Source organism: Mytilus edulis, chromosome 11, assembly GCF_963676685.1.
Source record: "Mytilus edulis chromosome 11, xbMytEdul2.2, whole genome shotgun sequence".
Classification (NCBI taxonomy): Eukaryota; Metazoa; Mollusca; class Bivalvia; order Mytilida; family Mytilidae; genus Mytilus; species Mytilus edulis.
The window spans coordinates 77569931-77714109 of NC_092354.1; the positions used below are offsets into that span (position 1 = coordinate 77569931).

The window sequence follows — 144179 nt, forward strand, 5'->3', positions numbered from 1 at the left end:
CCGGAGACAAATCACTGATTTCCAATTATAGACCAATCTCATTATTATCAGCAGTGGGTAAAGTTTTTGAAAGAATTGTGTTTAAAAATGTATTTAATCACTTAATAGCAAACAATTTATTATACAAATTTCAATCAGGTTTTATTCCAGGTCATTCTACCGTTCACCAGCTAATAGAAATTTACTATAGGATATGCATGTCACTTGATGATCGCTGTATAACATCTCTTATATTATGTGATATCTCGAAAGCTTTTGATAGGGTATGGCATAGTGGCCTCTTAATAAAACTTAAAGCGTATGGTATTGATGGAAATCTATATAAATGGTTTGAAAGTTATATTTCAAATAGAAAACAAAGCGTTTTTGTTTCAAATGCCTATTCGCCTTTTGATAATACAAATGCAGGAGTTCCGCAAGGCTCCGTATTAGGTCCCCTACTATTTCTAATTTATGTAAATGACATAGCTGATAATTTGACAAGTCTAACTCGATTGTTTGCTGATGATACATCTCTTTCTTATTCCAGCAATAACCCTTACACTATAGAGGAAGTCTTAAACAGCGATTTAGAACAAATTTCAGTATGGTCTAAAGATTGGCTTATTAATTTTAACCCTAATAAGACAAAGGCTATGATATTCTCCTGCCATACTTCCCCAGATGATATTGAAATAGAATTTCAAAACCAATTAGTAGAATTTGTCTCCTGTCATAAACACTTAGGGATTACTTTTGATTCCAATGGTAAATTCCATACCCATATAGAAAATATTTTAAAGTGTGCAAGCACAAGATTAAATGTTCTTAAAAAATTGAAATATGTATTGAATAGAAATTATCTTGCTCGTATATATTTAACTTTTATAAGACCCGTTATGGAATATGCATGTGAGTTATGGGATGGTTGTACTCAACAAGAAGCCGACAATTTAGAACATGTTCAGTTAGAAGCAGGGAGGTTAGTAACTGGGTTGCCCGTGTTTGCTAGTCGGGAAGCTATATATTTTGAAACTGGCTGGCAATTGCTTGTAGACAGAAGAAAATCCAGAAAGCTCAATATGTTTTATTCTTTACATAATGGGACTGCCCCTGATTATCTCTGTGATTTAATGCCCCCGCTTGTTGGTCAAGTATCTAACTACGATTTGCGAAACAGTAAAAATTATGTAGTACCCGGTTATAGACTAGACATAACTAGAAAATCCCTTTTCCCATCCACTACTATTGAATGGAATAGACTTACCCCCGACATACGTACGTCCAAAAATATAAATATTTTTAAACGAAAGATGAAGTCCAAATTGATACAGCCACCTTCCTATTTTAGTTGTGGGGATAGAAAACTTAATATCATTCATACACGTTTGAGAAATATGTGCAGTTCTTTAAATTCAGATTTACATCGTGTTAATATTAAAGCAAATCCGGCATGCAGCTGTGGCCACCCTGTTGAGGATAGTATACACTATTTTTTAGAGTGCGCTTTTCACAACAAAGCAAGAGAAATACTGTTTTCTAAATTAGAACGTTATGCTATATCCATTGAGCTTCTGTTGGCTGGTGACGGTGACCTTTCTTTTCAGCAAAACAAAGACATTTTTGAGTCCGTACAATCTTATATCAGAATAACACAAAGATTTAAAACAATCAATTAACGTTCTAAATTTCTACTTTACAACCTTTCACTCCAGTCCAGTTGTTTCATTATTATTCCTTATTATATTGTATTTTTTTTTCTTTTTTTTTCTAATTTTTGTTTGAAGTATGTATTACATGCATTACTACTATGTTTTTTTTCTTTTTTTCGCCATTATCTAATGTACTTTGTGTTTATATTTATATTGGGAGAGGACGTCTCTAATGTTGTTATAACTTGTGTCCAATCCCTTTTGCTACTTATGCAAATAAAATATGTTTAAACTAAACTTAAACAGAAATTCTTAAAGATACAAAGGAATCTTTTAGTTTATATATAAACAACTTTTAATGACGGACGCACGGACAACGGTATAACGAAATACATTCCATACAGGGGCAAATGAAAGACTAATTTGATAAAGTGCAACAAAAGACAACGAATGGAATTTACAGGACTTTATTTTTAATCAAGAAAAAAGCTTAATATCTACAAACATACACACATAATTAATATGGACAAGTACCGTTATTGAGGTCAAAGGTCGTATATTTAAATAAGTTTCTGTGGGAGTTAATATACATGCCACGTGCTTAACAAGATGAGAGGCTTATAACCCTGACATAATCACTAGCCGGTCAACACTGAGGATGTGAGTTCGACGCCCGCTCGTGCGGGTTCACTCGACTCCAATGTTAATTGACTAGGATTGTAAATATAAAAAAAGAAGATGTGGTATGATTGCCAATGAGACAACTATCCACAAAAGTCCAAAATGACACAGACATTAACAACTATAGATCACCGTACGGCCTTCAACAATGAACAAAGCCCATACCGTATTCCTATCTCATAAGTTTTCCTATCTCGAAGATCGCTGGATTATTCCCAGCACTCCGGCTTCCTCCACCAACAAAAACTAGCCGCCACGAAATAGTCCAAAAGTGGCGCTTAAGAGTAGCGTTAAAACACACTAACAATCAATCAATCAATCAATCTAAACAATCTAAACATGTTTATTCCAGAAAGGAAAAAAAATAATATTGTTTTCTGTATAAAGTTGTGGAGAAGAAAACCTTAAAGATATTAAATTTCAAAACATAATAGATATTAAAATTGAGAATGGAAATGGGGAATGTGCCAAAGAGACAACAACCCGACCATAGAAAAAAAAAACAGCAGAAGGTCACCAACAGGTCTTCAATGTAGCGAGAAATTCCCGCACCCGGAGACGTCCTTCAGCTGGCCCCTAAACAAATATATACTAGTTCAGTGATAATGAACGCCACACTAATTTCCAAATTGTACACAAGAAACTAAAATTAAAATAATACAAGACTAACAAAGGCCAGAGGCTCCTGACTTGGGACAGGCGCAAAGATGCGGCGGAATTAAACATGTTTGTGAGATCTCAACCCTCCCCCTATACCTCTAACCAATGTAGAAAAGTAAACGCATAACAATACGCACATTAAAATTCAGTTCAAGAGAAGTCCGAGTCTGATGTCAGAAGATGTAACCAAAGAAAATAAACAAAATGACAGTAATACATAAGTAACAACAGACTACTAGCAGTTAACTGACATGCCAGCTCCAGACCTCAATTAAACTGACTGAAAGATTATGATTTCATCATATGAACATCAGGCACAATCCTTCCCATTAGGGGTTTAGTATCATACCATCATAACATATATGATAAGAACAGAACCCGTGTCATGCCAACAACTGGTTTTTGAATAAATGTGTTTAGTTCTGATGCAAAGACCCTATAAGTGAATCAATAGTGACGCCAAAATATGCAATCTTTAATGACCTGACAACAGTATCGTAACTATACCCCTTCTTAATAAGTCTGTGGTAGAGTGAAATTTTCCACCCGGTTTCAAGTCTATTCAAAGATTTTGTTAGTTTTTGAGGTGAATACTGAACACCTTTGTGCTTTATAAAGAATATTTCCATAAAAAATTGGATGTGAAATACCTAAACGTATAAGAAGTCTGCATGTTGAGCTATATTTACTAATGATGTCCTTCTACCGATGATAGAATTTAGTAAATGTTTTGACTAGTTTGTGATATCGAAAACCCTGGTGTAATAATTTTTCAGAAATACATAAATTTCTATCGTTAAAATCTAAAACATTGTTACATACACGAGCGAATCGTACAAGTTGAGATATATAAACACCGTAAGATGGTGACAAGGGAACGTCACCATCTAAAAATGGACAATTAACGATAGGAAATGAAAAATCATCTCTTTTGTTATAAATTTTAGTATTCAGCTTTCCGTTATTATATATATGTCTAACATTGACCTATTACGAATTTTTATGTTTAATGCAATATAATTTAATACCTGTTATCATCCAAATAAATCTATTTCATAATAAATACAGACAGAATATTAAATTCACATTGCATTCAACATAAAGTAATGCATTTTCACCACATGTTTTATTACGTAAAAAAGGGAGAAAACACGGAGACCTTAAGTACTTTCACTAAATGTTTGTTGGTAGATTAGTACACGAAAAAGCTAGCAAAGCCAGAATTATTATTCGCGTTTTTTTTTTAAACTTTCGACAACTTAATCTTTTGAAATGATGTATGTTGATAGCTGATCAAAAACATTATCCATCTATCACGAATTACTGTCCCGTTGATATAGGTGGGACGGGATTGAGGTACATAATTAGTCAGCCGTAAGCGGTTGTGTAAATAAAGTACTTCTTTAGCTCAGTCGGTTAACGCGCTGCCTTGTACACTTTTAATACAGAGGTCCCGTGTTCGAGTCCCGGTGGAGACTCGTAATTTTGTAATGAATTCATTCTCTCCGGTTGCATATGCATTTAATTTGCCTTATATGTACCTAAAGAAAGCCGGATGTAAATCTATTTTGGGTTTTAATCTTTTCGTTGCATAATAATGTAACTACGCACTTTTTGATAACTACTTCAAGGTTGAAACGAAAGTATGTGAACAAAATCTTCATTGTAAATCAAAATTTACAAACATTGTTTGTTAAAAAATAATGTAACTACGCACTTTTTGATAAATACTTCAAGGTTGAAACGAAAGTATGTGAACAAAATCTTCATTGTAAATCAAAATTTACAAACATTGTTTGTTAAAAACCACTGCTGTATAACTAGTAACGGACCATCTTCCTTTTGATTAAACTGACAAATTCATTAATTCATTTTAACAATTTAAGCCCTCTCCCTTGCTTCCAAATTCCGTTATTATTATTTTTTTTTAATTCCATTATTTTCGCGTTTCTGTATACTATGAACAAAAATATACTATAATTATTTTTAAAAGTGTATTTGCTATCAACTATCAAATTCAAGTTTCTTCTCCTAGGCGATCACTGCTATATTATATAGAGAGTCTATATCAACGCGACTGATAAGTATTGTCCTGTCCCCGAGTACTCTTTTATCATGTGCAAGTTAAAATCCGGAAATCCGGTTTGACTTAAAAGCAAAATGACGGGCATTATAAGCTTGGTTGAAAGTATGTTAACTATTTTAGGATGAATTTTTGTAAAAGATTTTATGTCTCAGGGAGAGTTTAAGAATGATATCAAAAATCATATAGTTACATGGAGACAGCTCAATATTTTCAAGCACTGACTCTCTCTTTTTTCAAAGTCCTTTTTTATTTTGTTTTCTGTTATATTCCATTATTTTCGCGTTTCTGTATACTATAAACATACGTATCTATATTATACATATTAAAGTGTATTTAATTTTTTATTAACTATTAGTTCTAAGTTTCTCCACCATGGGGATCACTGCTATATTATATATATAGACAGTCCCTATATTATAGTAGTAAATTAATCATAGAATACATGCAGATAAACGCGAAACTAATTGTCCTGGCCCCGTCCGAGTACTTATGAAAATCATGCGCAAGTTTAAACCGAGGTATTATAGTAGTGGTTCTTACGATCTAAAAACCACTATATGGACAACGCACTGATAGGCTTATTTATTTTTCATTTTTGTTATCTATCATACGATTGGTTCTCAATGTTAAAACCGGAAGTCATATCTGACTTAAAAGTCGATTTGAATACGGAATCATTATCCGGACGCCTTTTTTTCGTTTTTCTCCCAAAATAACCCAAACTGAATAGTCATAAGAATGGGTGACAAATGCGATTATGCACGGTACCTATAGGACACAGAGGCATGATGATTAATTTAGTGTGGGAGGAAGACAAGCGACCCACAAAATGAGGTCTTCTCGTTTAATAGTATAGGTAAACCAGTTACGTAAGTGTTGTGTTAACTGCTAAATTTATATTTGGGGAATAAAGTACAAAAATGGAAAATCAGAAATTCTTAAAAATACAAAGGAATCTTTATATATAAACAGTTTTTATTGACGGACGCACGGACAACGGTATACCGAAATACATTCCATACAGGGGCAAATGAAAGACTAATTTGATAGAGTGCAACCAAAGACAACGAATGGACATTATTTTTAATAAAAAAAAAGCTTAATATATACAAACATACACACATAATTAATATGGACAAGTACAGTTATTGAGGTCAAAGGTCGTATATCTAAATAATAAGTTTCTGTGGGAGTTAATGTTATTCAAACATGCCACGTGCTTAACAAGATGAGAGGCTTATAACCCTGACATGATCACTAGCCAGTCAACACTGAGGATGTGAGTTCGAAGCCCGCTCGTGCGGGTTCACTCGACTCTAAACTTAATTGACTAGGATTGTCAGTTTTGCTATCTCGAAGATCGCTGGATTATTCCCAACACTCCGGTTTCCTCCACCAACAAAAACTAGCCGCCACGAAATAGTCCAAAAGTGGCGCTTAAGAGTAGCGTTAAAACACCAACAATCAATCTAAACATGTTTATTCCAGAAAGGAAAAAAATAATATTGGTTTCTGTATAAAGTTGTGGAGAAAAATACATTAAAGACATTTTATTTCAAAACATAATAAATGTATTATATATGGGCGTTTTTCAATAAAAAAAAACGTATTTTCTTGTCCCAGCCACTTTAAAAAAAAATGTGTTTGATCTTTGCAAGTAATTATTTGTGCAGTCAGTACATTGAATTAGATTTAACATTTTTAAGCAAAGAAACAGTTAATTTTTAGAGGGATTGATAAGATATTGACTCCAGAATGGTCCAAAACAACCAAAATGGCATGTCCCTAGACCTTCTGTTCAACATTCATACTCTAAAATATCGTAAAAAAATGAAGAAATAAATGTTATTTTTACTTTACATACGTTCTTTAATAATTCAAAAGTATGTTTAGAGCCAACATATTTTAATAAACAACTTTCAATATAGGATTTTTAATTTCAGAAGGTGTCCCTCACAAAATGTCCACTACGAAACGAAGTCATTAAAATTTGCCAATAAACAGTTTTATAAAATCAATGTAATTTTTGTTTGCAAGAGATATAAACATAAGGGTCTTAAAAATAAAAATTTAAGAAAAATTGAGCACATCAAATGGACCAGAGTGATACCGTATTTTTGTTAATGTCCACTACGAAACGGGTCAAATCTCCTTCAGTATCTTGTTTTAAAATTATGAAAAAAATATCAGTGAACAGCTGAAAAAATGCTTTGATGAATACAATTTGCAATATAGGGATTGTGGGGAAAAAAATAAATCACGCGAATATGTCCCCTACGAACGGTCCCCTACGAAACAAGTATGAGACGTTTCGTAGTGGACACTACCACTACCATGCAGTCTTTTTTTAATCTTTTTTCAATTATATTCGTGCAAAACAAATAACAAGGGTTAGTTTCATGTAATTTTTATTATGTTTTTATTAACATATAATAGGGTTGATGTCAACTACGAAACTTTTTGTCAACTACGAAACGGTTTTGTCCACTACGACACGCATCAAAATGTCCACTACGTAACATGAGTTGTACCTTCATATGTGAAGTACTGTCTACTCTTTATCGATAAAAATGGTTTTCCAATTCAGAAAAAAAAATGAGATTTTTCTAGTATTTACTGTAAACAAACTGGAATGTCTTTAGGAAACATTTAAAATTGCAAAAACATTGTGTGTTTAGAAGAAGTTTCGTAGGGGACAAAAAGTTACGCTTTTATTGAAAAACGCCCATATATTTCTAACATTGACCTATTTCGAAGTTTTATGTTTAATGCAATATCTAATACCTGTTATAATCCAAATAAATCTATTTCATCATAAATAAAGACGGAATATTAAATTCACATTGCATTCAACATAAAGTAATGCATTTACACCACATGTTTTATTTCGTAAAAAAGGGAGATAACACGGGTAACACGTTTAGTACTTTCATTAAATTCTTGTTGGTAGATTAGTACATGAAAAAGCTAACAAAGCCAGAATTATTATTCGCGTTTTTTTTTAACTTTCGACAACTCTATCTTTTGTAATGATGTATGTTGATAGCTGACCAACAAATCATTATCTATCTATCAAGAATTACTGTCCCGTTGATATAGGTGGGACGGGATTGAGGTACATAACTAGTCAGCCGTTTTAAAGCCGTAAGCCGTAAGCGGTTGTGTTAATAAAGTACAAAGTACTTCTTTAGCTCAGTCGGTTACCTTGTACATTTCTTAATACAGAGGTCCCGTGTTCGAGTCCCGTTGGAGACACGTAATTTTGTAATGAATTTATTCTCTCGGGTTACATTTGCATTTAATTGACCTTATATGTATGACCTAAAGAAAGCCGGATGTAAATCTATTTTGGGTTTTAATCTTTTCGTTGCATAATAATGTAACTACGCACTTTTTGATAAATACTTCAAGGTTGAAACGCAAGTATGTGAAAAAAATCTTCATTGTAAATCAAAATTTACAAACATTGTTTGTTTAAAACCACTGGTGTATAACTAGTAACGGACCATCTTCCTTTTGATCAAACTGACAAATTTATTAATTCATTTAAATGTAGTACAGGGCATTATCTGTTAAATTCATGTTCACCAATTTCGACTTAAATTATATTTAGCACAAAACTATTAAGTATCAATGAGCCAACTCTCCATCAAAGTACAATTTGTAAAAGTAAACCATTATAGGTCAAGGTACGGCCTTCAACACGGAGCCTTGGCTCACACCGAACAGCAAGATCTTAAGGGCATAAACAATGACAAGTGTAAAAACTTTAAACAGAAAACCAACGGACTAATCTATATAAAAATGAAATACATGAAACATGTATGAACCACACGCACAAACGACTGAACATCAGGTTCCTGACGTAGACCAGGTGCAAACAAATGCAGCGGGTTTCAACCTGAACAGCGTTGTTAAAAACAAAGACAGACGCACTATAAAATATCAATTGAAATGGCTTAACTCAATCAAAAAAGATAGATCCAAGAAAGGTAAGAATGCATATACAATGCCTTAGCTGATTTAATTACGGATTTTTTCACATAATTTTTAAAACTATAAAAAAAATATCCCATTGTGCACATGTTGTTGTCGGTTGTTGTATGCTTGAATTCGTGAAAAGTAATGTTTCGGCACACAGCCTTTGACCAGACTCCAATACATATGGATTTTTGTGACGAATACTCTTCTTCGTTGATTTAAGTTAAAACACATGTACATGTACTTATAGAATGAAAAAACAATCCTTTAATCGGAACAATTTAACCCTAGGATTGAACTATTTGTTATAAAACCAAATCACAGATTATAATGGAGTATGCAACATCTATAAATACCAAAATAAGGAGATGTGGTATGATTGCCAATGAGACAACTGTCCACCACAATAATAATGAAGTGGATGTCAACAATTAAAGACAACTGTACGGCGTTAAACAATAAGACTAAACCTATACCATGTAATCGGCTATAAAAAGGCAACAACAGAAAAAATATTAAACAATTCAATAATTCAGAATTTTAACGGTCTAAATAAAAAAAGAAGATGTAGTTTGATTGCCAATGAGACAACTTTTCACAAGAGTCCAAATGACACAGAAATGAACAACTGTAGGTACACTAATTTATACTGTCCGGAATTGTTTCAAATGTTTCCAACCGGAAATTGTGAAATTATAAAATTACTTAGTATTTCAAACTCAGTTTTAGCGTCATGAAGAGTAAAAAATAATGGAGACTAATTGAGCACCAAGAAATCAAAATGTAAATGACCTAGCATGAACATTAATATGCATCAAAAGATTGTATTTTTTTCTTTCGTATAAGTGTATTAATCCCTTCCTTATGTAAAGTTGGCATGCAGAATGTTTGTATAAATACGAAGATTAATTTAGATTATTTCAGATTCGAAATTTCGTTCAATTTCTTATGGATAATTTGCGTAACCAGATGATTGAGAATCACCTTATGTATACACTTAACTTTACTGTATCCAAAGTTAAAGAAGAACGTCATATTAGAATTTCAGATTGATAAAAAAAAAAAAAAAATCATTACAAAAAACTGTATCGCACCTAAAACAACAAAACTTGAGACTTCATAACGCCACAAATATCACATTTTTCTTCTTTGTTGGTAACATTTTAACAAAAACATACGAACAAAAATATTTCATTAATGCCTGAGTAAACATATATACAGAATAGAGGAGCATAACGTAATTGTTGTGAATGACAACTGTATAGTCCATGCTGTTGATGTTGCTGGGTTAAACTGAACAACTCTACTGGTTCTTCTGCCATCTGCAGATCTGTAAATTAACATGAAATAAAGAAACATTAGCATACAGAGACAATTAACATTGATTCAAACATAATAAAATACAGCTTTCTATGGTTGGTTCTGCTTAGTTTTGTTCACTCTATTAAGTCCCTCTGTCTCACGTATTTAGATCATACAATACAATACAATACAAATAGTTTATTTACGTCTCACCATTAATATTACAATGCATAACATAATACACGAATACATACAATAATATAAAATATTAATGCCATTCTAAAAAGAATTATGAGAGACGGGATTAAAATATATATATGTATACATATTGAAAATTAATAATTATAATTATCACTGTACAGCTAGATTAAAAATTTCCTTAAAATATTTATATTTACATTTAAAAAAAAAAAAAAAAAAAAAAAAAAAAAAAATACAGTTATTGTTTGTTCACTCTATTAAGTCCCTCTGTCTCACGTATTTAGATCATACAGTTATTGTTTTGTTCTCTCTATTAAGTCCCTTTGTCTCACGTATTTAGATCATACAGTTATTGTTTTGTTCTCTCTATTAAGTCCCTCTGTCTCACGTATTTAGATCATACAGTTATTGTTTTGTTCTCTCTATTAAGTCCCTCTGTCTCACGTATTTAGATCATACAGGTATTGGTTTGTTCACTCTATTAAGTCCCTCTGTCTCACGTATTTAGATCATACAGTTATTGTTTTGTTCACTCTATAAAGTCCCTCTGTCTCACGTATTTAGATCATACAGTTATTGTTTTGTTCACTCTATTAAGTCCCTCTGTCTCACGTATTTAGATCATACAGCTATTGTTTTGTTCACTCTATTAAGTCCCTCTGTCTCACGTATTTAGATCATACAGTTATTGTTTTGTTCACTCTATTAAGTCCATCTGTCTCACGTATTTAGATCATACAGTTATTGTTTTGTTCACTCTATTAAGTCCCTCTGTCTCACGTATTTAGATCATACAGTTATTGTTTTGTTCACTCTATTAAGTCCCTCTGTCTCACGTATTTAGATCATACAGTTATTGTTTTGTTCACCCTATTAAGTCCCTCTGTCTCACGTATTTAGATCATACAGTTATTGTTTTGTTCACTCTATTAAGTCCCTCTGTCTCACGTATTTAGATCATACAGTTATTGTTTTGTTCACCCTATTAAGTCCCTCTGTCTCACGTATTTAGATCATACAGTTATTGTTTGTTCACTCTATTAAGTCCCTCTGTCTCACGTATTTAGATCATACAGTTATTGTTTTGTTCACTCTATTAAGTCCCTCTGTCTCACGTATTTAGATCATACAGTTATTGTTTTGTTCACTCTATTAAGTCCCTCTGTCTCACGTATTTAGATCATACAGTTATTGTTTTGTTTACTCTATTAAGTCCCTCTGTCTCACGTATTTAGATCATACAGTTATTGTTTTGTTCACTCTATTAAGTCCCTCTGTCTCACGTATTTAGATCATACAGTTATTGTTTTGTTCACTCTATTAAGTCCCTCTGTCTCACGTATTAAGATCATACAGTTATTCTTTTGTTCACCCTATTAAGTCCCTCTGTCTCACGTATTTAGATCATACAGTTATTGTTTTGTTCACTCTATTAAGTCTCTCTGTCTCACGTATTAAGATCATACAGTTATTGTTTTGTTCACTCTGTCTCACGTATTTAGATCATACATTTATTGTTTTGTTCACTCTGTCTCACGTATTTAGATCATGCAGTTATTGTTTTGTTCACTCTATTAAGTCCCTCTGTCTCACGTATTTAGATCATACAGTTATTGTTTTGTTCACTCTATTAAGTCCCTCTGTCTCACGTATTTAGATCATACAGTTATTGTTTTTTTCACCCTATTAAGTTCCTCTGTCTCACGTATTTAGATCATACAGTTATTGTTTCTTCACTCTATTAAGTCCCTCTGTCTCACGTATTTAGATCATACAGTTATTGTTTTGTTCACTCTATTAAGTCCCTCTGTCACACGTCTTTAGATCATACAGTTATTGTTTTGTTCACTCTATTAAGTCCCTCTGTCTCACGTATTTAGATCATACAGTTATTGTTTTGTTCACTCTATTAAGTCCCTCTGTCTCACGTATTTAGATCATGCAGTTATTGTTTTGTTCACTCTATTAAGTCCCTCTGTCTCACGTATTTAGATCATACAGTTATTGTTTTGTTCACTCTATTAAGCCCCTCTGTCTCACGTATTAAGATCATACAGTTATTGTTTTGTTCACGCTGTCTCACGTATTTAGATCATACAGTTATTGTTTTGTTCACTCTGTCTCACGTATTTAGATCATACAGTTATTGTTTTGTTCACTCTGTCTCACGTATTTAGATCATGCAGTTATTGTTTTGTTCACTCTATTAAGTCCCTCTGTCTCACGTATTTAGATCATACAGTTATTGTTTGTTCACTCTATTAAATCCCTCTGTCTCACGTATTTAGATCATACAGTTATTGTTTTGTTCACTCTGTCTCACGTATTTAGATCATACAGTTATTGTTTTGTTCACTCTGTCTCACGTATTTAGATCATGCAGTTATTGTTTTGTTCACTCTATTAAGTCCCTCTGTCTCACGTATTTAGATCATACAGTTATTGTTTGTTCACTCTATTAAGTCCCTCTGTCTCACGTATTTAGATCATACAGTTATTGTTTTGTTCACCCTATTAAGTCCCTCTGTCTCACGTATTTAGATCATACAGTTATTGTTTGTTCACTCTATTAAGTCCCTCTGTCTCACGTATTTAGATCATACAGTTATTGTTTTGTTCACTCTATTAAGTCCCTCTGTCTCACGTATTTAGATCATACAGTTATTGTTTTGTTCACTCTATTAAGTCCCTCTGTCTCACGTATTTAGATCATACAGTTATTGTTTTGTTCACTCTATTAAGTCCCTCTGTCTCACGTATTTAGATCATACAGTTATTGTTTTGTTCACTCTATTAAGTCCCTCTGTCTCACGTATTAAGATCATACAGTTATTGTTTTGTTCACCCTATTAAGTCCCTCTGTCTCACGTATTTAGATCATACAGTTATTGTTTTGTTCACTCTATTAAGTCTCTCTGTCTCACGTATTAAGATCATACAGTTATTGTTTTGTTCACTCTGTCTCACGTATTTAGATCATACAGTTATTGTTTTGTTCACTCTGTCTCACGTATTTAGATCATGCAGTTATTGTTTTGTTCACTCTATTAAGTCCCTCTGTCTCACGTATTTAGATCATACAGTTATTGTTTTGTTCACTCTATTAAGTCCCTCTGTCTCACGTATTTAGATCATACAGTTATTGTTTTTTTCACCCTATTAAGTCCCTCTGTCTCACGTATTTAGATCATACAGTTATTGTTTCTTCACTCTTATTAAGTCCCTCTGTCTCACGTATTTAGATCATACAGTTATTGTTTTGTTCACTCTATTAAGTCCCTCTGTCTCACGTATTTAGATCATACAGTTATTGTTTTGTTCACTCTATTAAGTCCCTCTGTCTCACGTATTTAGATCATACAGTTATTGTTTTGTTCACTCTATTAAGTCCCTCTGTCTCACGTATTTAGATCATACAGTTATTGTTTTGTTCACTCTATTAAGCCCCTCTGTCTCACGTATTAAGATCATACAGTTATTGTTTTGTTCACTCTGTCTCACGTATTTAGATCATACAGTTATATTGTTTTGTTCACTCTGTCTCACGTATTTAGATCATGCAGTTATTGTTTTGTTCACTCTATTAAGTCCCTCTGTCTCACGTATTTGGATCATACAGTTATTGTTTGTTCACTCTATTAAATCCCTCTGTTTCACGTATTTAGATCATACAGTTATTGTTTTGTTCATTCTGTCTCACGTATTTAGATCATACAGTTATTGTTTTGTTCACTCTGTCTCACGTATTTAGATCATGCAGTTATTGTTTTGTTCACTCTATTAAGTCCCTCTGTCTCACGTATTTAGATCATAGAGTTATTGTTTGTTCACTCTATTAAATCCCTCTGTCTCACGTATTTAGATCATACAGTTATTGTTTTGTTCACTCTGTCTCACGTATTTAGATCATACAGTTATTGTTTTGTTCACTCTGTCTCACGTATTTAGATCATACAGTTATTGTTTTGTTCACTCTATTAAGTCCCTCTGTCTCACGTATTTAGATCATACAGTTATTGTTTTGTTCACTCTATTAAATCCCTCTGTCTCACGTATTTAGATCATACAGTTATTGTTGTACTTTGATTCGTACCTTCCTAATCGATATGTAAATTTGAATAGCAGTAAAATATCATTGCCTCTAATTGGAATCATACTGATTTTAGACTCACATTATAATGCCGGAGGTTTTGTTTTGTTGCTTTCGTTTTAATCCATATTTGGCCTTGTCAGTGTTTGTACGACTTATTAGTTTTGTTGTTTGCCATACATCATTGCATGGCGTTGGAAGTATTTATACGACTTGTGATTTTTGTTATTGCCACGCATGACGTTGTCAGTGTTTGTACTACTTGCAAACTTTGTTTTTGCTATGCATGGCTTTTTCAGAGTCTGTACGACTTATAAATTTTGTTTATTGACATGCTTGGCAAAAAAATAAAAAAAATCACTATTCGTACAAACACATCTTGCGATATGTGTTCACTTAGTTTATTTTTTGTTGTTGTGTTATATACATAACATAATTTATTGTGCAAAAACAGAGGGTTCATATTTCTTAAAGTAATCTTACTTAGTTCGTAGGAAAACCGTTGATGCTGTGTCTCGTATCGTTCCTGTCTTCCAAATCTGATTGTCTTTACTAAACTCTATATTCAGTCCTGGGAAAACCGTATTTAATTTGATCTCGCCTCCTTCGTTACTGCAAGTACATATTAGTAAATACGCAAGTTTAAAGATAAAGTCTATTCACAGATTGCAATGCATTTAGACCCTTTTTGGTTAAATAACACAATAAGTTTATTATTTTAAAACAAAATTGAATCTTACAAATGTACCTATTACTTTTATTATATTTTCGTGACGGTTTGCCATACATGAAAGGAAAATATTTGTTCGGATTTATCTTCATTTATAAACAAATTAATTCTTAACCATTTTCTATGATCAGTGATTTACTGAGATTATCATTTCTAAATGTAACAATTAAGTTACAGAAAAATGTCGAACTTCAAGGAAAATTCAAAAGTCCTTCACAAAATGGTAATCCTAGAAGCTTAAACACATCAATCGAATTGAGAATAACTGTCGTACTCCTTTCTTCGTACAGGCATGTCCTTATGTAGGAAATGGTGGATTAAACCTGATGCTATTATATAGCTAGCTAATATCCCACTTGTATAACAGTCGCATATTATTTCGTAGAAGATAATAACAGATGGCATAATCAAATCTAAACAAATATTTCTATAAGCTAGCACACAAAAACTACTAAGCAATCGTAAGAAATCATATTTTTACTTATGAAAACATATTCATACTGAACAAATATACCAAAGATTATTTTATTGGCAATTATAATACTATTTGCTCACAAGGATTATTTTACAAATTATGAATTTATTTGGAATCAATATATTGTTTCTTGATGATTTACATTTACAATGTAGGCAGTGGCGGATCTAGGGGGAGGGGGTTCCAGGGGTTGGAACCCCCCCTTTTTTGGCCGGTCAATGCATTTGAATGGGAGCATATAGTTGGAACCCCCCTTTACCCTGGGTTGGGAACCCCCCTTTTTTTAAAATGGCTGGATCCGCCCCTGGTAGGACTTGGATATTGCTGCCAAATTGTGCAGTACATTGATAGTTAAAATGCAATACAACTATAAAAAGTAAAATCACAAAAATACTGAACTTAGAGGAAAATCAATTCGGAAAGTCCATAATCACATGGCAAAATCAAATAACAAAACGCATCAAAAACGAATGGACAAGAACTGTCATATTCCTGACTTGGTACAGGCATTTTCAAATGTAGAAAATGGTGGATTGAACCTGGTTTTATAGCTAGCTAAACCTCTCACTTGTAAAATGTTCTCTTTATATTCTAATATTGTTAGAGGCGTTCCTGTGTAAATGTTTGCGATAAGGTGAGTTGATAGGGGCTGTTTTCTTTTTTGTCTAATGTATGTTTAATAAGTTTGGATAGCTTTGAAAATCAGTACTTTTGTTTACGAAGATACCTTGCTCCCTGAGGGATATGTACTATGCTCCTGAATTTTATTTTTACGAAGCGGAGATTTAAAACTGGATGTTTTATTTTAATGATTAACATCAATTTCTAATTCATACACGTTACCTGATTTGTTATAACATAAGCAACACTACGGGTGCCACATGTGTGCTTACCCTCCCGGAGCACCAGGCGTTCTCAGTTTATTTTCGATTTATGAGTTTGACTGTCCCTCTGGTATCTTTCGTCCCTCTTTTACGATTAATGAGTTATATACTTTTTTCATGGGCAGGGACTCTTGCTCTCAAGGGGATATGTACAATGTTCTTAAATTTTGTCTTAATAATTGACAATTGGTACTTGAGTAACATTAAATGAGTAATATACCTTGCTCCAGGTGGAGGGACTCTGTATTTTATTCCAATGTCGTCCAATCGCTTCAACTCCTTCTTTCCAACTGTTTCTGCAAAATTATCCCAGTCCCTCGTCCTCATACTGTTTTGTAACGTTTCGTCAATAACATTCTCCCATGATGCTTTGTGCCAAGCACGTTCAGCTAAGGCCAGTAACCTTGGAAACACCATATAATAGAAATTATCTTCACTTAATATGGTCTCCGACCAAAGATGACCTTGCATTCCTGAAAATTAAAACTTTTCTTAATTATGTTTAAATATTATACTTACAATTTACAATGTAAATGGGGAATGTGCCAAAGAGACAACAACCCGACCATAAAGCAGACAACAGCAGAAGGTCACCAAAAGGTCTTCAATGCAACGAGAAATTCTCGCATCCGGAGGCGTCCTTCAGCTGGCCCCTAAACAAATATATACTAGTTCAGTGACAATTAATGAACACCATACACCATACTAAACTCCAAATTGTACACAAGAAACTAAAAGTTAAAATAATACAAGACTAGCAATGCCAGAGGTTACTTTTTGTCAATAAATGAATACTCAATGATATACATTGTATAACAGTTTAGCAAAGAACAAGTGTTATTTGCTTGGCATATATCAGCTCTGCTAATCGAAACTCCAATAACAATCACCTGAAATCTGTACTACTGAATAGTATGTCACCAACAGAAATGTAATATGTTGTTGAATAATAATAAAAAAAAACACATTGATTTACAACTGCCCACTTTGCACGTGCATCCTATCTCTAGTTTTACGCGTTTTTCTTTTACTTTACTATCTTTTTTTCAGACAATGAATACTCTAGAATATATAAATAAGAGCCAACCTGCTATGTTTTTAGGTTTATGTAGCAAAGGACAAGTTGTATTTGACTTGCATATACCAGCTCTACTAATCGAGGCTCCCATAACGGTTACATCTATATTCTGATATAAGTTATCCGGCTGAAATCCAAATGTTTTATAAGAGTCTGTACATCGTGTAGCCCAATATAGTCCCCTCTCCTCTGGATCAGGTTCGTATGGATGGTCAAAATACAGGTGAGTTGCATGTGACATGATAACCTGGTGAGACAAAATATACAGAGGTATAGCTTTAGCCCTTAAACACGATTGTTTGTTGATTGATTTGTGTTTTAACGCCACTTTTAAGCGCCACTTGTAGGCTATCCATAACGGCCATTTTTTTTATTGATTGAGGAAGCCGGAGTTCCCGGAGAAAACCACTAAACTTCGATAGGAAAACTGACAATCATCGTTTATTAAAATGTAGTCGAGTGCACCCGCAAGGACAGGTTTCGAACTCACAACCTCAGGGTTAAGAGTTCAGGTAATTACAGAAGAAGAACTATTTTTTGTCTTATTAAACCAGCTGATCATCGAGGCCTTCCCTTAGACACGATTCACACATTAGGATATCTTTGACATTGGATTATTCATTTCTGAAAAGATACGTTTTTAAACAAAAGGATTTCATTGAAATAATTTTCATTTCACTTGTAAAATAACATATATTACGTTGAAACCATGAAAAATCTTACATGTAAATATACGTGTTGTTATTATCCAGAAAATTAAAAAGTTTCAATGATAACTATATGCTAGTCTATAATGCTTATAGATCTTGTCTATCATAGTCTTTAGAAATAAGAGGTTTGATTGCAAATGAGACAACTCTCCACCCAAGTCACAGTGTGTAAAATGTAAACAATCATAGCTCATTCTCAAAGAACTGTAATGTACATGCAATATGTGTTATAAAAAATGCAAGAAAGAAACAGTTCACATTGTATGATATTTATATTTTGTATGAAACATTCTGATATCTTTCAATTCCTTTTTTTTTATTTATACACGTATCATTGGCAGACGTCTTGTTTAATTATATTCAACGTTTGTTTTCTCGTTTGAATGGTTTTAGACTAGCAATTTTGGGGACCGTTATAGCTTGCTATTCGGTGTGAGCCAAGGCCCAGTGTTGAAGATCGTACTTTGACCTATAATAGTTTACTTTTATAAATTGTGATTTGGATAAAGGGTTGTGTCATTGGCACTCATACGACGTCTTCTTGTTTGAAGGTACATCAAAAAGTATTTATTCGTATTAATTCACGAAACAAAAAAAGACAACATGTTTAGTAATTGTTCATATACTATACTTTGTAACCAGCATTCGCATAGTTATAAGCACGTCTGGCTTCTCCCCATTCCCAAACATTATCCCAGGCATTACTGTAGATGTGTTGGTTCTGATACATGCTTATATCAAACGGCATGCCATCTCCCGCATTGAACCCATCCTCCCAACCAGCCATGTTCAGTCCATGAGTAAAAGTAATATTAGCAACTCTCTGTGTGAAATAGTTTTTTAATTCGTTCCTGATTGATGCAGTGTCTCCGGAAAAATTAAAATTAAGTTGGTCGCATTTTGTTGAATTTACCCAAGCAGTTTTTGCAACCTCGTCGCCTCCGAAATGATATATATTTAACGGATGGCCAGCATCAGTATGCATGGCTTTCAACTCAGAAACTACTTTTTCAATAAAAACGTAAGTTGATTCAATGCAAGGATTAACTGCATTATCATTGAAAAGCTGGTTTGTTAAGTATTTAGATGTATCATTTGGATCAATTAATCTGTACTTGACAGCTTTGGTAACATTTGTATTTTTGTATTTCCTGTAGCGTGCCTCCATAGCAATGATAGCTGCGCGTGCATGGCCTGGTGTGTCTATTTCTGGAATAACTTCAATATGGCATTTTTTGGCATAGCTCAAAATATCTTTATATTCTTGAATGGAATAAAAACCTGAACCGGAAGTAGAGGTATCAGGACCAGAGCCTAACTGTGGTATCAAACAGATGCCATCTCTTTCGCTATGACATCGTTTAGACCCAATCTGAAAAGAATAGAAAAAAGATAAATTAATATAGGAGTGTCTGACGTAACGTTAATATGTAACAAATAACACAAAAGCTGGAAGAAATATTAGTTTACAAGATAGGTAGATCAAATATAAGTATTCTCTGATATCCAATTGAATCATATAATTTGATGGAATGGATGTTGATTTATACGTTATCTAAATCTTCTTTACAAAGAAGCGCTTTATACAACACATAAAAACTGTATGTAGTATTTAACACAAATTTCATCCAAGTTTTGGTATAATAAACTCATGATAGATACCAGGTTTGCAATTTTATTTTTTTGTCAGCCGTGCGTTACGTCTACAAAAGACACACCAGTTACGCTAAAAAAATGTCAAAAAGGCTAAATAAAGTACGAAGTTGAAGAGTTTTGAGAACCAAATATTTCTTATAGATTTTGCAATATGTTTGTTTATGTCGGCTTTTACTTGATGCCAAAAAACTATATTGCCTGTAGGGATACCCTTACAAATGGTTTTTGCAAAACGCGTCATTGAGTTTGAACCATTTTATAGTTTTTGATACAAATTTGGACCCCCACCTTCGCTGACATATTATAACAGCTATACAGCACTACTATTCGATATATGGAACGTTTCTAGACGTTCAACCGAAAATTATTATTAATACCATTTGATTGAAAATCACATGGTATCGAATATTAGCTAGATTAAGTAATAAGGGGATCAATCAGGCAAATATGAGGGTAAAAAACAACCAAAGAGCAACAATTAAAAATAATTGAAACTCATTTGAAAATAACACGTTTGCGGCTTCACTGTTTTTTATGTTTTTAAACTGTCATCAGTGGATTTAGTATACCTGATAGTAGTCAACATGACATGCAACATAGCAGAGACTCTTAAAACAAAATTTGAATAATGAATCGTGGTTTAACATTCCAAATTAAAAATCTATACTTTATTTTACCTGAGTTAATTCTGATAAACCTTGGATTTCAATTCTCCAACCTTCGTCGTCCGCCAGGTGGAGATGTAATTTGTTCAGTTTATACATTGCCATTGCGTCCATCAATTTTTCCAGAACTGTCTTTGAAACAAAATTCCTTGAAACATCAACATACATCCCTCTGAATTCATAACGAGGCTCGTCTCGGATCTCCATTTGTTGTAAATTATTTCCTTGTGACAGAAGACTCAGTAAAGATTGCACGCCATAAAACACACCTGTATTTGTCTTCCCGCTTATGGTGACACACCTTGCTGACGGATTCACAGACAGTGTATATCCCTCACTAGATGATATAGAGTTATTAATGAACAAATATATGTTGACTCCACTAGTAGAAGCTGTCTTTCCAATATCAAAGTTATATTTATCTGCAAAATATATTATAAGGAACTCAAGTTTCGGAATGCTATATCAACCGTTACTGTTTTATGTGAAGTGTAAAGCTAAGATAAAAAATTGACTGAAAATATTTATTTATGTTAAGTGAGTAAATTATTGCCGAAACAGTTACATAAAGATATGTATACAATAAGATGGTATTTATACATCAAATGACAAAAAAGTAAAACAATTCGTGCCTTATGAAGCTTTCAAGCAAGAACTGAATCCCAAAAACTCGGATTTCTTACAAGTTCGTAAAAGTTCAAAGAGCTGATAACCTGACTTCGGAAGTTTTATTAGTTGCAGGTTTAATAAACTATAATTGCTTAAGTCATTTGAACTCTTGTGGATAGCTGTTTCACATGAAAGCATATGAAATCTCCATTTTATTCTAAATAATTAATTATTTTTAGAAGATGGTGGTCTTATGTTTAGTTAATAATCTATTATTTTTAAAATAACATGTATTGATATTCAAATCGATACTTGCCAATTTGAATTTGATATTTAAGTATGTATCAGGATTGTAATTAAATACGCCAGACGTGCGTTTAGTCTACATAAGACCCATCAGTGACGGTCAAATCAAAATAGTTATAAAGCCAAACAAGTAAAAAATTGAAGAGCATTGAGGACTCAAAATTCCAAAAAGTTTGTGCCAAATACGGGTAAGGTAATTTATTCCTGGGATAAGAAAATCCTCAGGTTACCTAAAAATTTCAACGTTTTGTAACAGGAAATTTATAAAAATGACCATATCATGTCAACACAGAAGTTCTGAACTGTTTTACCATGCTTTTGAAACGATTTCGGCTCAAATAACTTACTAATGTCACACATAATGCATGTTTGCACATACCTGTTATTAATTTAGCTTCTTCATCCAATCCATTGTGTACGATTGTCACATTACCGCTCACATCAAGTAACTTGGTGTGGTCCTTGTTTGTTATTTCTTTAGGAGTAGGTATAACAACGATTTGCTGGACATTTGAATTTGTTGTTTTATAACGATGATAACGAACACTTGGAGAATATGGATCGTATTTATCTGCCTTCTTTCGCTTCCACTGTTTGTCACTTGTAAACTCGCCAACGAAGTCACCTTTAGTACTGCTAATGACACGTGCGTTTAACCCATTTGCTGTCATATACCAGTTTGGAGGAAAATCTGTTTTAGAAATAGCCCACAAGGCTGCAGAAAATGTAATTTCCCTCTTTTCATTATGTGGAAGCCCGATAAACTCGGATGTAGGTGACATTGAAAAGAGACATCCATTTTCATGCATTAATTTGAGATTGACATTCGGAAGAGTATATCCATCTGGCTTAGTATACAAACCATCTTTTGATAGGATGTGACTAGGTTCAACTATGAAAAAACTGTAAAAATAAATTTTCCAGTTATATCCCGACAAAGATTTTGACGCCTTGTTGTTGAATGTTACTTTGATGAGATGAAGATTACCGTTGTCATAATTTCTGATAACGTCTACTTTTACTATAAGATTATCAGCGATGTTATTAAGATCGGTTTGTGTTACTATCTGTGAGTGAACAACACCTGTAATAAGATAACAGTTCTTTTAAAATTACTTTTTTGGAAAATGACATCTGGGATTATAATTTAAAGTAAGAAGCTGCCTACGTTGTGCATTACTTGGATAAACGCGATAAAAGTTCTAACATTTTCACTAAATCCTCATTAACAAAAAGAACGTTAATCTGTCTTGAAACACTCATGACTTTCGATCAGCGGTAAACTTCTGTTGCCTTTTTTTTCATTTGGAACACAGTTTGTACACGACAACAATAATATAGTGCATATTCAGGCATATTGTTAAAACCGATACTTCTTAGCCAATTTTAGAGAATATAACGCATTTAAGCTCTACTGTTTCACGTGCTGTCGGTCAGTTTGTTTATTGAAATTGTAATACATTCTACCATAATTGCTTGCCTTATTCACACGTCATTTCGTTTCATATGCCGTTTGATTGTATGAATATTTTCATTGTTTCTGTTATATTGCAATTGTCGGGTAATTTATTGCAGTTAAAATATTTTTGGGATTACCGTACAATATTATTGTATTGTGGAGACCTTACTTTGACTTGCAGTCATAAAACAACATAATAGATAAAAAAAACGCTATTGTGCTTTGGGCTGAAACCAAGGTTTTCAGTCAAAACAACATTTGATATTTCCGATTCAAGATCAAATATACCGCATTAAATCGCAGATTCGTAGTAGATACGGTACAATTAAAGTATTCTGTTATGTTTTGACGAGTTCTACGAATATCATAGAAAATAACGAATAGTTCTTCAGTCTAAATCAGCATTAGGTATTCAGGGCAATTCTGTCATGAGGTGTACAATGGTGGAAAGAATAAGCATATTTTTTTAATAACTTTCGTTTGAATTTGGAAATTAAAGATACGTGTAGCTTCAAAGGTACAATCACAAAAATACTGAACTTATCTGAAAATTCAAAAAGGAAAGTCCCTTATAAAATGGCAAAATCAAAAGCTCAAACACATCAAACCAATTGATAACAACTTTGGTATAACCCCTGATGATGATACAGGTATTAAAATACAATATGGTTTTAAATCCAGAGAAATACACACCAGAATCAATCAATTGTAGTTTTCAATATCGCAAGCGTTACACAATAGGAAACATGACGTCCGCGTGGGTACTTTTCATTACTAAGTTAGTAGTCCCTTTCATATTAAGACAACCGGAAGTGTCTGAATAACGATTATACTCGGTGATACAGTCCACTGGACGATTCATTATTTTGTATCCTTCAAGGATGATGAGTTTCATTTATGACATTTAACTTTGCGAGACACAAATATATAGACGGTTTAGGCTGTTTGTCGATTTGTAAGTTATATCTTTTAGAAATAGTCGTTTTGAAGGCCCATTGGTGGCCCTGGTCAGCCTTTTTTTACTCTTTGGTCGGGTTGTTGTCTCTTTGACACATTATTTATTTCCATGTGCAATTCTATATGATAATCTTGAACCCCAGAATGTGGTTGCGGAAAAGGTACTGACTAAAATTCAAAACATTTGTTTCAAATTGACTAGATTATTTTTTCTCAATCTCCCTGGCAATTATTGTCCACTATTACTTGTTGCATGAATAAATGTACATGTGTTAGTCTTTGAGATTAAATAGCACATAATGGCCAAAATGAAGCAAATTGAAATACACAAGCGGTAAAATCCAACAGAAGTTTACTGTTTTTCTTTCATCCTTTGCTCTGATAAATTTATGAACGGATGACACCTAGACATTACACATTATATGTTACAAAGTTAAGCCAGGGACAGATGGGAAACTATATTACAAACTCATGAAAAAGGGAGATACATTTTAATCAACAAATCAAAAGATGGCTATATGGATATAATTTAACGCATGACTTCATATAAATAAAAAGAAATGTAAAAAGAAGACCGTTTGATCCTTTTGAAACACCAAGTATTTTCTTCCTCAGGAATAGATTACCTTAGCTGTATTTGGAAAACTTTTAGTAATTTTGGTACTCAATGCTCTTCAACTTCTTACTTTCTTTGACCTTCTTAACTTTTTCCGATTCGAGCGTAACTGATGAGTCTTTTGTAGACGAAACACACGTCTGGCGTAAGTACAAAATTTCATCCTGGTATCTATGATGAGTTTATTTACCATGACATTTTGGTCACCAGAAATATATAACGTGAACAACAACTGACACAACTTCGGTTCAGGTAGGTATCAATAAGTCTGCGTGAAAATGTCACTTTATATTAACTGATGTCGTGAAATACATTTGTTACTTTTTTTGTTGTTGATTTTATGAGAATAATTACTATTTAGAGAGGAATATCTAATTGGCATTTTAATTTTTTTTGATTCGAGCGTCACTGTTGAGTCTTTTGTAGACGAAACGCGTGTCTGGCGTAAATATAAAATGTCAATCCTGGTATCTATTATAATTTTGTTATGTTCTTCAGATGCAAGGTTGGATACATGTAGTACCACGCCCCAATAGTGGGGACACACAAATTCTCCGATTCTATTCGATGCACTTCTTTTCTTTTTCTTAATATTTACATTATATATCAAAGATTAATATATAAAAGTAACAAAAGGTCAATGCATAGGCGTTTGAGAAATATATTATACTTAATTACACAGACAGACTATACATGCTATATAAAAAAGACAAAAATGATGTCTAGTTTAATAAAAAAAAAAGTATTTAATTTCACAATAAATGGAGACATACAGTTGGGTGCAGACCAAGCATTACATGTAGACGGGCCGAAAAAGTTAACGCGGCGTTTACTCGCGTGCACTTCATGTAAACGCCGCGTTAACTGTGCGTTAACTCCGAAATTGCAGTAGACATTAAAAGTAAACGGGCGTTTACTTTCGCGTTTACCTCCGCGTTAACGCAAAAACGGCGCGTCTTCTAATTTTTTAAAGAGTAAACGGGCGTTTACTTTCCCGTTTACCTCCGCGTTAACGTGGAAAACTGCGCGTCCTCTGTTATAAGTAAATAAGTAAACGCGCGTTTACTGTTTGTAGTAAACGCCCGTTAACGCAGATTGTCATCGTAACCTGGATACACTGACCTTAAATATGAAATGATAAGGAACATCAAAATTAATTGACCAACTAGTCATTTCCGCTTGACATACTGACGATTACGGTTATTTAAAAATGTCACACATTTGTATTTAATTGAACAATAATTATAGTAAATTTCTTGTTCTTCGCAAATAATAGTTTAAGTATGTTTCTTCAAATACATGTAATTTAATCCTCACCAAAATCAAACAGTTTTCTCATCTTAGACAGGATGACTCGAAAAACAAAATTATTTGATATCATTAACAAAAACTAATAATATTTACCCTTTAACAAGTTATCTTATTCTATATAGAAGTAATTCAGTTATATTTTTCGCCATAATTGACCATATAATACAATTGCCAGCAGTTTTTGTACCAGTCTGAAGGCCATAACCTCTTTTTATTTAAAATATTGAATAGTAAAAACTGACCATATAAGTAATTTATTATGTAAATCTATATAGCCGGCATAGTAAATGAGTTATATTTTGATATAACAATTGATCGTATAATAAAATAGGTAGCAATATTTAAATGTTATGAGAAAAAAAATTTGTTCGCATCAACTAAGAGTGCCAGCATGTCCTTTTTTTATTCAAAATATTGAATCGCTAACAAAATTCAATAGTTTTCATATCTCAGACTGACTCATATAATAAAATTATTTGTCCGCAACAACAAAAACTGACCATATAAGCATTGTATTATGTAAATCTATATAACCCCATAGGAAATGAGTTATATTTTCATGTAAGGATTGATTGTATAATAAAATAGGTAGCAATATTTGAATATTATGGCTAAAAAATTTTGTTCGCATCAATTTAGAGTGCCAGCATGTCCTTTTTTTATTCAAAAATATTAAATCGTGAACAAAATTCAGTAGTTTTCACGCCTCAGACTGACTCATATAATAAAATTATTTGTCATAACAACCAAAATGGACCATATAAGCATTTTATTATGTAAATCTATATAGCCGCATAGTAAATGAGTTATATTTTCATGTAAGGATTGATTGTATTATATGAAAGGTAGAAAAATTTGAATATTATGACTACAAAAAATTGGTTCCCATCAATTAAGAGTGCCAGCATGTACTTTTTTATACAAATTATTGAATCGTAAACCAATTTAAGTAGTTTTCATACCTCAGACTGACTCATATTATAAATCTATTTGTTTCGCAACAACCAAAACTGACCATATTAGCATTTTATTATGTAAATGTATATAGTCACATAGTAAATGAGTTATATTTTTATGTAAGGATTGATTGGTCTATATAAAAGGTAGCAATATTTTAATACTATGACTTAAAAAAATTGGTTCGCATCAATTTGGACTGCCAGCATGTACTTTTTTATACAAATTATTGAATCGTTAACAAAATTCAATAGTTTTCATATCTCAGACTGACTCATATAATAAAATTATTTGTCCGCAACAACAAAAACTGACCATATAAGCATTGTATTGTGTAAATCTATATAGCCCCATAGGAAATGAGTTATATTTTCATGTAAGGATTGATTGTAAAATAAAATAGGTAGCAATATTTGAATATTATGACTAAAAAATTGTGTTCGCATCAATTTAGAGTGCCAGCATGTCCCTTTTTTATTCAAAATATTGAATCGTAAACAAAATTCAGAAGTTTTCATACCTCAGACTGACTCATATATATAAAATTATTTGTCAGCAACAACCAAAACTGACCATATAAACATTCTATCATGTAAATCTTTATAAGCATATGGTAAATGAGTTATATTTTCATGTAAGGATTGATTGTATTATATAAAAGGTAGCAATATTTGAATATTATGACTAACAAGTTTTGTTCGCATCAATTTAGAGTGCCAGCATGTCCCTTTTTTATACAAATTATTGAATCGTTAACAAAATTCAATAGTTTTCATATCTCAGACTGACTCATATAATAAAATTATTTGTCCGCAACAACAAAAGCTGACCATATAAGCATTGTATTGTGTAAATCTATATAGCCCCATAGGAAATGAGTTATATTTTCATGTAAGGATTGATTGTAAAATAAAATAGGTAGCAATATTTGAATATTATGACTAAAAAATTTTGTTCGCATCAATTTAGAGTGCCAGCATGTCCCTTTTTTATTCAAAATATTGAATCGTAAACAAAATTCAGTAGTTTTCTTACCTCAGACTGACTCATATATATAAAATTATTTGTCAGCAACAACCAAAACTGACCATATAAACATTCTATCATGTAAATCTTTATAGCCATATGGTAAATGAGTTATATTTTCATGTAAGGATTGATTGTATTATATAAAAGGTAGCAAAATTTGAATATTATGACTACAAAAAATTGGTTCCCATCAATTAAGAGTGCCAGCATGTACTTTTTTATACAAATTATTGAATCGTAAACCAATTTAAGTAGTTTTCATACCTCAGACTGACTCATATTATAAATCTATTTGTTTCGCAACAACCAAAACTGACCATATTAGCATTTTATTATGTAAATGTATATAGTCACATAGTAAATGAGTTATATTTTTATGTAAGGATTGATTGTACTATATAAAAGGTAGCAATATTTTAATACTATGACTTAAAAAAATTGGTTCGCATCAATTTAGACTGCCAGCATGTACTTTTTTATACAAATTATTGAATCGTTAACAAAATTCAATAGTTTTCATATCTCAGACTGACTCATATAATAAAATTATTTGTCCGCAACAACAAAAACTGACCATATAAGCATTGTATTATGTAAATCTATATAGCCCCATAGGAAATGAGTTATATTTTCATGTAAGGATTGATTGTATAATAAAATAGGTAGCAATATTTGAATATTATGACTAACAAGTTTTGTTCGCATCAATTTAGAGTGCCAGCATGTCCCTTTTTTATTCAAAATATTGAATGGTAAACAAAATTCAGTAGTTTTCATACCTCAGACTGACTCATATATATAACATTATTTGTCAGCAACACCCAAAACTGACCATATAAACATTCTATCATGTAAATCTTTATAGCCATATGGTAAATGAGTTATATTTTCATGTAAGGATTGATTGTATTATATGAAAGGTAGAAAAATTTGAATATTATGACTACAAAAAATTGGTTCCCATCAATTAAGAGTGCCAGCATGTACTTTTTTATACAAATTATTGAATCGTAAACCAATTTAAGTAGTTTTCATACCTCAGACTGACTCATATTATAAATCTATTTGTTTCGCAACAACCAAAACTGACCATATTAGCATTTTATTATGTAAATGTATATAGTCACATAGTAAATGAGTTATATTTTTATGTAAGGATTGATTGTACTATATAAAAGGTAGCAATATTTTAATACTATGACTTAAAAAAATTGGTTCGCATCAATTTAGACTGCCAGCATGTACTTTTTTATACAAATTATTGAATCGTTAACAAAATTCGATAGTTTTCATATCTCAGACTGACTCATATAATAAAATTATTTGTCCGCAACAACAAAAACTGACCATATAAGCATTGTATTATGTAAATCTATATAGCCCCATATGAAATGAGTTATATTTTCATATAAGGATTGATTGTATAATAAAATAGGTAGCAATATTTGAATATTATGACTAAAAAATTTTGTTCGCATCAATTTAGAGTGCCAGCATGTCCCTTTTTTATTCAAAATATTGAATCGTAAACAAAATTCAGTAGTTTTCATACCTCAGACTGACTCATATATATAAAATTATTTGTCAGCAACAACCAAAACTGACCATATAAACATTCTATCATGTAAATCTTTATAGCCATATGGTAAATGAGTTATATTTTCATGTAAGGATTGATTGTATTATATAAAAGGTAGCAATATTTGAATATTATGACTAACAAGTTTTGTTCTCATCAATTTAGAGTTCCAGCATGTCCTTTTTTATTTAAAATATGGAATTTTAAATAAAATTCAGTAGTTTTCATACCTCAGACAGACTCATATAATAAAATTATTTGTCCGCAACAACCAAAATTTACCATATAAGCATTTTATTATATAAGTCTATATAGCCATATGGTAAATGAGTTATATTTTCATGTTAGGATTGATTGTATTATATAAAAAGTAGCAATATTTGAATATTATGACTACAAAAAATTGGTTCCCATCAATTAAGAGTGCCAGCATGTACTTTTTTATACAAATTATTGAATCGTAAACCAATTTAAGTAGTTTTCATACCTCAGACTGACTCGTATTATAAAATTTGTTGTCCGCATCAACCAAAACTGACCATATAAGCACTGTATAATGTAAATCTATATAGTGGCATAGTAAAAGAGTTGTATTTTCATGTAAAGATTGATTGTATAAATTAAACGGTAGAAATATTGGAACAGTATGAATAAAAAAATTGGTTCGCATCAACTAAGAGTGCCAGCATGTCCTTAACCATAACTGACCATATTAGCACTTTTTTTTATGTAAATCTATATAGCTGCATAGTAAATGAGTTATATTTTAATTTAATGATTGATTGTATTATATAAAACTGAAAGGTAGCAATTTTTGATTAGCTATGACTAAAAAAAAATGTTGGCATCAACCATGTCAATTTAGAGTTCCACCATGTCCTTTTTTGATTCAAACGTCGATTGAATTGAAACAAATTTCAGTAGTTTTCATACGACTGACTCGTATTATAAAATTATTTGTCGGGAACAACCAACACAGACCATATTAGCACTCTCTATAGCTGAACAGTAAATCAGTTATAAATCCATGCAAAGGATCGCAATATCTGAACATTTAAATTAACTGAGGGATTGGTAGAAATGACGTACATACTTATGTTACACTTTATTATTACCCCTGTACAATTTACGGTTGATAATTTGTCAAAACTGAAGCTTAAATCATGTTAATCCAAGACAAACGAGGGGAATTTCGATTAAAAAATATGTATTAAATGCACCGAGTTATAGTTAGGAATTCGAAGAGACAATTAAAAATGGGGAAAGAAACAACGTAAACCATGATGTTTATATCCCATCATATAAAAATATGTTTCCGATGTCTCGGATAACCTTTCTTTCCGTATCGATATTTGTACATGTAACTTTTGAAAAGAAAATATAGAAAATCTGCTAATAAGTAAAAATAATGGACTTTATGGAACTGATTGTGTGTGATTGAATAAAATTAATATTCGAATTAAAAGAGTTTTTTAATTGTTCTGGTTTAAAACACATATACGTGAAATACAAAGACTAAAGGTCGTTTTTATAAGATAAATAAACAAATGAACTTGAAGTTTATTTCTAAATTTAGCCAATCAGTTAACGCGAAAAGTAAACGCGCGTTTACTTTCAAGTGCACGTACAAATACACTTTTAAAATCTGTAGTAAACGCCCGTTTACTTTTAAGTCACGTGAAAATAAATTTAACGAATTCTGAAGTAAACGCCCGTTTACTACTGACTAAACGGACACAAAGTAAACGCCCGTTTACTCGGGTAGACATTAGAAATTTCCATTTCGACCGCGTTAACGTAATTATAGTAAACGGACGTTTACTAGTAAACGGGAAATTTGAAGTTAACTAACGAAATATGTGCACGCAGCGTTAACTTGCGTTTACTTTATGTAATGCTTGGTCTGCACCCAACTGTATCATTATACACTAAGGTATAAAGTAAGTAAGAAAGATGTTTATGATATTGGAATGAATATTTACTATTTTAACATAAACTTCATTTTTTAGTCCATTGCACATGAAACAAAAAACTTAAAAAAAGATTTAGACCCGACTTTAAAGGGGGTACATATTTATTCCCTAGATTGAAAACGCATGTTCTTAACAATTTTGATATTAAATGCTAGTGGAAAAAATGAACATTTCTGTTTTGTACTCCTCTGAAATACTGCAAATTAAAGTTAAGGGCAGAAATTGTGTTCAGATATACCAAAAAATGTTTTGTAAGTTAGAAATTACATTATGTATTATTGATTATGAATTTCGGAATCTAAAGAAAAAATTGTTTTCTTTATATTAACATATGTGAACGTGAAAATACGACGATGTGGTTGGATTGCAAATGCGATATTTATCCACAAACCAAACGAAAACTGGCGTAGATGTGAGCACTTATCTGAAAACAATGTTCAATAGATTCCTTGAGTACGCGTACACTCAGAGTACAAGTCTAAATCTTTTAATAAATGAAAGTAGATAATGAACTGATATCAAGGTTATCGTATATAAAGTACAAATAAGAAATAAACAGGAGTAAACTAAAGAACTAGGAATGTTTGATAAACATTTACAGTCAAATGATAAATCTTAACTAGAGGCTCTGAAGAGCCTGTGTCGCTCACCTTGGTCTATGTGCATATTAAACAAAGGACACAAATGGATTCATGACAAAATTGTATTTTGGTGATGGTGATGTGTTTGAAGTTCTTACTTTACTGAACGATTTTGCTTCTTACAATTAAATCTATCATGAACTTTGCCCATTAGTAACAGAGAACTATATTTGGTAAAAATTTACATAAATTTACCAAATTAATGAAAATTGTTAAAAATTGACTATAAAGGGCAATAACTCCTTAAGGGGTCAATTGACCATTTAGGTCATGTTGACTTATTTGTAGATCTTACTTTGCTGAACATTATTGCTGTTTACAGTTTATCGCTATCTATAATAGTATTCAAGATAACCAAAAACGGCAAAATTTCTTTAAAAATTACCAATTGGAGGGCAGCAACCCAACAACCAGTTGTCCAATTCATCTGAAAAATTCAGGGCAGATAGATATTGACTTGATTAACAATTTAACTTCTTGTCAGATTTGCTCTAGATGCTTTGGTTTCATAGTTATAAGCAAAAAACTGCATTTTACCCCTATGTTCTATTTTTAGCCGTGGCGGCCATCTTGGTTGAATGGCCAGGTCATCGGACACATTTTTCAAACTAGATACCCCAAAGATGATTGTGGCCTAGTAGTTTCAGTGGAGATTTTGTAAAAGATTACTTAGATTTATGAAAAATGGTTAAAGATTGACTATAAAGGGCAATAACTCCTAAAGGGGTCAACTGACCATTTTGGTCATGTTGACTTATTTGTAGATCTTACTTTGCTGAACATTATTGCTGTTTACAATTTATCTCTATCTATAATAATATTCAAGATAATAACCAGAAACAGCAAAATTTCCTCAAAATTACCAATTCAGGGGCAGCAACCCAACAACCGATTGACCGATTCATCTGAAAATTTCAGGGCAGATAGTTCTTGACCTGATAAACATTTTTATCCCATGTCAGATTTCCTCAAAATGCTTTGGTTTTTGAGTTATAAGCCAAAAACTGCATTTTACCCCTATGTTCTATTTTTAGCGGTGGCGGCCATCTTGGTTGGTTGACCAGGTCACGCCACACATTTTTTAAACTAGATACCCCAAAGATGATTGTGGCCAAGTTTGGATTAATTTGGCCAAGTAGTTTCAGAGGAGAAGATTTTTGTAAAAGATTACTTTAATTTTTGAAAAATGGTTAAAAATTGACTATAAAGGGCAATAACTCCTAAACGGCTCAACTGACCATTTTGGTCATTTTGACTTATTTGTAGATCTTACTTTGCTGAACATTATTGCTGTTTACAGTTTATCTCTATCTATAATAATATTCAAGATAATAACCAAAAACAGCAAAATTTCCTCAAAATTACCAATTCAGGGGCAGCAACCCAACAACCGATTGACCGATTCATCTGAAAATTTTAGGGCAGATAGATCTTGACCTGATAAACATTTTTATCCATGTCAGATTTCCTCAAAATGCTTTGGTTTTTGAGTTATAAGCCAAAAACTGCATTTTACCCCTTTGTTCTATTTTTAGCCGTGGCGGCCATCTTGGTTGGTTGACCAGGTCACGCCACACATTTTTTAAACTAGATACCCCAAAGATGATTGTGGCCAAGTTTGGATTAATTTGGCCAAGTAGTTTCAGAGGAGAAGATTTTTGTAAAAGATTACTTTAATTAACGAAAAATGGTTAAAAATTGACTATAAAGGGCAATAACTCCTAAATGGGTCAACTGACCATTTTGGTCATGTTGACTTATTTGTAGATCTTACTTTGCTGAACATTATTGCTGGTTACAGTTTATCTCTAACTATAATAATATTCAAGATAATAACCAAAAACACCAAAATTTCTTCAAAATTACCAATTCAGGGGCAGCAACCCAACAACCGATTGACCGATTCATCTGAAAATTTCAGGGCAGATAGATCTTGACCTGATAAACATTTTTACCCCTGTCAGATTTGCTCTAAATGCTTTGGTTTTTGAGTTATAAGCCAAAAACTGCATTTTACCCCTATGTTCTATTTTTAGCCGTGGCGGCCATCTTGGTTGGTTGACCGGGTCACGCCACACATTTTTTAAACTAGATACCCCAATGATGATTGTGGCCAAGTTTGGTTTGATTTGGCCCAGTAGTTTCAGAGGAGAAGATTTTTGTAAAAGTTAACGACGACGGACGACGACGACGACGACGGACGACGGACGACGGACGACGGACGACGACGGACGACGGACGCCAAGTGATGAGAAAAGCTCACTTGGCCCTTCGGGCCAGGTGAGCTAAAAATGTACTCGTAATTTATTGTATGAAAGTTGAACATTCATTGATCAGCCATTTGATTTCAACATTTGAAGGATGAACGAAGTGTCTTACATGGATTATATCTCGAACTGGTGCTAAAAATTATAAATGCATACATCTTCAAACTATTTTCTGACGAGAAATCTGTCATAAGAAAAACTACCTAAAAGTTTATTTTGTTTGAATATTAAGAATCATACAAAACACGTTACTAGATTAATCTTCGAGTAGTAAAAGTTTGTAATCATTTGACATTTGTGGAAATCTTTTTGCGGTAACTAAAAAATACACCATCGTCTCTAGAACTAGAACGGACTGACAACAAGGTATGCATAGTTTTTAAAGTGGTCAAGGGATTACATTTTTATTAACGAAAATAGGGTGGTTAATATGAAGAGAGGAAACAACGATTTCGATTTAGATATTTGCAAAAGGTAGAAGCTTTAAATTAGTTTTATAATAAACAAGATGAACTCTGATTGTATGATAAGATTTTATGATAACACTGCAAGTGTTCGTGTCAACAGACAGTAATTGAGCGATGAATCTCAAAACGCAACACACAGTATGGTGGGAACACACAGTATGGTGGGATCACACAAAGTTTGATTAAAACAATTGTCATGTTGTATACATGTAGGATGGATAATTTTACTAAAGGAATCAAAATCTAAAATTTCAATTATAGTTATTTCAGTATACTTTATCTATAAAAAATATCAGTCTTAAACAATCAAACAGAGTAGACATGTTCGCTTGTAAGTCACTTTAAAAGTTAAGAATAGATGTAAAACATGTTTTTATATGAATTGTATAATTATAATTATATGATTGTCTAAGGAAGCTCGTTACTCATTTTCAAAATAGCAAGTTTTTCATAACGATAGTGTATATTGATAGGGGATAGATAAAGAAACCAAAAGACTAAAAACAAGTATAGGTTAATGTGTTTGTTATCGAGATATCATCCATTGAAATTTCGGCGGGAACAGGCTTGATCGTTAACAAGTTTAAGTTCACAAAAACTATTAAAAACTAAGAAAAGTTTTTTAAGACTTTTACAGATGGCTTATAATTGTACATGTAAAAGATTTATTAAAAGAAACATGGAGGTCAATTGGCATTTTTTTGTAATTTATTCAAACCAGAGGATTCCGAAAATCTGAAAAGTGCACATCATTAAAGTGAAAAGCTTTTTTTTTTTAAATAGTACACATTACAATCCATACTAAACATTGTACGTTAGCTTATAATAAGTTAATATATTCGACTTACCTATTACCAAAAATACACATACATGTACCATCCATTTTGTAACTTCCATATTAATGTCCAAAATTAATAAATTGTATATTAGATACGTAGATATTTCTAACGTATCCTCCAATCGAAATGTCTAACCTGCAAATACAGGTATAGATAACACGGAGCAATATTCGTATGTCAGAATTGAAAACGGCTTAGCGGTGTTGAAACAAGATTAAGTGATAACGATTAGCGGATTTGATTGAAAGATGGGATTTGGCTTATATATTTGATACAACTGCACTGTATAAATGGTCTTTCTGCCCAGTATAATTGCAATCGAAGCTAGAAAGGTTTATTAAATGGAAATTAAAAACAAAAATACTTTCATCAAATAAAATATCTAAAGCTGAAACAAGGCATAACTCTAAAAACGGAGCAAAAGAAGTCGTGGACTATTTCCCTCTAATTTATATCATGTAATTCTGGCGGATATAGCAATGGGATCATTTAAGAAAAGTTTGAATTGTTCAAAGAAGGAACATCACCAATATTTCTCAATGTGCTATTTAAACAGCTGGCTTCTTTGATCTTGACAAACAGAGCGAACTCCGATTCATATGAAAATAGGAAGAGGTCGGCCAGGCAGTACGTTCCTTTCGGAATGCCGACAATGTTTAAGAATAAGTTTACCTCCATAGTCAACATGTTTAATAAATATGTTGTAAATGATAAACATCAGAATTTGTTCTTCTACGTAGCATGTTGGGTTCGTGTTGTTTATTCTTTAGTTTGTCGTGTATACTACTGTTTGTCTGTTTGTCCTTTTCATTTTTAGCCATGGCTTTGTAAGTTTATTTTCGATTTATGAGTTTGACTGTCCCTCTGGTATCTTTCGTCCTTCCTTTATATTACATTGTTATAAAATATGCTGTTTGGTATTAGCTTTACCTGATCTGATCTAAGTCTTTTGTACACGAACCGCATGTCTGGCGTATCAAATTATAAGTCTCGTACCTTTGATAACTATGTTTCTTCAAACAATAATTTATAGAGTGTGCTACTATTCTATATAAAAAAGACGTGTGGATTAATTCTTTTAAACGATTGCTAAATTTCACAGTGGGTAGTGGTATGTTGATAAGGTTGAAAAATAAATTAAAAAAAGATGAGAAAGACAAAAATTATAATTTTGATTGTATTGTTAGACAAAGAAACGTGTTCAAAAGTCAGGAATCGATTGAGAGAAAACTAATGCAGGTTATAATCTTATATGGATGTAAACACATCAATTATAAAAGGGAAACAAAGGTAGAACAGGATAACTGAAATGCAACAACAACAAATGCCAGCATACATAGAACTGACTACTGTCAAATAACTGACTTGGTACAGGAAATTAAAAGAAATGATAGGTGAGAGCCTGGTTTAATGACTAGCTCAAGCTCCCGCTTTATGTAAAATGTCTAATAATGTGTAATTATGTGTAAAATAATATAGCTGAAATGACAACACTATCTAACAGAAATACAAAACAAACACACACCGGAACATTCATCATGGAGAAACGCACAAACAAATAATATATTAGTCGACACATCGTACAAACCGCAGAACAACAACAAACATATTCCATTGACGACAGACACTGCGGGATATAACTAACATTGACGACAGACACTGCGGGGTATAACTAACATTGACGACAGACACTGCGGGATATAACTAACATTGAAGCACTAACGTAACTAACATGTTATATCGAACTATTTTCACAATTATCGTCCAACCAATTTTCATGACAATCAATTTATCAATTTCATTTAAATACAGAAGACATTTTTTAAAATTGTTTCTTTTTTTTAAATTATTTGGATTGCAGACTGCAGACGATAAGACATTACACATTCAACCAAACAATAACAGACACAAAAAAAAATACATGAATGTTCGATGTACAAAATGGTTTAGAGACGTCGTAAAGCAAAGCAAAGCAAATGATCTAAACAACGGTATAACTACAGGAATTAAAATGTGCAGTGCAAAGGAAATACCAAAAATGGACAAGTAAATTCCATAATCATTTAAACAATCAATTAAAATATATAGTGTAAAGGAATTCTAACCCAAATGGACAAGTAAATTCCAAAAACAAAACTAACTATCAATTAAAATGTGCAGTGGACAGGAATTCAAACTAAAATGTTAATTCTAGTAATTATTTGAACAATCGAATGAAACACATAGTTGTGTGAAGTTAGAATCACTAGCTATTAAAATGTAGGGGCTAAAAACATTTAGCGATTATTCTTCGATGACAATATTATATTATTTACATACAATAATCCTTTAAGATATATAAATGTAGCAAAAATTGGAGCTACCTCAATGCTTTGAGTTCCACAACTTGTTCAGTTGAGATCAAATATAGGTCAATATTGAGGTTGATGCATTAAGTTGTAAACCAGTTAACACAGAAGTACAAATGAAGTTGAATTAGATTACATTAAGTCACCTGTATTAGAATAATCATGTTTGGCTACTAAACTGTCAAGTGAAGTTTGCATCAGTCAATCAAATGATTAAAAACAAATATCTTTTAATGAATTAAAACAAGTACAGAACAGTGATGATATTTTGTCTTTTGTGTTCGATCGAGATAAATCGCCTTTATTTTGAAGATATTGCTGCGACAACCAAAAGAAGTATGCAATATTTTGCAGATATTTGACCGATAATGTTTAGTTAATGATGTGTTATATAGGACCATTGAACATCCAGAAATTGTTGAATGTAAACAGTTATACTTTATACATCTTAACTTAGATCTAAAAATTGACAATGAGGGTCGATCGAAAACAAAACTTTACGGAAAAGAGATGATTTCAACTTTCCAATTGTGAACTGTCCATTTCTAAGTATCAACATTCCAGCATCACCTGCATACGTATTATATATCTACCAATTGTTTCGATATTCCCGTGCTTGCATTTCCTATTATGATATCTTTGATAGAGAGTTGCTTCTCACAAGGAAGCTATTAAACCAAGAGTTCCAATTGGTGAAGTTGAAATCAACCCTTCGTAAATTTTACGGACGCCATCACGAGTTGGATGACCGTTATGAAATAACCGTTTCACAAATGATATTTGATATGTTCCATACTTCGTAACTACAATTCCCATTCCCTTTCCTGAATGTGACCTTCCGAATTAGACTATTTACCGGATTTGTTATAACATCAGTAACACGACGGGTGCAACATGTGGAGCAGGATCTGCTTACCCTTCCGGAGCACCTGAGATCACCCCTAGTTTTTGGTGGGGTTCGTCTTGCTTATGTTTTAGTTTTCTATATTGTGTCATGTGTACTATTGTTTGTCTGTGTGTGTTTTTCCTTCTTAGCCATGACGTTGTCTGTTTATTTTTGATTGATGAGATTGGCTGCATGTCCCTCTGGTATCTTTCGTCCCTTTCTTATGGTATGGAAAGGTTTCACTTGTAACAGGTTTTACTACTGAAACGGTCATTTTAAACTGAACAACTCTTAACTGCCTGAAATAGCCGCAAGGAGAAACGTCACGATTTTCAGTTGTTTAGTGCATGTTAAGTACACCAACTGTCGCGGTCGATTCAAAACCAGTCAGTACTGGTTCATGTAATAAAGGGAAAAAACTCCAAGGGTTAATAATATCAGTATGAAGTACATTTTAGTACAAGCCAGTTCATCAATAGAGCTGTTGTCCAGTACTTTTCAGTGTATTAAAATTACACGAGAATTGCTTCCCTTAGACCAGCAGAGGAATCGAAGTAAAGAAAACGCGAATAAAAATATTGAATAAAAAATAGATAATACATGTACATAGCCATTATCGGCAACAGGACTGTAGATACAAGTTGTGCTGTTAACATGCTTTTATCTTTCATTAGAAGAAAAAATAACATGAATAATAAATGTTGAAATATTTGTATAAAAAAGCAATATGGTTTATATAATATGCATAAATTATCAGGGCAACGTGTCATTGAGAGAGCGACTTTTATCACAGAAAGCTCGACATATGGATAGTAATCCGGCGGTGCCGGCGTCTGTGTTTTAACTAGCTTCTTAAAAGATTGATATTTTAGAAGGTGGAATATAGGATGCTTCATACTCAGTAAATAGATGCCTGACGAAGTTGCCGTCTGTCACAGGTCTTTTGTCATTGACCCCGTTTTCATTGTTTTGTGACTACTTGAAAAAAAATTAACGGTAATTTCTGTCTTGTTATGAGTATTAGGATAAATATATTTGGTATGTGCGTACCTTGCACGGTCCTTATGCCCTTCAAACAGTTTTTACGTGACCTCGACCTCATTTCACGGATACGGAAACACGTCAAGTCCATATCTCAGATATAGTAAGAAATAGGTCTTTTATAAATTAGTATGGCGTTCATTATCACTGAACTAGTATATATTTGTTTAGGGGCCAGCTGAAGGACGCCTCCGGGTGCGGAAATTTTTCGCTACATTGAAGACCTGTTGGTGACCTTCTGCTGTTGTTTTTGTTCTATGGTCGGGTTGTTGTCTCTTTGGAACATTCCCCATTTCCATTCTCAATTTTACTAGTATATTTGGTGTATTGAAGGATTGTTGATTGTAAATGTCCAACAGACATGTGTCATCTGACATTGACCCCATTTTCATGGTTCATTGGTTATATTTAAGTTTTATGTTTTGGTCTATTTTTTTCTTTTACTGAATGCATTAGGTCTTCTATTTTTGGTTATAAAAAAGTAGATGTGGTATGATTGCCAATGAGACAACTGTACACAAGAGACCAAAATGACACAGACATTAACAACTGTAGGTCGCCGTACGGCCTTTAACAATGAACAAAGCCCATTGCGCATAGTCAGCGAATCATTGTAAGGTGAATATATTCAACTGGCAGATGTCATATAACCTTGATTTCATTGTCATGGATTAGGGGGTCTTAGTTAAGTTTTGGAGTTTTTGTCTTTTTTGTAATGCTAGTACTTTGTGCAATAAGTCAGCGATATTTGGTGTATGGAAATATTTTATGATGTACATGCTAGTTTCACAGGTTTTATTTGACCTTGATCTAGTTTTCAAGATGCATTGCCCAGTGTTAAGTTTTTGTGTGTTGGTCTATTTTCATAAATTATAAGCAATTAGTCAACTTTATTTGTTGTATGGCAGGATTGTATGCTGTACTTGTTTGCCTGGCATGGTTCATCTAAACTTGACCTTATTTTCATGGTTCAATGATCAATGTTAAGTTCTCTTGGTTTAGTTTGTTTCTTAGAAAATATAAGCAGTAGGTCAACTATATTTAGTGTAATGAATGATTGAAAGTTGTTCATTACTTATTGTTTGGTTTATATCACCTTGACCTCATATTCTTGGATCCTGTTAAGTTTATGTGAAAGTTATAGTAAAGGTTTATATTTAGGACTATCAACATAATATTAATGGTTAGTAAAGAAGGCGAGACATTTTAGTGTGTGTACTCTATACATCTTATTTTATAAAGCCTATGTCGTTACACATAAATATAGAAAGATGGGGTATGAGTGCCAATGAGACAACTCTGCATCGAAGTCACTATTTTTAAAATCAAACCATTATAGGTCAAAGTATGACCTTTAATACAGAGCCTTGGTTCACATTGAAAAGCAAGTTATCAAGGGTCTCAAAACATGTATGATACAGTAATGCATTGTTTCCTTTTCACTGAATAAGTTGAATGACCTGCACTTTTTTACATCCTCGTCCTTGCGCATAGTTGTCCAACATGAAATATTTGTTACTTAAGATATGACTAATATTTATTTTAAATTAAAAGTATATGGCAAAGCTTTGTTTTAGTATAGCAATTTTGCTTAATATGCTTAACAAAATAGTCTTACATCGAGCTTGTTTCAGTAATGTAAGGTATATGATTATTGTAATCATTCATATAATACAACACATCTTAAAGGAAAAAAATCAAAGTTGTTTTTTAAATTTTAAGGTTTTGCTATATCCATAGTTTGGATTTTTTTAGAAATTTACCTGTGACGTTACGTGTGTACGTCGACCTAGCCGGGTGACATATAATGCGTGGTTCGGCTGTGCTGTTTTATGTGCTGACCTAGGTAATGTTACTAGTTCGTTTTTATTCGGTGGTTAGTTACCTCTTCAGTGTTGACATTCATATCAATTATATGGTAATTTTTATTAATTTACAGTTTGCGAAAATATAAACTATTCTAAATACGAAGGATTTTCTTATCCAAGACAGATACCTTTAGCTGTATTTTGGAATTTTGGGTCATCAATGCTCTTCATTTTTTTATTTGCTCTGTTTACTATTTTGACCTGAGCGTCATAGATGTGTCTTATGTAGACAAAACACGCGTCTGGCGTATTGAATCATAAGCCTGATACCTGTAATAAATATAAGCATGGCGTAATGTTCTCTTGTATCGGTACTTTGTGTATTTCCCTGTCCTGGATGTTCTCCCATTTATTTGTATTGTAGTCCTGTCAGGTAACGTTGTCATTTTAGTGTTATATTCAACATAACTATTAAACGTTAAATTTAACTAGCCACAAAACCAGGTTCAAACCACCATTTGTTGTTTGCATTGTCGATAGTTTCTGTTGTTTCGTTGTTTCTGTCCTGTATTTAATTTTTTTCCCCAGTTTTAGTTTGGAACTCGACTTTTTCTCTCAATCAATTTATGACTTTCGAACAGTGGTATACTACTGCTGCCTTCATTGCATAACAGGATAACATCTTGATATTGTTCGCATTGTGTCATCTTATAGTCTTTCTACAAAGTATGATATTAGCTCGTTGTGAAGGGTCATAGGATGATTCGCTATTTTTTATTATCAGTTGAATGCTATTGTTTCTCAATTTTAAAAGTCATTACTTATGTTTAAATCTTAAAAAAAAGTCCCACATGCAGGCTATGTCAAGCTAAACAATATTACTGCTATTGTCATGTTGTTTGATTTCGCCTTTCCCTCTGATTATGAACAACTTGAAATGTTGGAATGGGCTATGCTTGTATTGTGATAAATAATCTGGATTGGATTGTTGTTTTAGTCTTAGATGCATGATTTTTTGATAAGTTGATATTTTCTTTGAACTAGAAGTCAGTAACTACAAGTACTCTCATATCTGCACTTTGTCAATATTAGATAATCGAAGTGTTAGCTGGCAGGAATAACCAACAATGTAACTATTACTAGAGACGACTGACTCTATATACATGTTAGTGATACCTGCTAACGTGTCAAACCTGTTGATAATACATATTTAGCATCTGTAAGGGATAATTAAATAATTCAAACTGGATTATCTCCCTTTTATCAGAAAAATATCCATTGCAAAATGAGATACATTTTCAATTGACGATAATAAAACTAATGCATTATAAATAGGTTTATTATGTTCGATTTAATATTAAAATTCAGTTAATATTGTTTTTTGTTTCTCCTTTTTCTTCATTGTGATCTAATTGAAAATACTGATGTGAATTTTCAATGTCAGTTTGAGATCTACAAATTTGTTGCAATGTGGACAATTTAGAGTTGACATTTGTCCATCATTACTGGTAAATAAATATGTTGTCATTGGTGTCATATTTCTTTTTTAGATGTTCTTTTAATCCACTGCAATGTTTCTATTATTATCTAAATGTTTATGTGTCTCGTTCATTTCATATCATTTGTCCTGAATATGCCTGAAATACATGCCACTAGACGCGTTTCGAATTTGCAAGCAAAAATCAAGCAAGTTGATGGCATGATTATTGATAAAACTTTACACATCCTATGTTAATAAAGGCAACAGTTAGTGCCAGCAAATATTGAAACACAACAACCATCTCTTAAATATACAAATAACGCATTGTAAAACAATCAAATGACATTGAAGGTCGTTTGGGAGTCTATAATTTCGATTTTAGATTTTCCTTTAAATTCTGTAAAAGAAGTTTGAGTCATGTGCTCTCAAATTTTGATATAATAACTGGGGTCACATATTTTTATTGTCTTGTTTAAATGGATTGCAATTAGCAAAAACATGGTCATTCTAGTATAAGGGTTATATAAGGGAAACTTTATTTTTCCTTATAGAGAAAATATTAAACAAATAGGTTTCAAAGTTAGAGAATTTCTTTTTATAATTATTAAATACTAAAAAAAAAGGTGGTCACTACAGGAATTATTTACCTGTGCAATCCAACAAAACATATATGGTCACATTCACTTAAGTTACCAGTCCTTGATTTCAAAAGAATGTTTCATTGCTAAATGGTATACTCTCACTAAATTTTTCCAAAAAAAAATGGTGCCTATTCCATCAAACTAGAGATAAAAGTTACAACACAATTAAGACTGCCTCATCTCTTGACTTACATCTTGAAATTGACAATAGGGGTTGGTAGAAAATAAAACTTTACGACAAAAGAGATGATGTCAGCTTCCACATTATGAATTTTCAATCTATGTGTAGCAACATTCCAAACGGATAATATATCTCCCAATTGATACGATATTCACGGTCTTGTATTTCCTAGTATGATTTCCTTGGTAGAGGGTTACTGCTCACAAGGAAGCTGTTAAACCAAAAGTTCAAAGTGATGAAGTTGCTTTTCGACCGTTATCGAACGTCCGATTCACAGATGATATCGGATATTTTCCTGATGTCGTAATTACAATCCCGTTCTCTTTTCACGAATGTGATCTACTGATTTCGACTATTTACCTGGTTTTGAAATAACATGACAGGTGCAACATGTAGAGCAGGATCTACTTACCCCTCTGGAGCACTGGAGATCACCCTAGTTTTGGTGGGGTTCGTGTTTATAAGGTTTCAGTTTTGTATGGTGTGTCTTATGAACTATTGTTTGTCTGTTATTTCTTTCTTCTGTAGCCATGGCGTTGTCAGTTTATTTTCGATCTACGAGTTTAAATGTCCCTCTTATATGGTTCGCCCCTTTTTTTATTACTAGGACATCTAACTATACCTATTTGTTTTGTAGTTTAATCTTGAAACTATATGGTTCTGTTGTTTATTGATAGACGATACATGTGATAATTGGTAAAGACATGTTTTAACCAAAATGATTTTTTCAACATGCTCAGAAGGGATGCTCAGGAAAGACACCAGATTTACTGTAATACAATGCATTTTAATTTTTGTGTGGAAATATACAATTTAGACGGGACAATAAACAGTTCCTAACCCTGAACAGTACCTTTGACTTGTGACTTAGTCAAACTAACCTTCTTATTGTTTTAAGAATGGGTAATTACTTTTCGTCAAGTAATGATAAATCGGATGATAGTTGTTATATTTTTTACGATTTGTTGATACCAAAAACATAGCAAATATTAACTCGTCAGTGACAACACCTCTGCTAGTGATCTGTTTGTACCAGAATGCTTAAGCGTCCAAGTAGCCATAGCTTAAGTACATGCATGAAAATTAGAAAAAAGTAAAATAAAAAAAGAAAACGAGGAAAATTCAAAACGGAAAGTCCCGATTCAAATTGTAAATTAAAACCTCAAACACACATCAACAGAATTGACAACAATCATCATATTCCTGACTTGATCCAGGCATTTTCTCAAGTAGCATGGTGGTCAGTAGTTATCGTTGGTTTATGTCTGTCATATTTGTTTCTCGTAATATATATTAGGCCATTAGATTTCTCATTTGAATTGTTTTCTTTTCTTATGTCAATGCATTTTATAGCTGACAGTACAGTCAAAATTGTTGAAAATGGTACGGTTGCCTATGATTTTCTAATATCTACTTCATTTGGACTTTCATGTTCAGTTTACTCATTGGCAATCATACCGCATCTCCGTATTTTAGTTACTCTTATTCAATATTTGCAGGTTTATTTTGTGTTTTAGTGTCCTACTGTATCACTGAGGACACATTAATTTCGAAATGTCCATTTGGTGATGTTGAATTGGTTAATGCTACTAGTATATTTTATTTTACTATTAGAAAGAAAAAACTAATACTGAGACGGTGTGTTTTAATAATAGCAGTATATAGGTTATTTTTATAAACAAGCAACTGTTCATTTGTGTATATTACGTTAATATACTTTCATTGTAAAAAGCAATGAATAAGAAGAAGTGGTATGAGTGCCAATCAATGAGAAAATTCTCCATCCAAGTCGAAATGTATCAAAAACAATTATAGGCCGAAATACGGCCTACTACACACCGAACAGCAAGCTATAAAAAGTCAAAACCTGACTAGTATCAATCAATTTAAACAGCAAAACAAATGTTATAATCTATATAAAAAACGAAAAACGATAAACATCGTTGAACAACACCGACACCAACCACTTAAGAAAACAACCGGTTCCTGACTTTAACAGATGCACACAAATGATACAGTATAATTACATTATACACAATTCACTGCAATATGTTTTCTTTAGTTATCCTTTTATTATAAGCAATAGCTTATGGAAAATCCACGGAAAAGTCACATAAATAATGTTTGCAAAAGAACCATGACGTCGACTAAAAATGAATGAAAACAAGGCTGTAGTTGTTAGTGGCTTTAAAAAAGCTGACAGTTAACTGCGAGCACTCCCAGATCTGTTGCTAGTGTCTTTTTGTTGTTGATATGTACACGTACCCGGCCACGTCCACTTGTATTTTTGTCCATCTGATGAGTTAATCCTTTTTCAACTGATTTTTAAAGTTCGTTCTTATGTTGTACTGTTATACCACTGTCCCACGTAAGGGGAGGATTTGGGATCCCGCTAACATGTTTAACCCCGCCACATTATGTATGTATGTGCCTGTTCAAACTCAAGAGCCTGTAATTAAGTGGTTGTCGTTTGTTTATGTGTTACACATTTGTTTTTCGTTCATTTTTAAAAAAATAAATAAGGCCGTTAGTTTTCTCGTTTGAATTGTTTTACATTGTCATTTTGGGGCCTTTTAAAGCTGACTATGCGGTATTGGTTTTTCCTATTGTCGAAGGCCGTACGGTGACCTATAGTTGTAAAATTCTGTGTCATTTTGGTCTCTTGTGGAGAGTTGTCTTGTTGGCAATCATACCACATCTTCTTCTTTTTTTTATATAATAAAAACAAAAGTTGACTAAAATGAAAGATCAAATGAACAAACGTTGAAAATATGTTGATTTTAATGACAGTATAGATCATCGGAGAAATAATGTTATTTTCTGTGTCTGACGCAAAATGCAACTCTCATCATGCGGCACATCTCATTCCATGGTGGCATTATTCCATAATCTCTTTTGTTCACTGAGCCGCCAACTGAATCCATCTGCCTTCTATCTGAGTGTAAATGGAAATTAGTTAGAATATAAGATATAGAATAAAATGGATAAAACAAAATAGGGAAATATGGTATAAATGGTATTATTTTAATTTTAGTTTCTTGTGTACAATTTGGAAATTAGTATGGCGTTCATTATCACTGGACTAGTATATATTTATTTAGGGGCCAGCTGAGGGACGCCTTCGGGTGCGGGAATTTCTCGCTACATTGAAGACCTGTTGGTGACCCTCTGCTGTTGTTTTTTATTTGGTCGGGTTGTTGTCTCTTTGACACATTCCCCATTTCCATTCTCAATTTTATAAAAGGTCATCATGAACTTTTTACCACTTACTCTCTAATATGCAAAACCCATCTCACATGTATGTATGTAGATATCTCCTTTTACGGAGCACCCCTTGAGTGCTGTGAGGGTACATTACACTAGTAGAATCCATGTACACTCCCTATCTGGATTAATGGTGATCTGTCACTTACGTAGTTAGACCTTCATATATAAATAAATTTCAAGCCCAACAAAGATTATGAGTTATATGAAGAAAGAAAGGTCCGTATCTTTTTTCTATTTAAGTATGAGTTAGCTGAATAATTGTTGACGTCTCTGAATGTTTTTGTCGCCAAAACAGTAATATCAACAATGACTTCGCTAAATAGCCATTTACTATCTCAAAAGATGCTCTTTAATATATAAAAATTTCGATGACGTACTACTAAGATCGTTGAATGACATAAAAATGCAGATTTAACTATAAAGTATTAAAAGGGTTTTCTTTGCTTTAAATTGATCGGAGGCCATAAAATGTTTAATCTGTTTCTTAATACAACAAAGTTGATTTATTTGATGGAGAACAATGACGTCATCATTGACTTAGACGACAATGAATAGGTTTATGAAAATGTAGTTATAATCTTTGAAAGGGTTATTAAAATATAAAGAACATCAACATATTAATTTGAACACTAATGTATTATAAACTGAACGAAATAAGCACACATTGAAAACAGTTAGGATAATAAAATAAACGTAAAATCTCTTTTGGGAATTTTCTGTGTTTATATCTGTGGTAATCCCGTATTGTTATAAGAAAAAAACGTACCACTCCCTCGCCCACCCGTACTACTAATACACATAAAAAGAGTCAAATTTAGAATAATCTACAGCACATTTGCAGATTAAAAATTACTGAAAAGCTCAAACCTTAGCTTACAAAAAATCAACATAATCTGTAAACTACATATTTAACTCAGAAAAGTACCCTTGCGCAGGTGCTTGCTTACTGAAGGACGGTATTTTCAATTTTTAGAAAGAACCGGTGGTTGTAAAAGAAACGTTTGAGATCAATGTCCATTTACATTGCACTTGTTTTTGGAACTTATTTTGACGCCATTTATAAAACAAAAAACACAATAGTAAGAATTATAACCAGATAGACCTTTGACATGACCGTTGGTTTACTCATTTGAATGGTTTTACAGTAGTCATTGTGTGGGCCATTTATAGCCTGCTGTTCGGTGTGAGCCAAGGCTGCATGTTGAAGACCGTACTTTGACCTATAATGTTATGAGTACATTTGTAGTTGATCAATTTTGATACAATTCATGAGCGCGTGTGTTATCGTATTAATGGGTATAATTATACAACTTTATAGTGAGGATTAATTGTACAGGAAAATGAACATCACTCCTTAGAACGTTAATCTATCCAATAAATTTACTACATTTTACGATATTTCGGTAAAATGACATAATAGTTTTCCCAATACAAAAACAAAATATTGTTTTATGATTTGCAGTTTTCCATAGGAGTAATAACCATTATAAGTCAAGTAATATTTGCATTTTAGTGGTAAGCAAACACGAATTCTCCAATAATCATAAAAAGTAAATTCACAAAAATACTGAACTTCGAGGAAAATTCAAAACAGAACGCCCCTAATCAAATGGCAAAATCAAATAATGAAACACATCAAACGAATGGACAACAACTGTCACATTCCTGACTCGAACACATAAAATGTAGAATGTAGAAAAATGGTGGATTAAATCTGATTTTATAGCGCTAACCCTCTCACTTGTATGACAGTCGCATCAAATTCCGTTATATTCACAACGATTCGTGAACAAAACAAAAATAATAGACAAAATTGTCAGAATATGGGTACAGCATTCATCACTGGGACACAATCTCGAAACAAATAAATATTTACGTCACTTTTAAGCACTGCATTTAGGCTATGTCGTTTGAGGAAGCCGGAGTGTCTGGAGAAAACCACCGACCTTCGATGGGAAAACTGAAAATCCCAGTCATTTAAGATTGGAGTCAAGTGCACCCGAACGAGCGGGGTTTAAACTCACAACATTAGTTTTCACTTGCTAGTGATTACAGTAGTAACTACTTAGACTACTCGGCCTCCGAGGCCCCTAAACAAAACGAAATAGTATCTATACCAGTGACCTCCTTGCGATGTTTGTAACATGTACAAAAGTATTAGAGATATGGATTTGTAAGTTTAGTTTATGACAGAAGATTGAATGCAATAAAATGTGTAATCACCAATCATATAGCAATAATAGTTCATTAGAGAACAGCAATGGCATTTGTAGTAAATATGTTAAATCTGTTACAGGAGATCAAGAAGAAGGTTTTGCTCTTTATTGCATTCCATACGGTGCCCTATAATTGTAAACTTCTATGTCATTTTGGTCTCTTGTAGAGGGTTATTATTAACAATCATACCACATTTTCTTATTTTGTTATAAATACACATACCTTTTTTTACTTGAAAGGACGATTTCGTATTTATTTTTCGCTTTTCTTCTTGAAAACTAAATTCTTGTAAATTCTGTAAAATTTCTATTAGAGTTTTGCGTTGAAGCTCTGTATTTTGTCGTTCTGACGGTTCTATATCTGAAATAAAGTAACAAACACATCAAACTTATTGTCGTATGAATATCTTACAGGTTTAGTATAAATAAAGGCAACAGTAGTATACCGCTGTTCAATAGTCATAACTAGATTAAACGAAACAAAAACCGGGTTACAAACTTAAACAGGGAGAAACACATCTCTTATAAGGGGACAACTACGGAATAACAGAAACGTTGTACTGCAGCAGAACACTCCAAAATGTATAAGAACAGACTTTTTGACAACAACTGCCATAGTGCTGACTTGGTTCAGCTAGGACATTTAAAGAAAGACAAGGTTGGTTGAACCTGGTTCTATGGCTAGCAAAACATCTAGCTTATATGGTAATGTTAAACCTACGATACAAATACCGTACACATAAACACACAAGTAGAATACTCAGGAAATACATAAACTAATTTATTAATCAACGGCAAATTTAAGGAAGATACATGCAAAAATGACTGCAACTTCATTGTTTATGCTGTAAAATTCCGTTTTAAAATGTATAGATATGTAAAATCGAAAGGATTTTCAATTGTATAATGCCATCATATATTGAACAGTACCAATGATAAAGCAGCTACAATCCCCACAGAGCTACATGTATACTACCTGTGGACACTTACTGTCCCTCTGAGGGGCTATACAACAGTGGTCATTGTACACGAAAACAGTTTTAAAGTTATATTTAGCGCCAAATTGTTTAAATAACTAACCTGCTGATTACAACTTAAATAAAGGCAACTGTGGTATACCACTTTTCAAAACTCGTAAATCGATGGAAAAAAACAAAATCGGGGTAACAAACTAAAACTGAGGGAAACACATTAATATGAGAGGAGAACAACGACACAACATTAAAATGTAACACACACAGAAACGGACTTAGCATTAGACAAAATCCGATGAGAATAACAAATATAACATCAACTCCATATACATGAACTTGGGATAGAAAAGTACCGTGACACGTTTTATAGTAATGTGAATTCACACTCAAATATAACTTAGAGAAAACAAACGACACAACGGAAACACAACGTTAAAATATAACACACACGTATTTATACTTAATAACCCTTTTTTCATATCAATTTGTTAAATATTATACGATACTGATAGTATAAAGTCACCGTTTTTTTCTGAATAAAAAGACTTAATTTCAACTTATCTTTCAATTAAATATCTTTCTTCAATAAATTCTATTCGTCTGATAAAGTATCGATCACTGTTTTGACTATTTGGAGAGGCCTCCATTATGATTTATTTGTTGGGATTATTAGCCAGTAAATTACCTTTCCACTCAGACTGTCAACAAGTGTAAATACTTATAAAGTCATTTGTCCGGATACAAAATCACTATAAATTGTTTAAATAAACATCGGATTGTGAACGCCATAAAATGTTTTGTAAATAGTAAAGACAAGATTTATAATTTGACTTGATGATTTGACCGTAATGCTTTCTTCATGTAAAAATAACTTCAATATTTGAATATGATTTTGTTTCTAAAATAGATAACTTTTACGTAGATAGACAGAAGTATTAAAAGACAGCAAAAGAACAATTATCATGGGTTGACGTTGATGATAATGATGTTAATAATGACGGGTTGGTGTTGAATGGTACCCGTATGTTGTAAAAGCGAAATTGATGGTTGACTTATATAACCCTGCTTTGTACTTGATCTAAGAACTAAGTCGAATCTCAATGTGTAAGTTTACAATGTAGCTCTAAAAAGTCCACAGGAATTTACAGTCATCAGACTTAAACATGGTAATTAGACAATATACGTATAGTGTCTTGAAATATGAATGAGAGGTTGTACCGAGCATTTTCCCGTTTCGTGTCGAATACAAATAAATTTCATGTTTCAAGACATTATACGTATATTGTTTTTATACTGAAATCGATAAAAAAAAAATTAAAAAAATTAAAAAAAATATTGATTAAAAAAAGTGTTTGGCTGATTGCAGTATAATTGTTGACAGTTGTCTCATTGGCAATCATACCGCACCTTCTTTTTTTATATAAGCCAAAGGTTTATCCGTCAACCTCTCGCAATCGATGTCAAAATGCATCTACAAGACTACCTTCAGGTTGTTAGTCACATGTATCATGGATTAAAGAACAAATAAACGAAAAGTCAACAACAATCACACAAAAAATATACATAGAATATCAAGACCCTATAAACATTCTGGTTTCATGCGATAATTACATAGTAATGGTTGTCGTTGACACCATGTTTTGAAATCGTAAATGTATACCAATCATGGGCTTATTTAGAGAAACTAAGAAAGAAAGACATTTCAGAAAGACGAGAACAGATGAACAAACAAATTTAAAAAAGCGTGGTCAACTCATTTATATAGACAAAGAACGTCAAGACTTCAAAATATTTCCAAGGACACGGGGTTCATGCTCACATATGATGGATCCTTTGTACAATTATTCCAATATAGAAAGTCCAAGAACTTCAAAAATGCAATATGATAATTTATCTCTTAGCTATTGTAATATTTGCAATTAAATTGCGTACAATAGTACACTTCTCTTTCATAGAAACGTCTGCAAAATCACAATAACGTTCGTTACCATCCCCTCCTTCTTCAATACCCCAAATGAATAAAATGAATAGACTGTTCAATAATATGAAATTATACCCATTTAACATATGGTAAATGACCGTTGAAAAAAAAAATGATAATTTAATAAGATTATAAATAATTATATAACTGACTGGTTAGTAGTGGTTGCTAATCTTGACGCCATTGTTAGACAAATACGACTGACCTTTAAGGATGATCGCTTGTAAGATTTTGGATTTTTGACAGATTTTCGGAATCTGGTTTTATCCATTTGAATGCCTTAAAAAATATTGACCATTGACCCCCTTTTTTCTTTTTATAAATCTGTTACTTGTATAATAATAAGCCATCTGTAAAAGTTTTATAAAATCGTTGTTATTTTTTAATAGTTTTTGAGAACTTAAACTTGTCAATGATAAAGCTATGAAAAATCAAGAGAGAACATTTTCCTGCCAAACTTCCAATGGCTAATATCTCAAAAACAAGCACATTAACCCATATATATTTTTTGCTTTATTGGTTCCTTTATTTTACACCTTTCAATATATATTAATGTTATGAAAAGCTTGTTATTTTGAAAATGAGTAGCGAACCTCCTTAAGTTATGTACTAATTTAGCATATAATTAATTTGAAATATCATTTTAGGATTCAAATGGCAAAACCTAAAGCTCAAGCACCTTCAAACGAATGGAAAACATTGTCATATTCCTCACTTGATACAAGCGGGAAAGAACCGAAATATGAGGTAATATGAGTTAAATTGTATTGTTCTTCTGTCACGTCGATGCCACTGCTGGTAGAGTTTTAATTCCCCGAGGGTATCACCAGCCAATCTGTACTGACATGAATTATCATTGATACGGTCATATTTATAAATTAACTGTTTACAAAACTTTTGAATTTTTGAAATACTCAGGCTTTTCTACTTCAGATTACCGTAGCTGTATTTAGAAATTTTTTAGGAATTTTGGTTCTCAATGCTCTTAAACTTCGTACTTTATTTGGCCTTTTTACCTTTTGTAGACGAAAATATAAATTTCAATCCTGGTATATATGATGAGTTTGTTTACACACAAGCTGACAAAGACATACGGATTCTATACAACGCTTCATTGTTTCAATTTGAAAACTTCAATTCCAATAATGGATGTAAGATCGTGGGAGTTGTAATATCAATTTCTCTTGCATTTCGTATTAAAGAAACTATTATTTTTCCGTAAAATATTTTGATTTCTTGTATTTTCTTGAAATTACTAAACTAAAATGAGTAAATTATACATTATATTGTGGAGTGATATAGGATTACAGTACATGCATTAAATTGGTGACTTTTAATTAAACTTTATTTTCAAATATCGGCTTCTTATTGTGAAGAAAAATACTATATTTCCGTTTTGTATCTTGCTCTATCGACGCTTAAAATAACATGGCAGATTTATTATTTAACAAGGGAAAAGTAATAATTTGTACCATTAGTCGAAACATTGGTAATACCGAATGAACATTAAAATGGAAACATCGAGCTTTTAACCAAAACGAATTTATAATCCTGTTTTAACAATAACATGAAATATATTTTATATGAAAATCGAATTATAGGGTCAATACGTATAGTTCACTTCGAGAAAATACATTCAGAAGAAAAAAAATATCAAATAAGTCCCACATCACAAAGACTCTTCTAGAAACGGTATCGTTTAAAATGGAAAAAAAATGTGTGAAAATATTAAACTTTTATTTTATTTGAAAAATTAGGGAAAAAAAGAAATAAACGGGGAAGAAATTTAAAGTAGTGAACATGAAAAAAAAACGTATGAAAATATTAAAGGTTTTTTTTATCTGAAAAATAAGGGAAAAGTAGAAACAAACAAGGGGAAGAAAGTAGTTTATCAAATGTATTTCAAAATAAAATATCAGATCAGCCCGTTTGGTAATTCAATAGTATTCTAACAGAAACCTGCCGTGGTCTGCACGTATGTAATATGTCTGAGTGATCAAATGAAGTAGCCGTTTATGGCTGATACACTTTAGCAAATGTTTCAAAACGTCCGATATCGAGTAGATACTCACAGAAAAGAAACTTTATTCTTCAAAAATCAGACTTAATATCTCTATTCATAACAAAGGTATGGATATTTGAAAATAAATTATAATAAAATAGAGATACTTTACTTTTTTCCAACAGGTAGGTACAAAGCTTATACAATAATATGTACATTATTAATTAAAACACAATAGTTGTATGCCCCATTTCTGCGCATTATGTTTTTTAGTATGTGCGTCCGTTCGTTCGTCCGTCTGTCCCGCTTTAGGTTAAAGTGTTTGGTCAAGGTAGTTGTTGATGAAGTTGAAGTCCAATCAATTTGAAACTTAGAACACATGTTCCTTATAATGATATGATATTTTTAATTTGAAAGCCAATTAAGAGTTTTGACCCCAATTTCACGGTCCACTGAAAATAGAAAATGATAGTGCGAGTGGGGAATCCGTGTACGATGGACACGTTCTTGTTTCTCCTGTTTCGTTCTGAGAACATTGTAAAATACATTTTATGTTTCTGACAAAGCACGTACATTGTCTTAATCCTGCATTTTACCACCCGGCGCTTGACTCCGTTTAAATCCAAATCATTGTCTCTGATTTTTCAGAGAAATCGACATCATTTCAACGCGGACCTCGAAGAGATTCTCATAATGAACTGGGTCGCGAAAAGAAAGATCCACATAACCGCTTGCACAACATAGACGGGGGGCAACAGCAGATTTTATTTGTGCAAATAAATTAATTTATCTGCACCATTTCAAATACTTGGTACATGGATATTTTAATACAAGAAATTTCTTGGTATTCCTAAACAGAAGATTAACAACAAAATTATTTTCATTTACCTGTGTATAATATGACGTATTTGTTTTTCAAAGTTGATGTTTTTCTAAAATCTGTTTAACATTTTACAGCGGTTTTATACTTTTACCTTAGTTTAAACCTATTTATTTACTTTTTACCTTAACTATTCATCCCTTATTTTTATTAACTATGTATTTTCATTGTATCACAGATAATTTTTTGTATGTTTATTGTGTATTAATTTGTGTTACTACGTTTTTTGATTGAGTTAAGCCTTCCTATTGCTATTTATAGTGTGTCTTTCTATTTTGTGATGTTACACTATAGTTTCGGAAAAGGGAGGAGGTTTGGTACCATTAAAACGTTTAATCATGCTGCAAATGTTTGCACCTGAGTGTCCTAAGTAAGGAATCTGGTGTTCAGTGGTTGTCTGTTTATGTGGTTCCTAAGTGTTTCTCGGTTCTTGTTAATATATAGATTATACCGTTGGTTTTCCGTTTGAATGGTTTTACACTAGTCATTTTTTGGGCCTTTTATAACTTGCTGTTCGGTGAAAGCCGTGCCTTGACCAATAATTGTTTACTTTCATAAATTGTTACTTGGATGGAGAGTTGTCTCATTGGCACTCATACCACATCTTTCTATATCTATGTTAACAAATTGAGTAAAACCTTAAAGTCAAAGCATATTTAAGGGTATGAAAATGTACACATAAATGCATACATAATTATTGCTATGAATTATTTTCAGTACAAATCATTTTGCCATTTTTGACGAGAATATCACAATCATTGGAAATTATACAATGATGTCCGTATTTGGTGATTCATAAATTCATTGTTTGTAATAAATTAATTATGACTTATAACATATTTTTGTTTGACCAAATTTGATATTGGGGAAAGGGGGTTCAATAATGAGACCCTAACTCTTATCAAAAAGGCAATTATTAAATCGTGACATTGTGACCTAAGGCGGGGGCTCACTGGCTCATTTGTTAATTTTTGCTTTCTGTAGTAGGCGTGGTCTATGTACGGTGACCAGACACACAGTTGACTTGTCCTGTTGATAGTAGACATATACAGTTACCACACGACATAATAATTATCGTCGATCAATTACGGATAATAGAAATAAATTAAATTGAGTCTCATAGTTTATACTGTATATGACAAATTACTAAGAACATAAAATTGAAAATTGAAACGGGGAACGTTTCAAAGAGACAACAAGGGGGGTCGTCAAAAGAGTGCAGTGAGGAAATCCCGCACCCGAAGGCGGGCTTCAGCTGGCCCCTAAACATAAATTAATGTATGATAGTTCTGTAAAAATGGACGTCACACTGAACTCCTAAACATATAATTGAACCAAAATTAAAAAAAATAAAAAGTGTACCAGACTAACACACATCTTTTTACAACAATAGTACGACATTAAAGAACTAATGATACATTTGACCGACACGAACCCCACCAAAACAAACCAAATCCTTTTTAAGAAGTTTTAACTTAGGATACACATTTTAACGTCTTTTGTTTCTTTGTCAGGTTCGTTCTTCATAAAAATCCTCAAAACCGTACAAAATCAATTTCTAGCGAAAACTTTTGGATCCAGTTCACCTAAATACCTTTATGTCTTGAATTTTATAATAAACAAATATAGTTTTAATCATATTAGAACCTAAGCAGTAGCTACATTTCATACAATCTATTAAAAAGCTTATAAATTTTTATAATATATTTTAAATATTATCCGTCTATCTGTTTCCGCAATATATTCCTTCACATTTTAAAACTCTTTTATAGTTTACTATAGAGCATGAGTTTTTCTTATTGTCAATTCGGTGGTCGATACGGTGGTCAATACGTGGTCAATCCGGCGGTCGATAGTTAATCCTTCACCATTGTTCAATCATAGATGTAATACCCATCTATGGTTCAATGTTGTGTGATTCATTTGTTTAATTGGAAATTCTATATATTTAATAGAAAATCAAATTATATGGGGTACCAATCAATAACACAAAATAAGTACATGCACAGCCAAAAAAAATAAAACAAAACAAAACAAAACAAAACAAAAAGCAAAGGAACATCGCCTTTCTTGCTGTTCTTCATCTCAAAGTCACAATTAAGCCACAATGATGCCACAATTAAGCCACAATGATGCCTTCAACCTGGGAACACTATATCTGCTCTGGCTTCATTTTTTGTACAACACGTAGCAATTAAAAAAAAACAAATTTTCTTATTTGTATATTTGTGTTTTTTTTTCGTCTTCAGACAATATCAACTAAGTTATTATCAGCTTTGTACTTTGTTACCTACATAATACATACTATCCTTAAGCTTTTGATTTGAAATTTCTAAAATTCTAAATACTATATACATGTATGTGTGTATGGTTCTAAAACATGTACAATAGGACAACTTTATTTGTGTTCTTAAGTAGATAATTCTGATTTTTAAACATCGCCTTTATGTACAAACGATGGATTATCTGATTCAACGCTCTTGAATAACCCAATAATGTATCATAAAATATAAGCTCTTCAGTGATTAAGATTCTAAAACAGGCTAACTGTGCATAATGAAAAGATATCAGATAGCCATTATTTTGCATGATTAGTTTCGTACATTGTTTTCGCATTTTTATTGTCCTTAATGTATCCTCGTTGACACAGACGACAACTCGGAACACTTCTGTTCTCCTATTGTTAACAAGGATTTAATTTGTAACTACATTGTTTACGAGATATTAACCGGGAAACGCGAGATTTTCTATACAGTCATACTGAGGCAAATTGTCGATAAAACATTAATAAATAACATTAATTGATGAGGTTTAATTGCTTCATTGTCTTTGATCTTCTGAAACAAATATTGCCTTCTGGAAGACATTACATTTACAACTTCAGTTTTAACATTTTTTGTTTATATTTCTTGTGTTCAATACAAATCCGACGTTTTTTACGAAGTTTTTGTTTATTTTCTGCTGAACGCTGAAAATACAATCTTTTCGAAATGATTTAACTGTACCTTGTTTATTTGTTTATTTGTTTTTATCGCTTTGAGATTTTTAATTAACACATCAACAAACCAACAATTATTTATATTCTATGATGATTCTAATTCTGTGGATAAGAAAAAAGATAAACAGATATGTCTGTGGCTGTATTCTTTGTCATATACTAAAAGCCAGTTTTTATTTTTCATTAGTTATGTAGTAAATTTAATACCACTTTATATTAAAACTTAATGTCAACGGAACATAACAATGTTAAGAAATAAACGTTCACAGAACAATGAGATTTTAGTGAAATCGTTAAGTTCCATGGTACTTTTTATTGACAGCAACTAAAATATTAACAATCCAACTATTCCCACAAAAATAAAAGTAGGAAGATATGATAGGATTTCCAGTAAGACAACTATATGTCAGAGACCACGGAGCGATAATGTAAATAACTACAGGTCACCGAACAGCCTTAAACGACGAGAAATTCCTTATACCGTAAAGTAATCTAAAACAGATCTGATATTGTTATATCAACACACCACTAAAAAGCTTGTGTCATGTCAAATAAAATGGACAAGAGCATATATGGTAGACATCAACTATTACTGAATGACATGCTCTAGATGTAGAACATCAATTTAAGGAATGTGGCGGGTACTATTATGACTAGTTTGCACTAAAACCCCATAATGATTTAATTGCAGCGGCATATGTATACAGTGTAGGTAAACAAAAACACATTGCGTTAACAAACACGCCCTTTTTTCGGTCAACCAGGTCAAAACAAGAGGTCTAGCAAATTTCCAGTACATATTTTTTTTGTTATCTTAAAAGGAATCAAAAACGTTTGTTGCTGTAGCAAAACTGATGGACAAATAAAACGCTCGGTATATAGAAATATATCTACGCAGTTTTTCCTGACAATAAAAAAACCAACAAGAAGTAAAAAAAAAAAAACCCAACAGATATATAGGTCTTTAAAACAGCAACGCAACAGCAAATTTACACAGCTATCAGAGGTGTAAGTCTGTAAGACAGCAACGCAATTTTTAAGAAAGAAATTCAAAAGTTTATGAATGAAGGAGTTATTGCCCTGTTCTACTGTTCAACAAATTCTGATAGTCGAAGCAATGCTGAATTTATCATTATTATTGTAGAATGCTAGTTGTTTCTGGAAAGGGTGAAGGTTGGTACATATTTAAACGTTTAAGCCGCTGCATTTGTTTGCACCTGTCATAAAACAGGAACCTGATGTTCAGTGGTTGTCGTTTGTTGATAAGGTTCATAAATGTTTTCGTTTCTCGTTTTTCCCCATATAGATTAGAACCTTGGTGTTTTACACTAGTTATTTTGAGGGCCCTTTATATATTATGGACTGCTGTTCGGTGTGAGCCAATGCTGCGTGTATAGATGATCGTATGTTTACCTATAATGGTAATACCATTATGGTATACTTCACAAATTGACTGTTGGCCCTCATAAAACATCTTCTTATATTTAGTTGTTTAAATCCAGACTAATTTCGTAATACGTAACTGAAATATGCGTTGTGTATTTGAAGCTAAATGTTGCTTTTGTTGTTGCTTTATTTTGTTATTGCTTTGTAGTTTTTGTTTAGTTTTGTTGCTGTTGTTGTTTTTGTGTTTTTTTTTTTATTGCTATAAAATAACATTAAATCAACCCTAATTTTTCATATAATATTTTTCAATTAACCGTTAAGGGCAAATTATTCAGGGTTAGTTAAACAATATAAAAATAGAGACAACTTCAAGTCGTATAGATCTGTTTTATAAAACAATAACTAACATACTTGGATTTCCTTATAGACAAATATAGATTATAAATGAAAAACATAATTAAATATCTATTTTGAAAACACTTTTAGTGAATGTGATCTTCTTAAAGTGGATATTAATGTTTATGTTTGCAGCTTATGGTATTTGAAATATCATCAGTTTCCATATTGAATTCTGTGTGGGGACTAATTCAATTTAAACAAAATAAATATGATAGTGTAAAACAATTCTTTATATTAATCTAAATGGTTATATAGTATGGTTGTTTCAAAATTTCAGAATAAAACTAAAAGAAAAGTGCACGGACAATTAACTATCAATGGAACACGAAGGTACAACATGAACACTGAATTGCACCAAAAACAAACGCAAACGCCCATTAAAAAAACAAAATATTTGATAACAACTGTCATAATCCTGACTTGGTACAGGACATTTTAAGAACAAAGGGTTGACTGAACCTGGTAAATTGGTTATCCAAACTTATATAAATGTATAGATCAACCTTGATAGTGTTTATAAAATATATGGAGTGTTATTTTTAATCTTTTCTCCTAAAAATTCTATTGGAATAGTTTCTGTGTAAAGAGCACACTCTGTATATGAAGTCAGTAAAGTGTGAACAAGCACGTGCATAACGTATTAATTAAGACATGTAAACACCATACGACGGGGCAGATGGTATGTTACTGCTGAGAAATGGGAAGTTGATAATTGGGAAGTTGAAATCATACCGTTTGTCATAAATGTTTAGTGTGAAGTCGTTTGTCTATGTCAATTTTGATTACATCCCAGCTCCTTTGTTCTAACAGGGGTGATCTGAGCCGGATCACCCCTACCAGATCACCCCAGTTTGAGTTTCTTTGTTATGCATGCTTTCCTTTGTTCTGTAACATTTTGGCGGGAATGTCAAATCTACTATAAAACTTATAATTAAATATACAATTATACGGAAAAGACTATCTACCAAAATTCACGTTGAAAAAATCCAATGTATATGCTGGGATTCGAACTCAAGACCTTTACCATATCAAGCCACGACACAACCACTACTCCAGGACGACTGGATACAAACTGTCAGTAATTTAACATACTTAAAGGAAGCAAGATATTTTTATAAGTGGGGCGAGTTGTCAGACCTGTATTCAGTGGGGTTTAAACCCTTTTCGTTAATAAGTGAGTTGTCAGTGATTGTTCAGTTTGATTTTACACTTTTTCAAAAGTGGGGCGAGTCGGTAAACAAGAGTGGGGCGATAGTTTTCATAAAGTGGCGATATAGATTGGGCCGATTGGCCAGTGGGGCGAGTTGACATTGTTTGATATCTACTCATCGTGTTCGGGGGTAAAACAGGGTATAAATCATATAGTGATGTATAAAGTATATTATAATGGTTGTGTGGCGTTCTTAACTAGATTTTATGAATTGTAAATGGTTTTTCGTCTAATCTAAAACAGCTGGGATGTAAAATAGTTATCCCACTAGGACTTGGTGTGTCAGTGTTAGATCACCCTCTGGCCTCCGGCCATCGGGGTGATCTTACACTGACACACCGCGTCATCGTGGGATAACTATTAAGGAAAAGATCAAGTTATGAAGCAGTCCTTCTTGTATCAGTAGTAAAATAATGTGGTCTTAATGTGCATTAGTGTAAAAAAGAAGATGTAGTTTGATTGCCAATGAGACACAGGGGTGTATCCAGCCATTTAAAAAAAGGGGGCATCCCAACCCAGAGTTAAAGGGGGGGGGGGGGGGGGGGGGTGTTCCAACGATATGCTCCCATTCAAATGCATTGATCGTCCAAAAAAGGGGGGTCCACCCCCGGAACCCCCACCCTTTTCCCCATCCGCCACTGAGACAACTCTCCACAAGAGACCAAAATGACACGGAAATTAACAACTATAGGTCACCTATAACAATGTTTACGTTTATATTCATTATACAGAAATATATTTTATAGTATATAAAAGGTAGTTAAAATCAAAATTTCACTTATTTGCACACCATGGTCATTACTTTCAATGAATAAATAAAAAAGAAAATTACATACCAAAACGAAAATTAAACTAATTTAAAGAAGAATATATTCTGTAATAAAAAAAAAAATAATACTTTCAGTCCTTAAACATTATTCAGTACACGGAGTAATCTAAGATGGTCTGAAAAGGCCTTATGTATTTCTGTATTCTTTATTTTTTTGGGGCTATTACTCATTACAAATTTTGCCCTTTATTCCGTTTTCTTTATATATAAGCACCCTATAAGGTGTTTTGTCGATGTTTATTTATTTATTTATTTTGTTTGCAGACTGTTCAATAGTTTCGACTCTTTATTCTAAGAATCTATAAAACCATCCAGACCCTTAATTTTTCAAACGGAAACTGTGTACTATTTTAACACAATCGGCATTTCCCCTTTATATACCCAATCGCTATCTTAGATCGCTTCTGACTACGTTGTGTTCTATCTTTTAAACTATTGATCTTTAAGCACTACGTTTTCTCATTTACATACATGTACTCAATCACTAAATCGCTTACGAATACATTGTTATGTAACAATATGTGACATGTCTTTACTTATTCTTTTGTTTGCCTAGTTGGAAAGTCCGGAAACTGTAGAACAATGCGTGTTCAGGAAATATTTCTAGAATTTAAATATTCGTTATATAAGTTTTAATGTCGCAGATCTAGACTATAGGTACATGTACACTGTAATAGTACATACAAGCATGTGATCCAAATTTTATTGCTCCTTCAAAAAGTTAAACGAAATTCACGTTCTTTAAAATCTAATTTCGGTTTCTTCAGTAAAACATAACTCATACAACCACATTGTGTTTACTTAATAGGGAAGCATACTAATCCCCAATCGATGCCCAGTTTAAATTTGGTTTTACTTCATACAAAAATCGTCTATTTATAAGAAAGAGAAAACCTGAGTATTAGTTATAAACTACATGTAGCTTGTAAGCATATTACTAACAAACGATAGTACAGGATTACTTTTTCTTTCTTTCATTTTTTAGTGTATCAATATGGTGACCTGTATTTGTGGACAGTCATCTTTGTTCTTTGGTCATAAATGAAATAATTGTCCATAAACAAAAATCATGCCACATCATTTGATGAGTATCAATTATGTTACCAATGGATAGTGTTGCGCCTACCGCTGCTTTAAGGTGCATAAACTTTATAATTGTCGATTAAATGAGGCAAGCTATCGTCACATATCTATATATTATATTGTTTTTAAAGTGGTTATCAGAGTTAATTTTTTTCATTAATTGTCAACCTTCTTATGAGCGTGTCACGTATTAACAGGAAGTCATCTTGCCATGTGATTACAAATGTAATTGATAGTCACGATTAATGACAGAAATATTTCTATATAAAGTACCCGAGTCGATATCTGCATGTATCTTGTAAATTAATAAGTCATGCAAAATAGACCCGGAAACTAGATCCAATTAACATAAACCCACTCAAACTCACTTGCTACCTTATTGCCTGCTGGTACTTGCTCTTTGGTCGGGTTGTTGTCTCTTTGACATATTCATAATTTCTACTCTCAAAGTTACATATGACTACCGTGAATAGATATAGGAAGATGTGGTATGAGTGCCAATGAGACAACTCTCTATCCAAGTAACAATTTATAAACGTAAACCATTATATGTCAAGGTACGGCCTTCAACACTGAGCCTTGGCTCACACCGAACAGCAAGCTATCACGGACCCGACAAATTACTAGTGAAAAACCATTCAAACGAAAAAAAAACAAAACAAAAAACAAACAAACAACGGTCTAATCTATATAAAAAACGAGAAATCAATTAAAAAATATTTCGAAATATAATTATATGAAAAGTAATCAATCACAGATTTACTGAAATGCAATTGCGCAAAATTTGATTTTAAAACAGATTTTTTTTAAGATAATCTGACACAATGACATGGTGTTACTATGACCTATATTTGTTGGTACAATGACCTGAATTTGATGGTACAATGACCTGAATTTGATGGTACAATGACCTACATTTGGTGTTTCAATGACCTCCATTTGGTAGTACACAGTACTGTATTTGGTAGTACAATGTACCGTATTTGATGGTACAATGAGCTATATTTGGATGTACAATGACCTAGGCCTATATTTTATGGTACAATTTTCTGCATTTTGTAGTTCCACTGTCCTTGTACAATACCACATGACTTAAACGCGTATCTTCAATTTCTTTTTATTAGCCTATTGAAATGGGAGACATGATCAACCGTTTTACTTTGGTATTGAACTCAGGATATCAAATCATTCTAATATTTAAAAATAGCATTTTTTTATTGTATGATCACACTTATTACAAATATATAAAATATAGGACAGACATTAATTTCCGATGCTATGAACAGATTTTATAGTATCTTCTCGCAACGCGTTGGAATTCGTTAAACATTCATTAAAAAAACAACCACAATAATTTGACAACGTCATAGAACTTTTGTGACTGTTTAAGACATAGTGAGGGAGTTTACATTTTTTACCGTCATCCTGGATTACAAAGGATCTGCCAATCTATTTTATTTTTTGTTTTTGTTAGTGAATTTTCTATAATTATGAAAAACGTCTTACTAATTTGCATTTGATTTGATTTATATTTATATTACATACACATTGTATTTCAATTTTTCATGAACTATTTTAACAAATGCATATTCCATAGATCCCCACCTTCATTTGTTTCTTATCAACTACGAACAAAATACGTCAAAGGTTGAATATTACCAAATTTGGATGTATTGCTAGATAATCATTTTTTTTCTTTGTCCAAGAATTAAAAATGCATACGGATATTTTCCGGTAAAAAATAAATATACAAAGATTGTACATATTATCGTCCTCTTTTCTGGGATCTGAGAACACGACTTACCCACTTAGACTACGTAACGACAGTCGGAGTGTTTGGTTTCTTGAGAATCAAGACGGGAGCCGCATATAGAACAAGAAATGCTTACACTTCAGAAGCACATGCAATGACCGCCGGTTTTCGAGAGTTTCATGTTGCTCATTCTTAAGTTTTCTATGTTGCCTGCGCATGTTGGTTTGTCTTTAAATTCGCCATTTCAGAAACTAGAGGACTATGGGTAATCTCATTGTTCGTACACCAAAATGAAAATAACGTTACGTCATTGGTTGCATTTCAATTGTTTAGAACGTTTTTAACCAATCACAACGTTTTGGTGTACGCTTTTCCATATATTACCCAGAATGCATTAGATTCTGAAACGGAGAATTAGGTCGTTTGTCTGTATTGCCATGTCATTGTCAGTGTATTGTCGATTTGTTTGTTATATCCACCTGTATACATTTTTTTAACCAATAATTATAAGTAGAAATAATACAACAAAACTGTCTGTGATTATAAACTGAAATGTTACTAGGAATAAAATGGAGAATGGAAATGGTGAATGTGCCAAAGACACAACAACTCAACCATAGAACAGACAACAGCCGAGGGTCACCAATGGGTTTTCAATGCAACGAGAAACTCCAGCACAACGAGGCGTCCTTCAGCTGGTTTCTAAACAAATATGTATACTGGTTCAGTGATAGCGGACGTCATACTAATCATACTGTATCCGAATTATACACAAGAAACTAAAATCAACAATCATACAATACTAACAAAGGCCAGAGACTCCTACCCTGGGACAGGCGCCAATGCGTCGGGGTTAAACATATTGTTTAAGATCTCAACGCTCCCTCTATATATTTAGCTAATGTAGAAAAAACGCACAATTATTATCTAGTGCAAATATGACATCAGCCTCCCCCATGAACTATTATCGATAATGAATATGGTCAATAACTGACCATTTAATTAATCTTACTTGATTGCCCAAGTCAATGACCAACAATGAACTATATGAAAATTGTGAACAAGAAATATCATACATTTACATAATTGATGTGGGGACTTTCTTTACTGTTCAAATGAACTGGAAAGTAGTTATAATGTTATCAGATTACGAAAATGATGTTCATTCATAAAAGTTCTATATTTGTAGTTTCTGACATTTTATTTTCTTAACTAAAATATAAAGTATAATACACATTATAAAATTGGGAATGGAAACATCTAATGTCATCATGTTCTCTGTATTACCATTAGAGTTGGTTCTGACTTTCCTTGTACTGTTCATAGGTTTGTAGGTGTAAGGTGGAGTAATCATTAAACTTATTACAATATTGAACAGAAATGAATAATACGATAGGACTTAACTAGGAAGTACTGTTATATATCACAGATTTTACTGATTGGTGCCAATTTCTAGCGTGACAAGTACATGCATATTCAGAAACATATCCTATATTAGTCACACTACTCTGTGCTAAACTGGCTTACACACGACTTGGGCGTTTACGGTCTTTACATGCCAACTGAAAATAAAGGTTTTGGTCAATTACAGTCATAAGACACACGACTAAGACGCTTGTATGCTAACTCATAAGCAAGATTTAATGCGCTGTAATGGCCGCCCATGACTCGGACGTTTACGTGCTATCTCACATGCATGGTGTAAGTCGTTTTTAGTCATAATTAAGACTGTGCGCTGTACTGACGAACACATGACTTCGACGCTTACGTGCTAAGACGTAATTGACGTATTCAGACTGTTAAATCCCATGTACTTGCCGGAGACGAATCAAATATCAACAACTTATACACTTTCAAAACGAGCATTTTAACCTGAAACTAAAAATGACACTAAAATAATGTGAGCATGGATCCTTTATAAGAAAGGAGACGACTATTTTGATTTTATACGCGTCACGCTTTGTTAGAACTTATGTAAGAAAGCTCATTTATTTTAATATTTAGTCTTAAACTCAATTATAATTTTCTAATATGATGTAAACCGGAAGGGCTAAAGATTTAAAGTTTAGACAAATGTGTATTGTCTCCAATTTCCACGTTTTGCAAGTTTAACTTGTAACATCCTATAGTAATCCTGTGATAGTCCTGTCGCGAATAAAAAAAAAAAGATCTGGAGTATGTATAAGTGAAATAAGGAAAAAGAAAAAATACAAATATACCGTTAAAAGTCTTGTGTATTAGTGATTCTTAATGATGTTCCCTTGTCATATTTTGAAATTTTTGTCAGATTTTCGGAATCCTCTGGTTTTATCGATTTGAGTGCCTCAAAAAAGTTTGCCCATTGACCCCCATTATTCTTTTTATAAATCTTTTAAATGTATAATTATAAGCCTTCTGTAAAAGTCTCATAAAATAGTTGTTATTCTTTAAGTTTTTGAGAACTTAAATGTGTCAATGATAAAGCTATGAAAAGTCAAGAGAGAAAATGTTCCCGCCAATATTTCAATGGCTAATATCTCGAAAACAAGCAAGCACATTGGCCTATACATTTTGTTTTGACTCTTTTGGTTCCTTTTTCAATCCCCTATCAAAATATTATATATATATACTTTTGTTATGAAAGGCTTGTTGAAACTGAGTAGCAAACCTCCTTAATCTGAAGACTGACCTATGGTACACGTGAAGACTGCGGACCTATGGTACACGTGAATCTGAAGACTGACCTATGGTACACGTGAAGACTGCGGACCTATGGTACACGTGAATCTGAAGACTGACTTATGGTACAACTGAAGACAATAACGTGTCGTGCCCATGTAGTATCAAATTGCTATATATAGCAAAGTTTATTCTTGTATTTACTTGATCTTACTTGGGAGTCCATCTTATAAATTGCCAGTTAGACAGAGATATCATAAAACTAAAATAGATTCGAGATAATTTGTAGATTTATGACTACGGTGATGGCATGGGAGCACGCCAAATATTTTAATAATATTTCATTATTGGCGAATATTATTTTATTGTTGCATGTAAATATAATCCGAAATGTTGTTTTAGTCATCATCAAGTGTAGATGATGCGGGGTAACTTTAATTGGACAGGATCCCAACACGCAACATAAGAATACAAAAATTAAATAAAAATAGAAACTCTCACAGTTCTAACTTCAAATGGGAATCAGTGGTGTTCACCAATGTGTCCTATATATCTTATATAACATGACTTTTGTACTAAGGTATATTTAGGGGGGATCTGAGACAAGTGACTGTGACCTTGTTTAAACAATATGAGCCATATTTATATGTGGTCATCTAATATTTAAGATTGCAAATACTGTATTGTATGATAACACAAACACACAAACACACACAATTACGATTTCTACAAATACAACCTGTAAAATCAAAAGAAAGTCCGATTATCTATATTTCCATCTATAAAAGACTTTTCAGTGACGTTCAAATAAAAAATAGTTAAAAAGCCAAATAAAATACGAAGTTGAGAGCATTGAATGCAATTAAAAAATAAATTATTCCACTAATTTAGATCTCAAAAAATATTTAAATCCTCATGTAACATTGCCATGTACCTGTTCCAAATAAAGAGCTATTTCCATTGCTGTCTTACGCTTTAAAAAAAAAAAATTATTTGGATAATTTGCTGTAAATCGTCAATCTTTGCCATTCTTTGATTTCATGCACCAAAAGTTAAGAATTAAAGTTTGAGCTGAACATGTTGTATCGAAAATTGTCTATTGTTGAAGATTTAATTTTCTTGTCTGTGTGTCTCTCTGCTGTCTCATTTGCTTATTCCCCAGGGCCTCTTTTTCATAAATGGACATCAAATTAAATTACCTTAATTGGTTTCCATCAAAGCAAGGAGATCTAAATTGTTAACTGATAATAAAAATTGCCAAATTAAATACACAATATTGTCTACACACAATTCGTAATGTACGTGTAATACTTGCCACTGGACGTTGTGCAACCAGCAATCAAGCAATCTATCTATACGATTGGTTCTGACAGAGATTGTAGGAAAAGGGTAGGGGATAGTAACCTATTTTGTGTTGTCAAATGTATACTTTTAAAGTGCACTGTCTGCATTCAAGGAAGTCTGAGCTAGAAAAATTAAAATGCCTGTTAAATTTAGATAACTGGCGTAAGTACCGCTACTCAATCAATGACACATTAACCTACTGCCAACCCATCACGTGACTGTTTGAATCATTCAAATCGTGAAATTCTTCTCTATTGTCAACTGCAACGTTTCAGGAAATTTGACGTAAATATTCACAAGGAAGTGACACAAAAATAAAGAAAAACCCGAGTGAACTCCGTATTTCGAGGGCACAATTATAAAGGGAAAACCGGGTGACCTCCGCAACGCAAGGATCACACAGAAATACATAAAGTGTTTCACGAATGTACTTTTTAATCATGCTGAAAATGTTATCTTTCTCTTTTATTATCGTTTAATGCAGTGACACATTTTGTAAAAGAATTGACGATATCTCGTATTTGATAAATAAACTATAAACAGAAACTTAATGTTTAACGATTCGAAGTCGTTATTTAAATAGTGTGGTTGGTTACATAACCAGTACTTTTGCTAGTTGTCCAGTTGTGAACGATGACATCACATTTCAAACATTTGAAGTTTAAAAAAGATTTCACAAATGTATTATGAAAATTGATAATACAGAAATATGAAAAAAAAAAACAACAAAATAATTGTCAAGTATGACATGCTTTGAAATGTTGGGAGTGTTACAAATGAACATGCATTCATCAAAAACGTACAATATTATGATTTTACCCTTGCAATATTATACTCTTCAATGTTTTTTTCAAGATTCAAACATATATTTTGGTGGTATACAATTAATCTTCATATTTACTAACGCGTAAAACAATCTATACGAGAAATAAACGGTCTAATTTCTGTACAAAATAATACACGAAATTAGTTATGTTTCAGAGAAACATACGACAACTACTGAATTACAGGCTCCTGACTTTGAACCGGAGGAGAACATTATAGCGCATTGATAGGACATTTGAGCGAGAAAAAAAAAAATCAGACATTTTAGCCCCAATGTAGAACCCATTTTAGCGCCTGATTTTATACACTTTTTAGCGAAAATGATAAATGTCAATGCCAATTTTAGCAAAATATGTCTAACCCTTTATAATATATAATACATAAATAAAACTTTAATAGACTTAAGACAGCACAATATAAAACATATGATGTCCATTAAAATACACCACTAAATGTCTAAAAGATTTAATCAAATGTTAAAAGTTCGTTCTGATCTGGAATTTATATCCTAGAGAACGCACGTCTCCCAATTGATACGATATTCCCGTACTTGCATTTCCTGTCATGAGTTTTCTTGATAGAGGGTTGCTGCTAACAAGGAAGCTATAAAACCACGAGTTCGAAATGATGAAGTTGAAATCATCCCTTCGTAAATTTTACGGAAGCCATCACGAGTTGGTTTACCGTTATGGAATAACCGTTTCACAAATGATATCGAATATGTTCCTTACGTCGTAACTACAATCCCCTTCCCTTTCATAAATGTGACCTACCGAATTAAACTATTTACCGGATTTGTTTTCACATAAGCAACACTACAGGTGCCACATGTGGAGCAGGATCTGCCTACCCTTTCAGAGCACCTGAGTTTTTGGTGGGGTTCGTGTTGCTTATTCCTTAGTTTGCCATGTCGTTTTATGTGTAATATTGTTTGTCTGTTTGTGTTTTTTGTTTTTATCCATGGTGTTGTCAGTTTTTTTTTTTTTCGATTTATGAGTTTGGTATCTTTCGTCCCTCTTTTATGGGTTCTATTGAATTGCATTTATAGGAACTGCATATTCTTTCTCTTTATTTGGTCTAGATTTTTTGCACAATCGTCTTTACTTCGTATTTTTACATATGTTGTTGTTTGCAATTTGATAATAGTATAAAAGAAAAACGTAAATAGCTTGATGATAACTATAAAACTGCTCGTTATAATGGGCATGGAACGACTCTGGACCATTACTCGCTTTGAATTACACTCAACTTCTGCCCAAAGCTTGGTGAGTATTATTCAACCAGGTAAGTTTTCGCTAAAATAGGCTATCGAAAGTACAGATGAACGGATTAATCCGGCGATAAAATTGGCTCTAATGTCGGCGCTCAAATGTCCCCTAGTAGTATAAAATATTTCGCTAAAATGTCCTGCGCCCCTTTGAACAGGCATATACCGAATTTGGAAGGGTTAAACTAGTTTGAAGCCACCAACCCTTCCCTATCATGGGACAGTGATGTAAGTGAAGTATAAAAATCAGGCCGAACTCATGAGATACATACACATAGAAATGTATCTACGTGGATTGGTACTTGTACAATATTTATTATTAGATTTTAGAAAAGAATTTGGAGCAATTCAAATACACAGTTCCGAAATTATATTTACCAACAATTAATGATAATTGATAGATAAGCATATGTTATTCATATTATTGAATATAGATAAAATTGATTTTGGTTTTGACACGTTTTTTTTTTTTTTAAGTTTACACTTAACACAAACTTCATGAAAAATAAGACGTATATTTTTTTACCGCATATTTCTGGAACTAATAGGCTGAAATTCGTTGAAAGAAAACAATAGAACAAAAACCGTTATATGCAAAAGGAAATGAAGACAGGCAAAAAAAAAAAACCCAACAACAATGAAAGAGGGACGAAAGATACCAAAGGGACAGTCAAACTCATAAATCTAAAACAAACTGACAACACCATGTCTAAAAATGAAACAGACAAAAAACAACAGCACACACGACACAACATAGAAAACTAGAGAATAAACAACACGAACCCCACCAAAAAACTAGGGGTGATCTCAGGTGCTCCGGAAGGGTAAGCAGATCCTGCTCCACATGAATATACACATTAAGTTCGAGGATGTAGTACAATTATGCAATAGCTACGTGTACATCATAAAACACACTATCGAAAGACGAAGCGGCAGAAGATGTTAAGACTAAATATACGAAAAGGGGATATGATACACAAGACTATCTATGAATTATCGTTTAAAAAAAACCCCGCTGAGGTAAAAAGATAAGATCATTGGTTTTTGGTACAGTTAGAAGGTTTCCAACTTATTTATGATAAATCCTATCGCAAATTGACAACATGTTCAAGTACCAAACCCTCTTTGTAGTCTTACTAACGGTAACCATAAGCCTTAGGGTACAATGGGATAAAATAATATGTTCATCCCTGAACCTCTCTCGGCACTCGTCAGTCAGTAAAACCCTTGCTTTGCTTAAGTAAGCCGTCTGTTTTGGCTTGTCGGGATGTATAAATACACAGCCACGTTCAGTTTGAATGGGAGCGTTAAATTCAATTTCGTCGTGTAGAGCAACTACAACGTCTTCTCTACGTTAACGTACCTTGCAAAAACTCTTTCAACATTTTTTTTTTATTTTTTTGTTATTGTTGTGTTTCTTTTGATTCTAAATTTGGCGAGTTTAACGATTTAAGGAGAAGGAAAACTAGTGAAGCAGCTGTTAATCTTAATTGAAGGCAATAATTATCCAAGTAAACACAGACTTTTCACCATACAATTTTCAAAGTCTCAAATAGCAGAACGTTTCACATATCCAAGAGTCATTTTTTCTATATGATTAAAAATTAACGTCGAAAGGAGTTGGCCAGACGTTAATCTTTAACAAGAGATCTGAAGTCATACATGTTAGACATATATAATGGGTATATTACATTAATACAATAATCTGTCTCCCTAATCTCGTTTGACATTTCCAATGATGACATCATTAGCATCATTCACCAGCAACTATTAGTTTGTAGAAATAACAGCATTAGATTAAGAGAACAGTACACCTTTGCTACAGAAATTAATCTTCGTTGGTAAACCACTGGTTATACAATTGCATTTAAATAATCATCAATATATAGCAATTATGATATTAATTGAATTTGAATATTTTATTTATGTCTCGTTTGATAATGTAACTTTCTCATTTCTATGTGTTTCTGGTGCAAAATCAAAGAAGCTATTCCGAAGCCCGACCTTTCTCATGTAAATTTCTTGATTTTTTTTTATCTTGCCCATTTCCGAGTTTGGTTATCTTCAGCTTCTACTGGTTGTCGAAAGCATTTTTGGTGCAGTAAAATACGTACCGTTAATGCTATTACTATTCAATGGAGTCGTCTGGAATTCAAGTTATATCTATAGACAAACACATATAATATAAACTATAATAAAATAATGGAAATACATAAAACTAGCTTACCTGTAACAAAAGACTGTTGTCTAATATAATAACCACTGCTATAGTTCGTCAATAAAACTAAAACTAGAAACAATGTCTTGGATATGTATAAAGCTCTCGCGCTTCCCATCATATTATATTAATTAGTTTATTTCTTCTTTCTCACAATCGCTCTTTCGTCTGCCAATCTTTTGTTAATTTGTCGTTTCAGCAATTTTCTTTTATTTCATTGATATTGAACGCTGTTACTTTGTAGAGGGTTGACAGTTTATATCACCTGACTAATTCAAATTAAAAATAGGTGCCTGTTTTGATTATACTTAATACAACTGTATGTTCCAGTCGCCTTGGAACTTTACTTCACTTCTAATGCTTAATAAATCTCCCTGTCTCCTTGGAAGTTGACGTTCTTGTGTTTGTCCTTATAAAGATTACGTTTCAGTAGTTAATATCATATCGCCTACAAGTTTGACGGAGGTGCACGTTTTAAAAACTTAGTCCCGATGTAGATATAAAAGTTTATACTTATGCTAGTGATTCGCTTTAAAGAAGAAAATCCATGCACACATGATCTGAAATGTACTCCGCGGTGATTTGTCTCAACGTTTACGGAATAGTAATGAACATTTTATAACATTGCACCGGTTTATATCAATACAATTAAAAAATTAATGTCGCGAACTTCGCCCTCTCCGGAAGTTATAAATTCTTTAATTTATCCGTAATATTCTTGCAGTTCAACACTGTGTCTAAATAAGATCAAATCTGATTGGTTGTTTACTGTGGAGGGTAATGTTATCGGTATTTATGGTCTATACTGTTTGTTCGTGTAAATATTTCTATATGATTTATGATAGTCGATATTATTACAGTATAATATACTCACCCACTCAAAATCAGTCAAATTTATTTCGCAGTTTATCAACAAATTTATAAACTTAAAAAGTAATGTTATATCATTGAAATCGTTGACCTTTCGATAATTTTATGCATATTTATTTGCTTTTAACAAAAGCACTCATGACTTAAATACGTAAGACATAAATTGAATTCTAAAGATAAAATTCATATTAATATCAATAATATTTTCTTTCAGCTTGTAATTTAGCTTCCCCCCTGTTCGAAATTGAATTAAATTATAATCAAAGTTATTTTAATTTTAAATCAAAATGTTGCGTTACTTGAATGCCTCTCTGCTGGAATGTAGTTAATATTACCCAATGAATAAATTGAAATAGTTTGTACAATTTAATGTATAATTATGCATAACTTGAATGAACCATTGATTTAATTTTAAGCAAGACTAAAGAATGAATTGAACATATCAACTATCTCACCCTTATAATTAATCTTTTCTATTGCATGTATTGATAAATCAGTAAAGTGCACACAAGCAACTATTTTTATATAAAGAAAGGAAGCACGATACAAGCTAAACATATAAGAGGGTCAGTATAAGGGGTCCTTAATTTCTGCATTCTTTATATGTTTGCCAATTATTGTCTGGACTAAAATTGATTTGGCTCGATTACTTTTCATGAAATTTTGACAAAAGTACTTTTACCCTTTGACAAAAATAGATAATTTAAAAAAAACTTGAACCACACGTTAACGGGAGTCTTCATTGGATAGTTTACTTAGCAGTTTGACAAACAATAATTTTGATCAGTGAGAAGCTTAATATTTTCTAACCGATAGAACGTGATTCAAACGTTCGGCTGAGTTATTTCCTTTTAGTTTTATGTAATACCTTTAGTATCCCATTATACTCTTTTCTTCATTGTGTCTTACCTATTGTTTCTCTATTCTTTATATCATTTTTGTTATATATTCTTAACATTTTGTTCGATACTTTTATATTCTATGAACTCGATGTAGACCCTCATATAACATGATAATATCATTTAGTCCACAAGAAGTCTTTACAATATGGTATTATGTTTTTGTTGTCTCCTAAATCCAAACGTATTAGAAACCCTTCAACTATATGTAATTTTATTTTATTTTTCGTCTTTCTGGAAATCATTTTCTATCAATTTCTAGCATACAGTAAATAAATTGATAACCGTAGAAAAATGATTGCTATATAAACAGTAAACGATAGACAAAATAAGCTATTATCTTGGAGAATTAAGATAAGTGTATTTATTGGAATACATAGAAATAAATAGTGGTTTTCATTTAGCTGAAATAAAAGTGTTTTATTCAATATAATTTGAAAAGAATACATTTTTGGCAAGCCTACATATTTGTACATATAACGTATTGTTAACAATGTTTGGTTAGGACATTCAGCAATTACTGAATTAAAGACAATAAAAGAGAGACAAAAGATACCAGTGGGACAGTCAAACTCATAGATTAAGAAAAAAAAGATTACGCCATAGCTAAAAATAAAAAAGACAAACAGACAAATAATAGTACAGAAGACACAACATAGAAAACTAAAGACTTATACGCAACAGGAACCCCACCAAACACTTGGGGTGAATTCAGGTGCTCCATAACGTTCACATTGTAAATAATCAAACATAAGGCTACCGGCCTGGTAGAATCATCGGGAAAAGACTGGCAACCATCAGATATTACGATCATGTTAACGATCATTTGGTAATATATAAAGGCAACACAGAAGTATATTGTTACTATCATGATTGTCGTCGTTACTTCCTTAGGGCACGGCAAAAAAATAATAATTGCAAAACAGATAAAACAAATATTTTTTTCTCTCATTTAGGGGTACTCATGTATTTATCCGAATTTACAACAACAAAAAACCCCAGAAAACTAACAGATATAAAATAATTCAAAACAAAAAGTAAAATCACAACCTTCGGATACGGGATTTTCTCCCTGTGTTGTAGACCCATTGGTTGCTTTCGGTTGTTTTCTGCTCTTTGGTCAAGTTGTCTCTTTGACACATTTCCTATGTCCATTCTAAATGTTATCATCACCGTAAAAACAATGTGATTTACGTTTTTTGGATAAGAACTTTACAGGTACGTCTGCACTTAAAAAATCGTATTTATTTGAAAGAAAGTATTACCAGTTTTTTTTTAAATTGATGGTTAGGAAATCCTTGTTATTATGGTCGCCAAGTTATACATATAATTTTTCATAGACTTCTAAAACGTTACCACAGACATGGGTTTATCGAACTAGGTAACTAGTTAATACTGTAACATCACCCTTAGAGTTTACTAGTATCAAATCTTACTTCTTAAGTCAGCATACAGATAGAAAACACACAATACCGAACTAACAGTACTCGCAAATACTGAAATCTACCCAGCAGACATCATCAACCGTTTGAGAAAATCATGACTTTGTGCTATGTCGGCGTATAAGTATAAAATATCGACCATATTCAGGACCATATATTATCATCATCTTGATATAATACATTTCTGCTTAAAAATTTTGTACATAAAAACAAAAACCAATGCAAAAAGTAAAATTACAACAATACTGAAATCCGAAGGAAAATTCCAAAAGGAAAGTCCCTAATCAAATGGCAAACCCAATAGCTCAAACTCAACAAACGTATGAATAACAACTGTCATATTCCTGACTTGGTACAGGCATTTTCTTCAATAGAAAAAGTTGGATAAACCCTCATTTTATGGCTAGCTAAACCTTTTACTTGTATGATAGTTGCATCAAATTCCATTATATTGAAAAGAATGCGTAAACAAAACAAAAACACACAATAGGTAAACATGTCAAAATAGGAGTACAGCAGTACACATTGTGTTAATAGAGAATTTCATATGGCTTTTTCAATATCGCATCCGTATCAACCCGAGACACCAATATAATTCCAAGAGCTCTGCTCGAGGGATTATATTGGTTGAGGGTTGATACGGTGTGTGATATTGAAAAAGCCATATCATATACACTTTATTATATACATATACTTCAAGTAGATGTTTTTTTATGTGACATGACGTCATACAGATAAGGAGGTTTGAAATGACGTCATACAGATTATAGGTTTGACATGACGCCATACAGATTAGGGATTTGAAAACCTTTGCAACAGTGACCGCAATCGATGACGTGACGTCATACAAATTAAAGGTTTTATAAAGCTTTTGTACCGTGCTGATATCGATATCATCAAGGGTGGCTGATACAGCAAGCTTGCCAATGGCTGTATTACAATTACAATTTATCTGTATTTACTACTTAGTATATAATAAAAATATTTATCACTATGAAAACAAACAAATATGTAACAAAAAAGCACAAAAAAGCATATATCAAGTTTAAAAACCTCATTCACTGTTCTGTTCTTTTATTGTCTATAATATATATGCAAGTGCCAATATAAATCTTCATCAAATTATTTTGGTACAGTTCTAAAGTGGTATTCCTTAAGCATAAGATTATATAAAGGAAATAAACTTATACATATTTCACGTTTTAGTGTTTATGTGGTATTTTTAGCCTATTTTTTTATTTTAAATTAATTTGCTTTAAAAACCCGCATTCCGATGCGTGATTTTTTAGCTGAGTTGTAGACTCATTGGTGACTTTCGGGTGTTGTTTGCCCTTTGGCCGAGTTGTCTCTTTGACACATTCCCTATTTCCAAATTTCCGACATTTTATCATCACCGTTAAAATAGTGTAATTTCCCGTTTTTTTATAAGAATTCTACAGGTTCGTCTGCAGTTTGTATTTATATGCAAGAAAGAATTACCAGTTTTACGTAATTTATGGTTAGGTAATCTTTGACGTTATGGTCCCTAAGTTACAAATTTTTTCCATTGACTTTTATAACGTTACCACAGATATAGGTTTACCGTGCTTGATAACTTGTTAATGTTAATATTGTAACAACATTCTTTGAGTTTACTCGTATCGAATCCTACTTAAAAAGAAAAAGAAAATGAAATTGAAATGATTAAATTTAAGACACTAGTAGAATACCACTGTTAAATAGTCATAAATTGATTTCATAGAAACATATTCAGGTAACAAACCAAAACTGAGAAATCACTGAAGTTCACTATTTTTTAACAGCTGAATAAAAATTGTGAATCTCGATTCGTACGTTTAACGACAAACGCCTGTTTTTAATCTTGATGTATATGAATAAAAACTTATATGACAACAAACCAAAGCCATTACAATAGACCTTCTTCTAGTTCATAATAGTTAAACTTTAAAAAGAAAATCATTTGAAAAATCCCCATGACAATAGTAACTCTGTTTTTATTTTATAACCGTTTACTGCAGTTCGTGTTCATGGAAGTTCTAATACTGAAGGTTGGATATAAAAATCCTTGTTTTAAACCCTGTATTTGCGTTTTATATATATTTGAATTGTTTTTTATTAGTACATTGTGCTACATCTGACTGAATAATTCATTGCAATCAAGTAATATTATATATTATTGTAACAAAGTTTACAATAGACGTCATGTAGCAATTTTGAAACGAAATACATTTTTAAGTCGAGTATGTTTTTAATTGCCTACGCCCATACACGAAAGCTTAGTATAACCAGACCAGAAAATTTGAAATCAACGCAACATTAAACATAGATTTCTTTTTATGCACAACACGTGTTTTTTCTTGACCATTCTAAGCAAATTTAGGCAATTTACGACGAAACATAGCTTGAAAAATAGCACAGTGACCCATCCTTTTTATTATATTTTTGAAAAGGGCAAAGTATAAGAAAATTCTATCTTAGGTAACATTATACCTATGATCTACATGAAACATTTGTGTAAGGTTTTGGATTTTCAAATATATGTTGGCATCAAATAAAGGAACATGTATTGTAGAAATTGGCATCATGTAAAGTTAATAGATAAATTCACAATTGATACACCATTATTATCATGTCAAAAGACAGCGTGTTAGATATAGAAGAAGTCAATCACTGATTTTGATTAAATTGTTATACTTCAACCATTTGTAAATCATTTTTGGTTTAATATGAATATAGTAGGTAACCACGCATTATATTAACATGTATCGTGGTTTTTTTTATCTTCTTTGAAATAACATTTAGAATTCTTCAAGTTACTAGTATTTCAATATGAATGAAATTTCCATTCTCAATCGAGGTTCACCCACATTTCCGACAACGCTAGACAAATTGTGAATGATCTTCACTAGTATTCCTAGAATATCATATTTCTGTGGAACTTATTCATTGATTCTGTTTTTATGACTATAAAGAAATAGCCATATACTTGTATCTTCTATTTCCGGGTAATATCATATCCTGATGTTAAATATTTTCATTCATCGTTATATTTTTACGTTAATTTATCGATCTTAAATACCCGTACATTTGTTCGAAGATACCTGTTATGAGTTTAGGGGTCATCTTTTTTCTTACTTTTTTATGATTTACAAATATAAATAACTCATAAGATGTCAGTCTTTGCTGCAACATGATTGCTTAATAAATGATCTCGTATAACCTATTAACACTATGGTGAGTTGGTTTGTATTGCTTTATATGCCTTGTTTTGCTTTATATCCTTTGTTTTGCTTTATATGCCTTGTTTTGCTCTATATGCTTTGTTTTGGTTTATATGCCTTGTTTTGCTTTATATGCTTTGTTTTGCTTTATATGCCTTGTTTTGCTTTATATGCCTTGTTTTGCTTTATATGCTTTATTTTGCTTTATATGCCTTGTTTTGCTTTATATGCTTTATTTTGCTTTATATGCTTTGTTTTGCTTTACATGCTTTGTTTTTCTTTATATGCCTTGTTTTGTGATATTTAACCAAACTATTCAGTGAAACTTTTATCAAATTGTAGAACTAAAAGATTTGCTGGGAAGTCGAGTGTATGCATTTTTGTTATAAAACGTAAATTAATAATAATAAAAAATAGCTACAAGGGAAAATGCATAATGCAATTATATGATATAGGTCAATCGAGATGGGGTCATTTTCTCTCTTCAGAACTGCTATAATGATGTCACTAAAAAAAATTCCAATTCCAATTCTTAAACATATGCATACAAACATCATAAAATTAGTCTTCTGTGCACGATTTTATCATTTTTTTCGCATACATTTCGTATAATCGTCAATTTTTTTTCAATCGGTCAGTGTTGTGAAAATATGGCAGGTATTTAAAGTTGGTGTTTTGATGCTGAATTTTATAGTTTATTTTAAGGACATCCATGGGTATTGTGATCACCGGATTTTTACGAGATGGGTCACACTGAGGTCACTTTGCATACGGAAAATATGTCGATGGATTGTTCCTGGAAGGAATCAATTTAAATAAAGTAAACTTCTTCTAAATATGAAAAAATTAAAGAATTTTCTACTGAAAAAAGTACAAGTACATAAGTTTTATAATGAAAACTATCCATTGAGTTATAAAAAAACATATGCATTATCTTTTTTAATTTGAGGTTTCTTATGACTTTAAGGATTCATTGGCAATGAAAGATATATTAAACGTTGTTAAAGTGTCAAAAAGTTTTAAAATAGTCTACATATGGAACGCCGAAACGGTCTTATGGTGTATATATTTATTGTATTTTGTCGCTTTGCCTTTACGTCCTATCATTTCTTCTGTATGTTATGTGCAGGAGCCTTTATTTCCTGACACTGCATTTCTGTGTTATGTCAAATGCATTTATTGTTTGGTCTGACGGCTTTATGTTGTGTTCAAACATATGTCATCCAGTGACAAACATAATACATTATGCTATAGTTCATATGCGTTTTGCCGAACAATTGATACTCTCTGTTAACATTGATTAAGTCATGTGCAAATGCCTTTTACATTATGTGTAAACACCTAATACCATATGTGCAAACACTTATAACGTTATGTGTAAAAAACTTATACGTTTTGTGTAAACATCGTTTACGTTATATGTTTTCTCTCAATCTATTTATGAATTTTGAACAGCGGTATACTACTGTTGCCTTTTTTTATTTACTAGTATCGACATTAAAATAGACCTGCTTCTAGTTCATTTTAGCTAAACTTTAAAAAGAAACTCATTTGAAAAATCCCAATCACAATTTTAACTTTTAATTTATAATCGCTTACTGCAGTTCGTGTTCATGGAAGTTTTAATACTGAAGGTTGGATATAAAAATTTTAAACCCTGTATTTGCGTTTTATATATATTTGAATTGTTTTTTATTAGGACCTTGTGCTACATCTGACTGAGTAGTTCAATGTAATCAAGTTATATTATTATTGTAACAAGTTTAAAATAGACGTCATGTAGCATTTTTGAAACGATATACATTTATAAGTCGAGTATGTTTTAAACCTTCTTACGTCCATACACGAAAGCTTAGGAAAATCAGACGCAAAATTTGAAATCAACACAGCATTACACATGCATAAAGGAAAGGATGACAACATGTTAAATAATCATACAAATAAACCAACACATCTCTGTTACATGAATTCCTTGCCTTGTGCCTTTGAGCGCTATGAGTTGTAAGCTTACGAATATTGTATTGATTCCCTTTAATTTTCATCTTTCTTATAGAACTAATTTGTTGCCGTTACAGCCTTATTGATACATAATTGATCCAACTTAAACATATAAATATGACAAAACGTTAATTTTCTCAACACGCAGTTGAAATATTTTTCTTTTTCATAGTTATATTGTTGACCATGTTGACTGAAACATTTATACAATCATTCAAGGAAATCTTTAAAACCTTTTTGATACTCCTACTTTAAGACTAACCTGAAATATATATGACAAAAACACATCCACAGAGATAACATTTTTGGTCATTGCTCGTTTTTTATCAGTCATTTTTAAATCGTTTGATTCAAGCGTCACTGATGAGTTTTCTGTAGACGAAATGCGCATCTGGCGTACACAATTTGGATATCTATTAAGAGTCTTTTTAAGAGCAAAAAAAGATTATAATCAAGATTTGTTTTTGTTTGAATGGATTTTTACTTTTACAGGTTAGTATGTGTTTGTATGTGTGTCTAATTGTTTCACATCGTGCATCATTTTTCTAACCAAATATACATTAACTACTGACTTGTAAATTATGAAATTTCTTAAAAACCCTTTGTAAGTCGTTCATTGATTTTCAGGATTGGCGATATTCTGTTTCAAAAAACAAGCTATTTAAAAGATTGTAATAAATTAACGTTTAGAAATAAAGGGACTGAAAGAGCAGAAATAAAATAAAAAGTTTGTGTGTCGTTTTCGAGATGTAAGCCAATTATTTTATATTTCATAATAAAAATTCAAAAACAAGAGGAGCGAATATCCTTAAGATGAAACCAGTTACTTTTTGGGGGGATTAACCTCAATTCCTTATATTATCTTTTCAATTTTTGTACTGGTTACGACTTGCAAATATTTGGGCAATTCAGAATTCCTTAAAATATTTGTTTTTACACATTGTTACATAAATGATACTTTTTCGAGTTTAACTATAAATCGCTATCAAAACCATACAATATTTATAGTATAACAAAAGGCGACGATATAATGTCATATGTAAACCCATTGTCTGGGGCAAACGAATCACATGTAAAATTGAGAATAGAAGTAGGGAATATGTTAAAGAGACAACAACCCGACCATAGAGAAGACAACAGCAGAAGGTCATCAACAGGTCTTCAATGCAGCGAGAAACTTCAGCACCCGGAGGAGTCCTTTAGCTGGCCCCTAAACAAATATACGTAAACTAGTTCAGTGCAAATTCAAAGTCCTTTATCAAATTGCAGAATCAAAAGCTCAAACACATCAAAATAATGGAAAACAACTGTCATATTCCTACCTTGGTACAGGCCTTTTTTATTATAAAGAAGAAGTTGGATTAACCCTAATTTTAAGGCTAGCTAAACCTCGTGCTTGTAAGACAGTCGCATCAAATTCCATTATATTGAAAAGAATGCGTGAACAAGACAGAAAACACAATAGGTTAAACTGTCATATAAGGGTACAGCAGTAAACATTGTGTTCAAATATTTATCACTATGAAAACAAACAAATATGTAACAAAGAAGCACAAAACACCATATATTAAGTTTAAAAACCACATTCATTTTTTTTAATATCTATTTTATATATGCAAGTGCCGATATCAATCGTCATCAAATTATTTTGGTTTAGTTCTAAACTCGTATCCCTTATACATAAGATTGTATAAAGGAAATAAACGTATACGTATTTCTCATTTAAGTGTTTATGTGGTATATATAAGAAACTTAACAGCTGGAAAAAATGTGAGTGTGCACCCTATAACATGTATAAATACAGTTAATTTCGATTCGTAGGTTTAACGACAAACGCCTGTTTTTAATCTTGATTTATATGAATAAAAATCAAATATGACAGCAAGCCAAGACCATTAAAATAGACCTTCTTCTATATATAAAAAAGAAGATGTGGTATGATTGCTAATGAGACAACTATCCACAAAAGACTAAAATGACACAGACATCAACAACTATAGGTCACCGTACGGCCTTCAACAATGAGCAAAGCCCATACCGCATAGTCAGCTCTAAAAGGCACCGATAAGACAATGTTAAACAATTCAAACGAGAAAACTAACGGCCTTATTTATGTAAAAAAAAAATGAACGAAAAACAAATATGTAACATATAAACAAACGACAACCACTGAATTACAGGCTCCTGACTTGGGACAGGCACATACATAAATAATATGGCGGGGTTAAACATGTTAGCGGGATTCCAAACCTCCCTTAACCTGTGACAGTGGTATAACAGTACAACATAAGAACGAACCATTAAAATCAGTTGAAAAAGGCTTAACTCATCAGATGGACAAAAATACAAGTGAACGTGGTCCGGTACTTATACATCCCGACACAAAAAGACACAATGAACAGATCTGAAAGTCCTCGCAGTTATCTGACAGCTAGTTCAAAGCCACTAACAACTATAAAAAAATCATGCATCTAAGACTAAACTATCAATCCGTACACGTCCAACATCCAATGGATTTAGTGTAAAGACGTCACAAACAGCCAGAGAAAATCATGACCTTGTGCAATCCCAAGTTACAGGTATCGACAGATTGTAGATCCATAAATATGAATGTGCATATAACATACTTCTTCTAGTTCATAATAGCTTAACCTTAAAAAGAAACTCATTTGAAAAATCCCCATGACAATTGTAACTCTGTTTTTATTTTATAACCGTTTACTGCAGTTCGTGTTCATTGAAGTTTCAGTACTGAAGGTTTGATATGAAAATCATTATTTTAAACCCTGTATTTACGTTTTATATATATTTAAATTGTTTTTTATGAGGACCTTGTACTACATGAAACTACTACTGACTGAAAAGTTCATTGTTATCAATTAATATTATATTATTATTGTAACAAGTTTAAAATAGACGTTAGTAGCAATTTTGAAACGAAATATATTTTTTAATTCGAGTATGTTTTAAACTTCCTACGCCCATACATTAAATCTTAGTATAACCAGACGCAAAATTTGAAATCAACATAGCATTAAACACAAATAAAGGAAATGAAAAGAAAATGATGACCAAATGATGAATAATCATACAAATAAACCAACACACCTCTGTTACATGAATTCCTTGCCTTGTGCCTTTGAGCGCTATGGGTTGTAAGCTTACGACTATTGTGTTGTTTCCTTTTAATTTTCATCTTTCTTATAGAACTATTTTGTTGCCGTTACAGCCTTATTAATATATAATTGATCCAACTTAAACATATAAATATGACAAAACGTTAATTTTCTCAACATGCAGTTGAAATATTTTTCTTTTTCATAATTAGATTGTTGACCATGTTGATTGAAACATTAATACAATGATCCAAGAACATCTTTAAAATCTTTTTTATACTCTTACAAAAATAACTAACCTACTATGTTTGGACCTACTCAATTCTACAGGGATAATATCATTGGTGTTGCTCGTTGTTTATTAGGCCGTAGTTTTTTTATTTTTAGTTTTACGAACCCTCCTACCCTAATTTTTGCCAAATAGGAAAAAAAATTAAATCAAAAATGTTGATTTTTACTTTTTTTTTTTCTCCTCCGACCCAGTGTTTTTCATGCAAAAAAAATAAATTTTTAGTTAATAACTGCATGAAAGAATCTAAATTTATGCTCTTGGTGATTTAGTAAGTTGTTGCACATTGATTTTCAATTCAAACCTTGTCAAGAAAAAAAAAATAGTTGTTACACTAGTAGAAAATCTCCTGGTGAAATAAAAAAAATAATTTTGATATATATTGACAGTTGGTATTAAAAAAAAATCAGCAGCATCATTTTTTTTCTTTTTTTTTTCGTCCTCCTACCCATTGGTTTTGTCAAAAAATTTCGTAAAACTAAAAATATAATAACTATGGCCTTAGGCATTTAAACTTTTTTTATTCGAGCGTCACTGATGAGTTTTCTTTGGACGAAATGCACATCCAGCGTACAAAATTCGGATATCTATTATTTTTTTAATAAAATGATTATAATAAAGGAAGTTCGCTGCTCAGTTTCAAAATATATAATTTTCCATAACTCTAGTATATATTGATAGGGGATTAATTTATGAATCTAAAATGCAAAAAAAAAGAAAAAAAATATAAGCGTCAATGTGCTTGTATTCGAGATATTAGCCACTATAATTATGGCGGGAAAATGCTATCTCTTGATTTTCATAGCTTTATAATCGACCAGTTAAAGTTCTCAAAAACGATTAAAAAAAATAAGATTTTATAAGACTTTTACAAATGATTTATAATTATACATGTAAATAATATTTAAAAAGAAAAATGGGGGTCCATGGACAAATTATTTAAGGCATTCAAATGGGTAAAACCAGAGGATTTCGAAAATCTGACTAAATTCCAAATCATGACAAGCAAACATACTTAAGACATTTTTGTTTTATTTGAAATAGGATTTCTACTTTTAAGGGTTTGTATGTGTCTATGTGTGTGTATAATTGCCTCACATCGAGCATCATTTATCTAACCAATAGACACTAACTAGTGACTTGTAAGTTGTGAAATTTCTTAAAAACCCTTTGTAAATCGTTCATTGATTTTAAAGATAGGCGATATTCTGTTTCAAAATAATAAGCAAAAGATTGTGATAAATTGATAGAAATAAATGGACTAAAAAGCACTAAAAAAATGTCTGAGTTTCGTTTTCGAGATATATTCCAAATATTTTATATTATATAATAAAAATTCAAAAACAAGAGGAGCCAATATCCTTAATGTGAAACCTGTTATTTTTTGGGATTAACTCTAAGTCCTTTTATTAGCTCCTCAATATTTGTACTTGTTACGGCTTTCAAATATTTTGGCATTTCAGAATTCCTGTTTTTTTTTTACATACATGCAGATGATACTTTTTCAAGTTTAACCAGAAATCTCTTTCAAACCCATATACTATCTAATATATAAAAAAAAAAGCGACGATATAATGTCAAATGTTATTCCCTTGTCTATCGAAGCACATATGACAATATTCTGAACATTTTCGCTATTAACAATTTATGAATTGTCCATTTTATAAACTTTTTAAAATTTGTGTAAGGTTTTGGATTTTCAAATATATGTTGGCATCGAGTATCAATCAAGGCACATGTATTGTCGAAATGGGCATCATGTGAAGTTTATAGATAAACTCACGATTGATACACGATTATTTTCATTTTAAAAGAAAGAGTGTTAAGATATAAAAGAAGTCGATCACTGAAAGTGAATTGCACATGAGCCTAATTCGAAGTTTATTAAACTGTTTATACTTCAACTAATCGTAATTCATTTGTGTTTTGATATGCATATAGCTGGTTAACACCAGTTTTATTAATACGTATCGTAATTTTTGTATTCTCTGAAATAACATTAAGAATTTTTCAAGTTACTAGTTTTTCAATACGAATGGAATCTCCATTTTCAATCGAGGTTCACCCACATTTCCGACAACCTAGACAAATTGTGAATGATCTTCACTAGTATTCCCAGAATATCATATTTCTGTGGAGGTTATTCATTGATTCGGTTTTTATGACTATAAAGAATTAGCTATATTATTATACCTTAGATATCCGGGTAATATCCTGATCATAAATATTTCCATTCATCGTTATAATTTTTACGTTAATGTATCGATTGTAAATACCCGTACATTTGTACGAAGATAACTGTCTTGAGTTTATAGGTCAGCTTTTTATCTTACTCTTTTATTATTTACAAATATAAATAACTCATAAGTGGCAAGGCTTTGCTGAAACATGAATGCTTTATAACTAATCTCGTACAACCTATGGACAATGTATGTGTTGCTTTGTATTGCTTTATATGCCTTGTTTTGTGATATTTAACCAAACTAATTAGTGATCCTTTTATTACAATGTACAACTAAAACATTGTTTACAGTGAAGTCGAGTTTATGCAAGTGTGTTATAAACGCAAACTAAAAAGAAAAAAGAAAATTTAAGAAGGAATCTACAATGAAAAGTCTTTGAGCAAATTATATAATATAGGTCAATCAAGATGGGGTCCGTGTCTCTCTTCAGAACTGCTATAAGAATGATCTTTATTCATCATTATTTAAAAAAAAGTTTTATTCGTTTAACAATGTTTAGAGATTCATTGGCAATGACAAATACATTGTCAAAGTATTGAAACGTTTTAAAAATGTAAACTGCATCTATTAGTATCTACAAAATGCCTCAATGGGTGGTTGGGTGTTTGCTAAATAATTCACACATTTACCGTATATATGTACGACTCAAATCTATGACGGGGACCAGATCTATGGCAGATTCCTGAACAATGACAAATATGACTTTACAAACATCAAACAAATCAAATCTATAATAATTGTCGTTCATACAAACCTGATTTTGAAATTCCGTTACGTGAAAAAGAGAAACATATAACGTAACAATAAAATAACGCCATATATATATATATATATATAAGTCGTCGTCGACGTTAACGATGGCGGAACGCAAAGATTTGTGCCTTGAAAGTAAAATTGTTAGCTCTCTAAACCTTCCTGACGTCCTGCTTTTAAAATACACATGAAATACTTTTAGTTTTCCCTCTAGAGCTATTTGGTAATGGTTTAATAAAAGGTGTGATCTTTTATCCACACAAAGGACAACATGTGTTATAACTTCCGAGTCCCATGATCATGGAAGGCACCGTTTTAAATAAGTAGCGGATATTTTTGGAAAGGGGTGAAAGTAAATATTTCAGCGTGTACGGCTGGCAAAGTTTTTTGAGTGAGAAATGAAATTACAGGATACCTCATTGACCTCAATCGTCATCAGTTAAAAAAAATTGATAAACGCTGAAATAAATATGAAAAAAGTTAAACTGTTTATTACAAAAAAAAAACTGCTTTCTTGTTTTTAAGGGATTTCCATGTAATCAATGGATTAAACAGGTACCATTCACAAATTAGGAAATGTTTATTTGTCCGAGACACAGCATCTTAATCCTGATTTCTCCATTATGGTATATCACTTCTACTTTTTTCTTACTATTGACATTACGATATTGTTCACAGTCATAGAATCTCTATTTCACAAATGTTTTTAGGTAAATCACTGGTTCACTTTTTTGTTGTTCACAAGGTGATTTAGTTTTTACCATTAGGACATTTTTATTTCACAATTGTTTATAAAAAATATTCCCGTTTCGTACATATCCACTTATAAGATTGCTTACATCCATACGTCAATATGTCTCTTTATGATTATCAAATTGAAAGTCATACTTTTTCTCTTTTTTCATTTAAATCAAGACAATATGTTTTGTATTTACTGTTTATTCTGGTACAGAAATAACATTGATTTCCTTGTTATCATTATAATGGACAAAGTATTGTTGCTTAAATTGAATCGGTACACAATATTTTTTTACAAATCTGTTCAATCCAATACTGTTAATTCAGAACAAAATAAAAGACAATCATTACATAAATAGTTATCAAAGGAACAAGGATTATAATTTAGTACGCCAGACGCGCGTTTCGTTTACATACGACTCATCAGTGACGCTTAAATATTTATTAAGTCAAACAAGTACAAAGTTGAAAAGCATTGAAATGCATTGAAGAGCATAAAATGATGAAATCAAAAGGGGATGGTTGAATACACAGACAACTCATTTATCTTGGAAGACATTAATCGTCCTGTTACTCCTATTATTGTACACACTTAAATTACTCCTACATGTATTGTTTACATTCGCCATGCTTTTGTGATTAATGTGAATGCAACTGCACATGGAATGTATGTTTCAAGTTCATTAGATATTTAAGGGCTTGTGTTTATATTCGCCATGTCTTTTTGATTAATGTGCCTGAAACTGCACATGGAATGTATGTTTCAAGTTCATTATATATTTAAGGGCTTGTGTTTATATTCAACATTTTTTTTCTTTAATGTGACTGCAACTGCACATAGGATGTATGTTTCAAGTTGACTAGATATTAAAGGGCTTTTTTTTACAATATTAACTTCATTGACATAGGACTGCAGCCCACAAGAAAGTTATCAAAGAAAAGGCTTAACTTTTAAGCAATCGTTTATAGTATAATTCTTCGGCACTGATATGAAAATTCATCGAGCGTCATTGTATAATTCTTTTTATCCATGCATCTTAACGTTCAATATTGGTTAGAGTGGTTTGAAATACGTAATAGTGTAATACTTCCCATTGTTACCCTATTGTAGTGAACTTTGGTTCTATTTACAAGTGAGAATGGGGAATTTGTCAAAAAGACAACAACCCGACCGAAGGGCAGAAAACAGCAGAAGGCCAACAATTGGTCTGCAACGCTGCACACAAAAAGACGCAGCTCCAGCTGACCATTTAACAAAATGTGTATTAGTTGAATGAAAATGGACGTCACAGTTAACTCCAAATAGATATAGAAAGATGTAGTGTGAGTGCTAATGAGACAACTATCCATCCAAATAACAATTTATAAAGTAAACCGTTATAGGTCAATGTACGGCTTTCACCACGGAGCCTTGGCTCACACTGAACAACAAGCTATATTACAAATTTACAACTACCATCCATCATTACCTAACTGAATAAAAAATAACACGGCGGGTGCCGTATACGGTACATAAAATGCTTACCCTTCCGGAGCACCCGATTTCACTCCCGGATTTTAGTGGAGTTCGTATTGGTTCTTATTTATTATTTATAACTGTTGATGTAAATGTCCTTTGGTTTTGCGAGTCGTTGTTTACTTCTTGGTTTTGATTGTTATTGTCTTACTACTACCAAAAACCCAAACATCTATGACCTATTGTCGAACTTTATAAAAACATTTGTATATTGTATCTCTAGGTTTGAAGCTAACTTTCAGTCCTTCTATATATATATCGATGTTTTCTTTATTTATTGTGAATTAGTCCTTACTTCTTTGTAGCTTTCTTGTAGGAGTTGCAATAAATTTGTCATTTAGATTAAAACAATTTATCAATCTTTCTTTTTATACTTCTTAGCTTCTTTTCGAATAAATCGCTTAAATGATTCTTCGGTGATCAAAGAGATAGTACTTTTAAAGACAGTTTCACAACAACAGAACACCATGCTGTTTTATTTGTATTCCTTATCTGTTTTATTGTCAGGATGAGAGCACAATGAATCTAACACTTCTGACGTATGCCATCTTTTATCTAATGTCTACTAAACTTTAAAGACATAATGAGTGGATTTTAATAGACTGGTCATTACGATTTGTCTTTAATTCGCTAAAACTATGGCTCTAGTTGTATAATGGATTACATTATTTTATTACAATGTATTTACTCAAGGAGAGGAATATTTTACTGGAAAACAAGAATTACACGACAACAATAATTGGTATCATCGTTTAAAACTATCAAAAAATAAATATTGGTTGTTGTATTTGATGATTCATTTAAATTGTTTTGGAGCCTATGTGAGAAAATGTTACATGATTTTGTTTTCAAACGCCAGATCATGCACTGCTTTTGTGCTTTTTCTTGGCGACAAGTTTTTATTGGATGAGGAAGCCGGAGTGCTTATACCCTGAAGTATCAAATTAATGTTTTTCAGTTGTTCAGAACTAATCAGTAAGAACGACTAAAATTAGCACTACATTTGTTTTACCACCAATAATTGGTTGACCAATACAATGGGTTTTGTCTCAACTTACTAGTCACATGATGTTTATCTTCCAAATCGATTAACGAGATTTAAATATCGATACAACTGTCGCTTTAAATATCAGAAGCAACTCATACAACTACATAGAAACAAATCACAAAAAGGCGTTAACTTTTTCTAATACACATAGAATTATAAGTTGTTTTGTAAGGAGCACACCCTTGACTATGACGTCCGTATATTGTTTGGATGCACATCACGACACAGGTAGTTATCCTACACAGTATGTATTTCATACATCATATAAAAATACAAATAACAAATGACCTATTAATATAAAGTCATGTCTTAATATATCTGATAAGGGAAGTTATTTCCTTTTTTTTTGGCATCGGAAATATATCCTGAAGACAATTAAAAAAAAAAAATTTAAAAAAATAGTTGTAATTGTTTTTTTTTCAAAATGCCAAGCTCGTAACATGGTATTTTGTAGAAGATGTCCTGTTTATAATAATATCAAAAGGACGTCATCCCTTCATTAAAGTAGTAAAACGTTCTATGTATTTTTTATTGTTTTGTTAGCTTTAAAATTGAAACTTATTATTTAGCTAAAAACAATTAAAATGCTACAACTAATCGACCTTCAAGCCTTTTCCTAAAGCCAAAGCCTTAGAACTATAAACACACTACATATACATATAGTTTTACTCATGACTTTAAACGTGTATTATCATGCATAATTCTTTTAAAAATATATATAATCTAATCTCCTAACACATGTGAATATTGGAGCTATCAATTCAAAAATGACTTTTAGATGGACAATGTTACATTTTGACCATTAAATCACCTTGATATTTCCACATTAGTAGAATATAGTATTGACTTAGAACTTCGGACCTGGAAAGTTAAACATGTTTAACCCCGCCGCATTTTTGCGCCTGTCCCAAGTCAGGAGCCTCTGTCCTTTGTTAGTCTTGTATTATTTGAATTTTAGTTTCTTGTGTACAATTTGGAAATTAGTATGGCGTTCATTATCACTGAACTAGTATATATTTGTTTTGTGGCCAGCTGAAGGACGCCTCCGGGTGCGGGAATTTTTCGCTACATTGAAGACCTGTCGGTGACCTTCTGCTGTTGTTTTTTTTTCTATGGTCGGGTTGTTGTCTCTTTGGCACATTCCCCATTTCCATTCTCAATTTTATTTGTTTCGCATTTGCTAACATTTTTAGACTTTTAAATAAATTAAACTGTTTATAAGTGATTTTCACATAGATAAGAATTGATATGCAAATAAAACTGTTAAAATTTTGGTAAACCTTTTTTTCAACAATTTCAAGTTCTTCATTGTTAATGTATACATGTATATTTAAAGTGATTATTATTCTTTTGTTTATATAAACAACGGTTTCAATCATTATTTAGAAGTTAGACATAACAAGATGATATAAAAAGAAGATGTGATATGATTGGTAATGAGACAGCTCTCCACAAGAGATCAAATGACAAATCAATAAAAAAAACTATATGTCACCATACGGCCTTCGACAATGAGCAACGCCCATACCGCATAGTCAGATATGAAATGTCCTGAAATCACAAATGTAAAACAAATCATACGGTAAAATTAATAGTCTAAATAATGTATAAACAAAATGAACAAAGCACGACGTCTTTAACACGTGATATAACGTGTATAAGTATCAGGGCAATTAGCCGTTTCAGAATCTAATGAATTCTGGGTAATATTTTCAAAAGCGTACACCAAAACGTTGTGATTGGTTTAAAACGTACTAAACAATGGAAATCCATCCAATGACGTGACGTTATTTTTATTTTGGTGTACGAACAATGAGATTACCCATAGTCCTTTAGATTCTGAAAAGGCGAATTGTCATTGATTTAGCATTTGAATTATACATTTGAGTTAGAATTTCATGGTAAAAGGGAGATAACTTGAAATCATTCCATCTCCCTGCTAATGTACAAAAATATTTATTTACCCCTGATAATTTGGTGAAGTAGATAATATGTGTACGAAATGTAATTTAATCTGACATGTGTGTTGAAAATGCCTGTACTAAGTCAGGAATATGACAGTTCTTGTACATTCGTTTTTGATGTGTTTTGTTATTTGATTTTGCCATGTGATTATGGACTTTTCGAATTGATTTTCCTCTAAGTTCAGTATTTTTGTGATTTTACTTTTTACATGAGCATCTAGATGATTGCAACATTCGAAACAGGATATTCGTTCCCTTCCCGAGCTACTGAGATCATTTAAGCAAACATACTTATGTGGGCTCCTTCTTTTGTCCCCTAATTCCTAAACCTTTGGGACCATAACCCCCCAAATCAATCCAAATCTTCTTTTAGTAGTATTGAACCTCAATGATTAATAAATTTTATAGAGATCCATACATTGAAACTAAACCCTTTGAAGTTACAAAAAGAAGCATTCAATACTTATAATTACATTTTCTAGCTAGGATCATCAAAACACGATTTTTAACAAGTTTTGATTTAATTCACCTGTGCACTTTATTGTGGGACCTCGTGTCATCATGAAGGATAACTTTTATTGAGTAATGCAATTGATTAAGGAATAACGCGAGATGTGCAGTTAGCCAATCAGAAAAATATATATAAGGAAACATACATCTAATGTAATTATCTGTTTATGTTCTCCTATGGCTTTGTTATTTTGTTTGGACTCTGAGTGTAGGTTTCTCTTAATCTCTTAAGCCTCTCTGTTTGAGGAATGTGATCAGTGTTTGTGGCTAAAGTAATACAGCATTCAATTGATTATTTTCGAAATATTTATAACTCTCAAAATATGAAATAAGACGTAGAGTTTTATGTATGGTTTACTGACAATATTATCAAAAAGTAATACGTGTAAGCTCAACCAAAAACAACAACACGAAGAATCCCTAGACATTCATACAAAATCATATTTAGAGATCAACAAACGATATTAAGCAACATAAACAGATAGACGTCCAATAAAATGTGTGTTATTTGTAAAAAACAATTTAGGAAAACAGTGACCTTATGTAATTTGTCCCAAAATAAGTGTTTGATGGTGATTGTGAACAATTCTTTTTGTTCTTATAGTAATTTTGTTTTATTATTTTTTGATTATCTGATTAACTCATTAATCTAATACATAGCTGTATTTATTTATTTGTTTATCAACTTATGAATTAAGTTTTATTTAATTTGTTTTAAACACTGCCATATAAGCGGAAGGTTTGGGTAGCCATAAAATTTTCAACCCATCAAGTTTTTCTAAAAAGTTCTGTACCAAGTCAGAAATATGACATTAGTTCGCATATGTATGTTGCCATTTGTTTTTGTTGAGTTCAGTGATTCTGGTTGTCAGTTTATTTCCACTTTAATTGGTGGTTGTCTCTGGTTTTGGTTTGTAAATCGGATTTGTTTTCGATTGATCGATTTATGACGTTTGAATAGCGATAAACTACTATAAGTTGCCTTTGTAGCTAATATAAATTATCTATTACTTATCGTATGGAAGTGCATAATTCGAGACAATGCAAATGTATATGTCAACGGAGAAAACAACGATCGGACACAATGCAAAAACATTTCTTAAACTCGAATACAGATGCATATGCCAACTAACTTGTATGAATAAAAAATATAAAACAACACGTTTAATAATTTATTGCGTCCGAAGCGCTTTTCTGGATTTACCTTCATCAGGAACGCTCAAAGCCAAACATTTGAAATTCGAAGATGTATAAGTACCAAAAATCGTTGAAGAGCTATATGTTAAAAATACCTAAAATAAATAGCCAAATTCATCTAAAGCCAACTTTGCCTGAGGGAGTTGAAACCTTAGTTTCATAATAATTTCAAAATTTATAAACGGACAATTTTAGTAAAGTTTGTTTAATCATGTCAGTACCGAAGCACTGACTACTGAGCTGATGATACCCTCGGGGACTGATAGTCCACCAGCAGAGGTATCGACCCAGTGATGTAAAAATTCGACGTAGTTGTTTATCCATTATACTGATGTGTAAACGTTATATCCGTACCATTCTAGACGCATTCAAGATATGGTTTTGTGAATCTTAGAAAATTACGGTCACTTTCATTATTTCTATCATGGGATGTGATTACATATTAGGTAAACTATTTTCAAGCCGGATGTTAACATATATACATTGATAAAATAAAAAGATAACAGACCATCATAAGTGAATGCATTATAAAAGGTGCATCTATTACAAATTTCAGTATTCTGTTAAGGTTTTGGTTTAATCATCATTCTTGTCTTGGTTATTCCGTCCATGCGCCATGTTTTCCAATGAATGTTGGCTGCGGGATCTGATACATTATTTAACAAACCGTTGATGTTGACATTAGTACATTTACCATGCCACCAACCAATAGCAATACGGTGGATAAAAAGACAGCTTTGCATAAGGTAGATAATCTGTCACTAAAACATTACTAGAACAAGGACGCAATAACTAATACAAATGACACTTGATTTTGTCTACATGCAGTCGATACTCGACGTAGGCCTTGTGTAGATTAAGTGTACACATACTTATAACAATTATTAATAAAGTTCTTAACAGAAATAATTGTCTAAACTTGATATATATATATTATTTTTAAACTTAACGTTGCTTTATTAAGCCCTTATCAAGACTCAAAGCAGCATCATTGTCGAGCACATAATTCATTTGAAAATTAAGGTCTTTCCAAATCGACTTGACTTGCACAGACATGTTGCCACTAGTCTTTACTCAAACAACGATTCACTCATAAATGCGTATTGTTATACGTTTACCTTTCTACATTGGCTAGAGGTATAGGGGGTGGGTTGAGATCTCACAAACATGTTTAACCCCGCCGCATTTTTGCGCCTGTCCCAAGTCAGGAGCCTCTGGCCTTTGTTAGTCTTGTATTATTTTAATTTTAGTTTCTTGTGTACAATTTGGAAATTAGTATGGCGATCATTATCACTGAACTAGTATATATTTGTTCAGGGGCCAGCTGAAGGACGCCTCCGGGTGCGGAAATTTTTCGCTACATTGAAGACCTGTTGGTGACCTTCTGCTGTTGTTTTTTTCTATGGTCGGGTTGTTGTCTCCTTGGCACATTCCCCATTTCCATTCTCAATTTTATTACTTAAAAAGTGTGAGGTAAATGTATTGTTTGTATAGTACTTGTATCTCGGATCCGTTAAATTACCCTTAAAACTAAAAAAAAACATTATCCCCTCCCTTTGCCAAGTACTCCTTGGAGAAGAAATACCATTTGAAACAAACAGAAAGGATAGGATATAGTGATCCCTAATATATCATTCCTTCTTCTCCTTCAATCTCTGTACCGATGTAATGCATTGGCTTTATGAGAATAAACATATATATTCTTCGCCTGTAGGCACGCTGCTGCAGCCTTCGTTTTCTAATGCTTAATCCAGACATCTTTATTATTTCTAAACTACTGCAAATCATCAAAATGGCTTTCATAAAGAAGCAACTACTTAACTTAAAAACAAAGGGGGAAAAAGGGGGGGGTAAGGGGGGGGGGGGGGGTATTTTGTTAATTTATCTGAGCCAGAAATTTTTCCGCGCAAACGTGTTATGCCGGGTTGGTGTTTTTTTTTATGATGGTAATCAATTTTTTTACAATATTTAACACTATAATATATGGGGAAACTCTTGATTTAGAATATTTTTGTATCATCTGTAGGACCTTTTTTTTATATCCAATTAGGGTATGGAATATTAACATCAATCCCCTCGTGATTTGAAGTCAAATGGTCGTTCCCTTACTACTAGAAAAGTTGTCCTAAAACTTTGCAATCGGTTCTACGTAATGAACATTTAAATGACATAGAGTTTACAAGTGTGAACAAATCTAATGTACAGGTAATTAAACAAGGTGTATAAATGTGAACAAATTTAATGTGAAACCAATGTCCAGTACATTAAACTATTTGTAAACAAGTTTCCTGTACATGTCGTTTGGTGTGAACACGGCCTAAAACGATGTGATAACATGGTTGTTTCATTGGATGACAAAGTAAAATTTGTATGAGGGTATGGATTGGGGTTTACAAAAAATAAAAAAAAATTTCAATAAATACATTTAAAAGAGAAAAATGGACAAACAAATATTGATTAGAGAATAATGAGGTGATAAAACATACATTAAAGAGAAAAATGAGGCGAATTATTCTGTTTGTCAATCTTTGTCTTGGTTCGTTCATTCGTCCGTCTGTTTTTACCCAAATTGAACGGTCCTCTGAATAGAAAAATGATAATGCCCGTTTGAAGTTAGGTTTTTGGTCAAGGTAGTTTTTGGTGCAGGTCAAGTTTAATCAGCTTCATACTTAGTACACATGCTCCCTATGAAATGATCTTTTTACTGTTAATACTAAAATAGTCTAATTCAAATTTCATGGTACCAGAACATAAAAATGATAATGCGAGTTGGACATTCGTGCACTATGGACACATTCTTGTTTCCTCTGAATTGTCTGAATTTATCCGAAACAGTGTACAGCTTGACTGATTGTATATTATACATCATGCTTTTGTTGGAAATATATCAACCTTCATATTTGTTTAGTTTTCTGTCTCTTTGAAGTGCAATCTCATCGAAGAATATCACACCCCTATTATGATTAATACTAAAACAAAAAACTAGACTTGACAAATTTAATATAAAATAGAATAAAAAGAATAAGATATACCCAAAATAAGGGCCCAAGGAAAGCATATAGCAAACACACAACATCAGTGTAAACAATAACAAATGCAATACAATCTAAAAATTATATATAGTTAAAAGAGAGATTAATCAAAATAATAATAACAGGTAACTGATCATTTAGGTCGCTAAATTCCTGTAAAAACATCCTACACACAAGCAGACAAAAAAAGCACACATAACACATCATAAAAAATAAAAGACTAAGCAGCACGAACCCCACCAAAACTTGTTGGTGGTAAAATGCTATATATCCATTCTTAATATAGTTAAGGAAAGAAAACATCAAAAATTATGATTTAATTGGCTTTTATTTCATGGATCTGTCAAAGCCTCACTCGTGTTTATTATAACCGCTTTTCATCTTATCATATCCCAACTGACGATCCAACTGACCTACTGTATCGTCTGTAATGATGTTGCCTCTTGCAGTTCATTCCACTGTCGAATGGTTCATCGTCAGAACAGCATTCCTGTTGTATGCTTGTTCTGGGACATTTATAAGGCTTTGTACAGCCGATTGGTCTGGTTCTATCGGATGACGAGGGTATGTCTGGAATGGTTAGTTAAATACGAGTAATATATAATGATAATAATAATAATAATAAATTATAATATTAATAATAATAATAATAATAATAATAATAAAATAATCCATAACACATTGAAATGATATGATATGATTACTTTAGCTATTCTGTATTTATCAGGAGTCATTTTTACAAATATATACCGGAATAGACACGACTAAATTACGGTGTGCAACGGGTAAATACATGTCTTCTTCGTCTGTGAAAAATGTGGTGAACGGTGACATATTAAATGCAAATATGCAACATAACACAAAGATTGCTAGTTTTGCAATTAAGGAGGCTCGCGGGTATAAGATTTTCAGAAAAAAATTAAACATTAAATTTTCATTACAAATTTTATTTATTTCCTTAAGTAGTTGTTACTTTATCATGTGGTACAAAAATCATTCCAAAAAATCTATTCGTGTTGGTCCCAGTGGACTTTTAAAATGTAGATATCACTTAAAAAGCTCCAAATTATCTCCCTTTAGTGCAAAAATGCCATTTTTTGGCATTAAAATTGAGATATCTTTTTTAACTCATCGGTGACCTATATTTTTTATTGTTAAAATTGAGAATGGAAATGGGGAATGTGTCAAAGAGACAACAACCCGACCAAATAAAAAAACAACAGCAGAGGGTCACCAACAGGTCTTCAATGTAGCGCGAAATTCCCGCACCCGGAGGCGTCCTTCAGCTGGCCCCTTAACAAATATATACTAGTCCAGTGATAATGAACGCCATACTAATTTCCAAATTGTACACAAGAAACTAAAATTAAAATAATACAAGACTAACAAAGGCCAGAGGCTCCTGACTTGGGACAGGCGCAAAAATGCGGCGGGGTTAAACATGTTTGTGAGATCTCAACCCTCCCCCTATACCTCTAACCAATGTAGAAAAGTAAACGCATAACAATACGCACATTAAAATTCCGTTCAAGAGAAGTCCGAGTCTGATGTCAAAAGATGTAACCAAAGAAAATAAACAAAATGACAATAATACATAAATAACAACAGACTACTAGCAGTTAACTGACATGCCAGCTCCAGACTTCAATTAAACTGACTGAAAGATTATGATTTCATCATATGAACATCAGGCACAACCCTTTCCCGTTAGGGGTTTATATCATACCATCATAACATACAGTACACACTGTGACATGGTCTGAAAAATCATCAGCATCTTGTATGCCTGGCATTAAATGCTGGGCTTTCATTAGGGGTCATAAATCACTGGCTGATGGTCAGACTACCTGCTGTGATAATTAAAGGTGATCAACCAGGTGTTTTAAATCTTTTAACAGGTAGAAGGTTTCATGTCTTGATTACATAATATTTAGATGTACAGGTAAATTTTACCTGTGTTTGTCTTTGCATTATTAAGAAAAAATACAACTTTTATTACATGTATTATGCTTTTCTGTTATTTTGTCTGTCAGAATAAAACATTAAAGAATATATTTTTTTTATATTCTTCACCTGCTGTATCTTAAAGAATTAATTTTAAATCTAATATTTGTTCAAATATTAATAAAATTAAATTCTAAATGTAATATATATTCATAACCATCTTCCTATTAATTTGATTAGTTATTTGTAGCATTCTTGGTATTTTTTAGTCTTCTTTTTGATGTTTCACCAGTAAATGAAATATTTGTTAAATATTTATTTTCTTTTAATCTAGTAAGGCCGGCTTGTCAGATTTTATAGGTAAAAGCTGTTCGTTTTTCTTCAGTTTTTTGTAGCATTCATGGTATTATTTAGTCTTGTTTTTGATGTTTCACCAGTAAACCAAATATTTGTAAGTTATATTATTTTTTTAATCTTGTAAGGCCGACTTGTCAGATTTTATAGGTTAAAGCTCTTCCTTTTTTTTGTTAGTTTTTTGTAGCATTCATGGTTTTATTTAGTCTTGTTTTTGATGTTTCACCAGTAAATAAAATTCTATTATATTGTCTATTCAATAATTTACAAATAAAGATAGTTTATAACATTTTATTAGGAACACATGTAATATATGACAAATATAGCATAAAACAGATAATAAAATAATGCAGTGTACATTTAAATTGAACAAGTCCAATGTTTGTCACTAAAGAGTTTTCTTCTTCTGTTTTCCGGGAATGGGTCTCCTTAAAGCTTCATTTATCTTTGTCACCACCATCAGCTTCCACGCTTGCTGTTGAGTAACCTCAGGAAATAAATGGCTGACATACTGGTGTAAGTATTGTAGTCTTACTGTATCAAGAGGGTTTTTGTTGTTTTTTGCGTCACCATTATATGAATAAAATCTCCTCAAACATTCACATGTAAAAAGTTCAGGGTATAAGAGTTCAACAATATGTTTTGCAAAATTACCAGGGCCAGAAGATGAATTAAACTCTCTAAGTAAATCAGTTGCTGCAATCTTATGTGGAGCTGGAATTGATTGGAACTTCGCATCAATGACTTCAAACATAGATGATGATGGTATAATTCTTGGAGTTGGAACCCTTGTAGAAGTAGCAATGTTTGGTAGTGGCGTTGTTGGTACAGCAGCAGAAGGTGTGTTGAAATGAAGTTGTCTTGCAGTGGCGGGTTGAAATCTAGTTGGTGTATCTGATACTGTAGGTGCCCATGGTCTATGAGGTGCGAATGTTGTTGGCCTATTTGTCAAGTCTTGAACTAATGTGATGAGACGCTCATTCTGTTTTATTAGCTGGCTCATTGCAAGTTCTTGAGATAACGACCTGTTATTCAGAACTTGTACTTGTGTCTTAAGCTCGGTTATCATGGCAAGCATCTGGTTACCAGGAAGCTGGTTTTTCTCAGTTGTTTGAGTTGGCTCTGTTGTTGATGGGGGCGATAAATGGGTACTAGGTGGAGTTGGAGGCTGCAGGTCAAATGGTAACTCTGGAGATGGAGTTGCTGACTTGAATTCATATGGATCTGCTGCTGGAGGAGGAGATTGGGTGATGCCTTCAACCCAGCAAATGACATTTGCGTCTGGTTTAGTTGGTTTCTTGGGTTTGGTTGTCGTTTTTCTTTTACGTTTTCTGGAAGGTGGTGGGGGAACATCTGGAGAATGATAGCTTGATGTAGGGCTCTCAGGTGAAGTCAATACAGGAGGTGTGTCTGAAGGTTTTTCAGTGTAGTTTTTCAGATCTTTTCTCATCTCCAGCCATTCTCCAGTATTCAATATCTCGGCGTAGTCTGCTTCTGTAGATGTGTCTCCCCATATGGTGTTGTGTACATCTCCAACTCGTATACGGCCCTTTGCTAATACTTTAGATCTGGGTACAACATGATATTCTATCTTTTTACCTTGGCCACCCCATTTTACAAGGAAATGGCCATACTCTTTGGTTATTGTTCTAGCAGTCATGACAAGTTACTTAGTGATATCATTCAAGTGAAAATGTGAGCCTTTATATACATCTTTAATTAAAGATCAGCTTGTCATGTTTTGTTTAGTATGAAAACATTTAACAATGTCCTAATTTAAACTTTTGATCTCATTGATTGATTCTGATAAGTATACTTTGATGTTTTTATTGATTAAATATAATTTTTATTATTATTAATCAATTGCCAATAAATCCCTTGATCCTCCTAGATCTGCATTTTTTTGTTCTTAATCAAGTTAATTAATTGAATAAATAAAACAAAAAACAAGATTATTTAAAAATGCTTGTCAACACAATTAGCCTTTATTTCTTTGATTTTTAACTGATTTGAGAAAAAGAACAAAACTCATCTTTTATCAATTAATTTTTCAGAGCAGAAATAAATTCACTGGAAAGTTGTTTTGGAAATGAGTTTAATATACATTTTTCTTTAAAGAAACATACTTTAATATTAAAAAATATTATTTCCCATTACTTTCATACATGCATTTGTGATAGACATTGCGGAGACATGCATGATAATTGTCAAGTATGTTTATTAAAAGTGACACCGGCATGTTTATTGAAAGGAAATACATGCCTACCTCCATATGGTTGTAAATATTAAAGTTATATGATTAAAATATATCCTACATGTATATATAAAGATTTGTAAATAAAGATTATTTATTCAGTATTGTAAATGCACATTGAGAGAAAACATCGTTTACGATAATGCCGAAATCTAAACTTAGTCACTGCCATAGACTAGAAATAGTATCTCTATTCCGTCAGAATTGGAAAGTCAGCGCAATAGTCCGGTATTTAGGAGATCAACATGGTATAAACGTTGACTGGTGTACTGTTAAAAAGGTTATACTAAAGTACAAATCAGGAGATCTTTTTGCTGAATCAATGTCAACCGACAGCTTTATCAAATTTAGAAAAGTTTCTGATTCCGATAATTTAACAGTCAAAACCGCTCTTTCTGAAAATTGTACCATGACTGCAACAGACATTCAGCGCCAACTCCAAGAAACCGGGACTTCCTTATCAAAGACCACAGTACATAGAGTAATCAAGGAAGCTGGCTACACTGCAAGTGCACCTCGTTATTGTCAAATGATCCGCGAAGTCAACAAAGTCAAACGCGTAGATTTCTGTAAACAGCTTGTGTTAGATAATGACAATTTTAATGACATTGTATTCACCGACGAATGCACAGTGCAACTTCATGATAACAAAGTTGTTGTTTATCGTTTAAGAAATGAATCTGCTACACCAATTCCACAACCGAAGCATCCATTAAAAGTGCATGTATGGGGAGGTATTAGTCGTAGGGGAACCACACGTCTTCTGATTTTCGACGGGATTCTTAAGTCCGATTTTTTTGTTGAAAACATTTTAGAAAAGACTCTTCTGCCTTTTATCAAATCTGTTTATCCAGATGGTCACCGTTTTCAACAAGACAACGACCCAAAACATCGCTCCAAGCTTGCCAAAAGTTTCATGATCGACAATGGCATTCAGTGGTGGGACTGCTGGCCCTCCGAATCTCCCGATATCAACCCAATTGAAATGGTATGGAATATGCTGAAACGCAGACTTGCTAAAAAAAAACCCTTAAAACTAAAGATGACCTTCAGACAGCTCTACAAGAGTTTTGGACCAGAGATCTTACTATTGAGTACTGCAACCGCTTTATTGACCATTTATATAAAGTTGTCCCAGTAGTAATAGCATTAGAAGGACGTGCAACAGCCGATGTACCTCGCAAAATATTTCCTGAAAGGTCTTATGGTAAATCGATAAGTTACTTCAAAACCAAGTTAGATGACCCCAGTTTCACCAAGAAGATCGAACACCTCCTACCACACTAAGAAAACCAAGTCAAGAACTACGAGAGATGCAGCAGAAACTTTTTCAAGGCTACACAAATCATTCAAAAAGATATCTTTAATTTGTTGTACACTCAAAGGGGGGCTTCAAAGAGTTTTACTAATTATACCCATTGCCTTATCAAGTAGTGACCCTCTACTGTTTGTGACTGATTTCTAAAACGTATAGATTTTTTTATCCTACATATTCTTGTTCTTCAAGAACAAAAGAAAATATCGATTTTTTTTGTAAACACATATTTACGCTATTCAGTAAGTTTTATATCATAATTGAGAAAATTTGCTGCCTTCTATTTTACCTAGAAAAAATCTCGTAAATAGTTTTTTTTGCTGCAAACTATTTTATTGAGAAAAAAATCTCGATTTATTTTTATTTTTTTATCATAGAATTTTAAGCCAGTTGAATATGACGTTGTGTTTTTTTTTTACAAAGAATACACACTGGACATAGTTACATGCTAGGCTAATAATATCTTTTATAATTTTATCAATCGTAACTACTCTCGCTATACAGTACAATAATTATTGAAGAATTATTTCTTCGTGCAAACAGAAAGCCGGCCGAGTAGTTCTGATTGATGATTTTATCCATGAAATTGAACAGGAAACCCCTAAAGTTTTAAACACATGTACACACGTGATATTATCGTGTCAACCTTGACCCCGCCTTCACCAGCAATGCATTTAAATGTTCGATCAAATTCTCTTCCAATCCAAACATTTTATTACAATAAAAATAACCATCGTATCTTACAAACGAAAAACTAGTTTGCAATAATAGACGTTTCAGCAGCTGTTTCATTCGGGTATTTCTTGTTACAGTAATATTTCACGTTTTGGGAATATATAAGAGGGGGGATAGGACCTTTATCGGGACTCCAGGATCGGGTGTTTTTAAGCTTGGGATTTCAAGAGTAACACTTTCGGGTTCCGGAAATTCTTTTTCGAATTAGGGGAACTTGGGATTTCGTGATTTTAAGTCCAGGATTTCGGGTTTTGTTTTTTTAAGCCCGGCATTTGTTACCCTCCCTCACATGACGTTGTCAAATATGAATAAAGATAGGAAACTCATGTCTTTTTAAAAGAAAACTAATCTACGAAATTACTAGAACATATAACTCGCGACAAAATGTAGAAGTAATGAGAAAAGAACGGAAAGGAAAATATATTTTAATTTATATTCGAATCGTAAAAAAAAACCTGAGAAGATAAATAAGAGAACAATAATGTGTAGAATGTTTCTTCCTCAGACAGACCTGAAAAAAAACCCATATTTCTTTTATTGGTAAATTAAATAATTAGAACTGAAACAATCTGAAAACCGTTCATGCCTTTTAAATGTCTATTATGTAATTATCGATTTTACCTGTTACATTATCATAACTAATTACATAATATTAAGTAGCATGTGCGGCCGACCATGCACGCTTGGCTGATTTTATTGCACCTATTATCAGCTGATGATTTGATTGACAACAGGTAATCAATCATCGACATTTAAGTCGCTGATGCTGAGCCTTTTTAAAACCTGCGACATTTTTCAGACCATGTCACGGAGTGTACTGTATATGAGAAGAACATAACCCGTGTCATGCCAACAACTGTTTTTAGAATAAATGTGTTTAGTTCCGATGCAAAGACCTTATCAGTGACTCAATATTAACGCCAAAATATGCAATCTTTAATGACTTGACAACAGTATCGTAATTATATCCCTTCTTAATAAGTCTATTCAAAGGTTTTGTAAGTTTCTGAGGTGTATACTGACACCTTTGTGCTTTATAAAGAATATTTCCATAAAAAATTGGATGTGAAATACCTGAACGTATTAGAAGTCTGCATGTTGAGCTATATTTACGAATGATGTCTTTATACCGATGATAAAATTTAGTAAATGTTTTGACTAGTTTGTGATATCGAAAACCCTGGTGTAATAATTTTTCAGTAATACATAAATTTCTCTCGTTAAAATCTAAAACATTGTTACATACACGAGCGAATCGTACAAGTTGAGATATATAAACACCGTAAGATGGTGACAAGGGAACGTCACCATCTAAAAACGGATAATTAACGATAGGAAATGAAAAATCATCCCTTTTATCATAAATTTTAGTATTCAGCTTTCCATTAGTGATATAGATATCAAGATCGAGAAAAGGGCAGTGGTCATTGTTAGTATTAGCTTTATTTAAAGTAAGTGTTGTTTGCGAATAAGCTGTACATAAACTAAATAATTATAAAATGTGGTGAACAAATATAACTGATCCGTGGGACTGAGAATGCTTCAACACAAATATACCTGAACCTAGACCCGTGGGACTGAGACGGCGTCAACACAAATATACCTTAACCTGGATCCGTTGGACTGAGAATGCGTCAACACAAATATACCTTAACCTGGATCCTTGGGACTGAAAATGCTTCAACACAAATATACCTGCACCTGGATCCGTGGGACTAAGAATGCTTCAACACAAATATACCGGAACCTAGATCCGTGGGACTGAGAATGCGTCAACACAAATATACTTTAACCTGGATCCATGGGACTGAGAATGCTTCAACACAAATATACCTGAACCTGGATCCTTGGGACTGAGAAGGCGTCAACACTAATATACCTTAACCTGGATCCGTGGGACTGAGAATGCGTCAACACAAATATACCTTAACCTTGATCCATGGGACTGAGAATGCGTCAACACAAATGTACTTTAACCTGGATCCGTGGGACCAAGAATGCGTCAACACAAATATACTTTAACCTGGATCCTTGGGACTAAGAATGCGTCAACACAAATATACCTTAACCTGGATCGTAGGACTGAGAATGCGTCAACACAAATATACCTTAACCTGGATTCGTGGGATTGAGAATGCGTCAACACAAATATACCTTAACCTGGATCCGTGGGACTGAGAATGCGTCAAAAGAAATATACTTTAACCTGCGTCCATGGGACTGAGAATGCGTCAACACAAATATACCTTAGCCTGGATCCGTGGGACTGAGAATGCGTCAACACAAATATACCTTAACCTGGATCCGTGGGACTGACAATACGTCAACACAAATATACCTTAACCTAGATCCGTAGGACTGAGAATGCGTCAGCACAAATATACTTTAACCTGGATCCGTGGGACTGAGACGGCATCAACACAAATATACCTGAACCTGGATCCGTGGGAATGAGAATGCGTCAACACAAACATACTTTAACCTGAATCCATGGGACTGAGAATGCGTCAACACAAATATACCTTAACCTGGATCCGTGGGACTGAGAATGCGTCAACACAAATATACCTCAACCTGGATCCGTGGGACTGAGAATGCGTCAACACAAATATACCTTAACCTGGATCCGTGGGACTAAGAATGCGTCAACACAAATATACCTTAACCTTGATCCATGGGACTGAGAAGGCGTCAACACAAATATACATGTACCTTTAACTAGATCCGCGGGACTGAAAATGCGTCAACACAAATATACTTTAACCTGAATCCGTGGGACTGAGAATGCGTCAACACAAATATACCTTAACCTGGATCTGTTGGACTGAGAATGCGTCAACACAAATATACCTTAACCTGGATCCGTGGGACTGAGAAAGCGTCAACACAAATGTATTTTAACTTGAATCCGTGGGACTGAGAATGCGTCAATACAAATATACCTGAACCTGGATCCGTGCGACTGAGAATGCTTCAAGACAAATATACCTTAACCTTGATCCGTGGGACTGAGAATGCGTCAACACAAATGTACTTTAACCTGGATCTGTGGAACTGAGAATGCGTCAACACAAATATACCTTAACCTGGATCCGTAGGACTGAGAAGGCGTCAACACAAATATACCTTTACCTATATCCGTGAGACTGAGAATACGTCAACACAAATATACCTGAACCTGGATCCGTGGGACTGAGAAGGCGTCAACACAAATATGCCTTAACCTGGATCCGTTGGACTGAGAATGCGTCAATACAAATATACCTTAACCTGGATCTGTGACACTGAGAATGCTTCAACACAAATATACCTTAACCTGGATCCGTGGGACTGAAAATGCGTCAACACAAATGTATTTTAACCTGAATCCGTGGGACTGAGAATGCGTCAACACAAAATATACCTTAACCTGGATCCGTGGGACTGAGAATGCTTCAACACAAATATATCTTAACCTTGATCCGTGCGACTTAGAATGCTTCAACACAAATATACCTTAACCTGGATCTGTGGCACTGAAAATGCTTCAACACAAATATACCTTAACCTGGATCCGTGGGACTGACAATGCGTCAACACAAATGTATTTTAACCTGAATCCGTGGGACTGAGAATGCGTCAACACAAAATATACCTTAACCTGGATCCGTGGGACTGAGAATGCTTCAACACAAATATATCTTAACCTTAATCCGTGCGACTGAGAATGCTTCAACACAAATATACCTTAACCTGGATCCGTGGGACTGAGAATGCGTCAACACAAATGTACTTTAACCTGGATCTGTGGGACTGAGAATGCGTCAACACAAATATACCTTTACCTGGATCCGTAGGACTGAGAATGCTTCAACACAAATACACCTTAACCTGGCTACGTAAGACTGAGAATGCGTCAACACAAATATACCTTAACCTGAATCCGTGGGACTGACAATGGTTCTACACGAACTACCTTTATCTCTGTTTGTAGGGCCGATTAATCCAAAGAAACATCTTTAAAGTCACAATGCAAAAACAATTTAACAATTATAGGTTGAAATACGGCCTCCAACTCCGTGGCTTGGTTCACATCAAACAGAAAGCTACATAGAGCCCCTTAATGACAGTTTAAAACAATTCAAAAAGGTATTTGAAAGATTGCGAATTAATTTTATAAAGTAGATTTTGTATAAGTTGTATACTATTGCCGTTAACCTGTTTGGCGGGCAGTATAAAAGTAAATTGCACGGGTTTTTCGTTATCGAGGACTGGGTAGTGACCACATACGCGCATGTCATATATATATAGGTAGAAGTTTATTTTCAGTTTTTTTTTTTTATACAAAATATTTGTATTCAAGTTTTGTATAGAACAGTATGTCAATGTGTTGCATTTATTTTGTAGATTATTTTGTTGCAGAACATATTGTCCAAGATTCTGACATCTTGTTTTTTTTATGGGAATATTTTAGTTTGATGGACTAAACATGAAGATCAGATACATTTTGTATAAGAAATAAAAAAATTGAGGTGGTCACTGCGCCATTCAGTATCCAAACTTGTGTTTGTTTTATTGATTTTAGAAATTAACGGCTAATGTTTAAGTATAAATAACTTGCTATGCTCAGTTATTTACACATATGTTCAAACTAGATGGAGCATTTTAGCACATAAAAACTTTATGTTTGGTTAAACAACGTGCATTTAAACATAAGATCGTTTAATACCTGAACAAATTACGTCATCGTACTCTGTTGAGGGATGCAGTCTCGTAAACTTATATCATAGTTTAATAAGACAGTATAATCGAATGGTGTTATTTCTAGTCAGTTTTTTAAAAGTCCTCAGTTATTTACTTATTTATGAGTTTGACTGTCCCTTTGGTATCTTTCGTCCCTCTTTTATTTACTGGCGTACACACCAATGGCGCCAAGGATAGATAGTAAGTTAACTTTTTGAATACAAGAAACGCTGACTTTCCCTTTCTTTTACTTTTTAGTTTGAATATTTTAGCATACTTACTACCAGCTGAAAAAATAAAATAAAAATAAAATGATTATCAAGTTAATCAAATGATACAAAAATATAACACGTAACTTAAACACAAAAAATCAACGCATTTAGCTTTTTTTGTAAAGTTTTATATAATCTAGTTAAGACAATAACAATGATCTTTTAATTTGTATCAGAATTTTATACGTCTATTGTTTACAACGGATCTTTGTATAATAAAAAGGAGATCATCTTAAAAAAATTATGCACATAAGATGAGAGGTGTAAGGCCGTGTTCACAACAGACGCCGTGTACAGTAAACATGTTTACATTTGGTTTAATGTAATGTACACTAGTTTCACATTAAATTTGTTCACATCTATACACCTTGTTTAGCTACCTGTACATAAGATTTGTTCACACTTGTAAACTAAATGTCACTTAAATGTTCATTATGTAGCACGGAATTCAAATTTTCCAACAACTTTTCTAGCAGTTAGGGAACGACCGTTTGACTTGAAAAAAAGGGGGATGGATTTTTCCATAATTTGATTAAAAGAAAAATCGGGTCATTCAGATGATTAAAATGAACAAATATCCTGAATCCAAAGTTTCCTCATACATTATAGTGTTAAATATTGAATTGTTACCATCGAACAAAAACTAATTAATATAAACTTTCGCACGAAAAAAAAATTCTGACTCAGAACCACCACCCCCCTTTTTTCAAGTACAGGGGTTGCTCCTTTAAGAAAGTCATTTTGGATGATTTGCAATAGTTTAAAGATGTCTCGATTACGCATTAAAAACGTAAGATCGCCATCAGCGTGCTTACAGACGAAGAAAAAGAATTCCGACGTGAAGGATCACTACATTTCTATCTTTTCTGTTTATTTGTTCCAAATGGTATTTTTTTCCCAAGGAGTATTTGGCAAAGGGAGGGGGTAAAGGTTTTTTTTATATTTCTAATTGTATTTTAACGGATCTGAGCTACTACATAAACAAACGTTTAACCTCACCCTTTTTTCATTAATGCATTTATGAGTAAATCGTTGTTTAAGTATAAATACCAGTGGCAAATATTTCTGTCAGTGTGTACGTCCAATCGATTCGGGAAGACCTTTTCAAATGAATTATGCATTCGGCAATGATCATGATGATGATGGATGAGTATTGATAATGGGTTAATAAGGCTACGTAAAGTGTTTTTGTAACAAATAAATATATCAAGTTTAGACAAATATTTCTGTAAAGAACTTTATTGATAAATGTTTTAAGTATCAATTTTATATACAAATTGTTTCTTAGTAAATATGCATGGGAAAATTAAAGTTCTGAATGCCTAGTTTTGTGTACACTTAACTTAGGCCGTGTTCCCATTGACCTAAACTCGGTGTTGTGTAGGTGTAACTTACACATAAACTAAACAAAATTACGTTCCCATTGATAAAACTCAATGTTTACATGTAGTGTAAATCATGTTTTGTCTACATGCAGTCGATACTCGATGTAGGCCTTGTGTAGATTCAGTGTACATAAAACTAGGCATTTAAAACATTAGTTTCACCGTGCATATTTAAAGAAGAAACGATTTTTGAATAAAATTGATATTTATAGCAATTATTATAATAAAAGTTCTTTACAGAAATATTTGTCTAAACTTGATATATTTATTTGTTTTGTTTAGAAATAAAACTTAACGTAGCTTTATTAAGCCCTTATCAAGACTCAAAGCAGCATCATTGCCGAACACATAATTCATTTGAAAATTAAGGTATTTCCGAATAAACTTGACTTACACAGAAATATTTGCCACTGGTCTTTATTCAAACAACGATTCACTCATAAATGCATTACTTAAAAAGTGTGAGGTAAATGTATTGTTTGTGCAATATCTCGGATCCGTAAAATTACACTTAAAAAGTAAAAAAAAAAAAAAAAAAAAAAAAAACATTACCCCCCCCCCTTTTTTGCCAAATACTTCTTGGAGAAGAGTACCTTTTGAACAAACAGAAAAGATAGAAATCTAGTGATCCCTAATATATCAATCCTTCTTCTTCTGTAAGCACGCTGTTGCAGCCTACGTTTTCCAATGCTTAATCGAGACATCTTTAGTATATTTAAACTACTGCAAATCATCAAAATGGCTTTCATTAAGAAGCAACCACTTAACTTCAAAAAAAGGGGGGGTATTTTTTTTTTATTTATCTGAGTCAGAATTATTTCCGCGCAAACGTTTTACGGTTGTTTTTTTTTGGTTTTTTTTTATATTGGTAATCAAATTTTTTTTCTTCAACATTTAACACTATAATGTATGGGGAAACTCTTGATTCAGAATATTTTTTCTCATCTATAAAACCAGAATTGTTTTCTTTATCCAATTGGGGTTTGCAATATTTCCATCCCCTCTATTCAGAGTCATATGGTCGTTCCCTTACTGCTAGAAAAGTTAATTCTACGTAATGAACATTTAAATGACATAGAGTTTACAAGTGTGAACGAATCTTATGTACAGGTAATTAAAAAAGGTGTATAGATGTGAACAAATTTAATGTGAAACCAATGTCCAGTACATTAAACTAATTGTAAACAAGTTTACTGTACATGGAGTTTGGTGTGAACACGGCCTAACACAATGCCTACATCGACCTACGGTATGTAGACAAAACATGATTTAAACTACATGTAAACATTGAGTTTTATCAATGGGAACGTAATTATGTTTAGTTTATGTGTGAGTTACACTAATAAAACACCGAGTTTATGTCAATGTGAACACAGCCTAATATTAAGATACCAGATACATAATTGTGTATGTTACCTGTCATATATATCGGACCAACCATTCTGGTGCCATCACACATAGTACAGAAGTCCTTAAGTTCTACGCTGACTGTAATATTGGAATATTATTACAAGAACGGATGAAAAATTTGAGTAATCATTGTTGTTATTATTGTTATACAGAGTGAACTTTAATTTTTGACATTTTACCCTAGAATGTCTATTACAGTTTTGCTAAAACTACGTACAATATCGTTTAATTTTCACTTTTCCGTCAAATATGAAGAATTTGACAGTTGTTTCAATTCTTTTGATGGGTTTGAGCTATAGATTTTGCCTTTTGTTGAAAGACCTGTAGGTCATAATTTTTAGTCATTTCTGACATTGCGTATACGGTTTTCCACAAGTAGAAAAATAAGACTTATTGCCAGAGAAATATAGACCTTTACTACTAGTAGGCTTCTAAAATGTCGTATGTGAAATTGGACATTTTTGTAAATAGCAGTGAAATAAAAACTTTGACATTTCTTGATTATCCAAGCACTTAAATTATTTTCACAGAAATGAAGAAATGTACAATATTTTTTTCCCAAAGCCATTCTACAACGATTTAAAAAGTAAAAAAAAATGTTAAAAAGTCTTTATAAATTAAAAAAGTCTTTAGTCAACCTTTGAGATGAACGTCAACCCAAATATTTGAAATATAGAACATATATGTATGAATATGTGTTTTCAAAAAATGAACGAAATATAATTATACAATATAAATACAAAGATTCGGAAACAAAAAAAACTAATATAAATCCGTCTCCCTCAATTTTCTTACGCCATTACCTAACTTTGGAAGTATCGTTATGCATAAAAACATTTGTATAATATTTTTTGAATTAAAATCATAAAAGAAACAGGTAAAATGATGTGCAATGTTTTGTAACGTCTTAAAGATTTGAAACGGAAAAAACAAGGCCAATACATAAAAAAGCGGGAAAAAAGCCGTATTGGCCAATGGGCTAATACGGGACTTCCGGTTTTTAGTTTTCTTATAATCATTTAATAAAAGTGTTATGAACTGGCTGTTTCTTTATTGGCACTGGTATAGATTATCGGTCAGCTGTATTACCCTTCAACCCTACAGCCAATACAGACACAGCCAGTTAATAACACTATATTATAAAATAACATAGCAATACCTTCCCCAGCATAGTAGTACCATTCTGTTTCAGATATTTGTATGACTTTAAAGCAGGTAAATACTCCAAATTCTCTGAAAAATTGTTCATATTCTTATTCCCAAGTCACCTTTGAGGAAATTGTGTCAATTGAAGATAAGTTATTAAATTCAGTATAATTAACGTTAATCTGAATATATTTTCAGAACTGACGTATACAAAATCGAATAAGTTACCCTCCATTTTGTAACTTATGTTGCTTGACCGTAATATTAGTTGTCAGTACAACTGTTATCAATTTACATATGTAGCTTCAAGTAAAAAATTACGTTAACATGAATTGTCAACTATTATCAGTGTCTCTAAGATACAAAACCTTTAACAAATTTGCCGGTCGGAAGCAGACAAAGTGTTCAAATTTTTAGTCCACAGTGACAGTGGAGGAATTTTTTGAATTTAAGACAAGTTACTAAATTCAGTATAATTAATTTCTTTCTGTATATATTTTTATAACTAACACAATGAAGAAGGGCCCATGACGCATGATGCATTTAGATGGTACTGTTTGTTGGCCTATTGGAAACGATGTCGACCGGGACAAAAACAAATTTCTTGGCTAGTTCTTTTAGTTTATGTTTGATACGAGAAATAGGTTTTTGTGGTTATTGTTAATAGTAAAATGTTCTTTAAAATGTTGAATACGTATATCAACTATCTTCATTACTGAATTAAAAAAGAGTCCAAAGATTTTTTTGTCAGCCTTTTCCCGTTTTATCCATTTTATACAGTAAGTATGGTGTGAGTCGTGGATGATATTACGACACTCATTCCAATTAATAATTATCGGGGGACGATATTTAGGACCTTTACTGAGGAACGATTTTAACTCTCTCGGTCTTGAACGATGTTAATATCTCCTGTTATAACATGGGAAATGGGTCCATAAATATATTCGGAGGTACTACAATTACATGAAGTAGGTGTATTTTCTCTGATATTAACATCTTTACACAGTTTACTATAATTAAGCACAAATTTCCGGGTAGATTTCTTGTAAATATAACAAATAAGAGGTAGCTTAGTATTGTCAAAATATCCAGGAATTTGTTCTTTAATAGAATGGTCGTTAAATATACCGGCAATATTTACAAAATCAAAACCTTTATTGACATACTTTATTTTAATAAAAAAAAAATTATGATCTTCAGGGCGATCAATTTTGGGAAATAGTTTAGAATAACAATATGCCATAATAATTTGAACAATTTCATACTAAGGACTGTTATATGAAATTGTGTTGCAATCCTCCAAAATTTTATTTAACTTATTAACCTGTAATGAACAGAGTTTTATGAACAGATAATGTTAACTTGTTATCGTCCTAAACATGCATGAAATATTTTCGACTGGACGTTAATCAACAAACACTCAATCAATCAAGTAACTCACAAAATAATTTCTGAATTTACAGTACATGTCTGATCTCTATTAACATAAAATAAAACAGCAGCTCCTTTATTGATACATGATTAAGGCAGCATGTTTTTGATATCCGTATAACAGCTGTTTAGATTTCATTCAACAATGAATTACAGAAATCTAGTATAAAATTGACAAATTAAAATGTGAGGAAATTAAATTGAGTGCCTATTCACTTTACAAAATTACTAAAGACCTACTTTCCAAGGAAGAAGGGCCCATGACGGATGATGCATGCAGATGGTGCTGTTTGTTGGCCATTTGGTAACGATGTATTTGTAAAAGTACCACCGTTTGGTCTATTGTTGATCCATATACCATCTCTTTCTATCAATATAGGGATAGCATCACCTCTCCAAGCACACGGATACACACATGAAGGTATTCCTGCAAAACAACACAGGGCATATTTAATTCTGAAAGTTCATATCTTTCAGGAAACTTTTGAAAAGATGGAAACTCTCACAAGTACATGTAATTATGTAAGAGTTGCGTACATATCATAGTAACAGATCCTCATGGGTTAAGGTCGTTAACAACAACCTTTTTTTACATGTATAATGAATAGATCGGTATGGTTGAAAATAAGTTGTAAGTCCAGAATTTTCGCCCTGGCAATATTTATGAATACTTCAATACACAGACAATTCCCTTTGCATTATACGCGTCTCCGTTGATAGAAGTTATCATACAAGACAAATGTTAAAATATATACGGTTACCTGAAGTATTTAGACGCAACAGACAAGAATTATAGATTCCAAGCTTAAAATTGTATACGGAAGACTCAACAAGGACGCTCGAATCATAAAAGTAACAAAATTCCTTTAACCTAGCTTGGTTAGACGTAAGTTACGAAGATACCGCTGGTTGTATGTTTTCATACTGAAAAAAGTTCCTATTGGTATCACTATACAACGTGCTCCTTAACTGATATAAAACACATTGTATTGGTATTTATGACATATCAAATAGTTCGATAAATGCAGATAGTTAAGCTTTGAGTGTTCATATAGCCTTCGATATTTTGGACTCGAGCAACACTGAAGAGACATTGATTGTTGAAATGTGCATTTGGTGCAGACAATTGGGTATTGTTCATGTTATAAATAGCACTGGGTCGATATCTCTCAAGCAGCTTGGTAAAAATTGTAAAATTGAGAATGGAAATTGGAAATATGTCAAAGGAGACAACAAACCAACTAAAAAGCAGACAATAAATTGGTCTACAACATATCTTGAATATCTTGTACCCGGAAGCATGCTTCAGCTGTCCCCTAAAAAGATGTGTACTAGTTCAGTAAAAATGGACGTCATACTAAACTCCAATGTCTTAGATGCAAGATATTTATATTAATTGTTAGTGGCTTTGAACTAGCTGTTAGTAACTGTGAGTATTCTCAGATCTGTACTTAGTGTCTTTTTGTTGTTAGGATGTACAAGTTCCCGGCCACGTCCACTTATATTTGTAGTATTTATTTAATATCCATCTGATGAGTTAAGCCTTTTTCAACTGATTCTTGTAGTTCTTTCTTATGTTGTACTGTTACACCACTGTCCCAGGTTAGGGGAGGGTTGGGATCCCGCTAACATATTTAACCCCGCCTCGTTCCGTATGTATGTGTCTGTCCCAAGTCAGGAGCGTGTAATTTAAGTTGTTGTCGTTTGTTTATGTGTTACATCTTTGTTTTCCATTCATTTTTTTGTACATAATTTACATGATTTAGGCAGTCAGTTTTCATGTTTGAATTATTTTACATTGTCATTTCACGTCTTACCTTGTATTCAAATGTTAACCATATATAACTTTAAAATATAAAATGAATGAACATTTGGCATAAGTAGCTTATGTTGAAAAGTTCATTGTATTTCAATGATATCGTGAACTCAAATTCTGCATAACTAAATCTGTAACGCTCGGTTTATAGGTTTTATCTAATATCTGGATAATATGTTCTTTTCCGGTAGAAAAACTGTTAAAGTAGCTTATATATAGTTAATGCTACTATATATTCTTTTATGAAGTTTCAACGAAAATTAAGTATTTTTTTATAAGTACAATGTTATGTTTAATTGATATTTTAAAGCTGCTTCTAACATGAATTCAATTGTTTTCCAATAAATGATTAAAATACTAACTTAACCTTTCAGCTTGTTGAATACTACCTGTGCATTGTTAAATATGTATAGCCAAGTATATTAATGATACATGTAATTGGAAACAAAATGTACCAGCAACTCAGCTGATCCGTCTCATTTGGTAATGTTGTAACATTTAAAATAAAGTCATCTTAAATATTATGTTTAAAAATTATATTTCGGTATGAACAACACTGATTCCAGTACAAATATACAAATATACAAGTTCAAATCAAACGTATTATGATGCATCCAAATTCCAACGAACAGTAGTTATTCCAAACATGATGTCAACGGACAGTGAATGTGTCCAACTATGTTGACAACGGACAGTAGATGTGTCAGACCATCTTGTCAACGAACAGTAGATGTGTCCAACCATGTAGACAACGGACAGTAAATGTGTCAAACCATCTTGACAACGGACAGTATATGTGTCCAACCATGTATAAAACGGACAGTAGATGTGTCCAACCATGTTGACAACGGACAGTAGGTGTGTCAAATCATGTTGGCAACTGACAGTAGATGTGTTCAACCATGTTGTCAGCAGAGAGTAGATGTGTCCAACCATATTGACAATAGACAGTATGTGTGTACAACCATGTTGTCAACATACAGTAGGTGTGTACAACCATGTTGTCAACGGACAGTAAATGTGTCCAACCATGTTGACTATGGACAGTAGATGTGTCCAACCATGTTGACAACGGACAGTAGACGTGTCCAACCATGTTGTCAACGGACAGAAGATGTGTCCAACCATGTTGACAACAAGGGAAAGTTGATGTGTCCAACCATTTTGACAACGGACAGTAGGTGTGTACAACCATGTTTAGTCCAGTCATTCTTCCCCAAAAATAGCTCAACCTTAAACAAATTGCATCAGAAAGAAATTTGGTCTCATTTTAAAGGTTAATATGGCCTCTATCACATATCAAAAGTCTTGGAAAATCTGAAGTGCTGAAAAACGATATTTTTGGGATAAACTACAGGTTTTTATAAAAAAATAGCTGAAAACTGGAAATAGACCAGAACAAGTTTATTTTGTAGTAAAATCATTCAAACAGTGTGTGATGCAATTGACAATGATATAAAAAGAAATTAGCTTTAGCAAGAAAGGACATATATATGTCAAAAACGTTATTTTGGGGTAAAAATGGGAGTTTTTATGGAAAAATCCAGGAAACTGGAAATATGCTTTAAATAATTATTTTGGCAGTACATCAATGAAACTGTTTGTGTTTTTGATTTGTATTGTTCCTTTTTAATTGTGTTATAAATATAAAAGGCATTATATTATAAACTATAAATTTGTGGTCCGTAACTTGAGTTCAAAATGCAAATTTCATTGGACATTACAAATTTTTCATAAAAAAAATACTTTTTTCTTCATTGAAAACTATAAATCACTGGAATGCTTAAATTAAGTACTAGTGAAAAAAAATAATACTATAACTTGTTACCTGTTAATTGAATTGCCAGCCTATATCAAAATTTTAAAAAGTAAATCCATGACAAAAAATATAACATGTGTCAAAAATAAGATGTTCATTAATAAAAATCATGAAAAAATGTTAAATTAGTATTTTTAATTCTAGTTGCAAAAAAAAAATAAACATATGCAATTATATATTTTGTTAACGGCCAGTTATTCTAACTTTAAAGATATATTGAACAGAAGTTGGAGAGGAAAAAACAATATCAGCTACACATTCATGAGACAATGTCCATACTATAGTTCATATTAAAAGTGACATGTCTAGTTCTTAAACCTGTTTATATAAAACTTTTTTTGTTGTTTAAAATCATAGGCATAGCCATTCCCCCCGATACACAACAAAAGAAATTCTAAACTTCGTCCAAATCACTTTGTGTTACTATGCTGGAATTTGAACAGTTAATGCCACGACACTCGCTGCAACTAGCAGAACAGTCAATTCCATGTTTTCGACACGAACATCTTCTTGAATCACAGTTCTGTTTGCAGTTACATCGTATTACTTTTAGCAGTTTTTGGGGTGCTGGTGGTAATAAAAATCTAACAGGCATAAGTTTATTCTCTGATGTATACCAACCTCATTGGTTAGGATCTAAATCATGTCCTTCTCCAATCCAAATTTGTGTTTGATAGAAGGTTCTCATGCTATGTAGTTTAGTTCCATCCGATTTTGGCGACAGAGTGTGTACTTGAACAATAATGTTCCCTACAACGACCTTTGACGCAAATTTCCTGTTTCGAAGTAAATCTAAGCCTTCTACTGACTGAACACCGCCGTACAAATCACCTAAAACCTCTTCTCCAGCTTTGACAACCTGATCTTTACTTGATTTCTGAAGGAAAAGCTGTGATTGATCTTGTAAGTATGCAGATGATTTAACTTTTTTCAATAGTGTTCCTTTTCCTAACCCAAACACTCGTGATGTCGTGTCGCACCCACTAAATGCATGTATAAACGGCAACAGCCGACAGATAGCTTCACCCAAATGTTTCTTTGTCTTTTTGATATCCTATATTCGGATCTTTTGAATACTTTGCTTCGGTTCTGACTTCAAATAAACGTTTTTGTTGTGCATCATGGCATGATAGCACAGTGAAACAAGCAAATCTGTGTCTTTACTTATAACTACAACATGTTGTTCTTCCGAAATTGAGACTGCTGTCTGAACGATATTCAAGTCGGAATCGTCAAAAGCATGGACTACTGCATAATTACTTGCCTCAAATTTTGCACTTAGCAGGTTGATAAATCGCTGTGTGTTCTCTTCATTTGACAAGAATACATCCTTTTTAGTTTTGCAGGGCATTTCAGCCGAAAAATTTATTTTGGGAGAAATACATCCTTTTGATCGTCGTAATTGAGTAATATCACAGTAGGTACATCTGGATAACCATCAAATCAATAGTTGCTTCAGAGTAGTGGCTTTTAACGTAATCAATATACGCTTGACAAATACTATTGAATGTGTTTCCCTTTGTCCAAGGTATGCGATGTATTAGAGACCCACCATCTATTACATATTGAACATTGGTGCCTGTTTCCAAACTTCCGCATCCATCAAAGTCCCAAATTGAGTCTGCTAGAATTGATTTATTTGCCTGTCTTGGTAAGCCATTATTGTCAAATAACGAAGATGGAACACTACAGAGTTCATATTTGAATATTTCTGATATAGCTATGGTGGTGCATCTTTGAAACAGTAGCTGTGGGTCGACTTGTATTAATTACTCGTCTACTTTGATACTAGTTTTGCTATTTAAAGTTATAACTTTATTTTTTTTCTTGAAAGTATAGTCAATGACATTTTGTCCAACGAGAGATTCTATTATCGCTGTCCCCACATCTTTTGAGTTGTCTACATTAACAGAGCTATCAGCTGTTACTCCAGTTTCAATATTTCGCAGTGAACTGTCTCCGGCGAATGGACTGAGTTCTTTCATAAATGTTAGAATTGACATAATGTCTTCTCTGTTTCGCTTTTGACGTGCAGTTGATTCTTCCTTGTGCTGATCACTTGTGTAGTAACCTACTCCTGTGAGCTCTTGAATAGCTTGATTCATGTCTGCACAAGCGGGCATGGACAAAAGCCACTGTGATGTCTGACTTTCACCCATTCCACGGCCACGTGTCAGTCCTCCTGCTGTTTTTACACTCCTCATTAGCACTTGCTCAATCATAAGATCTGATGAAAATCCTGCCCAATATCTGTCACTACGTCTCATTATATGATGGCCATCTTTGAAAGCAGCAAAAACTTCCGGATGATCTATTTCAAGTTGTTGCGTCATCATTAGATACACATACGGAGATTTAGTATACAAGTTGTGACCAGAGGCAGCCAAGTAAGGCAGCATATCGTTAACACTTATTAAATGCAATTCCCAATCGACAGTCCGTTCTGCTTTGATAAACTGTCTAAGGATCTGAATCATATCTGTATACTGAAGCCATAATCTAGAGGTTCGATTTTTCTTCATTTCTTCAGGTGGTCTGTGAATTGTTTCGTTGATGCTCTGAAGTACAGCACTATCACATGCAGAATATATGGACAGTGTTCCTTCCAAAAATTCTGTATATACGTCGGCTGCCTTAGATAAGATGTCGTCAACACTATCATTTATGTTTCCTTCTTCATTTTCGTCTGCTGGGAAATCAAAGTTGACAATTTTAGATACAAGAAGGCTGTGTATGGCAGTGTCAACAAGCATATGTCCTCTAATGGCACGAGCTACAGCTTTACCACTTATCATGTGTGTAACTGCATTTGGTGTATAAATTAGTTCCAGAATTTCATGAAGTCCGGAACTCCTCATAATGTGACCAAGGCAACCTAAGAAACTCATTTCTGTGTGATACGTTCCTAAACGCAATACTACAGACTTCAACTGACTATTTGGATGTTCATTTTGAATTATTGTCAAGGCTTTCCAATACAAGGGCTGATCGAATGTCAATACTGGTGTTCTGTTGCAATGATGTGCTTGATTTGAAATAAAGAGTAGAGTTGAGTATATGCATGACATATTGCTTGAATTCATATTTATCATAGGTAGAAATACAACTGTTGACTTGCCTGGGTATTCTCCCTTATGTATCATCTGCATAATACCTGACCAACCTGGTGTTGGATTGTTTAAGGGCCATACCACCAGTGACAGTAAATCCGGACATGCAGTCCTGTCCATTCCCCTTAATTCCCGAAGCTCTGACAAATTTAGCCTTGTCATAAAGTCGTTTTGAGGTTTGTAATACTGAATATTAACCTTTGCTATTGAATTGATATCATCAGATGAAACAGATATTCTAGGAATAGGGGCTGTTCGCTTAGTGCCTGGTGTTATGCCGGCTATGATTCCCATTCCATGAAAGGTGTTATTGCCATCGAGTGTTCTCACATTATGGTCTACGTTGTCAGCTACAAAATGAATAAAACTATTACATATTTCACCAGGGATGTCAACTCCTTGTGTTAAAGCAGCACTCGATTCAAATTTTTGAATTTCTTGATAAGATGAGCAAAATCCTAAGCTATTTAAAGTAGAAACCAGAAAACGGGATGCAAAGTTGTGATAAAGTTGAATGCCAAGACCAATTTGCAAAGAAGCAATAAGCACACGGGGTATTGATGCCTGAATTAGTGCCTGTCCAATAGAAGCTATTTTCATTTTGGAGTCCTTTTCAGCAAACATTGTTTCTAGTAGATAGCTTAAGCTCTCAGGTTCATATTGCAAATTTGATTTAAGTGGTGATACATCTGATGCTAGTGGATAATTTTCCTTGTCCCCTTTCAAAGATCTGATGTCACTTTTGATTAGTTTTGCAGCAGCATCTATTATGGCTTTTTTTTCATCGTCTGGATTTTGATATGTTGGTCTGTGGTAAAACTGCTGCAAAACACAGGATGCTGTATCTCTCAACGTAACAACGCTAATTTTTCCACAAATGTCTGTTATGATAATATTTTCTCAAAAATGATTTCTCAGGTTTTTTTTCTTCATATAAACTGAACTGTATGCCTGGCCTGTTCTCCACACAACTCGTTCATTTTATTAACCAGCTCTGCAATAGTTTTCTGTTCATCCTCGTGCTGTTTGAGATAATCTACATTTTTTAGGAATTGTTCACCATAAGCTGCTGGTCCTTCCTGGTAGTTATTTTCCTTTCCTTTGCTGTCTGGTGAAAAGGCTTTGTGAATATTCTTACTGGTTCTAAAGTTAACACTGCAGGTTTGATGGTATAATGCATCTGCAGCATGAAGATCGCCAACACATTCTAATCTTCCCCGTACTTCCACTGCCCACTCATCGTCTCTGTCATTGCATACTTGTTCAATCCTCTTCTGCAAATCATCCGTTCGGACAGGAAAACATCGTTTCCTTTTAATTTGCTTTTTATCTATGCCTCTTTCCCACAGAATAAGCAATGATCTTTATAACTGAAATTTGATTTTGATCGTAGGGTCGGTATATTAGTTAGAGATTTCTGTTGGGTTGGTATATGATTTTCTACATTCCTGGTGGACAAACTGTCCTGCAGAAGCTAGTATCTGACCCTTTCTTTCTCTACTCGCTTTATTTATTCCTTGGCTTCCTTTTTCACGTAACTTGACTAATGCTGATGTATCGTCATCTTTAAGGCATATAATGCACTTTTCCATAACAGCCACTGATACCTGCAAGTATAAAAACATATACCCTCAAACAGTAGAAAATACTAATTATGTTTCTTAATAATAATGTTTAGTATGTAAACGTGCATCACTAGATCACTGTGTATTAGAATTATTCTTTACGATTTGTGATTTATGAAACCAGAAACACAAATTGTATACTCTGTGAGTCTTTGGTTTTACCTGGCAGTTATTAAAAACGACCGACGTGCAGTGTATATGTAACTACGATTCGTTATAAATTACCTTAAAACTATTAAATCACTGTTGGATTATATCTCATCGTGGCATACATGATACTGCATTAATTTTGCTTATGTCATTCAATTCATCCATATAATCTGCAAAAGAAAAATAATTTTGGAATTTCCAATTTGCTTATTTATTTTAAATAATTTAAATAATTTGTTTTTTTGTTTTTTATACATCAGGATTACACAAATGCATTTATATTTTTCTAAAAATTCTTATTGTTTGTTGCAGTAACTCAAATTTGGTAACATTTATGCAATTTTTCTAATCCCTATATATTTTATAACTGTTAGTTTTTTGTCCCGAATAGCGTTCCATAGTTTTTAAATTTTGACAAGGACGTATGTACAATTGTTACTATTTTAGAAATAAATCGTATAAATGGGTTCAATATAATAAAACAGACATTTATTTCTGTAAATATGTGTATTTCATATCAACAAGTTCTGATTAGTTCCTTGAAAAATGCAGAAAATAGAATGTGAAAAACCCGCGTAGTGACGTCACTCGGGAATGTTTACTTTTGCTGATTCTTGCTTCTACCGTTGTTGTACAGGTTGTAACTCGTATAATAATTTATATAGAAATACTTACCATCAATTGAAGTCTTTGTCCACATTGCATAATTAGTTTTGCAGAATAAATCAATGATATCGTTTGTACTGACACTAAAAGTCTTGTTGTTGTAGTTGTCTCCCTTTGTGTAAAATTGAGAATGGAAATGGGGAATGTGTCAAAGAGACAACAACCCGACCAAATAAAAAACAACAGCAGAGGGTCACCAACAGGTCTTCAATGTAGCGAGAAATTCCCGCACCCGGAGGCGTCCTTCAGCTGGCCCCTAAACAAATATATACTAGTCTAGTGATAATGAACGCCATACTAATTTCCAAATTGTACACAAGAAACTAAAATTAAAATAATACAAGACAAACAAAGGCCAGAGGCTCCTGACTTGGGACCGGCGCAAAAATGCGGCGGGGTTAAACATGTTTGTGAGATCTCAACCCTCCCCCTATACCTCTAACCAATGTAGTAAAGTAAACGCATAACAATACGCACATTAAAATTCAGTTCAAGAGAAATCCGAGTCTGATGTCAGAAGATGTAACCAAAGAAAATAAACAAAATGACAATAATACATAAATAACAACAGACTACTAGCAGTTAACTGACATGCCAGCTCCAGACTTCAATTAAACTGACTGAAAGATTATGATTTCATCATATGAACATCAGGCACAATCCTTCCCGTTAGGGGTTTAGTATCATACCATCATAACATATATGAGAAGAACATAACCCGTGTCATGCCAACAACTGTTTTTGGAATAAATGTGTTTAGTTCCGATGCAAAGACCTTATCAGTGACTCAATATTAACGCCAAAATATGCAATCTTTAATGACTTGACAACAGTATCGTAATTATATCCCTTCTTAATAAGTCTATTCAAAGGTTTTGTAAGTTTCTGAGGTGAATACTGACACCTTTGTCCTTTATAAAGAATATTACCATAACAAATTGGATGTGAAATACCTGAACGTATTAGAAGTCTGCATGTTGAGCTATATTTACGAATGATGTCTTTATACCGATGATAAAATTTAGTAAATGTTTTGACTAGTTTGTGATATCGAAAACCCTGGTGTAATAATTTTTCAGTAATACATAAATTTCTCTCGTTAAAATCTAAAACATTGTTACATACACGAGCTAATCGTACAAGTTGAGATATATAAACACCGTAAGATGGTGACAAGGGAACGTCACCATCTAAGAACGGATAATTAACGATAGGAAATGAAAAATCATCCCTTTTATCATAAATTTTAGTATTCAGCTTTCCATTAGTGATATAGATATCAAGATCGAGAAAAGGGCAGTGGTCATTGTTAGTATTAGCTTTATTTAAAGTAAGTTCAACAGGATAAATTGCATTAATATACATACTGAAGTCGTCATTATTGAGAGCCAAAATATCATCCAAATATCTAAAAGTATTATTAAATTTGTTTATCAGATGTTGTTTCGATGGGTCTTTGTATGGCGATCTTTTGGTGTCAATATCTGCTAGCCAAAATCCACAAATTGGACCCCCCGAATTGACCCTTTTTTTACATTTTTGATTCTCAAAGACTTTTTATATGTTTTATATGGCAGTCATCTGACAACATTAAAGCAATAATATATTCTGTTGCAATTGGTTTAACGTTTTTCATAGATTACCTGGACTAGTTGTCCACATACAGTAGATGTGTACAACCATGTTGTCAACGGACAGTAAATGTGTCCAACCATATTGACTATGGACAGTAGATGTGTCCAACGATGTTGACAACGGACAGTAGACGTGTCCAACCATGTTGACTATGGACAGTAGATGTGTCCAACAATGTTGACAACGGACAGTAGACGTGTCCAACCATGTTGTCAACGGACAGTAGATGTGTTCAACCATGTTGACAACAAAGGAAAGTTGATGTGTCCAACCATTTTAACAACGAACAGTAGGTTTCTACAACCAAGTTGTCAACGGACAGTAGATGTGCACAACCATGTTGTCAACGGACAGTAAATGTGTCCAATCATGTTGACTATGGACAGTAGATGTAGCCAACCATGTTGACAACGGACAGTAGACTTGTCCAACCATGTTGTTATCGACAGTAGATGTGTCCAACCATGTTGACAACAAAGGAAAGTAGATGTGTCCAACCATTTTGACAACGAACAGTAGGTGTGTACAACCATGTTGTCAACGGACAGTAGATGTGTACAACCATGTTGTCAACGGATAGTAAATGTGGCCAACCATGTTGACTATGGACAGTAGATGTGTCAAACAATGTTGACAGCGGAAAGTTGATGTGTCCAACCATTTTGACAACGGACAGTAGACGTGTCCAACCATGTTGTCAACGGATAGTAGATGTGTAAAACCATGTTGTGAACGGACAGAAGATGTATACAACCATGTTGACAACGGACAGTAGATGTGTCCAAACATGTTGAAAATGGACAGTAGACGCGTCCAACCATGTTGACCAAAGACAGTAGGTGTGTCCAACCATATTGTCAACGGATAGTAGATGTGTCCAACCATGTTATCAACGGACAGTAGATGTGTACAACCATGTTGACAACGGACAGTAGATGTGTACAACCATGTTGACAACGAACAATAGATGTGTACAACCATGTTGACAACGGACAGTAAATGTGTCCGACCATGTTGACATCGGACAACAGTTATTTGAAAACAGGTTGTCGCCAGAAAATAAGTATGTTCAACCATGTCTGACGTTAATCTTTCATTTTAATATTTACCTTTCATACTCTTATATTTATACTTATTTATCTGAACGAAAAAAGAGGGGCGACATAAACCATCAAATTCATAGATCGAAAATAAATTGACAACGCCATGACTAAAAAAGAAAAAAAACACAGACAAATAATAGTACAAAATTAAAAACCAATTGTTCAGAGAACAATTGAAGGTCTTTCCACCAGTTAATATCTAATTTGATATTAAAATATTAAAATCAGTCTAAAATGTCAGTTCATATGGCTTTATGATGTATAGATATGAATTTAAAGCAAAGGTCAAAATCTAGAACGTCAAATTAACCTATGACCTTGACCTCAATTTGAAGGTCACAAACTGAGGATATCAAATCAAAAGACCCTAGGTCTCTAATACGTATGGTTAATAAGTTATATCACTTTACACATAATTTTAGATATGATAGGGGCAAAAACTCCCATTCATTGTCTACGCACCCTTTCAACTAAAATTATTAAGTTACGACATGTCGCAACTAACAATTTAGTCAACATAATTTGTCGATATCTTATACGGTTTCTGGAAATGAGTGGAAATAAGCCAAATTCAAATATTAGAATATGACCTTGACCTTTGACCTTGACCTAATTTTCATTTTTTTGGACCAAGGACCTCAAATCAAAAGATCCTAGGTCTCTATCACTTATGGTTTATAAGATAGAAATGCATATCACTTATATCAGATGCATAAGGGGAAATAACTCTCATATGGAGCGGTCATATTGCTTCGGTCAAAATAGGACAAATCATGCAAAGGATATAACGAGCAATTTTGTAAAATAAATTTGTCGTTATCTTTTACGGTTGCGAAGGAGTTGTGAGCACAAGGAAAACAGTGTTTGGGGAGATAACTTCTACAAAGAAAAGTATTCGGTTACGCAGGGTAAATTTCAAAAGCACATAAACTGTTCGATATCATATACCAAATATCAAAGCGACATATTGCGAAACAAATGTTTATCGCAAGAACAAAATTAGGCGGAAGAAAAAAAAAAAAAAAAAATAATCAGAAGAAAAACAATAGGTCTTTCCACAGAAAAGTGGAAAGACCTAATAAGACGTACTAAATCAAACCTAAATAAAACCTCTTTCTATTTGCACTGTTCGACATTTTGACGATGAACTTTGATAAGAAATAAATAGGTTTTAACAAATAATGTTCACTTACCTGCTGAATAAACAATTCCAGCGATAGTTAACAAAAGCAGGGGGATTCGAAGATCCATCTCTAGTATTGTTAAGCTACAAAAAATGTAAAACATTTGTAACATACGCTAATTATATATCCGAACTAGTTTTGATCTCCATGTTCAATGTTTTTTTCGAGTTATCCTTCGCCAACCGGAAATTGAAAGAAAAATTATTTTGAAGGCTAACATACTGGTATCTATTTTTATAAAAGCTATTTAAAATACAAGAAAGCATTTCTAAACTCTACCCTTTAAAAATTGCTTAATTATTTAAACTGCCTTCATAAACAGTAAGATACTGCTTTGTTCTTAAAAGTTTAGTTTCGTCGATATTGATTTTTGAAGCTTGCTTGTGCTCCTGATATAGGTCAGCACATAATGAAACAAAATCAAAACTATCATACAATTCGATTCCATATATCCTATCGATGTAATATCCGATGGAACTCTTTTTTAATTTTAAATATTAATGTAGATAAAAACATTCAATAATATGAACACAAAAATAATATATAATTATTTTAATTACTTTAATAGTAAACGCTGTTGTAGAATGTTAGTTTTATTGAATACGTTTAGTTTAAGCCGAAGTATTTAGCAACAACCCGACGCAATAGACCACTTTCGAGTTATGTCTTTCCGTGGATAAAATCGTCAACTATGCGCGCCTTTATGGCGTCATTTACCATATAGAGATGATCGCATGTATCCCTGCACTATCAACTTCATCGAGCGTCTCAGTGATCTTCATTGTGCAGGATAAATTAGAAATAATGTTTGTTACGTAGGTATTTAATTCAAATGTCCTAATGATAGCAGTGCTTCTGATTGTTAATTTTAGGAATTTAATTTGCAAACTATTTCGTGCAATATAGAATCAAATTTTTCCAGTCACTTGGTCAACATGAAAACGAAAGTGACGATGTTTTAATATTTACTTTTTTTGTACATTCTTCAATCTTTAAAAAAAAACAAAAACATTGGACACATTTTTATGAGATTTTTAGTTATTTGTTTATAAAATTGTTTTTGGAGCGCTTCCTATAAATCTAAAATTCCTCTTACCTTTGTTTACGAGTAAACAACTTATATATGTTCTATTTTTTTGCTAAATCCAAGGAAAAGCAGCAAGATTGTAAAATCTATACATTTTACCACAAGTTTAATTGTTTTATAGTAAAAATTGTACCGGGTGCAGATCAACCGTTTACTTCATATATGATATTTTTGAAACATTGTTAGCTAGTCATAATTTTAGCGTCAAGAGAGAAGAGGCAGGTTATTTTACACAGAAGAAGAAGAAAAAAGTAAAATCATCGGGCCGATAAATTTTAATGTAAATTATCCTATGACAATCAACACCAATGTCATGCACAAAATAACGATCGATATTTATTGAGACTGACACCTTATTTTGTAATTAGTACATTCTTGAGTTGATGGTAGAAGTTCGTCAATCATATACTTTGTATTTGCTATCAATCTGATGTTTTTGTCCTATTTTTGGAAAAGGCTATTTTCGGCACAAAAACTTTAAACTCTTAGACACACCATTTAATAAAAACAGCTTCCCTTTTGTGCTTACCGATTCAAAATGATCAATGCGTTCGAATGATATGTCCACTTGACCATGTTTACATTTATATTTTAAATACAAAATTATGTTAAAAGAATATACGATTTGATTACCTGTTCCCAAACAACCTCAAGTTGTTAGAGTATTCACATACCATTTTAGTACATGTATGAAGAAGTACATGGATACATGAATGCAAGCTGATTAACATATTATGTAATGACGGCTGTTAACAAAATATTGAAAATTGAAAATAATTACACCATTTGTAACACTAAAAAAATGAATATGTCTGTCGATATTTTCAAAATCAATTTACAAGAACATGTAATTTTTAACAATCCGATACATGTACATGTGATTTTCAACATGTCGATACATATACATATTGTGCGTTATCATAGCGGTTGTTCGATTTCTTTAATTTCATTTAAATTTAAGGAAGTGTTCATCTAATATAGGTGTATACCACCAATTCAAAATCCATTTCAATTCAGCCAAAAGCAATTTCCACAGATTTCATAACAATTTACGATACATTTAACTTCATTGAAACCGTTTATGTTTTTACATGGAAATATTCAATCCATGTTTAAAGTTGTATAACGAAGACCTACATGTTGGAAGACAGGCACCACACAAATAACCCCTTTTCAATCTTAAATTAGTATACTATGGAGCAAATGTATCCTCAAATTTAAATGCAAACTGATAGTGAGTATTTGTTCACAATTGTCTAAATATATTTCTCTTTCATCAAGAGTTCCCTGATTGCAAATTTAATTACTCGTAATAGTAAATAATGACATCAACAGCACTGTTTTTGTCAGAGTAGGGCTACTTTTACATGATCTGACATACGTTTTAAATTGAAATGGGTGAATTGGTGGTCTGACATCTGTACCATATAGTGTCCCAGCAGGATTAATTCCCTCATTTCACACCGGTCAGTTTTATTGACAAGAAAAATTGTATATAACGCTTTTTACTATCACTATGAACATCTTTTGTCCTTTGTCCTTTGCGAATTAGTCAAATATGTCATAAATTATGAAGAGTCATGAAGTGTAAACATTAACCTTCCCATAGTTTGACTTATAAGGTTTTATAACAGAATAAACATGTTCAGATATTAAATAAAAGAAATAGCATCCAAATGTTGAAAATGACGTTAAATCCGATTTATCAATCGATCAAGTATTCTAATGCAATTATTTTGTATCAATGATTCTGATTGAATGACAGTAAGTATAAAATTCTCTATCTCCCTGTCTGTAACTAAGGAAGCCGACATTTTGAATTGCAGAATGAATTGACATGTAATTTCTACATTAATAAGCCAAAAAACTCACATGTTGCATCTAAAATATTCTTTTTATCAAAGTTAATTACATTCCAAAGTGGCCAAGACCGCCAAAAAAAAACGCCCGGTGTTTACGTTTGACGACGGAAGCATACCTATGACGTCACCTAATTCAGGTTCTCTATCGCTTAATAAAATACGCAACCAAATCTGTTTCCATGTATAATTCTCGAAATTTATGTTTCTGATGGCTTTTGATTGGACTTTTTTTGTAATGAAGGCGTGTTTTTTTGTCCCTTTACTCCAATAGCTGTCCTATAAAACAAACATGTTTAAGGTTTGAAAAGTTTTGCGGATTTCTATCGACACAATCCATACACCTCGTATATGGTGAATCTACAGTGTATTCTATTGGTCTCAGGTACATGTATATGTAATTGATGACTAGTGTATAATATAAAAAAAGAAGATGTGATATGACTGCCAATGACACAACTCTCCACAAGAGACCAATATGACACAGAAATTTTAAAACAACTATAGGTCACCGTACGGCCTTCAACAATGAGCAACGCCCATACCGCATAGTCAGCTTTAAAGGCCCCGAAGTCACAATTTTAAACAATTCAAACGAGAAAACTAACGGCCTTATTTATGTACAAAAGATGAACGATAAACAAATATGTAGCACACAAACAAACGACAACCACTGAATTGCAGGCTCCTGACTTGGGACAGGCACATCCATGCTGAATGTGGCGGGGTTAAACATGTTCGCGGGATCCTAACCCTCCTCTAATCTGGGACAGTGGTATAACATTACAACATGAGAAGGAACTATAAAAAGCAGTTGAAAAAAGCTTAACTCATCAGATGGACAATAATACAAGTGAAAATGTAAATATCCCATATCACGTTGATCACAAGTTATCAAATACTAAACATTCATAAATATTGAGAATAAAGCAGTTTTGAAAAATTAAATCATATAAAACTATGTTCTTTGTCCTCCATTAAGATAGGATAAAACATACATGAAAAGAGTAATGTGACAGGTAATTATTATAGTATTCAGATATAAAATAAAGAATAGAATAGAATCGAATAGAATAGAATAGGATCGAATCGAATCGAAAAGAATAGAATAGAATAAAATAGAATAGAATAGAATAGAATAGAATAGAATAGAATAGAATAGAATAGAATAGAATAGAATAGTATAAATAAGAATAGAACTTAAAGATGAAAGATTAGTTAATTAAATTTATATGAATAAATTAACAATTGTTTTGATAATTGTATTAATTTCTAGTAAGAATTTGCAGCTGTCATTATAAGTATATTAGATTAACTGTCAAGGTCCTTTTATAACCATAGGGGGGCCTCGGTGGCCGAGTGGTTGAAGTAGTTACTACTGTAATCACTAGCCAGTCAACACTGAGGTTGTGAGTTCGAACCCCACTCGACTCCAATCTTAATTGACTAGGATTGTCAGTTTTCCCATCGAAGGTTGGTGGTTTTCTTCAGGCATTCCGGCTTCCTCCACCAATGAAAACTGACCGCCATGAAATAGCCTAAATGCAGTGCTTAAAAGTGACGTTAAAATACTAAAACTCAAACTTAAACTGTATAACCTTTAAATAAACCTTACACCAAAATACGTAATAACTGCATGGTATGTTTCAAGACGGACAAAATTGGCTTTATAAAATGATAGCAAAGTTAGTTTCAGGATTGTATCTTTCATATCATGAAGCTATATGAAAAACTCAATGGGTAAAATATTTGTTAGATCTATCCAAATTATTTCAGCTCGTATAAAAATGTGTACAATTGCATTGTTATGGAAAATTCCACACTTCTTTCATAACAGTAAATATATGTAACACTCAAACACGTATACTTCCACCGAAACGTGTCCGATTCCCGAAAACGTATTCTCGTGACGTCACTGAACTGCAAAACATGTCCAAATGTAAAGGGCGCAAAAGATTGTCATTTGTATAAACGCAGAAACATGTCTATTTTTAATAAACATGATAAACACCATACGTTTCCAATCCCCAAAACGTGCCTATATCAAGCCTATTTTTTTTTTTTATTTTACTGGAACAATCATTCGTGTCCATATGTAGGTTATTTTTGTTATTGCTTTTACATGAACCTATACTCATTTTAATACTTCATTAAAAAATAGAAATAAATTACTTCTGGTCTTTATAAACGTGGCAGTATAACCTGGGTAAAATTAGGGGCGCCCGTTCGGCTATTTTGGATATAAATGTAAGCAGCCACGCTCAATGAAAATGTAGGTATGAAATTATATATCTCGTGTAGGGAGAATGTCAATTTTTCTTCGCATAAAAACATTAGTGACAATTCACTCTTTCATTATGCTATCAGTTGTACTTTTGAAGGCAACATTTTATTTCAAATTCCGCAACTTTTATTTAAAATGGCCTCTATTACACAACGGCGATTGAAGTAGTTTCTGACTGAAATCCTAAAAAATGCGGTCTTTAATTTTTTAGATTAAAATCGCAACTAGGGGTAAATCCGAATAACCGTAAAAATTAAGACCCAATCCTAAATTCCTGGTATGATATTAAAACCTATCTATAGTATTTATTGTTAACATGATGTCGTTCAAATAATGCATGAAATATTTGGCACTGAACGTTATGTCTCTTGTTCGTGTGTCTTGTTCTAAATGAGCATTAACTATATATAAATATATATAGCTACTTGTAACTGGACATTGGGTAATTTATATGTTACGGATTAAAGGAGTACGTTCAGTAAGATTCATTTTTGGCCCCAACATATAGCAGTTTTACAAAATTGTTAAAATATAAATTTTGAGTTTTTTATTCGAAAGAAGAATGTTTCTGCTACATAAATATGGACTGTTTTTGACAATGCAATACACATATATCGGGTACTAGCATCATTAAGTCATGCTAAATTACTGAAATCTTAAAAATGTTAGCATTTTAGTTAAGTTTTAGTCGGTTTCCGTCTTAAATGAAAGTGGCTGCATTTGAAATGTAAGTTGTATTTGATAATAATACATAACATACATAAAGGTTGAGGATGAACTTGGATACGGCCACTTTTATTTTTGACAAAAACCATCTGAAAAGTGACACTTTTTGGCATCTTTGATAGATTTCCCATATTTAAGCTGGAATCGGAGCGTTTTTAATGACTAAATCAGTTAAAATCTTTCGTATAAACTAATTCAATCAACTGACATAGACACTTAAGTGTTTAAAAGTGTTCTAAATCTTTCGTCAGATGAACCTGAAATTTGAGGCCAAAATCAGCCCTTACCGGATTTACTCCTTTGCAATCATGATAATCAACAAAAACCGACATTGACAAATTAATTGATAATAAATTACCACTTTATCAACCGTGACCTCCATCATATAATTGCCGTAAACGTTATTGCTGTCATTTAGAACAATCATGTATAAGCGCTAAAAGACGTTAGACGTTGTGGCGTTTAACAGTGGATATGTTTTTGCAAATGAAAATTATCGGACATGGGTGGGGGTTATGAAATAGGACACGTTTGGGAACCTTTTAATATTACGGACACGTTTATGGAAAATAGACACCTTTGGTTTAATCGGACACGTTTATGGAAAATAGACACCTTTGGTTTAATCGGACACGTTTAAAATGAAGGACATGTTTGGGAGTGTTACATATTTATATAAGGTTTGAATGGTTTAACTAGAACATACAGATATGTGACAAATGTTGCCTGATACTTAAACGTTGGCTTCTTTTTAAAATTAGTTCAAGCAAAAGAGTAATGAATACGTTTCACATTTTTATCTTCACATTTACATTAATGGAAAGTTTAGACATTCACACAAGCTATGATATACAGATGCTGTAAAATCTACAGAAAAAGAATATGTATTAAAAATTGCAAACGTTATCAAATAAAGAAGTATCAAGTCAATAGAGAGTGCAGGTTAGGACTGTATCAAGTCAATAGAGAGTGCAGGTTAGGACTGTATCAAGTCAATAGAGAGTGCAGGTTAGGACTGTATCAAGTCAATAGAGAGTGCAGGTTAGGACTGCACCCATCTGTATCAAGTCAATAGAGAGTGCAGGTTAGGACTGTATCAAGTCAATAGAGAGTGCAGGTTAGGACTGCACCCATCTGTATTAAGTCAATAGAGAGTGCAGGTTAGGACTGTATCAAGTCAATAGAGAGTGCAGGTTAGGACTGTATCAAGTCAATAGAGAGTGCAGGTTAGGACTGTATCAAGTCAATAGAGAGTGCAGGTTAGGACTGTATCAAGTCAATAGAGAGTGCAGGTTAAGACTGTATCAAGTCAATAGCGAGTGCAGGTTAGGACTGTATCAAGTCAATAGAGAGTGCAGGTTAGGACTGTATCAAGTCAATAGAGAGTGCAGGTTAGGACTGTATCAAGTCAATAGCGAGTGCAGGTTAGGACTGTATCAAGTCAATAGAGAGTGCAGGTTATGACTGTATCAAGTCAATAGAGAGTGCAGGTTAGGACTGTATCAAGTCAATAGAGAGTGCAGGTTAAGACTGTATCAAGTCAATAGCGAGTGTCAAGTCAATAGAGAGTGCAGGTTAGGACTGTATCAAGTCAATAGAGAGTGCAGGTAAGGACTGTATCAAGTCAATAGACAGTGCAGGTTAGGACTGTATCAAGTCAATAGAGAGTGCAGGTTAGGACTGTATCAAGTCAATAGAGAGTGCAGGTTAAGACTGTATCAAGTCAATAGCGAGTGCAGGTTAGGACTGTATCAAGTCAATAGAGAGTGCAGGTTAGGACTGTATCAAGTCAATAGAGAGTGCAGGTTAGGACTGCACCCATCTGTATCAAGTCAATAGAGAGTGCCTGTAATGGATTAAAAAAGAAAAGAACATTGCATAAAAAAAACCAGACAAAATAAAAAAATACTAAATCATAAGGATAGAAAAAAATCCGCCGCTAGAATATAATGAATCAAGAATAATGGACAACAAGTAAAGTATAGAGAAAATAACTTAATGAAATTTAAAAAAAAAAAAGAGAAGTTGATCCTCAAATTTGTCTAATTAAAAAGATGAATAATACATGTAATACATTTAATGGAAATTTACAATTACTTTTTATTATAAATTTATCATTTTATAATCATATTATTCATTCTACTTTCGAATGGTGTGATCTCGGGACAACTTTAAAAACAAAACTATTTGACATGCACAAAAATCATTCAAAAAGGCATTTCATCTTGCAAACACAGAATGATTTTTATTTTTTCATTCGAAGATAGTATACTTTATATCTAATTTTATAAACAAAAAATGATCATAAGTATAAATAATTTCATTACCTGTTTTCAGAGACACTCAAAATGTTCGAGCGATGAAATACTATAGTATTATGAGGAAGTAAATGTATACCTGAATGCATGCTGGTTGATCGATTTAAGTAATGACAGCTGTAAACATAATTTAACACTGAAAATAACTACAAAAAATCAAATTAATATGTTATAATAATTAATTTTCTACATGTTTGATATCACTGTATATGCATTTATTTTGCATTGTTGATCTTAAATCAGAGGGGATTTGTACTGTTATATACACATATGTGTAATCTCGCTAAAAAAAAAACAAAAAAATAGGTTTCTTAGATATATCAAAATAAGTTTTTTGGATACCTTGTTTAGTAAGGTTTTTGCTTTGTTTGTTTTAATATGAAACCTTTTTGACAAAGGAGTAGGTCCGGTAAGCGCCGATTTTGGTCTAAAACTTCAGGTTCATCTGATGAAAGATTTTGGACTCTTTTTACACACTTAAGTGCCTACTTTAGTAGATTCAATTAGTTTATGTGAAAGATTTGAACTGATTTAGTCATTAAAGACGCCCAAATTCAAGCATAAATATTAAAAATCTATCAAATATGCAATAATATGTCACTTTTTAGATGGTATTTGTCGAAAATGAAAGTGGCCGCATCCGTGTTCATCATCAACCTTAATATATGTTATGTATTATCGTAAACTACAACTTATATTTAATTATTAAGAATTAACAAACATGCGGCCATTTCCATTTAAGAGGGAAACCGTCTAAGAATTAACTCAAATGTTCAAATTGTAAAGATTTCAGTAATTTAGCATGACTTAATGATGCTAATAACCGATACCGGTGTATTGTATTGTCAAAAACAGCCCATATTTATGTAACAGAAGTATTCTACTTTCAAATAAATGGCTAAAAGTTTACATTTTAACCATTTTATAAAACTGCTATGCTTTGGGGTCAAAAGGGGGTCTTACTAAACCTACTCCTTTGAAAAATCTACATATAGTCAGGAGAAATTGTTATACGTTTCATTTCATTTCTACTTTTAAAGAATAACAGCCCATACCCTAATATCTATGTTTGTAGCCGAAGTAGAAAGCCACGAAAATTTTAGCTCCAACGAAAAGCGTGGAATTCAATGTAAACTGAAGGTATATATTACGAAAAACATTACACAATAGCTGTTTTGATTATTTACTTCATCTTTCGAACTTTTACTACGTTGAAATCAAGGACACGTTTGATATCAATTATTTTTTATTTGTTTGAATTTTAATCTTGTATGTATTCGGCAAACGTTGCCAAGGAACCTCAACGTCATACATATTGTCTAATAGTTTTTCATTGTTCTCTAAAATGGCGTCTTAGTGACAATTCGTATATATCAAAATCTATAGATACAAGCAAAGATATTTGTATATACTTTTTATTTGTTGGTGCCGATAAGAAATAAAACATGATCGAAACAAAAGAAACGTTAGTCAAAGTGCGGATGAAGCACTAGCTCTTTTAAAAAAACGTTCAAAACATTGTTTCAAAACTTGAATCTCGTATTGAAAATATTGAAAACGAAGTGAGCAAGAGAGAAGATATAAAGATACAATTAATTTCAATGTCTACCCAAATAAATGATATGGAAAAGCGTGTTCAGAAAGTCGAAGACCGAAACACCAAAATAGAGGACAGCGTCGAGGAGATGAGTCATATTGTTTACTCGGCATTAGCTAAAAATACGGACAACTCGGATCAAATCGAAACTTTAAATAAAGTTATAAAAGACCTTCAGAATATCGCAAATAATCGGGTACTCGATGAAGTCCATGTCTCTGAGAAATGAAGTGGAGATCTATGAAAAATAATTTAACTTTCACTGGGCTAAGGTATCAACCAGACGAGGATACAGAAATAAAAATAAGCGGTTTCTTCAACAAAGAGCTTGGCATTAACAAATATATATCCTTTGGGAATGTTCATTGATTCGGGAAAAAAGATCGAAACGGTTTTGGGCCTAAAGTGGCTCGCTTCACATCCAGACGAGACCTTGTTTATGTCTTGAAATGCGCGTACAGATTGAAAGGTACCGATTACGGGATAAAGGAACAATTTCCAAAAGAAATAGAAATAAAACGTAAAGAATTTTACCCTATATTAAAACAGGCTAAAAATGACAATAAAAAAGCGGTTCTAGTACGAGACCGATTTTATATCACCTTCACAAACCAAATATTACAAATATTTCTCAAGGAAGGGAACTTAGAGATAACCTTATTAATAGACCAACAAACTCTCAGATTACAGTGTTTAGTGGCCCTCCAGTTCGACAAAGGCCCTACAAATGTTCAAGAACAAATTCTGACAAGATAGGAAATACTCATTCAAAGGACAGGTCAGCAAGAGGTGAATTGAAATTTTCATTTTTAAACATATGTGAACTTAAAATCAAATTCTTTAGCACTAGTATTTTCAGAACTCGTTATCAACAACGATATTTCTATATTTGTAGAAACAAAAACAGATAAATTAGACATCATATCAATCCCTAACGGATACATTTGTGTTAGTAAACATCGATCAAAATTTAAAAGAAAGTCAAGTAACAGCTCTTCAATCTCAGTGTTTGGAACAAAATGTAAACACTAGAAATATGCAAAGCACAAATAAAAACCTCGTGGCAAAAGAGGATGCAAAGGCAAAGGAAATTTATTTCATCAGGCTAGACAAAGATACGGGAACTTAAAAAGTGAAGAAAATAAAACGCTTTGAAAGAAGCAAAAAAATCTTATAAAAAAAAGAACTAAATCGGAGTTTTTCTGGTTTCCAAATAAATACCCCAAAAATCTTAAGAAACTGGCTAAATCTGACCAAAAACGGCTTTGACAAAACTAAATAGTATAGATACAAACAAATCAAACAAAACTGATGCTGTTAAAATTGAAGATTTATATGAACATTCTAAACGTCTAAGCCAAGATTAAGTAATTGAAGACAACTCAGACATAGATTAAACAAAGGTTCCACCAGAGAACATTAACAGCATTTTTAAATTCTCCAATCACAGAAGAAGAAATTTTGAATGTCGTAGAAAAACATAAAAACAATAAGGCTTCCGGATATGATGGTATTGTGAATGAACATATTAAACATACGGTTAAGGAAATGTTGCGCATCTATCACAAGTTATTCAACATTGACTTGGGGAACTATCAATTGAGATCAATCTGATTTCCGAGGCTTAAACAGGTTTCAGAAAAGGTTATAGTACATTGGATAACATATTTGTATTAAATTCATTAATATCAATTTATCAAGCACTTGGAAACAAAATTTTTTGCACTTTTGTGCACATACATCTTTATGGATAAAATAACTAAAGGCGAATATTTCTGGGAAAATTTTTAAGGTAATATATAGTATGTATAGAGATGTTTTATCGTGCTTACAAACCTGCTCGTGCATTTGTCATTGTTATTCAACGCAAAATAATTATCTAAGATACCTGGGACGATCTCATTTCACAAAGGATTTCTATTGTTTACTTATTGTAACTCGAACTTATTTACCCGAAGTAGGTCTTTAAGTTGAGGTTCAATTTACTTAAAGTTAATCGGGCATGACTAATTAGATACGCCCTCTTAAAATCAGGGGGTCCGAAATAGGATCGGGAAAAAACACCCAACAAAATACTATAGTTTACAATTTAAGAAATGTTTTGATTCAAATTGCTCTTGGTTGCTTAAAATATCTCCGATCAATAATCCAACGGTATTTTATGGAAATAATAACCTGTCCCGAACCGGGAGATGTTGGCTGCAATAAGAATTTATTTATTAAAAAAAAGTCCATATCTCATTTATTTATAGTGGCCGTTATTGATTGTATATTCATGACGTTTTGTCATTCGTCTACCATGGAGAAAAAAGAGGGAAGGAGGGCTTATAGCTTAACTTACGAGTTCGATCATCATGATTCAAATCTATTTTTATTACGGCATACGTTTTACCTCTAGCGAACGCTAGATGCCTTATTGTAAAAAGTGCCAGTCTAAATTTGTAAGCATTTGCGTCAGATTGATCCACTTTGCATCTAGTCGTGAATATGCATGACATATTTGCCACTGGACACAAAGGAGCAATAACTTAACCAGCTTCATTTAGTGATGTATAATCATTTGTCCTCAGTTGATTATTGTCTCAAACAGTTTTCCAGTTTTAATATATTTCATTTTTTTTTACATTTGAATTTTTCAGCGTAAATCTGAGCATTTCTTCCATCATTTTTCTGTTTGCATTTAATCTTTTTTTTAACATTAAAAAAACGTTGTCGTAGTACACATCAGGGGTTACATTGTATCCTTTCCAGCAGAATTAATAGGGGAGGGGATTAGAACAGAAAAACAATCTTCATTGAAGGGCAATAACTCATATATTGAAGCGTACAATGACGACTGTCTCGTCTAGGTGACAACATTTGCTGTTTAAAGTTTATTTATATCTCAGACTGGTATAATAGTTGTCATAAAGCAAAAAAAAACTGATAAAAAAAATCTTGACAACAATTTATAAAAGGAGTCACCTTATTTTGGGCGTTTCGTCTTTTTTTATATTGTCTTGCTAATCGGTTTTGTTATATTATTTTCATCTACTACTGTCCTAGCAACAGTCTCAAAACATGTTGTTAAAATCAGCCATGCGACTTATTTGAAAAGATTTAACTGACCTTTCTTGTTGTTGACGCATTTCAATCATTCAACTCGTGCGTAGATCGTATTTTCCTCTAATGTTTTTAAGGTATAGATAGCGTGGAATTCTCACTACACCAGGCAATGGATATACATTCCTATTTGTTCGATGTGAGCCAAGGCTCCGTGTTGAAGGCCGTATATTGACCTATAATGGTTTACTTTTTTAAAATTGTTATTTGGATGGAGAGTTGTCTCATTGGCACTCACACCACATCTTCCTATATCTAGTATATTTCGATCGGACTAAGCTGCGTGTTTATATATCCGATAAGCCAAACGAACGCACCCATTTAGCAAGGGTATACTGTGGGACGGGAGAGGTCCAGACATGTCAATATCTCTATATCTAAGTGAATCATTTGGTTTTGAATAAGAGGAGTTAAAGGTATAAATTAATGCGACAGCAACCCAAAGACACAGATAAATCAAAATATTTAGAGTCAACATTAATTTCAGTCATTTTTTTTTATAGAAAGATGCGTATACAGAATAATAAGCTCAAAACAGACCCATGACTAAATAATAGTTATACGGAGTTAATTCAATAATATTTACCGTCAAATATTATATATTCGAAAAGGCATATTTGATTAAATATTATATACCGTCAAAGATAACCCAACAATCACAAGTGTTTGGTTGAAAATTTTCACCTGCACTATTTTAATTTTGATCGGTGAAAAATTAAGAAGTTGTTATATAAACCAGTAAAACAAAAACACTTTATTGTATAATATAACGGTAAAATAAATGATGATAATGGATGACGACCAGCTGCAAATAAAATTAATATTGAGGACGATAACATGTAAATATAATATGAGTGTTAACCCCGTTTTTTACTAGACTGACACGCCGAGTAGGTTTTTTTCATTGTGTAAGTTCACAAGATATTTCTTCGCTGGAAGAGAAGTCAACTGACCCGGACAAATTTCCGACTCTGAGTCGAACAGTCTGTCCTCTTACTCTATGATGCCACGTGTTTAGCGTTGAAATAAAATTCAAATTTTAATTAACGTCTTTGTTTGACCCGTTCGGGCTTCGAACAAATAACCTCCCGCTCTCGAGGCGAACACCCCCACACGAGACCAACCAGAAGAGCGGTAGTGATCGGTAGTGCAGAATATCATACCATATATATCATAGTACTACAATACACAATACAGTTTCACAGAATTCTCACAGTTACTAAAGCGAGCCAAAAGTATCTAACCTAAATTGGATGCGTGAAATGATATTGTAAACTACGAAAGCCGAGAAGGATCATTCAAAATTCAAAATTCAGAATTCAAAATTCAAAATTCATAATTCATAATTCATAATTCAAAATTCAAAATTCAAAACTTAAAAAAAAATATTGCGAAAACATAACACGTGTTTCCGGTATGATACCACAGAATATGCAAAATGGCGCCAAGGAAGCAACCTGTAAGTATTTTATAAAACAATTATAATTTTTAAGTAAAGATTTGAAAATTTACATTCATCAGCTAAAGTTCCTGTTTTGGCGATTAATTAAAAAAAAAGACAAGATATAATAACAGTTCATATTACAATGCAAAAGTAGTGATAAGGTGTACCAATTCGATGAGAGAGAAAATAAAATTCTAAATCCATAACTATAGATCACTGTGAATAAATATAATCTGCTGAAAGTGTTACGGAATCTGGCAATTATCAAATAATTTACACATGACATTATATATTTTTAAAATGTTTACAAACTTATCCATCTTACAAAAGAGGTCAGATATACTATTTATAAAATTAGTGGAAAATAATGGAACAAAATAATAAAATAATAATTCGGCTTAGATTTTAAATGTAATTTTGCTTAAGTTAACATTATAGAAAAATTAAAACTATGATATATTATCATTAAGAATTAGATAAACAGGCGACATAATTTACTGTGTCTGGGTATTCTTTACACAAGGTTGACTGGGTGCATAAGAGATTATGACACTACTCCTATTTTATCAAAACAAATTGCTTTTCAAAGAATAAAAGAAAAATATAAAAATATTACTTTTTATTTCCGCTATGTAAATCAGATTTTGTCGGCTTCGTGAATGACGTCACTCAAATATGAAAAGACTATATCTAATACATGTACATGTAGGCAAATATTTCTATAGTCTCGTTGACTTAGGTCGGGGCCATATATATAGTTTCACACTTGTCCTTCATCCCGTCATTCTGCCATTCCGTCATTCCATAATACCGCAGTCCCACTGGGCCACGATCGCACTAAGATCTGTGAAAAAAATGCAAATTTTGACGATCGTGGTGCGATCTCGTAGCTCGTAGTAAGGTCGTATCACGGTCGTAGTGAGGTCTTCAAGATCTTGATGAGCGTGGTCAACTTTAAACATGTTCAAAACCATCGTGGAGCGGTCGTGGCAAGACAGGTCGTAGTAGAAGCGTAGTGAGAGCGCGCACTGAGGTCGTGGTAAGATCGCAAAGGTCGCTGTATCATCGTAACGAGAGCGTAGAGAAAGCGTGATTCTAATCGGAGAGACTGCGCTACGATCTCACAGCGACGTCATTACGACCTCACTACAACCATCAAGTTCTCACCGCGACCCAACTACGCTTCCACTACGACTTTACCACGTTTACATCACGCTGTTTACGACCATAGTACGGTTCTAGCACGCCCATACCGTCCTCATCACGCTCGTTTTACGACCTGACTACGTTCCTACTACGACCATCATTCTCATTTGTCATTTTCACATAAAATAT

The 144179-nt window shown here is 32.7% G+C and overlaps 3 protein-coding genes across 4 annotated transcripts; all 3 read right to left on the reverse strand.

Annotated features, from left to right (window-relative positions):
- Positions 1-10171: 10171 nt before the first annotated feature.
- On the reverse strand, positions 10172-36000 carry LOC139496338 (beta-hexosaminidase-like). The gene is made up of 8 exons (XM_071284854.1): positions 35850-36000; positions 22125-22829; positions 20843-21252; positions 19141-19881; positions 17809-18046; positions 16942-17194; positions 15116-15244; positions 10172-10369 (listed from the first exon to the last, which is right to left on the reverse strand). The coding sequence occupies exons 1-8, from the start codon at positions 35896-35898 to the stop codon at positions 10234-10236; spliced, it is 2661 nt and encodes an 886-aa protein (XP_071140955.1). The 5' UTR covers positions 35899-36000; the 3' UTR covers positions 10172-10233.
- Positions 36001-46988: 10988 nt separating this feature from the next.
- On the reverse strand, positions 46989-74021 carry LOC139494989 (uncharacterized). Its single transcript, XM_071283107.1, has 3 exons — positions 73525-74021; positions 49932-50069; positions 46989-47160 (listed from the first exon to the last, which is right to left on the reverse strand). Exons 1-3 carry the CDS (start codon positions 73634-73636, stop codon positions 47039-47041), a joined length of 372 nt encoding a protein of 123 aa, XP_071139208.1. The 5' UTR covers positions 73637-74021; the 3' UTR covers positions 46989-47038.
- Positions 74022-112671: 38650 nt separating this feature from the next.
- LOC139496339 (uncharacterized) lies at positions 112672-136798 on the reverse strand. Of its 2 annotated transcripts, none has more exons than XM_071284856.1 (5): positions 136711-136798; positions 128437-128510; positions 115560-115746; positions 113902-113975; positions 112672-112820 (listed from the first exon to the last, which is right to left on the reverse strand). In XM_071284856.1, the coding sequence occupies exons 1-5, from the start codon at positions 136788-136790 to the stop codon at positions 112672-112674; spliced, it is 564 nt and encodes a 187-aa protein (XP_071140957.1). In that variant the 5' UTR covers positions 136791-136798. The 2 variants fall into 2 exon arrangements, with proteins under 2 accessions (XP_071140957.1, XP_071140958.1); XM_071284857.1 differs by lacking the exon at positions 136711-136798 and adding an exon at positions 130148-130216.
- Positions 136799-144179: the final 7381 nt, after the last annotated feature.

Excerpts from the sequence above, each read along its gene's own strand:
- LOC139496338 (XM_071284854.1), bottom strand. The coding sequence starts at position 35,898 with ATGGAAGTTACAAAATGGATGGTACATGTATGTGTATTTTTGGTAATA. Across the intron at positions 17,195-17,808 it reads TAAACCTAAAAACATAGCAG|GAATGCAAGGTCATCTTTGG; the intron begins GTTGGCTCTTAT and ends TTTAATTTTCAG. Across the intron at positions 10,370-15,115 it reads ACGGTTTTCCTACGAACTAA|ATCTGCAGATGGCAGAAGAA; the intron begins GTAAGATTACTT and ends GTTAATTTACAG.
- LOC139494989 (XM_071283107.1), bottom strand. The coding sequence starts at position 73,636 with ATGATGGGAAGCGCGAGAGCTTTATACATATCCAAGACATTGTTTCTA. Across the intron at positions 50,070-73,524 it reads ACAACAGTCTTTTGTTACAG|ATATAGAACCGTCAGAACGA; the intron begins GTAAGCTAGTTT and ends ACTTTATTTCAG. Across the intron at positions 47,161-49,931 it reads GTCCTTTCAAGTAAAAAAAG|ATAGAAGGCAGATGGATTCA; the intron begins GTATGTGTATTT and ends ATTTACACTCAG.
- LOC139496339 (XM_071284856.1), bottom strand. The coding sequence starts at position 136,790 with ATGCATTCAGGTATACATTTACTTCCTCATAATACTATAGTATTTCAT. Across the intron at positions 115,747-128,436 it reads TGGAATTGTTTATTCAGCAG|GAATACCTTCATGTGTGTAT; the intron begins GTAAGTGAACAT and ends GTTGTTTTGCAG. Across the intron at positions 113,976-115,559 it reads GGGCCCTTCTTCCTTGGAAA|AGAATTTGGAGTATTTACCT; the intron begins GTAGGTCTTTAG and ends ACAATTTTTCAG.